At 44.7% G+C, this 132705-nt stretch overlaps 9 protein-coding genes and 1 long non-coding RNA gene across 11 annotated transcripts; 7 read left to right on the top strand and 3 right to left on the bottom strand.

The window, feature by feature from the left end:
• The first annotated feature begins 1080 nt into the window (after positions 1-1080).
• Positions 1081-10100, top strand: NLRC3 (NLR family CARD domain containing 3). Its single transcript, XM_053471768.1, has 18 exons — positions 1081-1204; positions 1296-1556; positions 1814-3485; positions 3865-3951; positions 4071-4154; positions 4240-4323; positions 4788-4871; positions 5049-5132; positions 5490-5573; positions 6018-6101; positions 6308-6391; positions 7302-7385; positions 7916-7999; positions 8259-8342; positions 8754-8837; positions 9083-9166; positions 9421-9504; positions 9946-10100. Exons 1-18 carry the CDS (start codon positions 1198-1200, stop codon positions 10034-10036), a joined length of 3210 nt encoding a protein of 1069 aa, XP_053327743.1. The 5' UTR covers positions 1081-1197; the 3' UTR covers positions 10037-10100.
• A 330-nt stretch (positions 10101-10430) lies between these two features.
• CLUAP1 (clusterin associated protein 1) lies at positions 10431-23091 on the bottom strand. The gene is made up of 12 exons (XM_053471769.1): positions 22988-23091; positions 21998-22109; positions 21503-21587; positions 19977-20156; positions 19189-19284; positions 15611-15694; positions 13629-13762; positions 13085-13226; positions 12472-12544; positions 12020-12133; positions 11870-11922; positions 10431-10996 (listed from the first exon to the last, which is right to left on the bottom strand). Exons 1-12 carry the CDS (start codon positions 23007-23009, stop codon positions 10817-10819), a joined length of 1275 nt encoding a protein of 424 aa, XP_053327744.1. The 5' UTR covers positions 23010-23091; the 3' UTR covers positions 10431-10816.
• Positions 23092-29541: 6450 nt separating this feature from the next.
• Positions 29542-36834, top strand: LOC128502021 (glucagon receptor-like). Its single transcript, XM_053471710.1, has 13 exons — positions 29542-29662; positions 30308-30404; positions 30773-30880; positions 32343-32464; positions 32699-32805; positions 32948-33104; positions 33615-33774; positions 34028-34088; positions 34585-34654; positions 35167-35255; positions 35433-35571; positions 35859-35900; positions 36443-36834. Exons 1-13 carry the CDS (start codon positions 29606-29608, stop codon positions 36512-36514), a joined length of 1281 nt encoding a protein of 426 aa, XP_053327685.1. The 5' UTR covers positions 29542-29605; the 3' UTR covers positions 36515-36834.
• Positions 36835-37195: 361 nt separating this feature from the next.
• On the bottom strand, positions 37196-45541 carry ANKS3 (ankyrin repeat and sterile alpha motif domain containing 3). The gene is made up of 17 exons (XM_053471021.1): positions 45422-45541; positions 44613-44791; positions 44255-44453; positions 43521-43642; positions 42648-42729; positions 42057-42192; positions 41811-41957; positions 41439-41573; positions 41241-41335; positions 40901-41062; positions 40498-40622; positions 40003-40144; positions 39419-39591; positions 39228-39301; positions 38792-38878; positions 38400-38490; positions 37196-37612 (listed from the first exon to the last, which is right to left on the bottom strand). Exons 2-16 carry the CDS (start codon positions 44768-44770, stop codon positions 38408-38410), a joined length of 1920 nt encoding a protein of 639 aa, XP_053326996.1. The 5' UTR covers positions 44771-44791; positions 45422-45541; the 3' UTR covers positions 37196-37612; positions 38400-38407.
• A 2959-nt stretch (positions 45542-48500) lies between these two features.
• LOC128501900 (uncharacterized) lies at positions 48501-49689 on the top strand. Its single transcript, XR_008355068.1, has 3 exons — positions 48501-48624; positions 49166-49268; positions 49591-49689. It is a non-coding gene; the product is annotated as an uncharacterized LOC128501900 (long non-coding RNA).
• A 385-nt stretch (positions 49690-50074) lies between these two features.
• On the top strand, positions 50075-65322 carry LOC128502257 (dynein axonemal assembly factor 8-like). Its single transcript, XM_053472015.1, has 17 exons — positions 50075-50083; positions 50181-50362; positions 51209-51511; positions 51761-51908; positions 52236-52430; positions 52526-52678; positions 52859-53053; positions 53954-54064; positions 54155-54299; positions 55345-55695; positions 55904-56058; positions 56295-56415; positions 57610-57741; positions 58125-58319; positions 63589-63900; positions 64587-64646; positions 65150-65322. Exons 1-17 carry the CDS (start codon positions 50075-50077, stop codon positions 65320-65322), a joined length of 2940 nt encoding a protein of 979 aa, XP_053327990.1.
• Positions 65323-65343: 21 nt separating this feature from the next.
• LOC128502114 (dynein axonemal assembly factor 8-like) lies at positions 65344-75410 on the top strand. The gene is made up of 8 exons (XM_053471838.1): positions 65344-65720; positions 66402-66597; positions 67146-67240; positions 69457-69553; positions 71488-71699; positions 71907-71992; positions 74697-74766; positions 75317-75410. The coding sequence occupies exons 1-8, from the start codon at positions 65514-65516 to the stop codon at positions 75392-75394; spliced, it is 1041 nt and encodes a 346-aa protein (XP_053327813.1). The 5' UTR covers positions 65344-65513; the 3' UTR covers positions 75395-75410.
• Positions 75411-85858: 10448 nt separating this feature from the next.
• SBK1 (SH3 domain binding kinase 1) lies at positions 85859-106540 on the bottom strand. Of its 2 annotated transcripts, none has more exons than XM_053471742.1 (4): positions 106448-106540; positions 88191-88393; positions 87308-87510; positions 85859-86930 (listed from the first exon to the last, which is right to left on the bottom strand). In XM_053471742.1, the coding sequence occupies exons 1-4, from the start codon at positions 106507-106509 to the stop codon at positions 86151-86153; spliced, it is 1248 nt and encodes a 415-aa protein (XP_053327717.1). In that variant the 5' UTR covers positions 106510-106540; the 3' UTR covers positions 85859-86150. The 2 variants fall into 2 exon arrangements, with proteins under 2 accessions (XP_053327717.1, XP_053327718.1); XM_053471743.1 differs by lacking the exon at positions 106448-106540 and adding an exon at positions 93773-94169.
• A 5527-nt stretch (positions 106541-112067) lies between these two features.
• On the top strand, positions 112068-124977 carry XPO6 (exportin 6). The gene is made up of 24 exons (XM_053471767.1): positions 112068-112349; positions 112583-112673; positions 113581-113693; positions 114128-114325; positions 114420-114579; positions 114712-114789; positions 115962-116460; positions 116846-116972; positions 117063-117172; positions 117371-117479; positions 117764-117856; positions 119112-119181; positions 120127-120286; positions 120383-120475; positions 120866-121010; positions 121161-121307; positions 121509-121695; positions 121802-121957; positions 122493-122607; positions 122913-123084; positions 123198-123359; positions 123477-123575; positions 123690-123920; positions 124370-124977. Exons 1-24 carry the CDS (start codon positions 112347-112349, stop codon positions 124469-124471), a joined length of 3420 nt encoding a protein of 1139 aa, XP_053327742.1. The 5' UTR covers positions 112068-112346; the 3' UTR covers positions 124472-124977.
• A 2782-nt stretch (positions 124978-127759) lies between these two features.
• NME4 (NME/NM23 nucleoside diphosphate kinase 4) lies at positions 127760-131029 on the top strand. The gene is made up of 5 exons (XM_053471020.1): positions 127760-127917; positions 129792-129922; positions 130166-130267; positions 130607-130719; positions 130892-131029. The coding sequence occupies exons 1-5, from the start codon at positions 127812-127814 to the stop codon at positions 131010-131012; spliced, it is 573 nt and encodes a 190-aa protein (XP_053326995.1). The 5' UTR covers positions 127760-127811; the 3' UTR covers positions 131013-131029.
• Positions 131030-132705: the final 1676 nt, after the last annotated feature.

The following is a 132705-nucleotide window of genomic DNA, read 5'->3' on the forward strand; positions in this document are numbered from 1 at the left end:
TCTCTGGCAGGTAGTTCAGCTCAATGAGATGTGAAAGTCACAGGACTGCTGCCTGGGATGTAACATATGGTTGCAGAAAACTTATATATGTATATATATATGTATATATGTATATCAGTCTGCAGTCACTTAGCGTATGACGTCCCTTTACCTGCTAGGTATACGCGCTCGACGTTTCTGTTTTTCGGAGGCTATGAGCAGACGGGGAGGTGGCAGGAAGCCTCGGTCGGGTGAAACCCAGAGCAGGAAGAGGTTAGACGGTGCAAAGACTGAGCGGACCAGAAGAGACGAGCGAGATGGGAAGAGAAAGCTAGAAACACGGGGGTGGCAGGGTTGGCGCAAATGGACAGGGGAGAGGCTGGGTGGAAGATTCCGGATAAGGTTAATAGAGCACAGAGGAGCCATGTCAGGGGCAATGGGGCGGAAGACAGCAAAAATAAGTGAGACGAGAGTAGAGTAAAGCGGGGCGATAGAGGAACGAGTGGTGAGAGCAAAAAAGAAAAGAGCCCTAGAAGAGAAGGAGAGGTAAGATGTAAGAAATGACTAATAAGGAACCACTGACTGTAACCCGTGACATCCCACCCCACCCCTCATACCAGCCACTGCCTTTATCTCCTCTCTCCTTTTCTGCCCGTCAGTTGCCCCCTTGCTTCAATCATTTCTTCTGTGTTCTCTCCTGGTTTCCCCCTTTTTGTTGTTACTCTCCCCCCCCATCTCCTGTCTGCATTCCTTCTCTCTCCAGTATTTCCCTCTTGCTTCCGCCTTTCTCATTTGCCGTCTCCTACTTTTTCCTCTCTTTGACCTTTTCTTCCGCTTTCCTCTATCCTGCAGTGTTTTTCTCCCTAGATTCCTCCTTTCTCCGTTAATTTCTCTCTCAATTTCCTCCTCTTTTGTTCATCCTCATTCTCCCCTTCTTTTGCTCCTTTCATAAGCGTTTTTCTATGCTCCCCTCGTGTTTCCGAACATCACCCATTCTGCTTGGTCTGCATAGATCTCGTACGCTGTAAGACACGATAAAAACTTGATATTTAAGTTGTAGTTTAAGTGTAGTTGTCACTGATTAAACACAGAGCTTTAATAGGGAATAGAGGGGGCACCTGAGACCTGCAGGAGATCAGAGGAATGCTGCCGCTGACCAAAGCACGGACTCTGACTTAGCTGGGACAAAGTAAACCGCTGGAATTCCGAAACAATGACATGGAAGGTATGTGGCCGGCCCGGTGGCCGAGACATTTGTCCGGGAAAGAGGGTGAAGCGAGGCGTCTGTCTGCATTCCGGTTGTTTTCTTTCCGCAGGCCTATGGATACTCCGGTACATGAGGCAACTGGCTTCTTGTGCCTGTCAGGTATCTTTGGACGAGATCGTTCTGAGACTTCAGGAACAACAAGCGCTGACCGAGGAAGAGACCCGGCGGCTGCAGGAGTTCACGGCGACGCCAGCGCGTGCCGATGCCCTCGTGGATACGTTGGCGAAGAAGGGAAAGAGCTACCTGCAAGCCCTACAGAACTGCATAGAAAACAGTCATTCCTTCCTGTACCTGCGCATGCGGCACTATGGTGAGTGGCTTGGCTTTTGAAGGCCTTCTGTGGTTTTCCTTTAAATAAACTGCCATCGGTGTGAAACGCGTTAAGCAGATTTTCTGTTCTTGGAATGTTTTCTTTTGTACTATTTATCTTCTTTTTTGCTGTATATTTTTGAACTTTTGACGGATCCAAATAAAGGAATTATTCATTATTAGTTATGCGTTACTTCTTTATCCTCATGGAGGGCCGGCATTTCACCTTTTCACGGCTAATTGTAGTGTTCTCTACAGACCCGCTGGTCCTGACGCATTTGGAGAAGGTGGAGACCAAGGACCAGCACTCGCCATTGACCCAGCTTGACTCCCTGCTGATGGTGGAAGGTCTCACCGATGCCCAGCTTCAGGAACATGACTTCATCCAGCTGGAGCTAGGAGAGACGGGACGGGGAACCCCAAGGAAATTGTCTCTGGAGAAACTGCTGATGCCCCTCTCGCTGGTTACTCTGCCCCCTCGCGTTACTCTTACCCTGGGGGTAGCAGGAGCTGGTAAAAGCACCCTGGTCAGATTGTTTGTGGAGAGATGGATTCGGGGTGAAGTTTGCCCCAACATCACATGCGTGATGGCTGTGAACATCTGGGAACTGAACATCTATGACCGTCTCTCTGTGGAGCGACTGGTACGCCTCGCCTGCCCGCGTTATTCCGCCCCACCCGCCGGGTCTCTTCTTATTTTGGATGGCCTGGATGGGTTGCGGAATCCTTTGGATTTCTCGGAATCTATAGCATGTACTGACTCTAAGAAAGAGCTCCCCCCGGAATGTATAATAACCAATATCCTACGTGGGAACCTTTTGCCAGAGACCTCTGTTTGGGTGACATCGAGGCCAGGGGCCGCGGCCTGTATTCCGGGGGGGCTCGTGGACCGGATGACAGAGATCCCTGGGCTTGGGACCGGAGATATTGCAACGTTTTTGAGACGCCTACTACCAGGGAGCAATGGCTTAGCCCAGCGTGTCTGGGATCACCTGCAATCTCACCGCTCGTTACTGACATTGTGCTCCGTGCCCGGTTTATGCCACTTAATAGGGACCTCTCTAGGATATATGCTACTTACTCAGGACTCCCCATATCTGCCAGGAACATTGTCCGCTATCTACTCATGGTATCTGAAGGCTCAGCTAAGTGACAGAGAGGGCTCAGAACAACTTGGAAGTGTGCGGAGGATGGTGGGCAGTTTAGGAAGACTGGCCTTCAATGGCCTGGTCAGGAGACAGTCGGTTTTTTACGAGTCTGATCTGAAGTTTTGTGGCATCGAGACATCATTGACTCCCGGCGGCATCGCTTCCCGGCTACTGGTGTCCCAGAGCTCCCCTTCCTGCGTCTCCTACTGCTTCTCACACCGCTCATTGCAGGACTTTCTGGCCGCCATACATTACCACTCAGCTGCCAAACGAGCCATATTTGACCTCTTTGCCGATGGAGCGATGTCCTGGCCCAAACTGGGCTTCATGAGCCATTATAAAAGCGTTGTGCAGCGAGCTCTGCAGGCAGACGGTTTGCAGTTAGCCATCTTCCTGCGCTTTCTCTCCGGCCTCCTTTCTCCTCGGGTATTGAGGGACTTGTCCGGATGCCTCCCTGGTAAGGAGGAACCAGGTGGGTATCAGGGTCCGGCGGTGGAATACTTGCACAGCATCTTGTGCGCAGGAAAGGCTGTTTCCTCTGGAGCTGTGAACTTAGTGTATTGCCTCCAAGAGATGGGCAACACAGAACTGACGAGCGGGGTGGAGGAGGCGCTCAACAATGGGACACTCGGGGGGAAGATGAACATGCTGGGGTGCTGTGCTCTGGCGTTCCTTCTGCGAGCATCAAAAAGCTGTGCCCAGGAGATCAACCTTTCCCAATGCCTGACCTACAGCCTGGTGCAGATCCTCTTGCCCCAGTTGCAGTATTGCACCAACATCAGGTAAAGAGAGCAGCTGTCCGGCCATGGTACGATACATACAATCCTTCAACAAGATCATATTAAATAGCACACGTTATCGCCTAAAAGATTAATAATTGCAAAAACACATTTGCCAGAAGGCGGGCGGGCGATGCAGAGTTTGTGGGAGTTTTGCTAATCCCTTTAAGTGGCCGAGAGGACCTCCCTGATCTCCTGTTACTGCACGACTAAGGATGGACGTAGACATCTAGTAGAACAGAAATTCAACAAAGTTCTAGAACAGCCTTTAATATGTTCATTGCATTTTTTTCTTGCACTTCTAACCTCGTGGGTTAAGTGCAGTAACACGTTAGAGAAATACTCACTTTACTGTAAATAACTGTCTCCTCATCTGACCTAGAATGGAAAATAATCAGTTCAAAGATGATGTGATGGAACTCCTAGCCAGTGTTCTCCACAACAAAGACTGTGCCATCCAAAAACTCAGGTGACTACAAAGATATCTATCTATCTATCTATCTATTTATCTATCTATCTATCTATCCATCCATCCATCCATCCATCCATCCATCCATCTAATGTTTCTCCTAAATACTCTCCTGTCAGCCTGGCCGAAAACCGTCTCTTTAACCGCGGTGTGAAGGCCCTCAGCAGAGCTCTGATGGTGAATCGCACTCTTTCTTCGCTCGAGTAAGTCATGCCATTGATTGCGTCATTTATATTGTTCTTTTATGGATCTCAACCAATAATGAACCCCTTTCATGTCTCGCCGCAGCCTTCACGGGAATTGTATTGGCCCCAGCGGGGCCAGAGCTCTGGCAGAATGTCTGATGAACAATCAGGTGTTGGTCAACCTCAAGTTAGTATATTTCGATTTGCCCTTCATGTAGAAAGTCACCAGGCTTTATGGGCTGAATATCTCTTATTACATTCGATTCTTTGTTTCTACAGACACGGATAGCATAATAGCTTTCACTCCCATGGTGTCTCTGTTGAGTTCTGTCTGTTGGGTTTCTCGAGTTCTGTCCGCTTGGTCTTCACTGAGATCTCGCGTCTTGCTGTTTATTTGTATTTCTCTGTTTCGTAAATGTCTCAGTTCAAGGTCTTTCTGCCCTCGTCTCTCCAGCCCACTTGTTGGGCTCACACGCCGGAGCTCTTTGATGTTGGGATGTAGACTCCACGGAATGATATTAGAACTAGGAAGGTTTTACACCTTCATGGATCTTGGCCATTGTCTCTCTTACTTCAATACCTGCCTTTACTGTCTCACCTCCATCTCAGTCTCTTCCTTTCCAATGCCCCTCACATCTGTCTCGTTTGCAGTCTGCAGAACAATCAGATTAAGTCTGAGGGAGCCCAATATCTCTCTGAGTCTCTGTTGGTGAATCGGAAGCTGAAGGCCCTAAAGTGAGTATCGGTCTGCTACTGTGCTTGGTCGCATTGTTCAGGTATCAGATACGGGTTCCGTTCAGCACTTAGTCCGTGTGATTGGTGGATTCTCCTTTTGATACCGGCACAGTCCGTATTCCATGCGGAGTCAGGCATTGATATTCCTCTTTTATTCCCTCGTCTATTTCCTGGCAGCGTACAGAAGAATAAAATTAAGGCAGACGGCTCGGAGAGTCTAGCATTTTGCCTAAAACAGAACCAAGTTCTACAAGAGCTGTGGTGAGCATCCGACGTTATGTTCGATGATCCAGGGTTTGGCTGCAAACAGCGGGGTAGAATTTCAACAGCCTTCATGTCTAATAATGGTTAGACCAAGAGGTCCAGCAACCTTCTCTGACTTTTTGCTTGAAGACCATTGACAAGACCGCAGAGACTCTGTTAGGGACGAGAGTCGATGTGCAGTCCCACAGCCCCCTTGTTCATCATCTTATCAATTCTCTTATGCCTTTAATGCTTCCCAAACATGTTCATTAGTTTCCTAGCCCGACTCCACGCAAACCTGTCCAACCCGCACCCTCCTCGCCTGCCAGCACTCACAGGCTCCTCACCCACTAATGTCCCTTTTCTTTGCTGCAGGTTATCCGGTAACACTATAGGGGACGAAGGGGCAGCAGCTCTGGCCGAGGCCCTCACAGAAAACTCGAGCTTGAGGATCCTTGAGTAAGTCTGTCCTCACGGAACCATGACAGGTTTACAGATGGTCTGCTGAAGACGGGGTAAAGGGGAGGTCAGGGGAATAATGTCCTGCAAGATGGGGGGCAGAAGATAAACTCATAAAGATGGCCCTACTGTGGAGGACTTGCCAGTTCTCCCATGGTAGGAAGTTCCTCTTTGCTGGTCATCCCTTGGTGGGTATTAGCTCTTTACCAGTTTGCTCGTGGTGGGCAGCAGCTCTCTGCCGGTCCACCCGTGGTGGGCAGCAGCTCTCTGCCAGTCTGTCCGTGGTGGGCAGCAGCTCTCTGCCAGTCCGTCCGTGGTGTGCAATGGCTCGCTTGTTAGTGGTTGCCTGCGAGTCCTTTAGTAAATACAGGTTCCATGCAGGACTAGTTTGGCTGGGTAGCTCTCCTGTTTCTTTTAAGTATCTAAAAACATTTCTGTATTCAGTTTGCAGAGCAATTCAATCAGCAACTGTGGCCTGAGTCGTCTGACCGATGGCCTGAGCCACAACCACAGCCTGCGGCACCTCAAGTGAGTGATTAGCAGAAAAGATGTAAACTTTTTGAAATATATTTCCTAAACCCCTGATTTTCCGTATGCGACTTAAAGAAACCCTTACAATAGTAAATGATTTACGCCACATAAATAACTTCTGTTACCGGGTGCCGTTTTTACGACAATACACATTTTTTACGCAGTAATGCATTCGTTTCCTCCTCTTAATTTTTCTCCTCCAGCCTTCGGGAAAATTCCATCAGTATTGAAGGTTCTCTGGCCCTGGCAGAATCTCTTAAAAGAAACTGCACCCTGACACACTTGGAGTGAGTAGACATCCATGGAGACCACCAGGACTCAACTTACATCATTGTAGATGCATATTATTATTATTATTATTATTATATATTTTATTATTATTATTATTATTATTATTATATATTTTATTATTATTATTATTATTATATATTTTATTATTATTATTATATCTTTTATTATTATTATTATTATTATTATTATTAAATCTTTTATGATAATTATTATTATTATATATTTTATTATTATTATTATTATTATTATTATTATTATATATTTTATTATTATTATATCTTTTTTTATTATTATTATTGCATCTTTTATGATTATTATTATTAATATTATTATTATTATTATATATTTTATTATTATTATCATCTTTTATTTATATAGCGCCAACAGTTTACGCAGCGCTTAATACAATACATATATCCAAGGGGTCTGACAAGACGAGAATTGACAGACTAAGACAAACCGATACATTAGGTAGAGAGAGCCCGGCCCGCAAGCTTACAATCTAGAGGGAAATAGTAAATTTACAATGTGAAGCATTCTCATTGATAGCCTGATGGATCATCTAGACAAAGACAGGTAGCTCCATCCAGAGAATGGACATCCAACTTTACGATTCCTGTAACTATAGAAAGTATTGAAATCCCAGCTTTTGGTTATTTACATAAAATGCTGCAATCATCGTGTCCTTAGATAACACGCTGTTTATTTCCAAGTTTGTTTCAACAGAACAAGACGTCGCTTTATAAAACGTTCGGCTCTTCAGAATAAATAAATGTGCGTCTTGTTACTGTGAAGGTTACGACGATGTTACAGAAATCCGGACTTTACACACTATTTATTGAGAATGTACCGGTTGGTGACAGACGCTGATATATATGTAACAAAGATTGTTGATCTCCCCCACAGTCTGACTGCGAACCTTTTGCACGATGAGGGGGTTGAAGCTCTTGCAGGAACCTTAAAGGATAATCGGAGCCTGGAGTCCCTACAGTGAGTCCTCGCACACACATGCTTTTTCCGAGTACGGTTCATTCCGTGATCAGGCTTTCTTAAAATGTCATTCCTACATCCAAGTAAAACGTGGCTCATTCAGGTAAACCAATAAGAGCTCCAGTGGCAGGTGAGAGTTAATGTTGATAAATGCAAAGTTACGCATTTTGTAAAAAAAAAAAAAAAAAAAAAAATGGCTTGGGAATAATTGTAGAGAATGAATTTAGCGAAAGCGATCAATGTCAGGCAGCTGCTGTCAAGGCTGGTCAGATGTGGGCATGTAGGAAAAATGGGGTATTAGCTCAGTGATACAGGGGCAATACCCGACACTCTCTGATGACCCATTCGTTAATAGCACTGGAATTTTTACCTAAAGCAGCGAAAAGGGTTCTTAACAGTAAGAACAGTAAAGATGTGGAATTCACCAGCTGCAGACGTTGTGCTATCATCAGATTTTAAAAATGGAATTGCTTGTAAAAAATGGCCACACGTGCCCAGAGGCTTCTCATCAGTCTCATGTCTCTTTTCAGTCTCCAGTGGAACTTCTTGCGGGTCCGATCCGCTCGCTCTCTGGCTGGCGCTCTGCGGACCAACCGCTCCTTGCGTTATTTAGAGTAAGTAATTTATGGAATATGAAATTATTTGCTGCGGCACAGAAGATGGAGCCTTTAGTTGAAGTTGACTAAAGACTCAACCTTCTCTTGGACCAATAAGTATTATCTTGGATTATGTCAGATTATGTCCGGGTATAAAAATGAAAAGGAAGTTCTATATGTTTAAATATATATATATGCGTGTGTGTGATGTATGTATAGAGAGAGAGATCTCTTGATTGACTGTCAGGCACACGGGTGCTATGACTCTCTGTATTAGTTTGCAGGAGAATGCCCTTGGAGATGAAGGCGCCGCGGCTCTTTCTAACGCCCTGCGAGAGAACCCCACGCTCTCTGCTCTCTAGTAAGTGTTGGTTCAGGCGGCGTGTGATGAAGCCGGTCTGATGATCATACCCGGGAACTCGGGGTTTGACCTGAAGTTTCCCCTGGGTCTCCAGGCTGGTTTCTTCCTTTCCATGGGAGAGGGGCAGTGGTGGCTCATGCCCATTACCTACCGGCTGCCCTTAAGGCGAAATGTTTGATTTGATATTCGGGGACCTGGTGGGGTGCAGTAAGAGTTAAGAGGGGCATACTTCTTGTTCTCCCCTTAAGAGATAAAATTGGGGCTGTCTATGGGACCCAGTGACTGTAATTATGCCCGTCATTACACATGACCTACCTGAATATCCCAGAATTCCAGGCCATTTCGCCAGTTACTTATTATAAATAGCATTTGATTATATACCTTCCTGCACTGTGTGCTCTTTCTATTCAGTCTGCAGGGCACAGGCATCGGACCAAGCGGGGCCCATTCTCTGTCCGAGGCGCTGATGGTGAACAAAGGCCTGACGACCCTTGAGTAAGTCCCGGCTTAGAACATCACATTAACCAACAGAGAATCAAAACTACGAGTAAACACCGAGTAGATTGGTGAATAAACCCCAGCAAGTCTTGATGTTAGTTAAGAAAGTCCGGTAGGCTTGCAGCTGCCTAGGGCAGGCTCTCCCACCTCCACCAACCAACCTGCCCTGGAATCTGTTATGTTAATGGCATAAATATTTAACAAAAGCTCCTGTTAAACTGAAGCGTATTCCTTCCTTACAGCTTGCGCGGAAACAACATAGGCTTGCGGGGAGCCAAAGCTATAGCCGGGGCCTTAAGAGTTAACAGCAGCCTCCAGACTCTCAAGTACGTATATCTGCTGTTTATAGGGAAGGGGTGACTTCACACAATGGCGGACACGGGTTTGCTGGAAATGCCTCCAGCCCTGCGTGTGCTCCGGGCACTGATCGTCTTAAAGGGGCCGCTGTCTTAGCCCTACATGAAGCGGTGCTGAAATCAGACCCCTGATATCCTAACGCCGTCCTAAAGTGTGTGTGAGTGCGGACGAGCGGACGAGGAATCGGCTGGAAACATAACCTGCTGTCATTTCCATTTTTCAGCCTGCAGGAGAACTCCATAGGTCTGGATGGAGCTATTTGCCTCGCTAACGCCATGTCCGGCAACCGCTCCCTCACCTGTATCAGGTACTGATCCGCGTGTTACTGCGATCGGATGTATTTTACAAAAACAGATAAAGAACAAGTGTGTTTACCATTTAAATTATAACCTTCCTTCTTATTCAAACATATTGACCCCTATTGGCCCCAGCTGGACTGGCTGCTTGTCTACTAAAGTGGACACTAAATTTGTCCACTATAACAATCTACATAAGGTGGTTCTGGGGCACGTACTCCTTCTCCCAATACATATCTCAGCTCCATGTTACATTAGATTTGTATGGCCAGATACATTATCCCAAGTAATAAGTAGTTTATACATAGATTAACACTTTGATGCACATATGCATGGCTTCAAAATCTGTTTACTTATATTATGCTTGGGGTCGGACTGCTGCTCCCCCACATCAGTCTTAACAAAGGGTCATTATTTTTTTACTTTCAAATATTTTTTTATGTCTCTTTCAGTTTGCAGGGAAACAATATCGGTCAGTCTGGAGCCAAGGTGATCTCAGATACTATCAGAAGCGAAGCCCCGCACTGCAAAGTTGAAATATAAGGGATAAATACACCCTTATCTAAAGAACTATCCCGGAATTGGTGGGACAAACCGGAAGAGAAAAAGTGGGTGTCTGAAAAATGGAGGGGCCCTAACTAAATCAAGAGCACAAACCTAGAGATGGATACACGCCGGTGACATGGTGGGTAACAATGGACGGGCCAAGCCATCTTCAGCTACCACCCGACAGATTTTTCCTGGTGCAAATGTCTTTAAGCCTCTGATTTTTTGTATTTCCTCAACCCCTGACGATGTCTGGCCTAGAACTGGCGAAACTGACAAATAACTTATCCCAGGAGTAGTTACAAAAACATTTTTAATGCTCATTTCATTCGTAAAACGCTCATGATTTTCAATATTTGTGCTTATTATAAATAAACGAAAAACCCAGATATTTCTTTTAGCATGGATACTAATTACAGTAACAATCAGAAATGGTCATTGGTAATATGATGTCATTGAAATAGGAAAACGGGTGGGGTAAGAATGAGAAAACCCGGTGAAGACAGGTATAGATGTACGTCCATATAATAAAATGACAGCAAGGAAGTGTTGGGGGAACAAAATGTTTCAAGAAATAAAAGAAGAAAGTAAACTTTGCCAAGAAGATAAGCAACGTCTGATGTAAAAGTATGTTGTCTCACGTAGAAATGCTCTCTCCTGGCCAACAGCTCACCGGCTTGTCCCGCAAACAAGATATAATTGAATAGGAGGTCAGGTATTAATGAAGGAGGGATGAAATGTTTGGGAGGGATATGCCACCCTGTGTGTGGACCTTCTTTAGAAGTCATTGTCGCTTTCTGCGAGTGACTCTGGTTTTCTTGGGCGCCGGTTGGGTCTCCGAAGAGATATCTCTGTGCTATGATCTCTCACCCTCATGATGTCCTCATCATAGTCATCATCTTCATCGTCATCCTCATCATCGTCGTCCACGTCTATCTCGCTTTCATCAGAGTCATCCTGCAGGTGGGAAAGTGTTAATTTTCTGTGCCCTGTATCTGTAAACCAACTAGCACCCATTAGCCAAGCGCCAGACACATATAAAAATGGGTGACATTTGTGAAGTAAAGGATTCTAAGGGGTTATATGTGTGGTGGGGCCTTGATTACAGCATTCTAGAACAATAAGAGCAGCAGCCGACATCCGCTGGTCCCTGGGTATCAGTAATAAGGATCTAACACGAGTTCTGTAGTCCCAGTTGCTGAATAAATTATCCCCACGGTGGATCAACACATTTGGACAAGGAAAGGATTTCCTACAGACTGGGGGGGCATATACCAACCTGATTTTGACTGCCGTGAGGCATAGAGTTATGTATTATGGCAGGACTGGGACCCACCTCCACATGACGAGAGCGAGGAAATAAAAACAAGACATGGCATGTGTAGAAAAATATAAGATAAAACAAATATCCCTCCCCAAAGGAGCCAAGTTGCACAGGAGGATGGAGAAAAGCAAAAATGAATGACGTGGAAACAAGAAAAGCAACCCCAGCTTATACCCAATAAATAACTTTACAGAAGACACGGTCTAAACAATCCACGAGTTTCATTACTGTGTGTGGAATCTTTTCATTCTCACGATGCCCGCTGCCACTACCTACATATCCTCAGTATTTTGCATAAGAAATGTTTGATATGTGTTATATATGGCCTTAACATTCCAAACACTAAACCAGTTTTAACCACTGCAGGCCTAATTAGCCCAATTAACAGCAAAGGACTAAGATGTGCCTGTACTCGTTGATAATATAGTCCTTTATGGGGTCTCTCAATTTTTTGTTCTTGATCAGCTTTTAATATATAATTACATGCTCTGATGCTAAGCACTTACCTCATCCTCGCTCTCACCCCCTTGCATCGTGCCCACAATGTGTGCTCCTCTCCCTGCGAAGAACAAGTGAACGTTATCGCAGAGGACTGAAGCCGCTGAGGAAAACCCCAAATCTGTAACCAGATAACCGGCGCTGTAACCTCCCGTTACCTTGCAGAGCGAGGTTACGGCCGACACGGGCTTTCACTGGCAGCCTCTCTTCATCCTCCATATCTTCAGAGCCGTCATCATCCTGGATTTCACTGTCTGTGTCTTCATTGTTGTCTGAAATAATAAGAACGAACTCCATTACAAAGAGTCCGCATGTTTACGTGTGGACAGGGGGCTCTTTGTTCTTAAGGAAAGTATGAGCCTAGCTTGTCGGTGGTCTCCATGTGAGCAGATTCGCTGTGATGTGTTCTGGCTCCATAGACTTGAAGAAAAGTTAAAGGTTCGGTAAGGGCTGTTCATGGTGGAAATTAAGAATGCGTGGAAGGACACAGATAAAGTCTCCCCTCTTTGATGAGATCAGAAAATTTAAGCAGAGGGTAAACTACACGTTAAAAACGTCATGAGCAAGTGAGCCACCATTGACAGGTGAAACGTCCGTCTCTAGTACATACTTCCGGCCTTCTGCAGCCTGTTCTCCTCTTCTCTCAGCTTGTTCTGCATCAGACGCAGCGTGTTCTCAGCTTCCTGCATTAACAGAAGCAAGACAGACGGCCATACGCAGAATTATTATTTATCAGGACAGAAATAATTGCAGTGGATCACAACCAACTGTTATCGGCTTAATGGATCCGGCTTAACGCTCCTGTTTGTGCAATACTATGCATCCCTTGCTTGTCACACGCTATGCAATCTTTCACAGTACAGACAGTTAAGATATGAAATTTACATATTTATATTTTAGAATCCGTATCCTAATATAATTATACTGTGGCCTTTGAGATTTGTGGGAGTATAAGGGTTAATAAAATCTGAAAAAAAATGGAAAATTAATGAAATGCTTATGCATAGAATTTATAGTATGTTGATTGTGTCGCTCAGGGTGTGAAGGCTAAATTTGTTTGTTGATCTATGGATGAATAAATCAGTGGATCTGAGTGACAGCCTCATACTGAGAAGCTGGAATAAACTTTTTTTTCAGTGATGGGGGAAGCGGGAAGAAAAAAAACACTGGTTCTGCAGCAGGAAGTATATCAAGTATTAGATTAAATATGAAGTCAGTCTCACCTCAAAACGTTCTTGCTCTATACGGTGATGATCTTCTAGCTGCTGTTCCAGGTAACACAGGTTGCGATACTTTGCTACATAAACCTCATACTGTCTCTGCAGCTCTTCCTCGATCTTTTCATACTCATCCATAAAGGCTGGTCTGGAGAGGTGGACACAAACACAATTACAAAATCCCGCCAGAAAAATAAATGCCTGGCGGCTCAGAGACGGGAAAGGATTTGGCAGTGAAGGCCCTCCTCAATCCCATGCCCCTTACTGTATGTAAAGAGTGTCATGTCTTGGGAAGTAAGACAAGCCATTTGCTTTAGAGCCTTCATTCTTCCGATAAAAGGGAATTTACATCTATGTCATCACTATCTGGATATTAGTCTCCAGAGGTGATCTATAATGGAAGGCTCTGTACCTGTAGGTCAACATTTCAAACAGCAACATTATGGAGCCGATAAAAGATACAGGACATGCAAAACGGCTGGACACATTTCCAGTCTGCCTCCCAAACACCGCACATATTATACTTCCAATAACGGCTGATATAAGTTACCTGACGCTCTGCAAAGTTTGGAGTCGTTTCCGATTCCTCTCCAGCTCTTGCTTGCGCTTCTCAATTTTGGACTCCAGGTTCACCTGGTCAGATGAGGCTTTACTTAGAAAGTCCTTCATCTTCTGGACTTGCTCCTGGAATCATAAAAGAGAAAGCCATCTCAATGACAGTGATAGGCGAGGGAAGCATACCAGTGATCCACACCCCAAGTCTGAAAAGGTCCACCTTTTCAACTGGTTGAAAGAAGGCGACAGCGAACCATAGTTTGAAAGGACCATCCCATGCGGCCAACTAGAGGAACCACAAGCGCTTCATGAAAATGCTCCAGCAGAGCCACATTACTCTGCTTCTGCCAGCCTCCTCAGGGGTGATTCCTGATACAAATTGCCCAGCGGGGGCCCAATAGAACACCTACTCTCTCCATTCATGAAATACTTTTTGATTAAATATGTCACTATTTCTCCTATTTTTACGATGACAAGGAGTCCATCTATAGAGGGACCATGGCAGAAATATAATGAAGCCAGCACGTCAGCACTTATTAACCTTATCTGAGAAGTTATTACGGCATATGAAGAGGCTGCTCGGTGTTATTACAGAGAGGCCCAGTGATGTGTGATATTTCATGGGAAATTATAAAATGCTCTCGATGGACAGAAACTGACTGTCCGTGATAATTGAAGAAACACTACTAAGAAAGGTGTCCGAACTATTGATTAAGTAATTATTGAGAATGTAAAGGTTCAAAGGGTTGGGTGATGCGCAGTCCACTGGCACTGAAAGTGTTAAGAAAGGCAAGAGAAATTGCTTTCAGTAACGAGGCTAAATTTAGTGTCTTTGTTTAAGTTTTACATAGATCCATAGGGGTGGGAGCTGAATAGCGAGGAAACAAAGTGTTACAATCACATATGAACAGAAGCTTTTTACATTCAGCTTTATAGAGCCTAGGATGAAATAAACATTTATAATAATCAAATACTTCATCCCACGCACGCAGTCCCACCATGCGCTTCACAGCGGGCCAGCAACGCTTTATGAGCAGAAGAAGAGCCGTGGTTAGATCACTACGCTGACGAAGAACGTATTTTTGCACTCAAATCAAAGAATTAATTGTGAAAATCCTCGGGGAAACTTTCATTAATAAAGTTTGTAACGCGGAATAGCAGCAGCGGATTAAATAACGTATGACAAGCCCTTGCAGAATTATGGCATGTTGATAGCGTGTGTTGGTGAATTAGTAATTCGCGCTAACAGGAGGGGGGTCACGGCATCCAAAAGACATCCATCGAGACATTTGCTACTGAAGGATCGGGAGGCGCTTCCAATGATTTCTTGATCTGGTATGAAACAGTAATTAGTCCTAAAACTGTGTATTAAAATTAAACACATTATTATGTCACAGTGACATCACCGACTTTTACAGTAACTTCTCAGGAAGCTGAACCCCTGGTCATTTGTTCAGCATCATCGGGGGCTGTGGTGTGTTTTCTGTCCGGGTGGGACATTCTTTTTATAGTTAAACACTTTGCTAAGATCCATAATTTCCAGGATTGGCTCATTTGGCGGCTTTATGCTTTCCTATTAAAAATACAGTGTCTGGGGAGATTTGGTGTACCTGAGGCTGCCCATCACATTCGCAGGTCACAGACATCTTAAAGCTCTCCCTTTTCTGGGACAAATATGGAAGAATAGAGTGTCCAAAGAAAGTTTTGTATGCATGGCTTGCACATATCTATGGGTTTCATGCTAAGCTTTTTATCTCCAGGAATAGCAGGCGCTCCACTTCAATAGACGGAGGCACGGAAGAAGGAGATTTTGCATATTCCTGCATCGTTCTCGCGTTGTCCTTGCCATGATAATATAAGCGTATCCATTTTGCTAATGTTACCGGATGGAGGGTGAAGAGATCAGTTTGAGAAACCGACACACACACTACTTTACATTAGCTGCTTACAATGGTGGCTGTTTCCACTTCCACTTACCAGGACTTCTTTGATGGACGCCCTCAGGACCTTTTCTGCTTCATTTATCTCTAGAGGCCGAGCGATGGCTGCTGTTCTCAGCTCCTGAAGGACATATGCAAGGCTTGTTAATCTGATGAACATCAGTGCAGCAGAGAAATGCCCATCATATTTATTATAAATAAAGAGAATTCAGTGAAGCAAATATTCCAAAGAGCAATGTGAAGAACTTCAAAGAGCAATGTGAAGAACTTCAAAGAGCAATGTGAAGAACCTACATTTTGTGCAGGTCTATTAAAGGGACACTGCAGCCATCACACTGCAGCCATCACATCCATTTACCCAGTGCAGGTAAGTGCTTTATTTTTATTTTGTTTTCATTGTGAAGAACGCATATTAAAGTACTCACGGCGGGTTAGGGTTACTCGCAGAGCACCTTAATACGTATGGATTCTATAGTAGGGAGTCAGGGACGCTAAACTGTCCCTTTAACCCCTTAATGACAAAGCCCGTACATGTACGGGCTCAAAATGCATTGTTTTCAATGGGTTCAGGGACCGCCCATTGTCCTTAAGGGGTTAATGTGATATGGAGAGTATGATTTAAGTATTTACCAAATTGAAACATTTTGTTTTATTGTTTCATTTTCTCTTGATCGGCTCAAATATAGAAAAAAAAACCTACGTGCTACATTTGGGGTTTTTATTGCAAATATTGATTAATTAATAATTGAGAGGAACCACCATAAGCAGATAGGCGAACGAAGGCAACTTTGTGGAGGCTTTGCCATAGACCCCTATAAGCATTGGTCCCTACCCACCACCAACGCGGGGACGTTAATTACATGAATTTGGGTCCCCTAATTAAGTATGCGTCCAAGACTGAGTCTGAATCTTATCCTGTCTCACAAGTCAGATTAAGCAGACCACAAACCCCTACAGTTCCTTGGGGTACGCACCTCTTTCCCCCCATTCAAGCTAAACCCCCCCCCCCAAAATAATTATTATCTTAGTTCATGGATTTGGTGGATGTTACAGTAACTGGAAGCGGATACATCGTCAGACAGATGAAGCAATCACTTTGAAGACATTTCACGGGCTTTAGCTCCCGGCATTACATTTCGGAATAAAATGTTCTCCTTATCTACCTAATGTACTGTAAACGATCTGCATTCTAGGCTAGTCTGGAAATTAAGTGCTTCTCTGTTGGAGCGCAGCAGGCAATCGATGGGCTCCCACCAGTGCTTTTTTGTCATGCAGAAAGATGACAGGCGAGCGACGTGTGATGGGAAGAGTGAAGCTGTCATCGTAGGAGAACTCTGAGGAGCTCCGTCTTAGACATAAAGGGATAAACACGGGAGCTCCGTCTGCCTTCCCTGCATTATTACAGGATAGGAAAACAATTAACTGTTTTACAAGCAACGTTAGGAACAACCAGATGGCGATGAAAAGACCGAGAAGCTGCCTGGAGCTTCCTACACACGTGATCGGTAAACACGCATCGCTTGTGACGCGGAGATCGCTACATCATCTAATTAACCTCCTCCTTAACCACAAGAAAATCCGACAGGTCTAACATCATTAGGTGTGAAATCGTTTCATATATCAGAAACCGTTCTTCATGGGATCAAGAACACGCTCGTTATTCAGATATTCGCTGTCAGGTGCTGGGATCAAAATCTGCCAACCCACACAGGGACTATTTCTAATAAATTCTATTAATAATACTCCATACGGTCCAAAGAAGCAAAAGCGTGGATATCTTAACCCTGGATGAACTCACGTAATGTACACTATGGTTCAAAGGGGTCGCTTAGATGTTTTCATGAAAAATAAGGAGATTTCTAGCTCTAACATGATTGCAAAAGGGCCTTATTACCCCCTGAAAATACTCCATTAAAAATCAGCTGTTTCCAGCTACAATAATCATTTACACCATTAACCCCGTCTGTGCTGGCTTTCTGATCCATTTCACGTTATTTTAATGGACACAATGGAGAGATTAGCCAAGAGAGGCCCACGGGATTCTGGTTCATCTGTAAGAAATATAGATAAAAGATAAAAAGGAAATGTGTTCCATTGCAGGCGCAGGTAACGCGCAGCGCTCTGATTGGCTACAGTAACAGCAGGGGACCGTGTTTCTTCAGATGTCAACGGATGGCAGGTATGGTGAAAATTAAAGCCTGACAGCTATATGGCCCATTATTCAAAATTCCGGTTTGAAAGAAGCTCGCCGGGCTCTAGTTAATATATAGAACAGGAAAAAGAAATCACGGTAGGAAAGCCTTGTGCCCCCAACGCATTCCAATAATTAACCATATCTCTGAAACCCACGAGAAAGCTTCTCGACGTCCCTGAGATGTCGGTACCGCTGTACTATTTAAAACATGCGTGTGCGGGATTTTGGAGCTGCACAATCCATCACAGAGAAGAGCAGCTCATTAGGGGGTATGAGTAATGAGATCGCGGGGAGTGTGTGGCTGCCGCTGTATGCTGCCTTTTCATGTACCTTGTACCAGATACTTCACTAATTGTGTATTCCACGATCACTAATCAGTGTGCGTCCGGCCTTCCTTGCACTTTGGTAAGGGGTCTAAAGTCTTGACATGAAAATGCTGACTTGACACGTCATCAGAAAGCACAAAAACCTAGAAAGAGATACCTATTGGTGGCACAGATTTCCGTGGCACATTTCCAAAAGACCCTCTGGAAATTCTGATGACGTGGAAGCCATAAGGAATCCAGATTATATGTTGATACTTATGACAAATACACTTTAGGAGGAGCTCTGACGCTGGAAACCATATTCCCTAATGATATCCCAGGAGTATTTCTCTCTCATCCCAGGCAATGTGTACAATCCACGCTCAACTCTTCTTCAGATTTTGTATTTTCCTAACAGAACTGCAAACCATTAGGTATTTCAGGAGAAAAGAATGATTTATTGGTAACCCTACTTTTTAGTGGGATTGTTATTTTTCTGCGATATTATAAGTGATGGACAGAAAACATTAGAAAAGCATAATGGAATAAGAGTGGAGGAAAGAAGAAATAATAAGGTAAAAGGATCATGGAAGGGTGGATATGATGGATATTAAGTAGTTATCAAGGACACCCCCCTCCCAAAATCAAAAGGTAACAGTCAGGTGGAGGTGGAAGAAGATCCTTTCAAGAGATCAGAGTTTGAAGAACGCCATGAAAATTTTAATTAATGGCATCACCAAAACATACCGATATAAGCAAATTAACCAATGTAAAGAATCTTCAAATACGATGTCACAAATGGTGAAGCAAATAAAGAGCCTTTTTTCCCCCCACTTAATTTCAAGTCGTCAAATTTGTCAGTCAGTATATTTCTTACATTTTGTCAAAATATAATTATGAAAAACCTTCTAGTGTAACATAAAGCTCTTGGCAAACTCCACTTTGCAATGGCTTGGTCTGCAAAATCATCACTACTGTTAGTAGGGCAAGACGTGCGACCGAGACAGGTAAGTACAGATGCCCTCTTCGAGATTACTCAAAAAACGCTATAAATGCAATGGCACTATTTATTAATATTATTTTATTATTATTATTATTATTTATTCTCACACTTACTCTTAGGTCAGCCTCCCTGCCCAGCAGGTCGTACAGAGAAGCTCCTTTCAAGGTGATATCAGACCCAAGTTGTCTGGCCGTCTTCAAGTCAGAAATCTGAGGAGGGAGGGAAGTGGTGAGACCAAGAACTTTCAGGACTATCACCGACTATCACTCATATATAAAGCGAGCCCCACTCAGTTTAGAGATCCAATCAATTTATCACTTTGAAGGTGAAAGGATAAGGTGATAGGAGCACCAATTACCTTACCTGTAGAAAAAGGTATATTTTCATTTTCTTTTATAATCCAAATTCATTTTTTTGTGAATTGTTTCCATATCAGTACAATTTAAACAAACAAAAAACTTTACATTTGACTCTAATGGCACAACCTCCTTATATGATTTTATTATTATTACTACCCCTGTCCAACTCCATGCCTGGTCATGCAATACAATACCCCCCAACATACCAAATGGGCAAAGAGGGACACTTATGTTTTGGGGGATTTGGTTGTGTGGCCAGGGGAATGGGATTTAAAGAGACATTTTAAGTCACTTTGTAACCTATTGATGTTATTAAACTGGGGGGGTGTTTAGAAGAATAATGTGTTTCTGGTACACAGTTTACAAATCAATTTTCTGCTGGTTTAGCACACATTATTTTGACATTAGTGTAATATTCTGAGCTCCTAGGCACAGAGGCACGCAGGGATTTTGGCCCGAACAGAAACTGTCCTCCATGAACAGGGACACTTGGATATGTGATCATTAAACTATAGTTTAATAGACAAGAAGACATAACTTACCTTGGATCCCAAATCAAATTTGAAGGAGGTTGTTTCTTCCTCCTCGAGCTGAGTATTCTCCAAGCCTTTTGTTTTCATTGCATTGTACAGCACAGAGGTGATTTTCAGAAGCTCCTTTACGGCGTACCCATCCGCCTGGTAAAGCTTCTTGGTGTTCAGCTTAATATGTGCTTTAGTGGCCTGAAAAGTGCAAGAGAGGAAAAGGGTAGCACTACGTGTTAGGCTTTCTCTACAGAATTCAAAATGCTGCATTAGCCCCAAAGATGGTCTTTAAGAACCCAGAACAATTCAAAATGCTCTTGAAAGGACCTCTCAAGAGCTTGTTCAATGGGTCTAATGCTCAGCGGGACCCACAAGATACTGGTGCCTTTTTTTGGCTCTGCTATGAGAAGGTTCCCCTCATCATAGAGCACAAAAAAAACAAAGATTAAAAAAAACACATTAAATATATAAGAACTATATCTGAGCTATCGGCATTTAAATCCCTCTGGATACAGAACTGCTTGAAGAAGGCTGACATCAGCAAAAAAATTTATTGAGGAAAAAAAAAAATTGAGGAGATTTTATACAAATCTCAATCAATGAGAAAATCTTTGCAGAACAATAGGTCAGTTCCACGTGTTTAGTATCAAATCAATGTAAAATATCATTATTCTGAACACATCCAGACACTAACAAAGGGAGTTGATAAGTAACCACAACCACATGATTCTTGATATGTGATTAATGTAACAAAAAATAAAAGCATCTATTTCAATGTGTAATTTTGGTGTATATATAGCAAGCTTAACGCTTTCTGCATGCATCTTTCCTCCGGATTAACCACTACTTCCTCATCTCTACAGTGTTAAATGAGCTAAGAAATAAAAAATCTTCTGAACCAACCCACTGAGCTGCAGTCCACGGGCTCAGCATGCCCCTTGTAAAGCGCCACTGGGGCTTCTGCCCCTTCTGACCTGCTTCTTAAGTCCTGTTGCCCTAGGCCCTAACCGGCTGCTGCCCATGCTATGCACAAAGTGTTAAAAACAAGTGTTTTATACACTTTTTATAAACTTTTATCTCAGTAAAATGTTAACTGTTTTCATTAAAAATAAAGAACTATTTCCCTAGTACATAATTAGTTGGCTAATTGGAATCAGATTGACTGAGTCTCCTGGCACCCTAAAAAAGGTGAAATGGTGTAGGAGGTATGAAAACAGATGCTCTAGCTTCGTTGTTGCCCTTGGTAATGGTTCATCCAGGCTCTGTTTAATTACAAGCAGCATCAGATGGCAGCTGGACAGCAGAGGTGAGAGATGTGAGATATCCGCATATAAGTGAAATATCCAACAGATTCCCCTGGGGGGGGATTAACTGTTCAGTTAGTGCCAAGAGTACGGTACATTCTCCTTCCAATGAACACAAGGTGATCCAATTAGTGCCATTTCACTGAAATGACTGAAGCGTCGTGTTTGTATAACCCCTCGAGAACGGGGAATTATGTTATGGACTCCAAAACGGCTACACCAATTAACTCATTTTCTTACCATGAACTGAGCCACCGCCTTAATAAAGAAAACGCGGTCTTGTTCTGTGTCCACATCCACTGGGATATCGGTCTGAGGCTCGTATCTGTTACAGACACGAATGGTTACGGTTTATAATGAAATCAGGAAAAAGGTTAAACAGAAGTAAATGCTGTTATTGTAATGTAATGCAATTAATATAGAGCGACCAGCAAATATACGGATCAAGGGAGAAAATCGCTTAAAATCCCTTGACGCTGCCATCTTACCAACATCATAATGCCACAAAACATCCTAATTAAATGATGGTTAATTAGATTCTAATGGTGTTTGGGTCAAAGCTTTGGCGGTACATATTGCGGTATGACCAGTACCTCGAGATAATGGACATGCAGTCCAAACCTTGATTATACATCAAAGCACCTACGACCATCAAAACACAGGTAGAACATGTGTCTCAGCTCGTAAAGATCCCCCTATTGTGAATTTTTGTAGACAGTATGGAGCTTTATTTACCGTTTCACCAGCCAGATAAGCACCTCGGAGACCAAGGGAAAATTGGGAGTGCGGAAATTTTCCATGGAGATGAGTCGCGAGTATCCAAGCGCACGCATCATCTCGGTAAAATCTGCGTGGGAGAAACAGATCCGTGATCAAGTCAATGGGAGAACATTTTAAGTCATTATTTCTAACGCCAAATTTAGTTACAAAAGGGCTAAGGTCAGTAGAGAAGGAAGAACAGCACCTTTAATAAGTAAGGATTGAAGTACAACGCGTGCTGCGGATTAACACCTAATTTCTGTACTAGGAACCGAAAGGAAAAAAAGGGAAATACCTGAAAAATCAGTGCAGAAACAAGCAACACAATACACAAATACAGTGAAACTGTGGTGAAAAAACAAACAGTGTGACACGTATCATGACATCACTGAAGTATTACAACACATTTTTGAAGGACATAGCTTATTAATAGATAATTGGAGATATACCTCTAATCCGCCGAATGGTTAATTCATTGCTTTGCTATTCCCATAACTGGGCTATTAATGTTATGTCATAGTATGCAGACTGGTAGTGACATGCACGATGATGTCATTACTTTCAGATCTTATGTACTGGCATCACAATGACATCACAACATGACGACAGATGTACTGACAAAAGCGAGTGACATACAATGATGTCCCCTGTCATGATACAGAGCAAAATACACCAATAATGGGAATAATAAAGCAAACAATTGCCACTTTGGTAGTTTAGTTGTTTATTCACAATTATCTATTCCAGTGCTATGTGTCTGAGGGATTTATAAAGCTACGTAATACTTCAGTTATGTCACGATACGGGTTCTGGCCCAGACTCAGGTACGATAATGCGTTGTAATGGTCTTGGGCTGTTAGTTTTAGGTATGGGGGGGTTGTAAAGTCTCCTCAGTCGTTTAAACACTACAGAGGCACAGGGGGTATAAACTATGGCCTATTGGGGTAAATAGGACACAACCCTTACTTCTCAGGTCACGGTAAGACATGGTGCCGGTTCCCGTACAATCACGAGCAAGTCTTCTCAGTGTAGGCCGCTGTCAGGCAGAGGCGTTCAGTGTCATGGCAACCATCGGAACTACGGAAGCCCTGAGTAGCCAAAGCCGGAGAAACGAGAGGCTATGACGCATGCGCACCAACTGGCCGTACGCTTTGAAGCCAATGTGACGGGGTGGTGTGCGCATCTCTATTGCTGTCATATCCGCGATAGTTAATAACCGCTGTACTTGTATACACCCGGTACTTAAACAGTTAAAACAGCATCATTTGGCAATTAAAATAAACCCATATCCTCCAAAACGTGCTGTGGTGGGTGTTTATAGCATTACTAAGATTACACGAATTTTATTAATTGAATGTGTCTTTTAATAACTATTTTGTATTGTCACTCAATTTAATAATTAAGACGTCTTCTACTGTAGTTACCAACTGTCTTAATTTAGCATGACCAGCAGTCCCTAATAGCTGTAGTTCCAATAATAAACAATTTTTATCATAAAGTGCTTTGATGATAACATTCAAACAAGAAGGAAGGGGGTTTTAGGGTTAAAATGTTGTAGAAAAGGTTTTTTTTCTGGGGCAACGTGATGTTATCTCCATGGCAACCAATTAAACATTACTGTTAATCGGAACATTAAACTAGTTGCACCAAAATCACTTTTTATACATAATCCTCAGCCAGGGCTGGATCCATGCTGGTAGCCGGTAGGGCCACATACTTACCGCTAGATACATTCGGCTTCATACCGGCCCTGGTCTCAGGGTGATGGGGTAGATTCTCAGGGTCACACGGTCCGGGACTGACCCCTTTCTATTCTACCCCGCTGGGATCATATATAACACTCCCAGTCGGTGCTTTTATTACCAGTATGTTATGGATGATATCCCTGCTTGAATGCAGGTGACTCAATGAAATAGATCTTTAAATAATGGCAAGTAAAGGTTTCCATGAGAACGGCGAGTCGCTACATAGATAAACTGCTTTATTTATAGGAGAAGAGGAGGAAGTAAATACGGTACTTGGTGGGATGAAAAATAAAGTCATCAGAAGTAACTTTTTATATAAAAAAAGTAATATTTTTTTGTCATTTTTAATATCGCTGATAGCTAACTCCCAACAGTCCCTGTTTTTGCAGGGCAGTCCCTCAAGTGTTGAAATGCTCCAATATCAATATGTTATTCAGAAAAAAATAATCTTGAACCTCGCTGAACTGTAAAAAAAAAAGATTTAATGGAACCTGCTCTGAGTTTCAAGGCAGGAGAAGTGATGAATAAAAAATATTTTTTTTAGTTTTTGTTTTTTGTTTTATTGAATAGTTGTTTTTTTGTTGTTGTTGTTAATATCGCGTTCCCATAAAGAGGTTGTGCAGGTTAGCCCAGCGCTCGTGAAATTTAAAATATAATTGCAGATCTGCTATATTTGAGGTTAAGCAGTCACCGGCGGAATTGTAACACTGGCGAGGATTAAAAAATTGTAACCATAGGAACCAATAGAATGTGCCTGGTTATTGTACCCTTCCACCAGTTGCTATGGTTATAGGACCAATTTTGCATCAGAATCACTTTTTATTTATTAACTCTTATATGCTGGTACTTATGAACAAATCCCGATTTCATAACCCAGGTTAAGTTGACCTCTCCACCTTTCAGGACGGTTTTGATGGGGGTCTCAGTTAAGTTTTCATATTCTCTAAGTTTAAGGGTGATGAACAAATACAAAATGGCTGCCTGTTTGGTCCGTCCATAGGACCAACGCAAGAGTCTGCCTAGGCTATCAAGAACCTAAATTTAATGAGATAACCTTAAACCAGACCAATGTATACTTTTTACGTAAAATATGAAGATATATCAGGTATACATTATATATATATATATATGTGTATTCTTTATAAATATAATAGCTGAATAGGACAGAACACGACCATGGTTCATTTTGCAACCACAGTCCTATAATCTGACATCTTGCTCAGTATGAAAGTGTCTGAACGCTTACATTTTTCAGTAAAATGAGAAGATTTTGATAGGTTTCTTATGACACCAAACTTAGCGGCACCTTTAAGAGTCCAGCTATAAGGGGACATAATGACTGAAGTTGTTGGGGGGGGGCGGCTCCTAATATGACGGTACATATGTAATACATATGTAATAGTTATGTTTCGTGTAACACTAGATTCAGTGATGTCATGTGTTCTGGCCTTGGCTGACTAGGCCTATGGCGGTAGGTCCAGAAAGCGGCAACATCCTTGGGAACATCCAGGCTCCAGCTACCTGGAGCCCTCCATTTTTAGGTGCGGGTAGGCGGCTGACGGTGGCCGGTCTGACTGACGTCAGCTGCCGGTGTGGCGGACATTGCGCGCCGGGCTAGCCTCACACCCAGGAAAATGCTGTGGTTGGAGGGGAAGAGGGCAAAGAGTTTGCTGCAACTCCTCTCCCGGGACCAGGAGTTTCTCCATGGTGACCCGGAGAAGTGGCAATTCACCGGAGTCTCTGGGCAACGCTCAGAGAGTTCCCAGGGTATGGGCCGCAGCCCCTAAGCCACAAAACAGGGAGCCTCAGGCTCTGCGCAACGCCATTACGCAATGGGCCAGTAAAAGGAAGACCACCGGGCTTTATTGTCCTCATATCCTGATGCCATGGGTGGCAGGCAGCACTGCCGCGGGTTAAACGTAGGGCTACATCGCTGACACAACACTTTTTCAATGATACATTCCTTCTATGCGTTCAAGTTAGAGAATTTTTCAATGAAAAAATAAATAATTGACTGCGATATGCAGAATTTGTGCTGTGAGTCGAAACTTGAACTTTTTAGCTCGTACTGTCGACCTTATATTTTTCTTTTCAGAAATCTATAAAAGTGACTATATCTCCCTGGAAACAGAACACAGAGAAACTCATGAATGTCTGCCGCCTGAAGAAGCCCACAGTGCCTGCGCGTTAATGTATAATGGTGGGCTTCCATATTTAATTTAAGAGGAAAAAAAAAGAAAAAAGGAGACAAGACTGTATCTGTGGCCCGCCTTTAATACAGAAAGCGCTAATGAGAGAGACGATTATCTCCCTACAGAGTTAATTGCGTCGCCGCGTGAGTGGCAGCTAATCACGCAGGTTCATTCTTTCTGTTTGTATCTGTTTTGGGTTCAAATGAAGCCTCTGATTATTCCCGTCACTCACCCAGGCACGTGATAATTATTACGAGAAGAAATAGGTAGCAAATCCCGGGGGCTGCGGGAATTTGCTTTCTTACTATTTATACAAGAATAGGAAATAAGAAAAAAAAGCTCTGGTATCAAGTAATTTTAACACAAAGATGGTTGACTTTGGAACTTTAGCAATCGTGACGCTTCGAGTGTGTGGTATCCGCCATGTTTATTGGTTTATTTAATTATTTAATGGGCCATGTCATTTTGGGTCATGTTTATTAAGGTGGAGCAGATCTGAAGATGCATTTCCATGGTAATTGCTCCCAGGCCCGGACTGGACACCTGGGACACTTGGCCAATGCCCGACGTCGCTTCATGGCCGCTCCAGCTGCATGAGTTTTAGCTTTTTTTGAACCATTACAGGGGGAAAAAAATCTCCATCAACGTCTCATTGTGATCCCACCCCAATGTCAATCCAGAAGAAAAACGTCAGGCAAATTTTGTTAGATCTGCGTCTCCAGCCAACTAAAACCAGAACAAGCCCACCACATTATTATTATTATTTATTAATTTATATAGTTGCATCATATTCCATAGCGTGGTACAATGGGTACACGGGGCATAACAAGCAGTGCCTAACATACAATCTTGACTCACAGAAACAGAAGGTGAGAAGGGCCCCGATCAAAGAGCTTACACTCTAGAAACATTATGTCTCTGCCTCCATAGACCCCTTTCTTTGGAGGAAGCCACAGCTTTTGGCATTGGAGAAGAAAAATGGGGCATCAGGGGAGAAAAGAGGGGCAGTTTCTTTGGTGATAAGAGTGATGACCGATGTTGCGGAACCCGCCGACATTTCCATTTTTTGTTTTATTGAAGAACAGATAAACTCTGTAAACGAGACATATATATATATATATATATATATATATATACATATATACATTAAGAGAACGGTGCCAGTCAATATGCACCATTATTAACCTTGACAACGCCAGCATTTCAGGCACTAATTCATTTAACACCAAGGATGCCAGTTGCCTAGAAACCATTTCTTATATGCGCTGTATGGAGTTTAAATAAATCTAAAAAACTAACGGAAGCCATATGTTGAACTCCGAGTCTCAGGGTGAAGGGGCAGATTCTCAGGATCACGCAGTCTGGCGCCGACTCCTACCCCCCTCCCCACCGGCTGTGATCGTAGAAAAGACTTTACTGGTTTTCCTCCCAGTATGTTATGGTTGATACCCCTGCTTGAATGCAGGTGACTCTATTAAATGTATCTTTAAATAATGACAAGGTTTCCACGAGGACTGGTAGGATTTGGGGTACCTGGTGTAGTGGCGGGTCAAGCAATACATGGCCATATAGAATGACAGAAATATTTATGCTTCAGATCTGCCCCAAACTTCTCTCTACTGAGGGTTTCGTTCTGACTTCGGCTGAACTCATGCGCATGTTGACAAGCCGAGTGTGGGGTTTAGCTAAGCCATTGCTTGGTCTGCGCAGCCCCACCAGCCAGCTCTACACCTCTACGACTATGTTACAAATCGCACCGACTTGGAGACCCCAAGAGTTGGTCCACAAGGGGAATCTATGACACTGCCCCAAATGACTATAATTCTAATTATGTATTACCAGGAATGCAGAACATGATGTCAACATTCTACTTTTTTTCTTAGATCAAGATTGACATCGTTAGTATCTTTTTACATGTTACACGCCAACATAGAAAAGGTTTCGGTCGCATTATGGCAGGACAGGGCAAATGTAAAGAAAATACCTGAGACAGGTAGACTAATTCCGCAGCAGGAAAGGTTATGTCCAGCACCATATCAAAGGATGAGTTTATGAACATGAAGACTAAAGGCTGATCTGTTTTAGGAGTACCAAACAGAAACATACGGACTTTATGACAAATTCAACATACATACGATACACATTTTCTTTTAATAAGGTACCAGGAGAAAAGAGCGGAGCCTGGAATAAAAAGCTGTAGGTGGATCCAGTGAGAGGAACAAAGAGGTAGAAGAAAGAAATCAGGGCAGTAGAAGAAGGCAGGACAGAGATGGGGGGGAATGAAAGAAGAGAGAAGAAGAGGAGAAAGAGAGAGAGAGGAGGGATTTAACAGACAGGTAGACAGGACAGTCACAGAGAGCATGCAAGAAGATACGAGATGGAGAAGCTGCGAGACATCAGCGATGAGACAGAACTGGACACTTTTCTGGTGACGCTGTGCTGGAAGCTGTGAGATCACAGAAGAATAAAAGTGGATTTAGTTTAAGGTGATTGGATTTCTTTCGCTCTGCCAGGTAAGATCTCTTTTCTGGTGCCTGTCTCTATGAGATCACACATTAACCATTGCCTTTCCTTTCTATATTCTGTTTTGGAGTCTGTTTTTTTTGTTAAGGTAACTTTTGTTGATAGAGCAGCTATTCTGGAATCTGGGTTAAAAGTTGGAACCCTGATAGCCTCATTGATCAGAAGAGATGAGTCCGGGGGATTTTAGGGATGAAACCCAGCCTGGAAAGGGTTGAAGTTGAGGGATTTCAGTGTCTTTTTCTTCTCCCCAGGTAGACATCAGTATGTTGTCCTCAGCTTGCATCCGAGTTGCTCACTAATGAGACTTTAAAAAGTCTCCAACCATTTGTTCTACAAAATTGCATCACACTTTTAAAATGTAAATATCCCTCGTCTAACTGTACTTAAAAGCAGTAATGATGGGTAGCTGATGAGCGGACTATAACTCCCATCATCCACAGTCAGTTCAAAACTGACTGCGCTATGGCAAGTGGAGTGACAGGGGATGCTTGTGTTTGGCTGGCAGAGAGCGTTGAGGGTTAACAGTCCAACAAAACCAATGGTGCTGACATGTTCTTCATCTGGTCCAAAATCTGATAAATCTCCATGATTTTGGTACATTTCCCAGAAACGGCTCTTAAACAGTAGGGATAATGGGAATATATCAAGGAATCCATGGCAATAGACTGTATCGAGGTGCGTATTGCATGTAATCGGGTACAATTTTTGGGGTTAATTTCTATAGGGGAATGATATGTATCAGTGGGATTACCGGCATGTTGCGCATGTAATCCTCCCCCACTTTGGTTGTGGCCAATCATTTTCTTTATTTTTTTGTGCCAAAATATATGTGAAGGCTCATGAAAAATAATACAATATTTTTTGGTGTATTTAATATTGTGACCGTGTGCATTTTCATTCACATATCTACTTTTTGGGGTGATTCTGGAAATTGTTTTGTGTGTTTTACCCCCCTCATTGTTGTCCCCCACTTTTATAAATCACCCCCTTTAAGATACTTAAGTGTACGGGATCTCAACCTGCTTGTGATGTTCTGCAGGTCTCAAGCTATCTACGATGATCGGCGGGTCCTAATCTGCTTTCTGGAGCTTTATCGTTCCTTATCTATTTACCCCTTCAGCCGAATGAGTCCTTTACCTCTGCTACCCTTCCTCAGCCTCTGCACCTTCTGCTACCTGCAGGTAAATTCCCGTCTCTCGTTATAAAGTGTAACTGGTCACGGACGTAAATGCCCTGTGGATCTGGATCAGGCCCTCAGCCTGGTCCTTTTGGTCCTGAGTGAGAAGTCTCTGACATGGTCCTTGGTCAAGGCAATACATTTGGGCTGTGATTCAGTCTTTTGGGGTAGATCCCAGGCGTGAGCCAGATTTCTTCTTCTTTCATTCCATCTAAAGAAGAGACCTCTGCAATCTCTTTTTCTTATCAATGTTTCTTCATCTCATTGTTGAATCCTTCATTAATAATATAGATTACTGATACCCATAAACTCTGTGTCTCTATAGGCAATAGTGCATTGCTTAATGTTTTAGCATTGAAGACATTGTTGGAGTTTAGAGATGTTCAAAACATGTCTGATTCTGGATACCAGGGGCTTCGCTCTTCTTACGTTTTTAGAGTGTTTGAGTTTCAGGATTCCTGTGAGGGGTATCCACCACACTCCTTCTCTAAATCAATGGGAGACAGCCCTGTTGAGATGGCTTCATGTCTCTAATAACAGCTATAATATGCAGGCACCATGGCTGCCCGATGTAGAGTTCGACAGACGGCTTTGCTATCGTTTTCTGAATCACCTTTGTCTTCTTGGTCTCCATGTTGCGTGGCTACAGAGTGAAGCAGGGCAGGTGCTCGAGAGAACTATTGAGGAATGGATGAGGTACAGGGAAGAGTGCTACCAGAAGATGTCTAGCACTCCAAAGCCCATGGGTAAGGAATCTGGATATATATATATATATGTATATATATATATATATATAATGCCTTCACCATCGCTCGTATGTCATACATTCCAAATAACCAAAAAGGGTCGCGTTTCTTGGGGAAGGTGGAATGGAGGGAAATCTATGGGCCACGGCCCGACCAAGATCTTCTCGTTGACTTCATGGCAGTTTGGTAGTTGTGAACAAATTCAAAACAAGGACAACTTATTTTATGTCGTTAAATGAATTAATGAGAGGTTTATTGAAGATGAAAGTGAGTGCCGTTGTCCCTGCCCTTCCGAAAAGTAGACCCGCAGAAGACCTGGTGGAATGTTTCCCACCGGCTCTGAATGTTCTTCCGTCTTTCTTCTCCAGGGCTACATTGTAACCGTACTTTTGATTTATACGCCTGCTGGCCAGATGGATCGCCGGGGAACGTCACTAATGTGTCCTGCCCTTACTATTTACCATGGTTTCCAAAAGGTACTGGCTAGGAAATGATCCGATATATACCTTGTAAGATTTACTGCGGCTACAGAACACGTGGAGCTACTGTGCCTTCTGGTGGTTATTTTAAACAAATACACCCTACGTGCGTTGGGTAATTAATGCTCATTGTACAAAAATGTAATTCTGTAAACCCATGTCATTATTTATTGTTTATTGTGTATAGCGCCATCATATTCCGCAGCGCTGTACAATGAGTAAACAGAACATGACAAGAACATAACAATTAGACTTACAGAAACAGAGGATAAAAGGATTGTCATAGCGCCGTCTTTCTAGTACTCCTGTACTCTACATCTAATAGAGCGTAAGCTCCCGGGGCCCTCTTCTCCTCCGGTACCATTACGTCCCAATGTATGTTCATGTTATTCTTAATTTTGTATATTGTCAGTTTTAATGTTGTTGTTAATTTTGTGTTTTTCCCCATTGAAATAGAGCTACGGAAGCTGCTGATGCTCTATAAATATCTATAAACGGGCAGACTAGATGGGGCCGAATGGGGCCGAATGGGGCCGATCTGTCCTCAAATTCTCTCCGTGTGTGTTTGCACCCTCTGCTGGTCAGTTATGAAGGTGCAGCCAACATATGCAGGAGCGGTGAATATTGCACCTACAGAAAGTACAGGCAGAGGACGAGTATTAAAGGCAAAGGGGCAATTTCAATTCTCAAACAGGGCTCCTATTATTATTATTTATTGTTTTATATAGCACCATCAAATTCCATAGCGCTGTACAATGCCTATAAAACGGAGGGACAGGCCTGATCCGTGCAATTGATTCAATCGATTTGCGGATCGCAAAGTATGGATTTAAAACGGTTACTTTGCCAGATCCCACATATTACAATCCTTCACCCGAAACAAACTTGTGTAGCTGAGTTTTCAGATTAAAATAAGCTTTTCTGGGTCGCCAAACTTCCCCTCCAAACATAGACATTAGCAGGACCGCCCACTGACTTCATCAGGACCATCCATGACATCAGCGGGACCACCTTCCAACATAAGTGGGACCTCCTGCCCGCAAGGTAGGGCTCCAGGTAGCCGGAGCCAGAGAGTTCCCAGGTATGGCGCCGTGATATGACATCATATTCCGATGCCCAGAAGTAAAGATAGTGACGCGGAGAGGGTGGCAGACAATGCTAGTTCTGCCACATTCTGCCACAAGATCTCAAGTACACTGATCGAACAAACAAAATTACAAGCTTTAGGCAGTTTCAATGAATAAATGCAATTATTTAGAAAAAATGTAAATATACGGAAATGACTGGACATAAAGGAAGAGCCACCACATTAGATCACTCACAGTAACATTTAAAAGGAGAAGGTGACTTAGGCCGCGTTACACGAGCATTGAAAACTCACCTTTCATTCAATATATTTGTTTATTAAGATTTTTACAGTAACGGGTCTCATATTATGCCCCATTCCGGCCCATTACAGTGCGTCACGGACTGGTGTCACGGCGATGTGGGCAGGATGGGCTCTGGGCGACAATGAATGGGACCCAGCCCTGGAGAGACTCATCACAGTGCGAAGACGATGCCGAAGTGACCACAGATGAGGTGATAGATCACACTTTATGTGCAGAGGACCCGGTGATCAATGATAAGCAAAATAAAATATGGTTTTGGGATTCATTGAGGAAATAATAGGTGACCCCTGCTAACTCCAATTGTCTTGATAAAGCCCTGCTCCTTATTCACGTTTCTAAGCACATGGCCCGTAACAAGTGTTGTCTTTGCCATTTGAAACGTTGGAGGGAGGGTGATGGTAATTTGCTGTCCACGTCTCCCCAGGTTGTAACTCGGAACCTGTTACTCAGCTTCCAGGCTCTCTACACCGTCGGGTACTCTGTGTCTCTGCTGGCCCTGATATCAGCCCTGCTAATTCTCACCTTGTGCAGGTAAGAAGCCAGTTCGGCTACAGGTTATGCCCCTTGCTACTCTTAAGCCAACACCAGTTTACCGGTTAAACATTGAGCATGAATTGACTTATTTATGTCTTCCCAAGATTCCAACTTCTTATTTGTTGTCTTTTAACTTTAGGAAACTTCGTTGCACCCGAAATTACATTCATGCCAACTTGTTCTTCTCGTTTGCTCTGCGCGGGATCTCTGTTATCGTTAAAGATATATTACTAGAGAAGCGGTGGGGAATGCAAATTATCGAGGTCACCGACTGGGAGATCCTGATCAGCAATGAGGTCAGCATCTATCTTTTGCCAGATAATGGAATGCCGCCATATAAATAAGTAAAGTTGTAGCTTGGGGCAATCATTGGTTCATGGGGCATCTGTGAATGTATGGATGTTACCTTTGTCCTTCTGGGGCCTCTCCACACCACGAACCTTAATGTTGGGACCTCAGGAGAACCACAATTCTTGATGTCCCCAGGAAGGTGAAGATTTTGGAAGGTCACAAGTTGGGGATCTTATGTGACCTAAGCAGCACAGCCTCCATAGGTGACTTACTCCATGTTGTACATCCTGAAATTGCAATGCGCTGGGATATGATGTTATATCTTGGTGCTTAGCATAGAGCATGGCGGCCATGAAGGTCAGGGGGTGCTGCTGTAGACCAACGCTAGGGCAGTGCACAGCCAAGTCACTATGTACCATCACTTGGAATATTGTTTCTAATGCTGCATGCAGTTACGTTGTGTTGAATTCAGCAGAGTAGGTGGTACAGCACCTTTAATAATATCTGTTTGACAGGCAGCGATCGGATGCCGCATGGCGCAGGTTGTCATGCAATACTGCATATTGGCCAACCATTATTGGTTTGTGGTGGAGGCGGTTTACCTGTACAAGCTGCTGGTCGGAGCAGGGTTCTTCGAGAAGAATATATATACCCTGTACCTGTATCTCGGTTGGGGTAAGTGCACGATGGCAACTTTCCATATATCTTCCTTTAAAACCAAGCAGGGAAAGGTGATCGCTTCCCTCTCTGGGATACAGTGATGATAAATGAAGGGGGTCAGGGGGCCATCAGCAACATGGTACCTAGTTATTTCAGGTAGATTCTAAGAGAACCCTGATGGAAAGCTCACACTTGGCCACATAGACAACACATTAGAAAACTTTGAGCTGCCACTGTCCACAAACGACTTTCTTCTTCTTTCTTGCAGGGACTCCGCTTCTGTTTGTGGTTCCCTGGATGACAATGAAATATCTGAAGGAAAATTCAGAGTGAGAACAGGAACCGTGTTAGAGTGTGGAGAGGAGAGAGGCGGCAGAATGAGGATGCGGAGAGAAGGGAGGATGCGGAGAGAAGGGAGGATGCGGAGAGAAGGGAGGCTGCAGTGTGAGGGTGCAGAGAGGAGGGGAGCTGTAGTGTGAGGATGCGGAGAGAAGGGAGGTGGCAGTATGAGGGTGCAGAGAGGAGGGAAGCTGTAGTGTGAGGGTGTGTAGAGGAGGGAAGCTGTAGTGTGAGGGTGCAGATAGGAGGGAGGCTGCAGTGTGAGAGCAAAGAATGGAGGGAGGTTGCAGTGTGAGACTGCAGGGAGGTAGAAGGTCAAGGAGACCTCAATCTGAGAGTAAGCAGAGGAGAGAGGCCACAATATAACAGTGCCAGAAAGTGGCTATGAAAGTCAATGAGCAGTCCAGGGGAGAGAGCTAGATTAGTGCTACCCGGGTATGAATGAGCTGCTTGTGTCTGATTGGTTAAATCCATTCTATTCTACAGATGTTGGGCTCTAAATGAGAACATGGCGTATTGGTGGATAATCCGGATCCCCATCCTGCTGGCCTCTCTGGTAAACACACAGTTGCAGAAGACATCTTGGTCAACAGTTCATTTCAATTGCCTCATTTCCATTTCTCTCATCACCCTGTCATATTATCAGGGCTTTCGGGTTCACAATCTACGTCATCTTCCCTGTCCCATGTCTACGTGTGATGGCCCTCTGTGTACATGGACCTCCCCGTCTAATGTCTACACGTGATGGCCCTCTGTACATAGACCACCTTGTGTCATGGCTATGCACAATGGCCCTCTTTACATGGTCCTCCCTGTCCCATGTCTACATGTGATGGCCCTCTGTGTACATGGACCTCCCCTTCTAATGTCTCCACGGGATGGCCCTCTTTACATGGTCCTCCCTGTCACATGGCTATGTATGATGGCTCTTCACTTGGAGTTGCCTTCCAGAGTTCTTCACTTTATTCTCAGCTATTGATCGGTCAATGTCCTTCATTTCCTCTCACTTCAGCATTATATTCTTCCTTAGTCTTATATTCTCCTTTGTATCTGCCCGTCTTTCTTCAGGTAAACCTTGTAATCTTCATGAAAATATTGAAGATGATATTGTCCAAGCTCAGAGACAATCAGAAAGGATACCCAGACTACAAGCTTAGGTCAGCCTCATCACTGGTTGGGATAGCCCAAGAGGACACCTGTGGTCCAGCTGCAACGAGTTACTTTCTCGGTTCCGTACTACCTTCTCTATAGAAGATACAGATACATTCTGTTGTGTAAGAGTAGCGTTGGTCATGAAAGCGCAATATGTTAAACGCATTCTGTTGTCTTAGCAGATTGGCAAAGGCCACGTTAACCCTCATTCCACTCTTTGGGATTCATGAAGTGGTGTTCATCTTTGCCACGGATGAGCAGACATCTGGAATCCTGCGATATGTTAAGGTCTTCTTTAACCTCTTCCTGAACTCCTTTCAGGTGAGATCACCAGGGATAATCAGGGGGGCCGCTGAAGGAGACATTGATTTTGGAATAGAAAAGGACAATTGTTATTTCTAAAGACGAAACACGTAAGTTTGTGTATAAGCTTGGTGGTGTCTGCGAGGATTTTGAGTTACAAAAAAGGTCCCTTTTAAAAGTAAAAAAAAAAAAAAAGGGACCACACACATTAACATTCCGTTTAGCAATCTTCTTATAGACCCCCAAGAGAAAAGCCAAGGCATATTATCATTAACCACAGTGACATTCCACCCATTGTCTTGCAGGGATTCATGGTCGCAGTCCTCTACTGTTTTGCTAACAAAGAAGTAAGTAGTTTACTACGTTCTTTATATAGACAACGTGCCACAATCGTAGCGTCATAGGCTCCAGCTCCCATCACGATCAGGCACCCACGTGCCGTTTCAATAGCCGTCAAGCCATTCTACTAGCCTGAGGTCTACAAAATACCTTTATAAGAAAACATAGTTGGGTTTGCTTGCTGCCATGTTCTGCGGGACACAAACGAGGGACAAAGGGTTAAACATGCAACGTGCTAATGCCGTGTGTTGCTTCTCCCATAAGACGCAGAACAATAAATACACTGCTTTATTTCTATTGTTCGCCCCCTTCCCCCAAAAAGGTCACCTTTCCCATCAAAGAGGGCAGTGGCAGCAGATGTCCCAATGTCTATCAAGGGACACTTTGAAGTCATCACAGCCAATAACCGGTAAGGGGCTGTTAGCACCCCCGGGGGGGTTTAGTTGTAAACATGTTAGAATAGGCAGATTCCGAGGAATGCGGTTTGAAATTCTATTTTTTTGGTAGCTAAAAAATATCTCTCCCTGTAATTTTTTTTTTTTGCACCCAGGTAAGGTCCGAGATCCTGAAGAAGTGGCATCTTTGGAAATTGGACAGAACGGCCCAGCTGTGTCGTCCGTGACCCCTGCTCATATTCATTATCGGGGACAGACAGCGCATGTGCACGGCCCGTGGTACTGGCAAAACGAACTGCCTTAGTAATGGACATTAAGCTGATTAGCATGAGGTCCCTGTGAATAGTGTTAAATAATACACATTGACCCCAACTGTGTCCTTCCGAGCCGGCCTTCTAAAAGGCGCACAATGGCAGTTCGTATGAAGATGTAAACGTTACCTGGTTCTTCATCTAATATACCCCGAAGCTCATCCTCAGGGAAGCCTCAATAAGGCAGACTCAAATAAAGTTTAAAGGGTCTAAAGGAGAGAATCCAGCGGTGCAAAGAACCACTTACAGTTTACAAACAACGGGAGTATGATCTCTCGTTTCTACTGGACCTGTCCATTTAATCAATTGCCCCATATGTCTACCGCCCCCTATGAGGCCATCAGCAAAGAACCGAAAGCCCAATTAAAGCATTCCCATTTGAGGTTATTACGCAATATTTCGACACGATCCAAGTGACCCGCTTATGGCAGAACGTACAGAGCTTGGATATGATCTTCACGTCAGATGGATCCCTGGAGTGTTGTATAAGATACCAGAAGACTTTTACAAGCTTTAGAGACAACTCTATACATTTATCTTGTTTTTGGACAGAATTGGGATACATGGTGACAGCCGTGAAAATAAACTGGAGTCAGATGCTGGAACGCGCACTCTTTATTGCGAGGATATTGCAGATGGCCGTTACATTGTATCTTTAAAATCCGTCCCCCTTCAAGTATTCATTCCATAACCCCTCTGATAAAGGCATAGATCTAGCTCACGTCATAACTTTATATTAAATCCCGGGCACGCAGTGCAGCTGGCACGGTATCTCCGCAGATCATCTCTTCTAGAACATCCATGAAAAGGCTGGCAGACCATTCCTCCTGCAGAAGGTTGCTAAAAATTCCCGGGTGCTTCTCCTCCTCACAGCCCAGCACCAGTCCGCGCGTGGTGCGGTCTCACAGCAGGCACGAGGCGGGTTAGGCTCCCGATTGCCACGCTCTGACGTCGGATATCTTTCGGGGTGGAAAACTTCACCCACCGTCTGAGGTACAGTAAAGAAAAAGTGTCCTGGATGGAGAAAAAAAAAGGGAGAACAGTAGAATCGCGTGCTCACAAAAACAGTGAAAACGTTATAATACATTTACAATTTTACGTGTATATACTGTAAATTATCCACAGCCATTAATTGTTTGAGACGTAAGACTGATTTTTAAATTATGACGTATTGGGCACATCATCGGTCCTCTAGGGACATCTTTTGGTGACTTTTCTGGCATGTCATTGGTGCGCAGAGAGGATAAACCACAAGGACTTTACTCGAAACCAGAGCTGCGGTTAATCATTTAGTTAACCCTTATATGTCAATCAAATAGATATCATCTAGATGCCATTAATAGTGGGAGGGTAAACAGATAAACCTTAATTATTTTTGTTTTGTCAGGCATTGTATGCAAATTATGGGACAATACATTTTTTTTGCCTATTCTGCTGCAAAATGATGCTGCATGTTTAAGAACTTTTTTTTTCTTGATCTATACATTCACAAGAGCTATTTAATGCATTTAGCATCAGATTTAGCTGAATAAATGGAGGAACTATGAATTTATAAATGACCATTTAAATCCTACTAGACAACATTTGTTATTGCTGACATTATTCCTACCGTATCAATGGTTTCATTTAACCAAGTTAAAGATCAACCCTTAATTGCTTTTTTTTGGTCGCTATGGAGATAGGAGCACTTTACAAAGGTTAAAATTCCTTTTTAAACATGGCCTACAATGCATGTCTTCTAAAGACTAGGATTGGAGGACGTTTTCACCGTCTCTCTGTCCCCCTTGGATCTTTCACTCACCGTAAGACTCAGGGATCCGGCCACTTGTGTCTTCCCTTATCTGCTATTCTCAACTTATCCAGGTTTTCTTGTACGGCTCTCAAGGATTTTTCTGCACAGAACACAGACAGCGTTATGTGAAGGATAAATACTTATTGGGCAACTCTGTGTCTGAGAATGAGCCCAGCTATATATAACACAAAATGCTTGGTGCAGCTGGGTGAGCCATTGTGGGCTTCATCCCAACGCACGGCTAAGCCCAGGGTGTCAAGGTAGAAGGAACCTCCTCAATGTATTTTGTCGTTGGTTGATGGGGTCCACCTCCAGAAAGGCAAGTCATCTTGTCCCGTCTGGCTCTAGTGCTCACCCGCCTGTAATGTTTGGCATACAGAACACCTCAACAAGGACCTTACCCAACATTCTGGTGCTTTCCTCCAAAGATGATGACAGCTCCAACATGCTCATGGACCTCACGGTGGATACGTGTCCCCCATCCATTCCTAACGAGCAAACATCAGTACCACGTTAAACTTACACACATGGCCTTCCAAACACGTAGCATATGTATGACTATACACTCCTGCCGCGCACACAAACAAAAATATAAGAACACGGACTTCTTCTAACACAAACAGCATAGCATCGCCAGGGACGCTTTCCTTCAGGGCTGCAACATCACAAATATTACATGGTGTCCGAAGTATTTCAAGGTTTGTGACCAGAAGTAAATATATTTGTCAACAGCTGGATTTCGATTTCCCGAACCCTGATTAACCCTTTACTGATATGTGTATATACTGTGCTGTCTTGAAGCACTTTCTTCGAAAGGTTCGCTGTGCAGCCAATTACCTGGAACTTTTGACATCCTCGTCCTTGGTGTGGACGGTTTGCCCAGCCGACGAGTCAGTTCTTCTTGACAGCACCTTATGCAGATATGAATGATAATGTTAGAACATATTCCCAGGCAGGGATACTCTTATGGGAACCCCCCTCCCCCATAATTTTAAGATAATAATTTCATCATTTCCTATGCGGAGTACCTCAGCTGGTTCATGGCATATTGGGCATCAGTTGCTAGCTGACTCGTAGCCTCCAGCTTGCAGCAGACAGTTCTCCACTTGGTGTCCTTCTCCATCAGGCAACCTTCAGCCACGGCTCTCAGTTCTCTCTCCTGGGCTACCTGGGCTTTAAGAAGCTCGGTCTCTTCACAGTTCTGTGGAGGCAAAAAAAAGAGATGCAAAGCAGGTGATGCCTATAGAAAGGTCTGGATCTCCTGGTTCTGAGCCCTTACTCATGGTTAATAGTAATATTTTGTGTCCCCCCCCCAATTTAATATATTTGCATACATATAAATATAATTGTATACAAATAGTAATAAAAATGTTAAACGTGGAGACAGAAATGTATATGTGAAAGCCTCATGTCCCTTTAATTACCGGTGCAAAAACATCTTAAAGTTGGTCTATCTCTGAAGATGGCATGATGCTTCCAGCCTCCTCTGAGGAAAACATGGTGGGGCAATGGCATTACTCTGTTTCTGGATGATGTTTCTCATCCTCAACAGCCAAGGTATACACGTGCTTCACATCCTCCGTTACCTTCCGACAGCACCAGCGCTACTCACCTTGTGTAGTTGGATGGCCAGCTCCTGCATCTCTGCTTCCAGACGGTCAGCATAAGCCTGCTCCAGTCTATCTCCAGGAAGCCTGGCAGAGCTGTGCCACCGAGCAATGGCCGAGGTCATCTTCCTCTTCGGACCAAATAAGCTGTTAAGCGGTAGGAAAAGCACCAGTCACTGTGCGATGTGTACCGGAATTTCAGGGTTTTACCGAGACTTAAGGGCAGGAGGACATATTCTAGAGACCTTAACCCACAGCCATTTGAGCCATACTCCGTACCAACTGGTAGAGCCGATGGATGGTACCTCGTTTCAAGCAAGATAACCTGGTTTGAGCCATCTCTGTCCAAGTACTTTAAGTGTTCCTTCATTAGTTAAAAAAGGACACTTTGTCCAGTTTCCTTCCTAACCTTTGGAAGTTAAGGACTTGCTCATCTCCCAATCGATAGTTGCCCCCAAACACCAATAAAGCCCTCTCAATATTCTATGAGTGGCACTTACGTGATGCCAACTTCTCGCAGGTCTGTTTCAGTGAGGGTAAGGAAGATCCTCAGATTCACATCTTGCTCTTGAAATACCGGAAGGTACTTGGAGCAACCAATTTGTTCGAGCAGCTCTGCCAGGTCCTAGGGGTAATAAAAAAAAGCAAAATCACGTATGGGTTTATCAAAAGAGAAATACGTATAATACCTAGTCCACTAATACCCCCTGTTATTGGCTCTGTAGGTCAGGAAGTTTATAATAAGAATGATCCATTCTTGAGTTCCAACTCTGAATAGTGCCAGGTACGTGGATCGGAGCAATGGTAGGACATGTTTTTCCTACGTAACCCTTTCCATTACTGAAGAAAACGCATAGCAATACATTAGCCAATCTTTTAGACGGCTTATGTCACCATTCTTACCTTTGGCCCCGTGTACTGCGGGGCTTCTGAATCTGGATGGGGCTTTGACGCTTGGCAGTTGGGAGCACCGGGAGCAGCGTGGACATCTCCATTGTATGATCTTCCCTTGCCTTGGGTTTTGACGTTTTTATGGTTGGCGCTCTCTACTGCTGGGTCTGAATCCTAACGGAGGGGGGAAAAAAAATGAGGTTTTTGTTAAAATACAAGCTTGTAGTACAGCAGTGCAGGGTCTGGGACTAAGGGGAGCGATGAATCCTTTTGTGAATACTTGAAAGGCTCAACTTTCAATTAATTCTTAGAGAATTATCGTTATGGTGTGTAACGTAAAGAATGTTGGTACCTCGTTACTTTCTAGCGAAGCCTCATTGCTCAGTCCTGTTTTGGGGCACGGCTCTTCGCTGCTACTGCTCCTCAATCTGCTAACGTCCTCCTCATCTGAAGGCAAGAAAATAGCTTAGTGTTCACGGTCATGGAAACACAAAACCCCCAAAAACATACACTTTGAGTCTTGTAGCAGTAACAATTCTCATTCCCATACCTCTGCTGCTTCCATTGCTCTCCACATCACGCTCGTTAATGGGGGACGTTACATCCCGGTATCGCAGACCTTCATCTCCTCCAGCGTCACAGTCTAGGTCGTTGAAAGTGACATATCCCTGAGCTGGTACCTTGTCTGAAGACAGAAGACAGAAGAATTACACAGATGGAACTGAAGTGTGACCTACCGGACAGTTCTGAATATCTGCTCATTCCTGATCATTTATGGTATTTCAGGATGTATTTGAGAATGGCTGGAAATCTTTTTCCCTAAACCCCGACTATGGTAGAGTCAGGTTTTTAGGTTGCATGGTTATCTGCCCAGTCTTAACATTTTGGGTGGATATGTGCGTTTCTTTTCACTGATGCTCACCGCATGCAACCTGATTGCCTCCACCTGTTATTTTGGCCAACGCTTGAGGACCATCATGGATGCTGGGACCTTTAGCCTTGCGCTGCGGTCTGTGACGTTGAGGGCTAGAAAGGGATTCATCTGAAGAGCTGAAATCTTCTCGACGAGCTGCAGAGGGAAGAAGTCCATTACCTTCTAAGAAGGTGGCTTTTTTTTTTGGGGGGGGGGGTTGGGGTAGGACTAGAACTCTTTAAAGACCCGAGTTACCTGATCCCCTGCTGTGTGTCCGAGACACGCGGTTCCGATGCGAATCCAGAAGCGATACGATCCTAGAATGTCCGTATCTCGCAGCAAGCATGCGGGCCGTATCCCCGTTATGGTCCGTGGCCGTCACCTTCACACCCTGCAGACGGTACAAGGTTCAGCATCTCTATTTGCATAAACGCTTCTAATAGCATGTATTTACTATTATATTTTCGTAGTTTCTATCATTTCAGAGTTTGAGAAACCCCTTACATTGCGACAAATCAACTCTAAGCCATTTAGAAAAATGTAACACGCTTCCAGAAGCAAAACTAAAGTTAAAGCGATTTGTAAGAAAACAGCCTTCACATTTTACAGATACGTGCTGCTTTCCACCCCTGGTCACATGATCAGGGAGAACGTTATTATTTGGCATCTCCTGCTGTATCAGCCTTTATCCTTATTGATTCATTAGCTTGAACTTGAATGACCATGCTGACCTCTTCCGGACCTTTGCTCTTCTAGCACACAGTAAATAAATTAAAAAATATATATATAAAAGACAACACTCTACGGCGGGAGGTATCAGAGGAGCAGATGAATCTGGGCACTCACATGATTCAGTAGATGTTGCACTATGATCTCATGGCCAGACGCTGCAGCCTCCATGAGAGGCGTAAATCCATAGACAGGTTCCCTACAGAATAAAATAATGATTGGTGTGATACATACACACATACATACATACACACACATACTTTTTGTATATACGCTACCATTCAAAAGTTTGGTGTCAATATAGGGTCAAGGAAACTTCCTTGTTTTTTGACGGAAAAGCACATTTTGTCCATTAAAACAACGTGAAATGATCAGAAATCCAGCACAGACAGGGTTAATGTTGTAAATGACTATTGTAGCTGGAAACGGTTGATTTTTAATGAAATATCTTCATAGGCGTACAGAGGCCCTTTATCACTCCCATCACTCCTGTGTTCCATTGGCCCTTTATCACTCCCATCACTCCTGTGCTCCAATGGCCCTTTATCACTCCCATCACTCCTGTGTTCCAATGGTCCTTTATCACTCCCATCACTCCTGTGTTCCAATGGTCCTTTATCACTCCCATCACTCCTGTGTTCCAATGGCCCTTTATCACTCCCATCACTCCTGTGTTCCAATGGCCCTTTATCACTCCCATCACTCCTGTGTTCCAATGGCCCTTTATCACTCCCATCGCTCCTGTGTTCCAGTGGCACGTTGTGTTCGCTGATCTACGTTTAAGTTTAAAAGGCTAATTGACCGTTAGAAAACTCTTTTGCAATTATGTTACGGCGAGAAATTTCCTTGTTTTTCCCATTAAGTGACCCCAAACTTTTAAACGTTAGTGTGTGTATAAATTGTTGACACATCAGCACAATTTTGACATTCACAAAGTTCCCAAAATAAGGGACTGAGCGGGTTATTAGCAATCCATGCTTTGAATCTCACTTCACGTCCCCGTTGGCTCCGTTTTCCAGGAGGAATTGCAGCATCCTCTGGTGTCCTGCGCTGGTGCAGTGGAAGAGAGCGGTCCAGCCGCGGGAGTCTCTCACCTCCAGCTTCGCACCTTGCTGCGCGGATCGGAAGGAAGAAGAGACGTCAGAGCGGGGCCATCGACCAAAGACGCGCGGATTTCATGAAATTTTTAAATAAAGCGGCCGTATTTATAAAAAGCAATTTGGGGAAGAAGTTCCAAACGTGCAGTGATCCCCGCTGTCCTGGATTCAGTACTTAGGACCAGAATCACTATTAATAATTTAGATTTCTAAACTGCCTTTGGGAAAACATTAACATTTCAGACATTAAACGATTTGGGCTGAAATACAACCAGGTTTATTAAAGCAGTAAAAGTATTCACTACTTTTGCCGTTGATCACAATCCAACACGAACCAGACTGCATCCGGGTTCCCACTATATTAAATACTGAAGGTTATCTATAAATTCTATTTTATGTTGCTGCTGATTGGACCATTCTGATGGTTGCTATGGTGATACAATCACATTTTAAAACTTGGAACTGAAAAGGGTCTTTAAAAATACCGGCATATATAATGATATATTACTGTTACCCACAGTCCTTTGCAATTGCCGCTATCCCATAAATCCCAGCGACGGTGGCAAACAAATTGTATAGATAGGGATATGCCGTAGGTTGGGTTAGAGCCCATCAGAGACATCTCACCTGTATCAGGAAGTATGCCACGCTCTCGTTCCCGCAGCTGGCAGCCAACATTAGAGGCGTCTGCCCGCCGGGCGTCCGGCAGTTCACATCTACCCCAGCTTCCAGGAGCAAGCCAACCACCGAGTCGTGTCCGATGTAAGCAGCGTACATGAGGGCTGTCCAGCCACCTACATTCTCCTGGTTCAGATCCACGTCCTTTCTAAAGAGCCAAGCAGGGAAATATTAGTAATAAGACAAATGCTTTGCGTTAAACCCGGCGTTCTCAGTGAAGATCAGAGGAACGTTACGTAGATGAAGCCACATGGCTTGAAAAGAGACCCCCACGGTGTTGCCGCGGGTCAGGATAATGGCCCGTTACCTGTTCACAAACCGCTGTACAACGTCATACTGCCCGATCGAGGCTGCCGTGTGGAGGTCCAAAGGTAGCTCCTGGTCATCAAGAGGTTCTCCGTACCACATGGACAAGCTGTGGTTTAGCATCTCGGTCTCACTGGCCTCATCACTCAGCTCTGCCATGTCGCCGTTGCCGAGCAATCCCTGAAAGAAGATTAACTTCTGGATTTAGAATTGTCCTACATGACCGAGACACCGAGACACCGAGACACCCACCCCTCACCCCTCCTACTACACAGACACCAAGACCCATCACCTCTTCTAATACACAGACACCAGGACCCATCACCCCTCCTAATACACAGACACCAGGACCCATCACCCCTCCTAATACACAGACACCAGGACCCCTCACCCCTCCTAATACACAGACACCAGGACCCCTCACCCCTCCTACTACACAGACACCAAGACCCATCACCTCTTCTAATACACAGACACCAGGATCCCTCACCCCTCCTAATTCACAGACACCAGGACCCATCACCCCTCCTAATACACAGACACCAGGACCCATCACCCCTCCTTATACACAGACACCAGGACCCATCACCCCTCCTTATACACAGACACCAGGACCCATCACCCCTCCTTATACACAGACACCAGGACCCATCACCCCTCCTAATACACAGACACCAGGACACCTACCTCTCACCCCCATATAAATCAGACATCAGGGCATCGGCCTCCATGCTTTTCCTAATACTAAATTCTAAGGACAAATTACTTTCATTCTATATAATACGCAACTCAGGGTAAGAGAGAACTCACCTCCTCCAAAAGTTGGTATCAGGAACAAAATAGTTCTCACCCCCTCCTTCTCAGCAGAGACCTTAGCCCCACGGCTGGAATCTCACCTCCCCGCACAGGATACTAGAACTTGTAGTTCTTTCCTCATTCTTTCTTTCACGTTTTCTAGTTTTTAAACTACAATCCCCACAATCCCTTGCCTCACGCTCCACCCCTCCTTTGATTGACGATCCTACCACCTATTAAGTTTCTGTGTTACATCAAGGGCGCCGTGCAAACAAGCCAATGAAAAGCAAACACAGAAAGTCCTGCCTACTATGTGTTTACCATATAACAAATACGGTTTAAAAGCGGATTAAACATTTCTTTAGTATATTTTTTACTGCATGTTTATTATGGTATAAAATAATTTATCTTTATATTCTATTATCTCTGGTGTAATGTAAAGAGTGGTATTTAATTTAATAATGGTTTCATTTACCTGTGAGGACCTATGAGAGGGCTGAGCTTACGTTTATTACCCTGGCAACGAAGGTTGAAAAAGACGCTCCGGGACGTTAGGGGTGTGTGGCTAACTTTTGGGCGTAACTAACTGCCCTGGTTGCTTAGTGAAGAGTCCATAGGCGGGGTCTGTTCCTTCTTTGCACCACCTTTTAAGGCGTGGTCATAGTTTTCAGTTCGCTTTTCTGGTCCTCGTGGCTGCATACAGCGCAGAGGAGCGCAGTGGGCGGGCGTGGTTATGCGTGTAGAGGGCGGGGTTGTGTGTGTTTTTGGGCGGGGCTGGTTCTGCACCGGCAGTTGGTGACTAGCGGTTGACAGCCAGGGGTTTTCGGTGCTCCCCGGTCAGGAAAGGGAGGTGAGGCCCCGGGATATTGGGGGCAAGGGTGGAGGTTATGCCACAAAATGCAGTGCTGGTATATATACAGCAGGCCCAAATGTGGGGGTGGTCACTATGGAAACGGGTATACTGACAGGAATGGGCCATGTGACTGTTCAGTTATATATCTCAGGCACTGCATGGGCTATTAGTTATCTATACATTAATATTAGGGCACCGAGGGAGGTCATGTGACTTATTTATACGTATAATAATGTTAAGGTATTGGATTGTGCTATGTGACTGTGCTTCAAACAAATTCACTATCACTATTAGGATGTTTGGTCATGTGACTGTTATATAAATTATGGAGAGAATCAAATTAGGTCAACGCTGGCATCACGCAAATTTCTATTTAAAAAAATGGACCGGTGCACACAAATTAGCCGAATTAGGGAAACTAAAGCAACTGATCCCGTAATCAATCCTAAAGTGCCAAGATAATGTGAAAATTAACTGTGCGCACTCTAAATATAGTAAAAATAATATAGAAAAAATCTTTAGCCAACGTTTCAGCCGTGAATGACCCTCATCAGGGCTAATAAATAATGCCTGCTATTTGTTAGCCCTGATGAAGGCCATTTTACTATGACGGCTCATCTTCACATTGACTAACCTGGGTCATGTGACTATGATATGCATTTTGTACGTACATGATATTAGTGCATTGATCGGGATCATATAACTGCGATATAAATAAACCATAAGCACATTAATATTCATGAACAGGTCTGATCCCCGTCATTGTGTTTTGAAATGGTGAACTGTCATTCTAAACATATATCATACGCATACCCTGTATGTGCTTTGCATTTCCTGTATTGAGAATATACAAAGTCATCGTTTAAAAGAGAAAAAATATTTGAAATTACATTTAAATGGGTTTGCACACTTCACTAAGCAGCATGTCCCAGTGTCAGCTTTACCCCCAAACAGCTTGTAAGGGCCACCTTTACCCCCTTTACAGCTTCTCTGTGCCATCATTGTCCTTAACCAGCATGTCTTTGCCATCTTTGTCCCCAAATAGCTAGTCTGTGTCATCTTTGCCAGCTTGCAGGTTCCCCCAAACAGCCTGCGTGTCCCATCTTGTCCCCCCCACAGCATGCCTTTGCCATCTTGGCCCCAAATAGCCTTCCTGTGCCTCTCCCATACCACTTACCTACAAGAGTAGTGTGTCTCTTTATCTCCATGCTGTGAGAGAGTGTGAGAGACCATCCGATCGGCATTATCTGCACCTAGCGGCTTTAAAGGGTCGGACAAGGGGGTGCTTGCCCCCCCCCCAAGCAACAGGCCCAGACTCAGCTGCAATGCCTGCGACTATAATTGTTACGACTCTTCACACTTTTTTCAGGGTTTTTATTTTTAAACCTAACTCCCTGTGCGTTTTGTTGTATTTCAGAACTTTGGGGTCTGTTCACAAAATGTCCTCTGAAAAAAAGACAACTAGTTCCACCGAGCCAGACGGGCCCGCAGACTCCGACTGGGACTCCATCTTCTCTACAGTGAAAGCCCAAGTACCTTCTCTCGATTCCGATGAAGCTTCACTGGTGAGCGGAAATCATAAAGTGCAGCCTTCCTGACCTTATAGTAATATAATAACTATACAATAAAGCGTCTTCCCACTTTATTATATCTTGAGATTATTTAGGTTTCCAGTCTCTTTTCATTTTTCTGTTCCACAGTCCGACTGTGAAGATGAGGAGCTGCATATCTTCCAGAGAGAGGACTTATGTTTCGTGTCAGACCTAGCTGGTGATGACCTCTTAAAAGAAGCAGGAGGAATTGAGGTGAGTATGAGCATTGACACAGCTACGTAAAGGTAATACATATAGCCCCCTATAACATATAATACATATAGCCCCCTATAACTTGGCAATTCACTAGGTCTCGGTTTAAACCAAACAAAGACAAGCAAGTAGTATGGAGAACGTTGTAAGTAAGTGGAACAGCCTCCCAGCAGAAGAGGTAGAGGTTAATACAGTGAGGGGAACAGTGAGTTCCATATTTTGTGAGTTGTGCCTCCTGTGTTTTCTAGGAGGAGGCCGTGCCAGTTGACTTCCAGGCCGCCAGCTGGATAGAACCAAAGACGAGCACCTCTGCAAATCCAGATATCGATGCCACGGCCCCGGACCCTGAGGTGGCGCAGCCTGACCCAGCTGAGGAAAAGCCCCCACAGAATGAAATCGGGGGTCCAAAGGAGAATGCATTGAAACAGTGCGCTGAGATGCTGATCGGTATTGATGACACTCTTGTCAAGGAGAAGTTCAGTGACGCTGACACCATTGACAGCGGAAAAGTAGTTAACAGGGACGTGGAGACCGGATCCCATCCCACGGAACCCATGGAGGTGAGGTCTCATTCGGAGGAACGGCGATGCACTTTGTTATAAATGAGCCGCATTTCGATATAACCACAAATCGTACTTTCTGTCTTTGCCTGAAAATTCAATAAAACTACGTAACTTCACGCAAACCTTATCTTATGTGACGTGGGAGCAGCCATCTTCTTGTTCTCGGGATCTGCATAATTATTCCTCCCCTTAAGACATCCATCCTCTGTCGTTGAGTTTCTGATTGTTGTTGAGTGCTTCGGGCAGCCTTTGTAAGAGTTGATGGAGGAGAAAGGAGAGAACTATCACTAGCATTATCACAGTCCTCATAACGGGGCAGAACCCCTTCAATGTCTCCTTTCCTGTATATTTCAATAATATCATAATCCCGTGGCGGGCCTGCGATAGTTGCGGTGTAAATCGTAGCCCTAATATTCTCTCGGATTACTGGAAGAACATACAACGTCTTCTGAGATAAAAGGGTTGTTCTCACTGTAAGAGAACGACTGATTCCCAACAACAACCATGTAATCATTCTTTTCCATTTGACCCATTTCAGAGCGTGCAGCAGCTGGACCTTGAAGGTCTTCTTTCGCAACTCAAGGAGATGGGAAACGGTCAACGTCCCGGTGACACATCCCCGTACAGCACTGCAGAGACTGGTAAACCCACAACAAATTATTAAAGTCTGTAAAGGGTTTATCTGCCGTTTCAGTAAAAGTTATCCTCCATGATGCTATTCCCTAATCTCTCACCACCCGCGATCACCTGTTTTAAGGGGATGAAGGCGAATTCTTCACAGCTTGATGGCCTTCATCAACTCCATTGGACCTTCTCATGCTCCTTTGCCTCAGTCACATCTTTTTGTCTTGTTGTGTCCTCGTCCTTGCAATTTTGTGATCAAAAGCAGTTCAGAAGTTCAAATTCCCATTGATCCACCCATTCCCATTTGTAGTTCCTTTTTTTTTTTCTATTTCCTAATAGAACTAAGAGCACCGCCACCCATTGAATATTATTCCGCACAACGACAAGACCGGATCATGGAGCGGCTGGTGGAGCTGAGCACCAGGCAGTCTCAGGGCCTCGATGATCTTCCACCGTTGGACCGAGATAGCAGCTCCTGCAGGTGCCCTTGGGACTGGGACGGTGCCAGGGTGGCATGGGAGCTGGAAGTCGTTCTGGGCACTCATTGAAGGCATCCTCATGAGATCAGATCTGGGAAGCATGAACCATCAGCAGTTGATTAGGATGCGAAGCTTGTACCTTCAGCCAGATTGGGGATTACTGGACGTAGAATAATTTAGTGACCCTCGACGCGGTTCTCGACGTCCCTGCCCTAGCATTGGCGAGCTAATTAGTGGTTAACCACACCGAGCTAGGGCTATTTAACGTCACCCTGTCATTTCAACAACACGCACCTGGAGAAAATTAACCCCTTAAGTACAACAGGTTGTCCTTCAACCCATCAATGACAATTGTGAGCACCTACATGTACAGGCTTTGTCGTGAAGAGGTTAAAAAGCTGCACTTCCGTGTATAATTTTGATAATTTTGTCATTATTTTTTTCTTGAAGTTGCATTGTAACCCATTCCGTTTCAGGAAGGAACTTAGCGTATCGGTTGGTAGAAAACAGCCAGCAGAGTTCCCCACCGTCTATTTAGATCTGAGGGACTCCGTTTTAAACTCAGCTACAGATGAGGGACCCGGGAAACCTGCCGAGACGAGCGAGAACACAGAGAGAGAGCCGCGTGATAAGTAAGTGGGACTGCTACCGCGCCACCGCGCCGACAGAAGCCGGGGGCTACAGCAAGCGCTTGGCAGCCCCCGGTCTCTTCTCTCCCGCCTGCTCGGAGCAGATAAGAAATCCATAATTTAGGCTCCTGTTTGAAAGACAAATGGGCCGAGAGCCAAACAAAAAGCAATTGAATGCCTTTGCGTCCAGACAGCCCCGCTATATATCGTCAAGCTGAAACTCTGATTTTTATTAAATGGCATTTAGCTCTGACGGATCACCACGAGCCTTAATAGGCATTTGGACAAAGATACAAGGAGTGCTGTTAGCAGCGGAGATACACATTAACGGCTGCTCATATTGGAAGGGCGCATGGAGAGTATTGTTTTCACTTCTAAAGGTCAGATCGGGACAGACGGAGGAACACAGCGCAATAATAAGAGATACCAGCTGTTTAATACGCAGGTGTACATATATTGTATCACGCGATTCGGATGGTGGGGGAAGAAGCCGGTAAATGTCATATAATAGAACCTGTAGTCTTATCGGTCAGATGGAGGATGTAAAGTCCCCTGAGACTCAGGAGCCTCTATTTGTAAAATCATCAAAATTCAAAGCGAGTCCCCCTCGCCTATGGTTCACCATTACTGGGTCACAAGCGTAGGTAGGGGTCTCGTCAGCGTAGGAGAAATATCTCTATAATGGTACATTGTGTGAGTCTCAGATTGACATTTATATAAAATCTCAGCAAAGGAGTAAAAACGAGAAGCAGAGAAGTAGAATAGATGCGTTTTTTTGATACCATGGCCTGTAGATATTCCGGAGATATTCCGGTTCTGTTTTGTAAATGAGATGTTATTATTTCCTAGGTCAGAACTAACAGGTAAAACCCTGCTGCTACGCCAGCTCCGTCAAAGAAAGAGCGCCCCATCTACAGACTTTCCCAACCCCAACATCGCACCGACGGAACCTGCCAGCGATCAGCAAGAAAACATAGATACGTCTTTCACTACCCAGATCCAGAAAAAGAGACGACTAAAGTCTGACAGCATGGACAGTCCCAAAATCCACGCAGAGCTGGAGGAGAAAATCATTTCAGGAGACAGAGAACAGGAGGACATGTCTCTCATACGTCCTCAACCATCTCCTGCCAACATCCAAGAGATCTCCTGGTAAGAGACTGAGAGTGAAGGCACATTCTGGCTCAAACGTGTTGGCCTTCCAACTTTGGAACATCCGCCATATGCAAATAGATTATGTACTCTTTTAACTACTCATTTACATCTGTGGCTGTACGATGGTGTCACGGATTGGGAGGAGGTAGTATACCTAAATCCCTTTAATAACCCTGGTCTTTACATTTGCTTGCAAAACCGGAATTGCAATGTATAGACCCACACTTTATGTTTGTCCGTCTTCAGTGCAGAGGAACCAGAACAGAAAGAAAAGCAGGAAAAGGAGAAGAGAAGCCGTCGGAGGATGCAGACACAGCTCGAAGGCCTGAAACCTCGAAATTCCGTAAACGGCCGCCAACCGATGGCCGAGGAGACCCCTGTGCTGTTTCATCCGGTGAGAATGGCTGCCCTAGTTTATCATAACGGTGCAAACCAGAAAGGGAATCAGGGTTGTGTAAGAAGTGGTATAAAAACACTTTCAGAAATACCAGCATCTAATAATAATAATAATAATATGATTTTGAAGCTTCTTCATGGTTTATACTTTTATTGGATCAATTGTTTTAGAAAAGGGAATGTTTACTGACCTGTGAATAGTTTGTGACACTTGTGATAAGCGCCTCCTGTAAAGAAACACATTGTAGATCCCAAACCATTGTCAGAACGGGAAAAGACAGCTGTGATAATGTACACATACTCACCTCCTTTACTTCCTATACAGGAAGCCTCGTACGGTCCAGAGGTCAGCGCGTTACCTGCCTCATCGAACAGTGGCGCTGAGATGGTTCTCCTAACAGTGTGGCTGTCCAGCTGCGGACAGATCATCATCCCGGGACAGCACGGCGGTCGCTCTCCGGACTCTGCCCTCTCCTCCGCCAATGCCTACCACGTTTTGCTCACCTGGCTCCTCTCCTTGGTAGGCATATCTCATGAGTCCAGCACCTAAACTTTACTTTGTAAAGTCTCCGGCGACAATGCTTACAGCTGACTTACATGTCATTTATCTGCCAGGTACCAGCCTTAACACCTCAGAACAGAGGGGTTGTCCCCTTTCACGTGCTGGGACTACAGCAAGTGTGGAGAGAAGAAGGACTGGCCCTTTACGCCTGCTTGGCTCCGCCGGACACGCGGGCGATTAGTAGCCCCAGGATCCGTAAACGAAAGGTTGATTTTCCTTATTCTTCTCCTTACTTACAATGTTTAGGGCTGTTAGCAAGGTATTCCGATTTCTAGGACATTGCAGTAAGATAAGGACTCGTTTGCGTTAGATAGCAAGTCTACCTTGGCGGAGTGCAGATTATGTTTTGTGGGTCATCTTTTGAATTCGGTTTTTGGATGGCACAGGGTAAAGAAGATTTCCGAGGTATGTCCGGTTTCTACCAGCACGTGTCGCTCTTCCTGGCGCAGAACACCTTGCAGAGTGTCGCCTGGTGGATCGAGGGGGTGACCTATCGCTTGCAGAAACAGCACGCTTCCCTGCATCTTGAAGTTCCACCTGTCAAGCTAAGCAACATCGTGACTCTTAATTCTACTACAGAGGTACTGTACATATTTACGCGCTCACACAGTGTGACTACTAGCTTGGGCTGGTGTGTTCACCAAAGGGTAGTTGGGTAAAAAATCCAAACAACAAATTCACTAAAGCCAACTTGCATGAAATTTCACAAAAAAATAAAAATACAGCTTGCATGCAGGAGATGCGAGATGATAAAAGCAACTCACAACTTTGGAATTACGAGTCTCTCCCGCTCCCTTTCGCATTAAATAAAAAATAAACAGGAGGCCCCAGGACTCCATATTAACTGAGGTGGGCTGACAATTAACCCCAACCCCAGTACATAGTGGAGTTGGGCAATTACAGAACCTGGGAGGGCATATCGCCCTATCAGGGTGGGTGGCGGATAAATAATAATAAAAAATCCCCTTTGAGAGGCATGGGCTCTCACCCACTTCTCTTTCCCAAGCGGGAAAGGTAGGGGGTTAAAGTATAAATACATTACACCTGAAGGGATGCATCTTTGCTTTAATTTAATGTAATTTAAAAAAGGGATGTTTTGTGAGTTTCAGGCAAAGACATGAGTAGACATTGAACTCGCATGTCCTCGCATGGAACTTGCAAACAACTCGCATGCACATGGAGCGGGCACATTCTGTGACTGAAGTGATCTGCTCTTGCAAGTTGTATCATTTCTGTTTGTCATACCTACCGTTTCCGGTGGTTGAACTGATGGCAATAGTGATCTGAAGTGGAAAACATCAGATCTGTTTTCTGCTCCGTCCGGCCAGCCGCTCTGTGTTTTAGTGTCTGAGAATATAGTTGCGGCAGCTAGCATTTATCAGAAAAGAGGTAAATCTCTACATGTAGGAGGTTGGATGTTAACTGCCGAGTGTGTTCTGCATGTATAAGCAGCCAGATAACTGGCGTCTGTATGCTGGCAGGCGGTGGAGAAAGCTTTCTCATCAGCCTCTGGATTCTTCTGGCAGACATGGGAGACAGAGGAGAAGCTGAGTCCCCTCACCCTCGAGACAAACACAGATAACGAGACAGAGGTGAGAAATGTTTCTAAGCCTCGTGCTGACATAAACTTGCCGCTTACTAAATGACCCACAAAAACCTCCCTCTCTTTATGTTTTCTCTAGGTGCTCTCTGTCACCTTATTCGATTCTCTGCTAAGAGACCCCATCGCGTTTCACCATGCCCTGCACCTCATTCTGATGAAAGGACTGGATGTTTGTGGCTTAAGATTGCTTTACCCGGAAGACGCTCTTCTTCGTACTGTTATAGGTATAGATTATCGACATCAAACTATCTTGGGGTCGCTTCTTTTCTATTTTTATATCTAAAATTCGTGGGTCAGCACTCTTGTTGTGTCTTGAAGATTCTCTTTCATAGGGCTATGGCTCTGAAGAGCAAGTAAGTAATACATTTGTATTTTTTATATATATATTTACTTTCTTGCTATAGAGGAAGAAGTATTCATTTATTTATTAATCTTTGTATCGTTTTTTTTCTTACACGTAATGCCTGTGCCGGGTTTGCAGTATTTGGTAGTCTCCGCCAGTCCCGTGCGGCTACTATTACTGTTAAGTCCGTAAACCATAAATATATTTTCCAATGAAAAGGATCTCTGGCCTTTGAAGTGTCGCTAATTACTTTTTTACGTCTGCAGCTCACAAGATTTCTGGTTTTCAAACCCATTCTTGCCTTGTTGAGAAGGAACCCAATCACTGCACAAACTTTTCCAAAAAATGTTTTATGCGTTGCTTGAGGGATATATTTATAAAAATAGTTCTGACGTGCCCTTCTATGCATGAAAGTGAAATATACGGTGACAATCAGCCATCATGGCTAGAGCATACCTTTAATTGGATAAAAACAGCACAGAAACATTGAAGAAGCTTTTCCATAACTTAATTGTCATGTGACTATTAAAAAAACATTTTTACAAAATCGATCAATTTTTTTATGAAAAGGGGTATTGAAAGCCAGCAAACATGTGAATGACATTTCTAATTCTGTATTTAGCTGGCAAAGTGTTAAATTCACCATATAGTGTGCAAGGCCACCTACATGCTGTATACATACTGTATATGTGATAATATCATATCTTTCTCCAAGGAATAGTGTGTCCGGGTTCCCTCTGTGCCATGAACCCTCTGACGATGATCTTTGCGATGTTTTTGGGGGGGATGGGTGCAGCAGTTCTTTTGTCCTGTTCTGTAAATGGGTAAATCCCATACCTCGTACCCAGTTTGAGGGATTTTCATAAAAAGCGTTCATTGGTAAGTAAATGAATATAAGGAATTATATCCCTTTTTTTTTCTTTCAGATACCCTTCCTCCATCCTACACCAAGAAAGATGTACCAACCCCACCGGTTATGGCGTTAGCTCTGCGGGGACGTCATACGGGAGACGTGTGGGGTGATATATCAGGTCCGTGTGACCCCAAACTGGCCAGGCTGACGGATCGACATTCTCTCCACGCTCTGTACGGCTCCAGTAGAGAGGAACCCATCCTACGGTCTGCACGAGGCTCCGGGCGGCTTATGCGGGATCTCAGCCTTTGGTTTGGGGGCAGGATATCCCACTCGGGTAATGTGAACGTTGGCATCCAGAACCCACCTGCAAGAAGCACAGACACATGCCGGCCCCCTGCGCTACTAACAGCCACCATTAAGGGTGAGTTTGTGTACATGTATAGATAAATCCACTGCATACAGGAATATATACATAGGACATTTGGGTCTTTGGCACAGAGAACTGGTTGCCACCTTTGCAAGTATTCCTAAAAACTATTATTTAAGAGCATATTGGCTTGTTTATGCTGAACATTCAGGGAATCACATTAAATGCTTCATACTTCTCTCTTGCATCCCACCGTCCCCAGGAGATGTGTTTCTGGTCGTGTCTCCAATCGTCCCTCCATGTGCTTACGGAGATGTGATAGACATTTGTGTTTGCCGAGGATTCGCTGTGTACGGGGTCCGGAGAGTCCGCCTTTCTGCGAAACGCGTGGCCATGATGAACATGTCAGCCAATCAGGTACGACACGTACTAAAAAAAAACTGAAACTAAGCACACAAATCTGTAACAAATAGGTTTTCACTGCGTAAAAGGTTGGTAAATGAGACCTTTTCCTTAAGTCCCGCGCAGTTCATACTCCCCCCCAAACAATGACCTGTTTTTAAATCATCTAGATTTCTAAAAGAGGTGAATTACTCAAATAATATATATATATGCCTGATTTCATCCTGAATTATTGGCCTTTTTTTTTGCAGGTGTCCATCTTCTGCCCAAACGCACCTTCGGAGCAGCTGCCGTCACATCCTATCCTTCACTGCCTGATGCTTCTCTTGAGGAAGGAGAACGCCTGCCACAACGTCCCAGGACTCATACACGGTAACTAACTTAGACTGCGCGTGGTGGCTGGGCCAGCGTCCCCAAATCATTTGCCCCCGTGGTGTAATGTGAAGGTCACACTCAGACACCATCATTCGCTAACACGCTAATACTAGAGAGACCTGTACCCTTAGAGCCTTACCTAAAGCACCCTCCACCTTCCATGTATGCATCCCCTGGGTGTCCTTATGGACTTTCTATATAAAAATGTAAAGTTGAACTTGACAAATTGGGCCAAGTTTTTTTTGGCATGGCCAGTTGCCCACATTGGAGCCATCGATGAGCACAAAATCCGTCCTGCTTTTTAAAACATGTTTTTTTCACGTTGTTTGCTAAATCTGCCCTCCAACACTTTTACCTTTTGTTCTTTTTTTTTAAATAAATGTTTTTTTTGTGTGTTTCTTTCGGCTCTCTGCGAGGCCACGAGAACGCTCAGACTGACACGCTTTTCACTGGAAGGCTCCTGACAAAATGATTCCATTACCAGCATTAAAATGACAATCAGCTAATGGAACTTTTATTGTGATTCCTTAGCAAAAACAGCGATGAATTACGTTGCGCTGAACACGGTCTCTGGGACAGAATGTTCTGGTTCACTCTCTGCTACCTCATTAGGCACTTTCCGGGAACCCTGTCGGTTTTAAAGGAACCCCACAGATTAATGAAAATATTTTACTATATTATTATTATTATTATTATTATTAATATTATTATTATTATTATTATTAATATTTTACTCCAATTAAGCCTGTACTCTGTAAACACACATTTTACATCTCATCCGATTTCTTTTTGCTATCCAGGGTCCCTCACCTTCATCTTCTTCTGTAAAAACAGAAGTATTTATTTAAGTTGTCGTCTCGATCTTCATTCTCCTTTATACAATTCCCTTCATTTGTCTTTAGTTTAGTTATTCCTGGTTTGTGTTTTCTTCTTTCACTTATATATCTAAAACAAGTTTTATTGCCCTATTTTGTTGACCTGGCAATATAAAATGGATTTATAAAGTCATATTTAGGACCGGACTGGGGATGACTAAACGATGCTGGCACTTTAAGGCCAGCGGCTGGCATATTATGTTAATGTTGCCCTTCACTGCAGCGGTATGACAATAAAACTTTAAGGAAGATATTTTTGACGTAGATACACCATTTTTAATTCACTTATTGTTTGTTTTGGTTTTTTTTCCCCTAGGCTTAACGAATGGACTGGCCGAGCATGGTGTCTTGGGCACGGTCCGGAAAAGCATCTCTCGTCCTGGTGAACTTGATCCCAGCTTGTACTTTCACGTGGTGCCCTATTCTGACGCTCTGTTACAGGGCCTGGGTAGGTTCTTTGCCTCTTCAGAAACATAGAAATATAGAATTTGCTGGCAGATCTTCCCATTTTTCCCGATATAATATATGAATCCATCTTTGGTCTTGTCTTAATTACTCAGACTCTCTGATTAATGATAATCTATGGAGGAAGGGACTTCATTAGCATCGCCAAAAAGCATCAGCTCAGTGTGGTGTTTGAGCCGGGAAAGTCACCCAAAATATCACATGACTGACAACAATGGCTGCTCCATTATAAAGGGAGTTTATTGAGCAAATTGAGGTTTTGGACCATGCTAACCTATATTATTTTATACAGCACTGGGTTTTATGCTCGAGATTTTATTCGCCTTTAGCTTTCCCACTTTCCAACTTCACGTTGTTTTCCGATAGGCGGCAGTTTGCATGCAGTCCCTGATCCCAGCAACGTCACTCTGGATGTATTTTCCAAGCAGCCTTTCATCTCCGACCCCGAACTGGAACAAGTTGTAATCCTCACAATGAGCGGGAGACACACTTTAAAGAGAGCCGGGCACTTTCTGCGCCAGATTCTGCGACCCTTCCCTGAGTATCAGAAATCAAGCCTGGGTAAGCGCTCCCCTTACATCAACACATTCATTCGCAAGAACGGAACATTTTTAAGTAATGGAAAATGACTGCCGGCGTTTGATGGTTTGACTTTCAGTGGTCTGTATGAATGAAATAAGGTTCGTTTAGTCTGAGAGATGAATGATCATTGACAAGGAACTACAATTCTATCCACAAAGGTCTCTCAGAGGCCAAGGTTTGAAGACACGGCATTCTCTTCTTAAGGGGCAGTTTAATGTCCTTGACAGTACCATTAAAGAAGAATGCATATTAAAGTACTTTAGGAGTACGGTAATGTGCATTATTTAAAGAGCAGAAATAATATAGGACTTACGTGATGTAGATGCTGCAGCTGTATACAGCGCTGGGGGGTTATATTACTGTATACAGCGCTGGGGGGTTATATTACTGTATACAGCACTGGGGGGTTATATTACTGTATACAGCGCTGGGGGGTTATTACTGTATACAGCGCTGGGGGGTTATATTACTGTATACAGCGCTGGGGGGTTATATTACTGTATACAGCGCTGGGGGGTTATTACTGTATACAGCGCTGGGGTTATAGTACTGTATACAGCGCTGGGGGTTATATTACTGGATACAGCGCTGGGGGTTATATTACTGTATACAGCGCTGGGGGTTATATTACTGTATACAGCGCTGGAGACTTTTTACTGTATACAGCACTGGGGGTTATATTACTGTATACAGCGCTGGGGGTTATATTACTGTATACAGCACTGGGGCTATTACTGTATACAGCGCTGGGGTTATTACTGTATACAGTGCTGGGGTTATATTACTGTATACAGCGCTGGGGCTATTACTGTATACAGCGCTGGGGTTATTACTGTATACAGTGCTGGGGTTATTACTGTATACAGCACCCGTAAACCCGGAGAGTTCCCAGGTATGGTCATTAGTCTCCAGTTCTGTAACGTTACCCCCCGGTACTGCCCAAAACCGTCCACCGGGGGGCAGCAAACACTAAGATTTAAATGATCTATTTAGGTGAAATTTTAATGCATTTTACAAAAAAAAAGAAATCATGTTTGAGTGCAGATGCTTTTTTATATTCAAGAGTGTTTCCTTTTCCTTCGAATATGTCGGCAAGATATTCAGAAAATGTAAAAACCTTCAAGCGTCTCCGCACCCTTACCAGACCCTTACAAAAATTTGATTTTCTATATTCCGTTTTTTAAATAAATATCTTTAATATTATTTGATTTTAAAAACATCTGGCAAAGATTTGATGCAGTTTGTAGCTTTGGCTGATAAGTGTGTGTTTGCTATCAGCTAGAGGGCAGATTTCTGACTGATGGGCAGACCTCTGGGGCAGTACCTTGTATCCCTGGTGAGAGGGGTAGATTACAGCTCTTTCCCGTCCCACCAACCGACCACCTTTCAATTGTCCTCATTCACACAGCCCACCCTGATCCTGCACCCCACCTTCACCCTGATCCTGCACCCCACCTTCACCCTGATCCTGCACCCCACTTTCACCCTGATCCTGCACCCCACCTTCCCGTCTGCACCCCACCTTCACCCTGATCCTGCACCCCACCTTCACCCTGATCCTGCACCCCACCTTCCCGTCTGCACCCCACCTTCACCCTGATCCTGCACCCCACTTTCACCCCGATCCTGCACCCCACCTTCACCCCGATCCTGCACCCCACCTTCACCCTGATCCTGCACCCCACCTTCACCCTGATCCTGCACCCCACCTTCACCCTGATCCTGCACCCCACCTTCACCCTGATCCTGCACCCCACCTTCACCCTGATCCTGCACCCCACCTTCACCCCGATCCTGCACCCCACCTTCCCGTCAGCACTTTTCCCACAGGGGAAAGAATAGGCAACGACTCAAGGCTGCCGAAACTAGGTATGGCTAGGTAACACATTGTATCTTTATGCAGTTTGTCTGTAATTATTATTTTATTATTTGCTGTTTGTATGGTTCTGCAGATCATGTCGCTGCTCGATAGATACTTAACAACAAAACACTTAAAGGTTTGCAGGAAAATTAATTATACCTCGAGTTAAAGGCGCAATGCACTCAGCCGAGTGGCGTTCTACCACGCGAGGATCCGCTGGCATTTTAATGCTGTACTCTCCGCACTTTGCCCACTTAATAAATATCGGAGTAACGCCGCGTTCCTCTGAGCCAACGGAAGCGAGTTCTTCTCCGAGGAACGCGCCGAGATACGGCCAGGTCCCAGGGGAACGTGGAACTTGATCTGAAGTGTCAGCCACGGGTTTCCCACAGTTAGAATATATTTCTGCAGACCTAGACACATCTGTGTATTATGCTGACACTAGCGCTGTACGGAGCCACAGCTGTGGGGATGCCCTAGATATATAGAGAGTCACGTTATTCCCGGTGACAGCGAGACCTTCACATCACTGCACCCTCTCCAGCCCCTCGGTGTAACACCTGCGCAGAGAGACCCCCTTCTTTTAGTATTTTTCACTAGTTTAAGTATTATTATTACTCATCTCGGTTCCTTCTGTATACCCTTTGCCATCTTTCTCCTCTCCCCCCCCCTCCACTCCCCACCCTCCATACGTGGAATGTTCTGTTCCTATGTATCCCTCGTATAGCTTCATGTTCTGATTCCCGAAGACGTTTTGGGTTTCGGGCCCAGTATACCTCACTGCTCGGGGGGGGGGGGGGGGGTTATGAAGGCTGAGCTGGTCTGATGCTCGGCTCTCTGGGTTGTTGCAGAGTAAGTTAAACATTTTCAAGGTTTCTGTGCTCACGAGAAAGAAAACCAGCAAAATCACTCGATGACTGGACCTGACCGGCGGCCGCGCACATTGCCGGGGTGTACAGGGCCACCATCAACCGTGTTATTGTAGTCGATGCTGGGCATGGGGCATCTTCTCCATCTTTCCCAATGTTCGTGGTGCTCCATGCCGAGATGCGTCCGTTCTTTCTCAATGGCCATCTTCATCGGGCAATAAACCCAACTTGGGTATGGAGTACGTTGATAATGTTTTATTTACTATTTCTTTTAAACGTGGACTCTTCGCTGTATTTTAATCTATTGGCCTGATCTCAGTTCACCTTCATGGATTCTCTTTAATCCCAACCAAATTGTGGCTACCGACCACCATATACGATCCCACCATTATTAACCGGCTAAAGAACCTTTTATACAGGAACGTCTGACCCCTCTTTGTGCTCTTTTTGGGGTTTTTTTTAATGTGTTCCCCACACGTTATACGGTCGAGCATCATTTCAACAGATTCCCCATTAAAAATCCCCGCTCCGCGACAGACAGCGATTGGAACACGATGTCTGTAGACGGGATTTTCTGGCTCAAGGTCTTCCGTCTGTGTTCTAAAAGCCGTGTCTAAAGCGGCAGATGTACTGAAAGGGAGCCCTTCGAAAACCGGGTGAGAAATCTGAACGGGATAAAACGCGCGTCCTTTATCCGCTCGTCCCAGACAAAAAAACAAACCGTAAGCCGCGCTGGGAATCGCGAGACAAAATAGGTTTTCCGACCCATTTTGACATGTATTAATTTACATAAGAGCCCGTAATCTTTTCCTAATCTGGTAAATATAGGTTGTCGGCTCCGCTTATACATATAGTATAGGAAGGGGCGTGCGAGGCAGTGGGCTGCTGTTTAAAGGGTTAAACTGCATGAATCTGTAGACCGATGTAGTCTTTGTCCTTTCTCTTCCCAATTATTTCGGGAACACTGAGAGGTTTAGCTTCTCCCCCCGAGCTTCCAGGGCTCGCTCTCCTTAATGGGGAGCTGTCAGCTCTTCCAATCCGCGGCGCCACCATTTAAATATAACCTCGACGGATTCTCCCATTCGTGGTGTCTTTGGAAGACGGGGGGTCCGTAGGAGGTCTGTGTTTTATCAGTTTAATATTTCCGAAAGGTGCCGGAGAGACAGAAAACCAGCCAATGGCAAGTCCTGTGTATGTCGTAAACAGCCAATCAGAATGAATGTACGCCAAACACCACAATGCGTTGGGAGTCCTCGATACATCGCGTGGCGTATCATTGCGGTGTTTATATGCGTGACATTCATTGACTAAAGCGGAAAAACAATTAGGGAACAGACAAGGAAGAAATCCAAGCTTAATCTGCGATAATTTTCTATCCTCTGACGTGTATCCCGCACACCGTGTAACACTTTTAGAGGATTGATTTTCCTACTAGTGTTTATCTGAATTAGAACATTGTGCAGCCAATAGGAATCAAGCAAATGAGACGTCCCATCTTACAATGGCTGCATGCATGTGTATATATATATACACACTACCATTCAAAAGTTTGGGGCCACTTCACAAAGTCCTTGGTTTTATATATTTATAAATAGAAAAATAAAAAAAGAAAATTTTGTCTATTAAAAAAACAATAAATGGATCAGAAATACAGCGCAGACGGGGTTAATGTTGTAAATGACTATTGGAGCTGGAAACAGCTGATTTTTAATGGAATCTCTTCATACAGGCATACAGAGGCCTTTATCACTCCCATCACTCCCATCACTCCTGTGTTCCAATGGCCCTTTATCACTCCCATCACTCCTGTGTTCCAATGGCCCTTTATCACTCCCATCACTCCTGTGCTCCAATGGCCCTTTATCACTCCCATCACTCCTGTGTTCCAATGGCCCTTTATCACTCCCATCACTCCTGTGTTCCAATGGCCCTCTATCACTCCCATCACTCCTGTGTTCCAATGGCCCTTTATCACTCCCATCACTCCTGTGTTCCAATGGCCCTTTATCACTCCCATCACTCCTGTGTTCCAATGGCCCTTTATCACTCCCATCACTCCTGTGTTCCAATGGCCCTCTATCACTCCCATCACTCCTGTGTTCCAATGGCCCTTTATCACTCCCATCACTCCTGTGTTCCAATGGCCCTCTATCACTCCCATCACTCCTGTGTTCCAATGGCCCTTTATCACTCCCATCACTCCTGTGTTCCAATGGCCCTCTATCACTCCCATCACTCCTGTGTTCCAATGGCCCTTTATCACTCCCATCACTCCTGTGTTCCAATGGCCCTTTATCCAGGTTTAAGTTTAAAAGGCTGATTGATCGTTAATTGATGCAATTATGTCACAGCGAGAAATTTCTGTGTTTTCCATGAAGTGATCCCAAACTTTTGAATGGTATACATGGTAATATATGGTAATACATATATATATTATACATCAAACTGTGTTGAAAATAGATGTCTATAAAAATTCCATTCATCATGATAATGCGAAGTTTTTGTGTCTTTACAACAGGCTCACAAGCTCACAGGTTCGAGCTCCTGGGTTTGAAGTGGTTGCCTTGCCTAAGTCGTCTGCAGGCCAAGGAAATCACTCCGTATGAGGTGGGAGATCGGCCGTGGCAGGGAAGCGTGGAGCGGCTGACCTCCAACCCAGCCTTAGTGTGTGCTCTGCGTCGGGTACACGCCTTCGCCACCATGGAGCTCACCATCCGGGAACTGGCTCCCACCACAGACAAGAGGGGGCCCCAACTCATCATGTCTGCCACCCCTGAAATTGCCTTCCGTCAGGCAGCCCTAATATTTACAGACAAGGAAATGATTAACGGTAAACACCTAAAGCCACCTTTAGTTAATTATTTCTATTGCTGGAGGTGGGGTGTCATGGCTTTAAAAGTAGTATTTAGTGTGTACACACGGTGCTTATACCAGGGAACACCCTAGGTTAGGGTACCTCTGGGGAGGGCCTTTGGATATAGGTGGGGCTAGTTGTGTGTGGGGCAGGGCTAGCTACTCACTGGGAGGGACTAGCGTCTGACAGTATTAAGAGGGCAGGAGTAGCCAAACTCCACTCCCCTGTCCAGAAGAAGCCTATGTTACGCTACATCTTACAGAATGCTGGTCCACTAAAAAGCACTAGGGTTTTAAATGAATTTCTTTCAATTTACTCGCCGCATGATTCTAAAACATGTCAGGTGCATTAGAATCAGAATTTGCGGACAGATCGGCCCCATTCGGCCCCATCGAGCCGCCCGTTTTTCCTGCTCTAAAGACTCAGTCCTTGGTCTGATGAAGTTTTATCTAGAGATCAGTAAGAATTATTTCCCGGTGACACAAGCCCACGTGAATAATAACGCTTCGCTCGTTGCTTCCCTCAATAAAGACCTTTAAAAAAAAGATAGCGGGGCTGTTATTGGCCGCCTCGTGGAATATAGAGATGAATGGTTTGTGCCCGCGGACCACGAACGGCTGCTATAAATATCCTTGTTTTTTTCGTATATTAATTCCCTTTAGACCCGGGAAGCCGTTGCATCATGAAATACGTGGCCCCTCCGTGGATTACCTACAAGTCTGGTAAGAATGAAAAAGAACGCAGCTTTCATAGTTATAAATGTATAGAAAATATTAATAACACAGACACATATATCTCAGTTATGAAAGTGTGTCTTTGTTATTATGTATCTAATAATGTCTACCTGCATGCTATAATATTGGTACCAATACTGTAAGTACTTCATATATCGCTGAACAAAGAATTATTTATTGCACCTCTGTGCATATTACCATACGCCCGTGTGTTATAAGATCCCTGTAGGTATGTAATGTATGACCCCATTGTACAGCGCTACGGAATTTGATGGCGCTATATAAATAATAATACTGGATCTCAGTGCGTGCTTTTTCATGTCTTCCTGTTATTTTAAAAGAAAAACCTCCTACTTCACAAATTAGGTACATAACACCCCAATTCCACCCCCACCCCCCGAAAAACGTGCGAGGGGCAAATACTGAAGTCACCTTATGTTACCAATAGAGATCTGGATGGTCTGTAACGCAACCGTGTTAATATCTTTTAGGTGGAGAAGCTCACAGGAGGCAGACAGAGTCGGTATTCACGTACATGCTCATGGGTGAGTCAATCAATCTTATATTTAATAGAAAGCTCAGAAAGAGCTTCGGGGTATCTGCTGTCAATACTCCCGAAAACCATTTCAAAAGAAGAAGATTCATTTATTTCGTCTTAAAGTAAAGCAGACGATTTGGCCCAGCTTCTACCCGTCCACGGACGATCGAAGGGGCTTTTCCTTCAAGGAACCAATAAACGTTTTAGCCGGGAAGGGGGACTGGTGGCCATGCATAGACTTCTTATGTATTTCCCAGCATCCAAGCCCAGTGAGAATATGACATCATTATCATATAAATTCTGAACTTTGATAGTAAATGACTCTTTCCTCTTCTCACCTCCTAATTCTTTTAGGTCCTCCACCGCTCTACACGGTTCTCCTGCTGAAGCCAGGGACTTGGAGCAATACCCTTGGAAAGATATTGCGGAAGATCGAAGGGCAGCGATTCTGCGTCGTGGGAATGAAGGCCGTGACTCTGACTCCGCAGGACTTCTCCCTCATCATCTCGGAGGATGCGAAGCAGGTGAGGGAATCCTGGAGGAGCCCACTGGCCGCCTTTCATCCCCCGTCCATCGCTGATGGGTGTAAATCCCATAATTAGATCATTGTTATGAGTTTTCCTTTACTTTGTGTGTTTTGGTCATTTTAACATCGCTGCAGTATTTTTCTGCATCACTGACACTGTTTATCACTTGTGTTATACGCATACTGTGCCACTCTTATCCTTGACCTGATTTTGACTTCATGGATAGTCAGTAGTAGCTCCTCAGCTGTTGTTGGACTACAATTCCCATAATCCTTGGCTAACCAGTGAGATAATCCATGTAAAACATTCACTAAAACACCTTCTATAGCCTCTTACACCGTACATTGAATACTGCAAGCATCACCCTCACATCACAATCCTAGATCCCCAAAATATCACAGATTTATCACCCTTTTTCCCCAAAAAGACAACCAAAACCAAGATTCAGCTCCAGTAACTGGGATGACTTTCCAGCCTCTGTCCTGGAGGCCTCGTCAGGACTGCTCTTCTTGCTCACCATTCTTTATCTAGTTTTAAAAGATAAATCACATCTCTTTTGCGCTTCAGGCCATTCTTCTCGTCTTTCAGTCTCATCGCCTCTCGTTGAGCAGCACAATATGTCCAAGACGTATGAATCACGATTAATATCTGAAGCCGTGTTGTGGATTTCCCCCCCAGGATAAAGCTCTTTGCAGTGCCCACTGTGACTACCTGACCTCCGGCCCCTGTCTGGCCCTTTGCCTCCAGAGACACAACTCCGTGCTCAAGCTGCTGGATCTGCTGGGGCCGGAGGATCCAGAGCTGTGCCAAGCCCAGGACGAGTTTCTGTGGAGAGCCCAGTACGGATCCAGTGTCGTACAGAATGGCATGTACTGTGAGTACCCCTTTAGCCTTCACACAAGAGTGGGCTTTTGTAAGACAAAGGCGATGGATTTTAGATCACTGGGGCATTTAAGATACCACCATGAACAGCCACGAGAGCTGTTTTTCTCCCCCCCAAGAATAATACCATCTAGACCCCGCTCTTCCGCACAGCCTTGGTGGCTTAGAGGACCTCGCCTGCCCAGCTGATGCTGGACGGATAGCTTTTCCCGGACGTGGCTCTCTCCGTGGCATTTAAATCTAGGGCAGAGAGCATTTATAGTGCATGTAGCAGAGCGATCAGGTATAGACGGGAACTCTGCTGGGATCAACAGCGCTATATCTATAGAATTACATATAACTGCAGAGGGAATACGGGGGATATTTACCCAATTCATTGGGTTTTAATGCATACACGTGTTCTGCTCACCACACCCCATACTTATCGCAAATAGCCGTTTAAAAATAGTGATTATAAGGAACAATTATGGTGAAGAGGAGCCTCGGAATATTCATCTCTGTATATACGCTGCTTTGACCTTTTGTTCTCTTGGTCTCCAGGCTCCACGTCTTACCGAACCGCGATCCGCGACGTGAAGTTTTTCTTTGCCGAAGGCCTCCCCTGTGACCCGTCACCCGTGCTCGAGACCGAACAGGTACGCTTTCCCCGCCATCCGACTCTTTCAGTGCCTGCGCCGCTGCTTTTTACCCTAAACAGGGATTTAGCAACCCAAATTCCTTCTTAAAACGGACCCAACTCCTAAAAAAACTAATATTGGGTTTTAAAAACCTAAAGTAACGTCCTTAACCAATAAAACCTATTTTAAGGGTTTATTCCCTATAGGATTTATTAAGCTAGTAAATCTAATTGCTCGATTCTGAGTACTGCAGCACTTCCGAAACACTTATTATAGGATGGGGAATTCTAATTTAAAGGATAAGTAATGCATGTAGAATGTATTAGCTGTTTTACCGACCCCATGCGCATGCTCGTGGAGCTCTCGGCCTTACCAGCCTACCCCTCACATAGGTTCGGCAGCCCCCGAACGCAATGCTTTAGGAGCTTGACCCCAAGGACTTCCAGGGGGGGTCTGGAATTAGTGTCTGGCAGAGAGGAAAGTCTCTGAGCAACTTGGCCTGGCGAACCCGGAGAAACTTGGCCTGGGAGAACTGTGTGGGGGGGTTGCTTTTGGTTGGGGGGAGTTGGAGGCCATTAAACGTGTAAAATTGGGGTTCCCAGTTGTTGATAAACTGCGATGGATTATGGGAATTGCCGTCACTGTCTCGGTTTTATGACACCTTTTGGGGGTGTCCTAAAAAAGTGACCAGCTACCAAAATGCAATGGGCCATATTAAATTCCCAAAATGACTCCAGTCCAGAGATCCTCAGCGTCCGACTCATTTAGATTTCCAGTTAGCCACAAAAGATCAGCGAAGGTGGAAGATTTGTGGGCAATCATATAAATGACGAGCAGTCACCATGGAAACCAACAGGATATTCCTGCTGATGATTGGATCTTTATTTAGGAGATAAGGTCCAATCTAGCCTTGATCGGTACCGGCCTTCGAAGAAACCACGTCTGCTTCTGGATTTATAACGAGGACTCTGGAAAGGGTTAACACGCAAATTCGGGATAAATCTGTAAATTTGTCACAAATCCGGCAGCTTTGTGGAGGATTGCGAGAAAACCTTCGCCCGAAATAGAAGAAAAGAACAGAGCGTGTGGGATATTTCTGGCCGTCCCGATTAATTATAATACACCGGATCTGCTGGAAGTGCTGATCTTGTGCTGCACGCTGTATTTATTGCAGCAGGTGCCTTTTTTTTTCCATGTACCTGCGTTTGGCGCAGCTGCCTCCGGACGGCAGATCGCGGTTCTATATACAGCCGGTTAAGTGATTGATACAAAGCCGCACTATTGTTACACTCCGGCCCTTCGATTAGGCGTGATATGTGCCTAACAGACAGCTGGCGCTCTAAACAAAGGCGGAATTGCAGCTTGAAACTATTATAACCACGTTACAGACCACGCTTTCTGATAGGCCTTCTGAATAATAACCCTTTAATCGACAGTTACAAAGATGCTTTACTGAGAGGGTGATAGATAAGTGGAACTGCCTTCCAGCAGAAGTGGTAGAGGGTAATACAGTGAGGGGATTTAAACATGCATGGGATAGACATACGGCTCCTGAATCTAAGACGAGACCAACGACTGATTAAGGTTTGAGTCTTTACAGCAGGAATAACAGGCAGACTACACGGGGCCGAATGGGGCCGATCTGCCGGCAGGTTCTATGATTCTAAGATAGGTAAGAAGCCTTTATATGTCAGGACAAATATGTGCTTAATTGAGCAACCTGTATTCAAGCAGGGATACCAGCTTCCTAATAGGGAAGACTGAAGTGTGATCAGATTACTGTGGCCTACGGTGAGGTCGTCTCCGGAATCTGCCCTCGGAATCTGCCCTCGGAATCTGCCCTCGGAATCTGCCCCGACGCTCGCATTCACATTGAGAATCTGTCCTTCTCCCAGACTGCAGTCCGAACGCGATCCATGCGCAGGTTACAGAAACCAACCCGACCGAGCAGCATGTTCTGAATGTAATGCTAGATATATGTTCACGTATCGCCTGTACCGGCGCTGCACATTCTGTTCTTACTATTATTCAGGATTATAAAGAAGTCAGACAGAATAATTAGCCGAGCAAAAAACCAAATTCCAGATTAATCCAGAAAAAGGGCCTGTCTGCTTCTTCTGGCTGATACAGAAACCCCAAACGCTTTGCATGTAATGGAAGAGCCGCTGTGATCCGAGGGGTTAATCTGAAATCACCGTAGAGATCTTTCATTTCTTGTTTTCATTTTTCTCCAGATACCCCGACTGGAACAAGATGTCTTGTTGGACAGCCGAGCCCAACGCGTAGCGATAAAGAACAACGTTCCCCTCTCTGGAGCGCTGACAGACCCGGGTAATGTCTGTAACCCCGTAACAGGAGCGTTCGTATACACACCGGCCCGTATCGGGGATATTTAAAGGGACAGCGTCACTAAAAAACATTGATTCTCTGAACCCAATCTACTATACGATCACTGTGACTCCATATCATACTGCCTTGTGGTAAAAAATAGAATGGCTCAGCCTTAATCACCCAGACAGACACTCTGAGTAATGAAAGTCTATGGAGGGTCGGACTTCATTAGCATTGCCATAAAGCATCAGCTCAGTGTGGTGTTGGAGCCAGGAAAGTCACCCAGCTCAATACAGCGCTGGGGGGGGGTTATTACTGTATACAGCGCTGGGGGGGGTTATTACTGTATACAGCGCTGGGGGTTATTACTGTATACAGCGCTGGGGGTTATTACTGTATACAGCGCTGGGGGTTATATTACTGTATACAGCGCTGGGGGGTATATTACTGTATACAGCGCTGGGGGGTTATATTACTGTATACAGCGCTGGGGGGGTATATTACTGTATACAGCCCTGAGGGTTATATTATTGTATACAGCGCTGGGGGTTATATTACTGTATACAGCGCTGGGGGTTATATTACTGTATACAGCGCTGGGGGTTATATTACTGTATACAGCGCTGGGGGTTATATTACTGTATACAGCGCTGGGGGTTATATTACTGTATACAACCCTGGGGGTTATTACTGTATACAGCACTGGGGGTTATATTACTGTATACAGCCCTGGGGGTTATTACTGTATACAGCACTGGGGGTTATATTACTGTATACAGCCCTGGGGGTTATTACTGTATACAGCGCTGGGGGGTTATTACTGTATACAGCGCTGGGGGGTTATATTACTGTATACAGCGCTGGGGGTTATATTACTGTATACAGTGCTCGGGGGTAATTATTGTATACAGTGCTCGGGGGGTAATTACTGTATACAGCGCTGTGGATTGCACTCAAAAACTATTTTTCTTCTGCGTGACTTTGACCCTTTCTTGCCTTTTTTAATCCTGTTTCGTGGCATTATGATGGATGTGTCTGAGTTGTGTCACTCAGACCCCCGCGCTCTTTTAGTTACCTGCGGCCAGTCATATAATCGAGGATCACTCAGTCCTCGCCGCGTCTTTCGAGCGATGGGCACGCCAGTAACAGATGGGGTCCGTGGAACCCGCGGATTAGAGATTAGCCGCGCAGGACTCGCGGTGACAGAGGCTCCTGCCGTTTATCCTCCGAGTGCATGGAAAATGCGAGTCACATACTCGCTTCCACGTCTTCCGGCTTGTGACGCACACTCGTGTCAGCTCCTGTGCCGAGGCTCGCAGCTGTAGAGCCGACCCACAACCTTTTACCCGTAGACACTTCATTTAAACGACAAGCTGCAATTAGTCGGGGACCCTTTCCATCCCAGTACGATCTCACATTCAGCACGGCGACCGCACTAATATACAGTACGCTCTACATTCATACCGTCGGAGGCATTTTAACGGTTAATATTCTTGTCTAACACTAGAGTTCATTTCATGAAAGCTTACAAGTGGATCTGCCGCTGAGCAGCACCTTAACTTCCTGCTATCAGGGTCTGTGCACGATTATTCCTCCCCATGAAGTTGTTCGTCCCCTCTTGGTGATCACCGACTGTTGTTTTAAGTTTCCGAAATGCAAAATAACACAGATTGTCAAACAAAAAAGCTGCGGGTAATTTAAATAAATACATTTCGTGAGGCTAAAAGCTGTGAAGGGGCCACAACATGACCCAAGGGGAAGTTCCCGTTGGCCTCCTAACTCTTGTCTGGGAATGCCAGGAGCGCCAGTTGCCCCTAGCCCTTAACATGGCTCGTGTTGCCCCGTTATACACAATAGGGTGTCTCTGGAGTGACATCTTGGTGCTGTGTTGGTTGATAGGCCGTATATTAACCCCTGATGTCCTTCTTTTTCAGATAAGCCCTTTGTCAGTGCCCTCTGCCAGACTACGTGCCTCCTCTTCCCTCCCTGCACCCTTCATGGCTGCCCACCGCCCTACATCCATGGAGTAGAGAAACTGATTGGCCGAGGCTTCCATGTTACAGCGGCGCGGCTTACTGTGTTCAACCAATCACAGGCTCAGTTTGTGGCAGCGTTATACAGCCCAACGGCCGGCTTGTCCTCTCAGGTATAGAACCTCATGGAGCAGGAGGTGCTGCTAGTGATCTGTATTCTGGTCTTGCGCATGGAGCAGCTCTCCTCAGGCCAGGAGCATCTGGTGGGGGTTCGTCCATCGACAATGGCAGCTCCAGGTTGACCGACCCTGAAGCTTTGATCTGATATATTCATGAAAGATGTTCTGTGTCCCTCACCTGACTTGTCTTCTTTTTGACAGTTCAAGGCTCTGTCGGAGGGACCCTGTCTGCTGGTCGCTGCCCAACGGGACAACGCAGTGTCTTGTTTTACCTCCCTTATGGACAGGTAAGCCCCGGTTTATCTCCTGGTGACTTTACGGTGATCCCCATTTCTACGGATCGCGGCTGGAAAGCTCATGCAGACTCCAGCCAGATAAACTACGAGCCAATGATAACTTTTCAGGAGCCAAGGAATAAGTTGAGTGCGAAGCTTGGAGACCAGGATAAGGACCTGCAATCCAGGGCAGACGACCTCTATGTTTGCACTGGGAGCCACTTTGAGAGGTTTTGGTGCAAAGTAGTAAAAGTGGGGCAATTGGCAAGGACATTGACTACTCTGTCAAAGTTTTAAGCTACGGCCATGAAAAGAAATGGACTTCTTCATGCCGGAGAACGGTGTCACGGTTGAGCATCATCTAATAGGAGAGATGAGACGTCTCGGCTCACCCACGCTGTGTAGTAAATAACCCCCCGTACCCCTAAACGTTGACCAGTCTTCTATGGCAAGAGTTACACTCGGTCATTACGGCATTCGGCGGTTAATCTGCAGCCGGGGGTCACCCAGAGGATTTGGCAGATTGATCCGGGGACAGTTCGCTTTCCTCTGACGGATTACGATGCACGAAAATCCGTTTACGGGAAGCTTTTGTTTTGCCGGGGATTAGACAGAGTCAAGGTTTCCATGACTTAGAAAATGTCGCGGGCGAGGAAAATGCATACACCAGGGGCAAATATTCCGCCATCGCCCAGGGCAAGAGCCAAGGGGGGAGACCATTACCTGCCTACGGGCGCAGGCTGCACGGAACATGGGGGGAATATAAGGAGAGCAGACCATTGATTCATTAATTCTGAGATCCCCCCCACGGGGCATTTACCAGCCCGCACCATGGGGTTCAATTACTAAACGGAGAAATACAAGTGATCTGTGGGGGACAAAGTATTTACCACCGAGTATTCGCCATGGGCCTCTCCCGCGATGGACGATACTGTGTATCTAGTGGTATGGTATAGAGTTCCGTATAGACTTCTATAATGTTGAGAGCCGGCAGGGAGCAGGCGGCGTGACAGGAGGCTGTGTCGGTCCCAGCCGGGAGCCGTGTTGGCTCCTTCCTCTCCGTCGGTGGGAGGTGGGGGGTTTTGGAAGCTCGTGAGAAGCCCCCTCCGTAGCTCCTATCTGCGATGCCGCACGGCAGAAGTAGGCCAGCACCCGAAAAAAAAGAAAAAGCTGAGGGATTTATTTCGTTTTAAGCAGCGCAGAAGCGCGGGTTCTTCAAATCACGGCGGTACGTTTCAGTTCTTTTTTCGCAGAAAACGGTTATTTGTATCGGATTCTATAATAACGCTGAAGAATCCAGCATGTTTAAATGCCCCGATAAACTCCTACTAATGTCAGCGATTAGGGTCATGTGACCATGAAATGCCCCCCCACTGCATAAACAATGGCTGGATTTACACCCCACGTACCCCCAGTCATTGGCCACCAAAAGTCACTGACGCCCCAACGTTAAATGGCTTTGAAGTAGGGGCGCGTTGGTTAAATGGGCAGGGCAAGATCAGGAAATGGGCTGTATGTGGGAGTGGCAGGGTCATGGTGGGCGTGGTTATGATAGCCCCCCTCCTGATACCGAGTGGATCCACACCTGGGCGTCAGCCTTGCCCATCCTTCTTGCTCAGGTGTGTCTGTCGGCTCCGTTAGTTTTAGTAAAGCGCTCTCAGGCGTTTCCGTCTCCGCTTTATGGTTAAACGGGCCGGGTAGTTTGTGATTCGCGTGCCGATGACCAGCTTTTTCCTGCAGCGACGTTTATTCATTCCTGCAGTGAGTGGGAGAATCACGTCTTTTAGTGATGTTTAGAAATTTAAACTCCTTCGACGTTCCTTACGCTTTTTTTCCTACGCTAATTGGCGTTGCGTCTTGGAAGAGATGAGTGTCATGGGCGCCGGGCCACGCAGAACACAACTCCTATCATGAGGTTATATCATCCGCCGCTGCTTAACTTGGAAATCAAGAAACTGATCTGATCCCTAACGCCGGTCCTGTTTTTACCTGTATTTAAAGACGTTTGAATGAATTCCATTTATCCCAAAAAAATCCTATCTGAAAACTTTTTCCCTAAAGGTGCAGCGAATATATTGGGAAGAACGTGATAGCGTTATTAGCGCAGTGGTCTTTAACCTGATAAATATCTCAATCTGATCCTTTCAAACAGGTAATTAAAGGTGCCGTTCCACCTGCGGCCCTCCAGCTGCTGCAGAACTACATCTCCCATAATGCTCTTTTAGATAAGGGGCTGGGGAGGATGGGAGATGTAGTCCTGCAGCAGCTGGAGGGCTACAGGTTGGACGCCCCTGACTTAATACATCAACTCTGGTAGTGCTGAATGCCCAAACCATTCTCTGGAATAATCCAGGGAATGCTTAATTATCATGTGACACAATAGCAGACTCTGATAGGTCAAGGAGCAAGGCCATGGTCAGAGTCACGTCATGCCATGTTATTGGTGGTTCATTAGGGCAGCCTGTAATACGGAATGAAGTAAATCTAAGCGTGTTTCAAGGTTAACTTCATGGAAGCTGGGATTGGGGGGGGCAATCAGTTTTCTGGGGAAAAGCTATATATTGGCTGGCCCATTCTATTTGTAGTGGAGGCCGGTAGTTGGGTGGTCCGGGTGAGTTGGAGGAATCCTGTGTTTCTGGGGCCATACAATTGGTGAGCGTGTCGGGTATCATCCGTGACCCCAAGAGCTTAACATCGACCTTGTTTCTGCTTACAGTGTTAATTTTGAGGCTTCGCCCGATCAGAGCTTCCCGGCGGGAGTGATGTGTCCTCAGACTGAGTGCCAGGTGGGTGCCGCGTGTGACGGGCCGCGGGGTGACCGCCGGCAGCACGGAGATGAACACGGCAGACGCAGCCGCGGCAATTCCATTCATAGCGCTGATTTCATTTACACAAATAAATGACATTCTGTGAAATACCTTTGGGAGACGAGTGGAGGAAGCAACACGATTTCCCGTCTGCTCTGTACCATTCCTACCTTTCTTTCATTCTTTTTTGTTTCTTCTCTGTTCCGTCCTTTTTTCTCCTCCATTCCATCTTTTTTTCTTCATTCTGTCCTTTTCTTTGTTTCATATTTCTTCTCTCTTGTATTTGTTCTCCTTTCCATCCTTTTTTGGTCCAGGCTTTATCGTTTCCTTCTTCATTCTGTCCTTTATTCTTCCATCCAATTTTAATCTTTTTTTGTTCTTTATTCCATCTTCTTTTTTTGTTCCATCCTTTTTGTTCTTCTTTCTCTTCTTTTTTTTTTGTTCCGTTCTTTCTTCTTCCATCATTTTTCTTAAGTTCTCTGTTCCCTCGTTTTTTGTTGCTTTTCTTCAAATCTCTCTCTTTCTCCAGGCCGACAAGATGATCAGCTGTTTCTTTGATGCGCTGACCCCGGACAGCATTCACCAAGTTGTGCCTCAGGATTCATGAGGAAGGAGTTCATTATTAATGACAGACTCGGTGTCACACAGCCTTCCCACGGAGAAGGTCCTTCAGAACCACTGAACTCAACCAACTGATCTGACCCTCGGAGCTCGGGGAAGACAACCATATCTAGGCTGAGGTTTACACCGCAGAGGCTGACAGAGCCAGCTGGAGGACACTAAGATGATGTGGGGTATATCCTCGCATACGCACCCCGGCAGCCCTCACCCAAGTCCGTTGGCACCTTGCTCTCGGTTATTTCTGCTGCCTCGTTGGTCTGGAGTAAATGTATCAAACGTTCTGTTCCTGTAAGTTATAAGCCGAGGTCGCGTTTATCGTTCTCTTCTCAGAAAGCCATCAGTCCATGTTGACGGACCCCTGTAATCGCTGACTTCCCAGATTGGCCATTGCTGTTTTCTGTTGCCAAGTTGTTGGCAGGTTTGGGTTTCACCTCCTTTCAGCGTCTTTGAAGCGTTTCCCAGAGCTGTTTGCTCCACGTTTCTGAGTTCCTTCTAGTGTTTTGTTTTCCTGAGGACTGCAGTTCGAGTTTGTCCTTTCCTCTGTGTTTTTATACGTGGCCCATGGGCTTGGTGCTCTCGGGAGGTCTTCCGTTGGACACTCTTAGGTTCTTTCCCTTGGAATTATCTCAGGGTCTTGTCTCAAAGGTTCCTTCTTGTTCATTTCTGTACAGCCGTTCTCTCCGTCTTCTACCTTGCTCTGGTCACTTGGATCTGCGTGTATGTTTCTCTCATGGCTGTTTCTCAGGATTTCTGTCCCTTGGGGGTCTCTTTTAGTGCCTTCTCCCCTTTAGATTGTTCTATGCATGCCGCCTCAAATCTCCCGGGGCCGCTCAAACCAAGGGCTTAATATTATCCTAACATGAAACAAGCAGCGTTTGACTTCTTATAGTGCTGCACCGAAAGCCTAAAACGAGGTCCGTCCACATACTATTTTGGCTATGAATTCACCCAGAAGTAATTTTTGGTTGTAAAAGTCTTTTTGTTTCTGGATTTTATCTGCCAGCAGGATTCATAGAGTGTCCCGGGGAGCCCATTCTCTCCGAGTGATCCCCAGAACTCTCAGTAGGTTCACTCCGTGACATTGAGAACCTCGTTGGTTCTAAATATTATTTCCAAGTATATTTATTTCTCGCGTTTACAATAAATAAAAGTTCCGTTTCAAAGACACGCAGCCTGTTTCTTCTGTTAGAACGATAAACAATCTTCTCCATCAGATGCTCCATCACTGCCATTTATCATACCCGTTTTCCTGCTTGAGGACGCGTCTCGTCTTCTCGTTTACGTAAGAAGAATAAAATGTGCCTTTCTCGGGTGTATTTAATATTCGGAGAAGAGGCCAGAAATCCTTTACTATATTTATTAAGGGTAAAAGAAACCTTTTAGGCATAGAGGTTCCAGGTCCACAATCCTCCCATCTCGCCAATAGCCTTTTTTTGTTCTATCAGCCATTTTTTTATAAGGAAATAATTTTTTATAAGGAAGAAAAATAGCGGGAAAATGGCACAAGGGCTCATCAGTATTATTTTTGGGTCTGGAAACAGGATTATTTTTGGCTGCCTCTTGTATAATAAATTCAGCCAATTTGGGTCTTTGGTGTTAAGTTCTGCAACTACTCTAAATATTGAAATGATTAATAAAGCTTTTTGTGCCTCGTTTTGTTTCGGCTGGAGAAAATCAACAAATTCTGCTGTCACGCTACGACTTAGCTGCATATCCCCGGGGGCTTTTATCCTCCCAGCTGTGTCTCAGCGCTCCAACATCAGGACTCTCCTCATCCCGTCGATAGGATCAGGCTGTTATTATTATTATTATTATTATTATTATTTTTATTATTATTATTATCATGCGTTATTATTGTGACACGCTCGTCTTTATCTTCCTGAAACAAAATGTCTAATGTGTACGTGATGACCTGGTGAGGAACCATGCGCGGGGGAGAAAAGTGTACAAAAAAAAAAAAATCATCAAGACCCATTGAGAAGATGCGAAGAGAGACGTTTTGTGATTGAAAAGAACATTTTCTGAGAAAAGCCTGCAGAAGAATAAATTGGGAATGGATCATTTAAATGTGACAGCTGGCGATGTAAAAGCTGAAAAGAGACAGATGGTTTGGAAAGAGGGGTAGAGAGTCTGCAACGAGAAACGGCAAAATAAAGAGACGGTCCGCAGATGATACAAATTCCAATTGGAATGGACCGGGGGGGGGCAAAATGACTAGAAAAAGCCAAGAATCTGGAAAATGTCTGAATGTTGAGGACGTTCGCCATTCCGAGGGGGTAACAGGGCAGATTCGACCCTAGTGACCTCTGAAATCCATGCCACTTCTCACCTCGGCCGCCAGGGCAAGGGGGTAATAATTTTTCCACCCAATTAAAACGAGCAATTATGTAAATGGCTGCATCTCCCAGCCTCACGAATGCCGAGACAGCCAGTTTATTCGAGGCAATTAAATCATTTCCAGGGAATGAACAGAACCTTCTGATTACATAGCAGGTATGGCGCGGGCAGCAGCAGTGCCAGCCTCCCACGTGTAATGCCCTGCCAGATCCTGCCATGGTAAATAGGACAGGTACAGAAGGAGGGGGTAGCGGCGTCCTCCCCCACACGTGCTGCCCTGCCATGTGCTTTGGAGGAACAAGACGTGCCAGCCGTTCCCCGGCGCATGCACATCTACACCCTCCGCGCTCAGACGAGTCAAACAGCGAGGACCCTTCACCCGTCGCATCTCCAGCTACGGATAAAAAGGAATTCCGGGGCAAAATGGGCAAAGTGGTCTGGTCACCATGGCAACTAATGGACCGAACTGATACAGTGATAACCAACTTTCCAACTTTGCACCGGAATCCCATTTTATGCATAAACCCCGTCTTTCTTATAATAAGGACTTAAAGTTCCCAAAGCTTCGGAATCTTATATCATCGCGTCCTTTATAGGTTCGTTTTCCCTGTAAGTCTTCAGGCTTTGCTGGCTTTCTGCGTAACTGCCCCGTATCCGGTCTCCCCTCCCCAAACATTCACTCCTTATGGGCATCTCTTACACACTATACCCCCGGAGGCAATCGCCACACAACTTATTTAATGTATAAATATATCAATAATATTGAATTAAATAAAAAATGGCATCTTTACCCACAGTTAGGCTAAATAATGACACCAAGTGACACTGTATCCACATACCATCCAAGCGTCCAGGACGAGATATGGCTATGTTTACTGAGAGGGTGGTAGATAAGTGGAACAGCCTCCCAGCAGAAGGAAGAGAGGCTAATTCAGTAAGGAGATTGCTTCTGAACCTAGGTCATACCTTTAAATTTAAAGCTCTTTTTTGGAGCACCCCTGTCTGCTTCTGAACAGACATGTTATATTTACATGTGAAATGGACTCAATGCACCCTACAAATTATATATATATACATACATACATACATATATACATACATACATACATACATACATATATACATATATACATACATACATACATACATATATATATACATACATACATACATATATACATACATACATACGTATACTATATATATATATATATATATATATATATGTCAATTCTAGTCTTGTCAGACCCCTTGAATAAATGTATTGTAAGAAGTGCTGCGTAAATTGTTGGCGCTATAAAGATCATAATAATAATAATAATAATAATATATATATATAATGAGGAGCTAGAAAACACGCATCATGTGATTCAGCGACCCATCTCAGCCTCGGCGTGTTAATAGTGGTTTAAGATTTAGGATTTTAGATCACAGTCTTCATTTTCTACAAAAGTCTCGATTTTAGACAGATGATTGGATCACGTTCCTGTCTGTAAAGCTGCGATTGTCACAATATACAGAAGAGTAATTTATAGGCAGGGTGTAATAATTAACCCCTTTACAGGCGGAATGGCGCTCGGAGATACATTGTAACTGCCGCAAAGAACTCACCGGCCCATGAAATGTGTCCTTTTTGATTGACTCTTTAGTAATGAATTCTCTGTTTTCTATTTTATTCTTAGATTTTATTCACGCCCCAAACCTTTTCAGACTCATTTACACGCATATTAAAGAGACAGCCGGATACATCACGTTGGGCACGCGCGTTTATATGTCGTTATACAGCTTGCATGGCATATAACCCGGCGGGAGCCCGAAAGTCTCGGTTTATTGGGCACGTAACTGGGTAGGTGGTGTTAGGAGGGGCAAGTAGTCTACACCGCACGCAGCCGCCTGGTGAAGGGGGAAGGAGAGCTGCAGACTATCAAATGATTCCGTTTAAAGTGATCTGATGCAGTTACCATGGTAACCATTAGAGCCCTTTCTCCAGGACCCAGACACCATTTAGGTGCTGTAACCGTTTATAGAACACTTGCCTACATCGTTGAGATTGACAAAGTCAGGACGCCGTTCTAGGTTTCATAAGCATTTGCAGTCAGTGAGCGACAGACATGGCAGACGTTCTCTTATCTTCGGGGTGACATTTGGGCAAATTGTATCAACAGACAATGGAGTCCATTCACAAAGGTTTGATTTGTTGGCATTTCCAGTCGAGCTACTTGGGTAAACTCAATTGACTTGGCTGGAAAGGAGTAACTCGTCTATACGCTTAAGTCAACCCAACTGCAGATCAACTACCAGCTTCGATTGATATGAAGATTCTTGTAACAAGCCTACTAACAGAGTCAACAGGGACAAGAAACCCAACACGTGGTGTCACATGACACGTTTGGCCAAAAGACTCACATCGCTGACCTCATCCAAAAGACTCGACATCCAACTAAGCAGCCATAGACTTGACCCAAAGTTTGACTCGCAACATCCGACTGCTTTTCAGGAATAGAAAGGTTGCTGTGTAAGTAGATTTAAGTTAACTTCCGTCAGATGGTTTTGAGTTAAGTCGTATTTACCTCCATCACTTGGCTCCCAACTAAAACCTTACTCAAGTCTGCTTAAAGAACGTTAGATGTTCTCAAGGATGCAGTCTTGGTCTCCATTCTACGTGGTCTCCAGAACTAGCCGACTATCTCATGGACGTTCTTCAAAGCTTGCGATCATTCTGTACTTTTTCACAATAAAAGAACTTGTATGACCTCACAATATAATTAATGCCTCTTAAAATGTTCTCCGTAATAAACCACAAAATCCCCGTTATCCCCCCTAAATCAGGTAATAAAATACAGCTGACGTACCTTTCCTAGTTCTATATTTTAGGATGACATTGTTTCTTTTCTGGCCTCTTACTGTTTTAAATACCAGTCCCGGCTTTATATTTAGTAAAATTCATTCATTATCACCCACGTTTTATTTCCACAGCTTTATTTCGCAGGATTTTTTTCTCCCCTATGTCTGTGTTAATTTTGCTGCTAAATATAGGAGACGTTCCCCCGTGGAAAGAGCTTGTATCCATGCCGGAGAAAAGGTGCGCATCGTAGCGGGTCTGCGGTGGGAATCGGCATGAGTTCCGCCATTAAGGAGACGGAATGTAGTTGTTGGGAGGCGTCTGGTGGGGATTTGGAGTGGTCTACGGTCATCTTGCTGGACACAGAACCCACCGGGAACGCTGTGGGACCTCAAAGCAACTGGCTTTAAACACGATACAGGGGCCACAGTGATGAGCGTTACTGACTTACGGCAGGGCCTCCTAAAAGACCTACCATGGCGAGCAGGTTCTTCTCCTCCATTTGCGGGTCTCCTCTCTGGTATATGACGTCATATCCTGGTGCTCAGGATTAGTCCACGTCAAGGACATACTAAGGGAGAGCAATAGGCTATTTTACCCCTGGTAAAGCTGCTCAGGGGCTACCATCCCCTGGACCTACCACTGTAGACCAAGCCAACCTTGGCCAGAATACACCGCTGGATGGCCAACCTTCTATTGCTTGTGGTTCTTCTGAGCTCGCCAGCAGCCTGGGAGGGGATGTCTTTGTGCATAATCCGCCAACCGGCAGAATAGGACGGATAAAAGACCCCCGGATAAGAATATAAGTTTATCCCTTCTAAACTCAGAAGACCGTGTCGTCTTGTGACTGTGGAGGTGGCGTTATTACGTGTGGGACTTTACCTGAGTTTTGACGCATGTTACAAAGCCTCTTTGTTCTTGACTCAGCATCATTGTGAAGCACAGAGGTGAGAACACTATTTTTAATACATTATTACTCCGTGCCTCAGAAATAGCATTGGCGCTTACTTAATTCAACCCTACAGAAACATGACGCACATCCTCATTTTGGTGTGTGGGGGGTTTCTTCAAATTTTTCATGTAGTCTACGAGAGACATTGTAGTAAGAAAGAATGTCCTCTGCCCCACCGGATACGAACATCTTACACGTCAGAGGCTGGAGTGAGGATAATATCACAATTCATATATTTCCGAATTCGTTTATTTTTCTGTTCCTAACCCAATAACAGATCACAGGAAGAACAATGTGAAATAATTTAAACGGAGTGGGGTGGTGCGGCCAGTCGTGCCCAGCTGCACGCCAGCCCGGCTCTGGTCCAGCCTGTCTTGGGCACCATTTTTCATGCCGTCTTTGACCAGACAGACCACAGACTCACCTTTGGATAAAACCTAACTGGGTGTGAGTTTAACGCGAGTTGGGTGAACCCTCCGAGCTTCCAGAGCTCACCACCAGGCAACTTTGGCCCAAGAATGGTCAACTTTGTCCAAGAATACCCAAGAATCAAAACGTTCCCAAACATTCGGCCTATTCTCAGGACTCATTGCGACAAGACCACTAAATGCTAATCCAGGTTAAAGTCAAACGTCCGTTCCAAATGATGACTTTCCCTCCATGGCTTTAATTATAATCCGTACTCCCCGCCATGTCTCAGGGTCACCTTCAGATCCCATGCGGTGAGTCTGAATCTACTGATATTAAATGCAAAATGGAAATGCCTTTCTTACAGAGGTACTAATAACCGTTAGCAGACATTGTGCTGCACGGAGCTGAGTAATATCTCCAGGGTCCCAGCTAAGTATCTTATGTATAATGCATCATTATTAAGTACTCTTCAGAGAGAGAGAACCAGCAGGTACGGCTGTTTAGAATTTAAAAACCCAGCGGACATCCCGCAAAAAAGGTTTTTTGTTTTTTTTCTCCAAGACTACCAATTCCTTTTGGGACTCTTCTTTATGAAACGCTGCCGCTCCGACAATCCTAGGCATCTAAGCATGTTTGGAGCCGCGGTGCTTTAGAAGCTGCCAAATTTGTCTATTTTTGATTGTAACCATTTACAATATTATATATATATATATATATATATATATATATACGCATATATTATATCACATTCGTCAACAGTTTGTGAATGTATGACCGGTTGGTCGCTGGCCGACAGCACAAACGGGCTGGATATACCCGCGGATACACTTACATCCGGCAGCCGCTGGCCTTAAAGTGCCGGTGCCACCCTCTCGCCCGCCCCTGGTTATATATGTAAAATAATACCAGTGCAATGGTATGGCCCATCTTTTTTTTTTTTACAAAGCAGCCCCCCCCCCGTGTATATCTTTTATCTTCTATTGTAGAGAAAAAAAATGAAAAAACCTCTAATTTTGATCCACGATCAAGAAAAAAAAAAAAAAAAAAGGAAAATGTTTCAGGAAACATTACAAAATAAGGGGAAAATATTTTTTTTTTATTTCTTAACTGTGTCTCGACACAAGATTTACTTACACGGAGTCTGGAGAATAAGAGAGGCAAGTGGAACAAAAGGTATCATATTCACATTAAAACAGAGAATACACACTCGGGAGAAAGTTTACGCTATCGCTATACATACATTTCTATACATTTCTATATATTTCTATATATTTTTCAGCTAAACTGAGGTATCGTTTCTAAACTAGCCCTAACCCGGAGTCCCAAATTCCCTACTCGAGTTTAAAAACGTTATCACCTTATCTACATTATTGCACTAATATTATGAACATCGAAGACGTCTAAGGCAAGAAGGGGGGAGTCCGCTACCGAAGATGTCTACGCCATCATTTACAGGGTCTCACGTTGACATAAAATAAAAAAAAAGATTCCTAGATCTAAGCCTTAAAACCGAGGAAAGACAAAGAGGAAGGGAAATTGTGCTCTATCTGCCCCCCCCTAAAAAAAGGTAAACATATTTTTCTAAGGTTGCTGTTGAAGTCTAGGATCTCTGATTTGTTTTCTTAGTCTTTTTTTCCTCCCCTTTTGCCTTTGCGGCTTCTGTTTGGACAAGAGGCGAGGGGGCGAAAGGTCAGCCATTTTGAATCCAAAGGACCCTGGTTGTATAAACCTTTTTTTTTTTTCTCCGAAGATGCTGTAGCCCTTTTAATAAGGTTGTGTTGGCTGAGGCCGGAGCTCAAAGACAACTTGATTACAGAGAAGGGACTCGGGAAATATAGCTTTAGAAAATGAAAGATGAATGATAGCATCGGTCATGTGTACACAACGCGGTTCTTTTATTTAGTCGGTGTGACAGGGGTCACCTGTGTCAAGTATGTTCCATAAACACCAGCAGACCACAGAGCTTCTCCTCTTTTATCTGAGTGTTAAACGGTCCGATCGAGGACCCAGCTGTCCCGGAGATAAGCGAGAGTCCTGACACGGCCTATCCTGTATCTTTGAAATGCTACATTGTATCGCTCGGCCCTTCGGAGCAACGAAATAATATCCGAGCCGCATCAAAACTCAAAATCCTAGACACAGAGACGAATAACATTCAATAAACTAACGACACTTAGCTACATGTGCTCTGCATAGCCATTTTGTTTGAGGTGTAGAATGAGTGACTGCCAAAAAGAAATCCCATAACGTGGATCGAACCCCTCTGTAGATGAACTGCATTACCGTAAGGCAGGGGTGTCCAACCTGCGGCCCTCCAGCTGCTGCAGGACTACGTCTCCCATGCTCCTCAGCCAGCCCCTTAGCTGAAAGAGCATTATGGGAGATGTAGTCCTGCAGCAGCTGGAGGGCCGCAGGTTGGACAGCCCTGGCGTAAGGGCTTATTCACTAAAGAGTGAGTGGGGACGTTTCTTCTGAATTCATTAAAGATGATGTTCCACATGTTTAGAAACATCATTCCTGGTACCGTTGGATGCCCAAATCTTTCCCGGAAACAGTTCTTTAATCCCGCAAAATGTTATCTCGTTCATAAATATTGCTGGGAAAATGTAATTGTCATGTGACATATAAAGAGGCATTGATATGTTGTTGCCATAGAAACCAAAACAGAGTCTTCAACAGATATTAACAGATCTGCTAAGGTGTATTTGATTGGTGGAACAGCACCTTGAAATGAGCACAAGGCAGGACCTCCTGCGATAAGGGCCGGGTTGGCCTAGTTGATATTCCAAGTCACCTAAAACACACTCTTTAGTGAATGACCCCCAGAATACCCTTTTGTCCATGTAGATCGATGAAGATTCTGTGATAGTCTAACCCCTCGTGTGCCTTAACTTATTTGGCGGGGCAGCAGCTGTTAGTCGAAGTGGACCACTGAGCACCTGAGATTTTTAAGCATTTTGGGCAGAAGATCCCAAAATAAATAATACCGTGTAATCTTATGTGATAGGCAAATGGTCCCCGTTACAGCTGTGCCGGAAGGAATAAGTGAGATTGTTTACGGTATTCCGTCCGTAGACAACCAGCTCAGCCCGCAGTTAAAGCTTCCTCCTATCACGCTTAAGACACGCTTACTTTATTATATGGGGCACTTCTAGGATTTATGGAACCTTCTAAAGATCTCCAAAGGCTGTGGCAGGTTTTATGTTCCCACGGAAACTGCCTAAGCCAATAGGTGTCACGCTCACAATTATCTCACCCAATCGAAATTGTACATAAGTAGACTTAACGGCCAACACGGTATCTCACATTATAACAGCAAAAAAAAAATAATAATAATAATGAGCTCTTATTGGTTACATTTTAAAGGTTACAACGCTTGACCTCGGAATGTTCTGTTCCTGTGGTTTTCCTCGGAATGTTTGACAATAACACTGAATTCTATCTATTTCCTAAATCTTAACGGTGATATGTATCGGACTGTGAGTCTGATTTGAAAAGAAGGGTCCGGTTCCTTTCCTACGTGATCGAGATGTCTTATAGGAATCCTTTCTTTTTTAATGAGTAGTTTAGTAAGCCCTTGATCGTTAGAATGGTTACGTAGTAAGACCAGGTGGATGTTCCCTGCCTTCGTTGTCCTGTGCATTAATGTACTATAGGGTCTGGCTGGAGCGAGGAGATAAGGAGCTTTGGAGTTTGTCTGTAGACATCTGCTGGATGGTGATTGTGTGGTAGGATTGCACTAGCCCTATCTGTGCTGTTTGTTTCGAAGTATTGGTATATATTGTACATTTTTTTTTTTAACGCAGGATTTGCACTTATACAGACCCCCTCGTGTACCAGCTTGGTGCTTACAGTCCTTGGATGTCTGGCGTTCCTGCTGCCCAAGTTCACTCAGTAGCCTATTATATGGCTCTATGGTGCCTAGTCTTTGAAACTCAAAGGAGAAGAGAACAAAACCAGCATAGAGTCACTAAATATAATGTCTTTGTACCCACGTTTGTCCAAAAAGGCTTCTTAATACTCCAACCTACCCCAAAACAGTTCATTATTCTAATAAGCCTTTGTTTGCACCACTGTTTTGCTTGTAGGGTTCAAAGCGCAGGTTCCGTTTAGGGTCAAACCTATTTCAAGTTCTCCACAGGAGGTGACCTTTACTTGGGCCCAATGGCATCACAACCGAAGTCCAGGAGAACATCCTTCCTACACACAGATCTCAATGGCAGTGGCTAAAAGCAATTGGGCTTTGCTCTTATCCCGCTGTCCTTCCGTCCTACCAGCACCAGCAGATGGTTGGCCAGGTTCTGGCAGAGAATGTGGAGCACGTGGCGAAGAGCCTCCTTCGGTGAGAATTGTCCTCTTGAGAGGGGTGGGATTCTCATGACGCTGGGGCACTGGTGGTATCTTTTCTCCTGTCTGTTTACGAGAGCGATAGCTAGGTCTGCGTCTAGCTTCAGATAATAGGTCATACTTGATGTAATAGAAGACCTCTTTGACCGGGCTCCTTTTTTCTGACTCCAGGGAAAGTAGGCGCTGGAACATTCGTAGGGCATTGTCTGAAAAACGGCGCCACTGAGAGGGAAGACCAGGCAGTCGCCCCTTCTGCCAATGCACAAACTCCTCAAAGAAGGTGTCTCCCGGAGATGCAGACTCCCAAGGAAAATTGCCAGTGAGGACACAAAAAATGAGTACCCCAAAGGCCCAGACGTCTAAGCTAGTTTCCACTGGGAAGCCTTCGGTGCGGCCAGCCTGACACACCTCAGGTGCAGTGTATGGGATGGTGCCACTAACGCGTTTTACACGGCAACCCACTTTACGGGTCATGCCAAAGTCGGCCAGCTTAACCCGTCGGCACTCGCAGTCAAAAAGAAGGACGTTTTCGGGTTTAATATCCCGGTGGACCAAACTTTTACTGTGCATGAAGTCGAGAGCCAACCCAAGCTGCTGTACACAACGCTTCACCATGTCCTCTGGTAGACCAACCTGTCAAAACAATAAGAATGGTAATAACGGAAGGGAACATTCTTGGTGACCTTACAAAGATACCCACCAACCATGGGCTTGTACAAACCCCCCCCCCCAACATGTGCCAAGATAGACCACCAGGAGAAAAAATACTTTTGGCCAGAAAAATAACTATGGGTATGGATTGGCTTTGGTACTTTGACCCATTTGTTTCACCAATAATTAATTGCCTTATCTGATAGGTGCATCCAACAACCTTCTCATGGCTTAATACCAAACTTTGTTGAACCCCAAATCCCTTGATTATTGAATTAACTTTATATGGGGTCCCTTTTCTGGTCAAAATAATCAAACCAGGAAAACGCATCTTTTCAACCCCCCCCCGCACTGATCACCTGTGGAGGGATGATGTCGAAAAGGTCACCGGCTGGGGCATATTCTTGAGCGAAGACGTAGCACTCCTCGGTCTGGAAGAGCACGTGGAAAGCTCTGATGATGAATGGACTGCAAGAAAGGGCACTGGTCACGCTGAACTCCCGAAGGAAGCTCTTCAGCTTGGTCTTGTTCTTATTCACAAATTTGAGGGCCATTTTATTTCCTGTGTCGGGAAAGTCAGAAACAATTTAGGGTTTGGTGAACATTACCTAACCCTCATATACAAGTATTACTTATTTTTCCACCTGCTATGTTATTCCTGGCAACCTGGCTAATAAATTATGTATCTGAGAAAATCCGGCGTTTTAGGGGACACAAAGGCGGCTGCTTCCAGACTAGAACTCCCAGTACCACTTACTGTTTCAAAGTCAAAAATATCAGGTTTAATTATTTTTTATTAAAAATCCAAGCCCAAAGACAGAAGCTGAAGGAGCAAACAATGAAGTCTGTCCGTTCCTCCAGATGTGTTTTGTGATTGACACACAATCACAATTTTTTGTGTATCTGGGTAATTTGCAGTGAGAAAGTCCCCGGCATTGGAGACTAAAATATCCAACCTTTCTCACCACGGAGCATTTCTTCTAATGGGATCACAAGCCTTTGCGGCCATATAAAGTGGCACAAGAATCTGTATAGATTTCTCAATCTATATCCCTTTCTCAGCAACTATCTCACATTTCTGTAAGTAGCAATCGGGCCACACGGATGTAACACACAATGTATGGAAAGGGATGAAATACTCCATGTACAGTACTGTGCACTTTGAGGAAGTGTAGCTACCCTGTGTGTTGTTGCTGTGCTCAGTGTCGCCATCGTGTATGACTTCAGCACCCTCGCCCATACCTGTGCTCTTGTGGGACACCAGCTCTACCCTTCCATATGTTCCTTTTCCTAGTTCCCGGATCAGCTCGTAATGCTTCTGCACCTCGCTCCCGGACAAGCTGCGGATAGCCAGGGCCTGCATGTCTTCTGTGATCACCGGCACTCCACAACAACCAAGCTTCCGGGCCGGCTCCTGCTCCACCGAACCAGCACTCATACTCACACTGTAAAAGAAAAATACCAAGGCCTTATTAAATCTCCCAAATGGAACCCAAAACATTGCGTGTCACATTATAACAATGTATCTCATCTTAATATAGGCTATCAAGCAATAATATTCATTATATACCTTTTATTTTAATTTTGGTAAAGCCCCTCCCCTTGCCACACCTCTGACCACACCCACTAAAACAATAGGGCTGCTCTTTGGCCATTTGAAATGTTTGATTACTGTGCCTATGGGCAGCGTTTGATCACCAAGCAGTACTTGTGGCTTCAAATCACTCCCCAGGCTCCGCCCACTACTTAAACCTTATATAAGTAAATTGACGCCTAAATGCATGGCTAACCCTGCCCACATGTGACCAGCCCCACCCACATGTTCTACTGGCCCCACCCACTCCCACCTTCCATAAGGAGCAGAAGAGGGAGAGCACAAAGAAAGCAGCCTCTGCATAAGGGCTGCCACACTTTCCATACCATAAAGATGAAAGTGTGGGACCCAGGACTTAAGTCTTAATTCTGTGGCTGGCCAGGTGAAACCTGGCCAGGTGGTAACCCTGCCAGTATATATATATATATATATATATATACTATATACACTATATATACACATAAACACACATACAGATGAAAGTGTGGGACCCAGCAGAGCTTTTGTGAGAGTATCGCGAAGAGTAACCCCCTTAGTCTCCTGGTAAAGACGTGGCGTCCCAGGCGCACCCCAAGTCCGTCTAATGGAAAATTTGCCCCCTAATTCACTCCAGACATGAAATGGATTTGCAAAAATGGGTAGAATATTTTTCATTCTTTCGCCTCCCAAATCAACCAAGCGTTGCCAAGTTCCACCAACACTGAACACAATGAGCTCAGTTGTTGGGTTTGACTGTTTGTCGCTGATGTTTTATGAAATCATGCATTACAGAACGAGGGGGACGGCAGCCAGCCTACCGAACCTAAACGAAACTGCCGGCTGCCAGCTGTACGACCTCCGGAATAATTCCCAATAAACGAGCGCGCGTTCCTTCTTTGGTTCTTTAATGTTTCATGGAGATGTCTAAAATTAATGGACCACCTCTACGGAAACATAGAACCTGCCGGCAGATAGGCCCCAAACCGTAATCAGTCGTTGCTCTCGTCTTAGATTCAGGAGCCGTATGTCTATCCCATGCATGTTTAATACCCTCACTGTATTAACCTCTACCTCTTCTGCTGGGAGGCTGTTCCATTTATCTAACACCCTCTCAATAAAATAAAACCTCCTTACTGCCCTGATACTTTACAACGTTTCCCCTCCTTTTGAAATAAACTTCTCTCTCCCATCTCCTCTGTCTTCTCTCCCCCAAGCCGGACATATTGGGAACCCGTAGTTTTTTGTAATAATTGTTATGCTTGGTATCCATTTATAGTGAAAAAAACCCTCTTTGATGTATTTATAAAGCAAAATTCTGAGTTGGAGGCCCAACCAACGGAAGCATAAAATAGGTTTCCCTGGTGAACTGGTTTCCCCGGTGACTGCTCCACGTGAACTGGTTTCCCTGGTGACTGCTCCACATTTGCATCATATTGCTTTTGTTAATTACGGATTTCGCCGCTTAGGTTTCAGATTTGCGACGTCCCCCCCCCAGTAGGCTTTCAGGCTGAGAGTACAGCCAGTTCTCCCGTCTCCCGATTAATCTGTGCAGGGATGATGTACGGTTCCTGGCGGGTTATGTGCGGCTGGCCGGCTGGTACCCGGAACGCAAACAGTTAACGGCATCCCTGTGATACATGGATCCACGGGACAGTCGGTGCATACCGTCTGTGTCACCCTGCAGCGAGGGTAGCCTAGAACTATGAATAAATTGAATTTCTGCCGTAGCCTCATTGTCTCAAATGAGGTTTCCTGCATCACCTAACGCTGGCATTAACCCTTTGCAAACAGCAGTTACTGTATATAAGGAACCAATCGTAATGCAGTATGAGTACACAAAAGGACAGTAATGGGGTCATTCCAGTACGCGTAGCACACAGCCTCACACATAGGTGGCGCTAACATCGCTGCGGAATAAGTGGGGCACCACCAGTGGATAGGGCAGCCATTTAAGGGAAAAAAAACTAAAAGGTATCGCATTTCTTGCATCATCGCAATATTTTTTAAACACACGCTTTGTCTATGATTCAATCTTTTGTCTTTATTAGGGAGGGAATACCTTAAATAGCCCCTGAAAACCTACGGACGTCTCTGACTTTACTATAAGAAGCCGCTGTAGACTGTGACTCGGTGTAATAGGAGTTATAGTCCAGAGTAACCGGCAGGAGAGGACGGTTTCAGGGATTGCAGGACTTGCAGGCAACGATTTGTGCATACAGTACGGGTACCGGCATCTCCCGACATAAAGACAGATACAAGGCTCCAAAAATTCACTGAATTCATGTAAAAATGACAGAATTTTTGGGTTAAATACATTTGTGCGCATCGAGAAACACAAAATCCTAATGAATATGAGACGTGTTTGTATTCTCACAGGAGCAGACCCGGAGAACACGCCACATCTATATATACACTGTACCAGCACACTGTCAGCTATCCCCTCACTCCTGGCCCTACCACATTCATACAACCACATCACATTCATACAACCATATCTACACAACCATGCCACATACAATCACACCACATTCATACAACCACATCACATTCGCACAATCATACCACATTCATAAAACATCACATTCATTCAGTCACACCACATTCATACAACCACGTCACATTCATAAAACCATATCACATTCGCACAATCACAGCACAATCATACACATTCATTCAGTCACACCACATTCATACAACCACGTCACATTCACACAATGAGACCACATTCATACAACCACACCACATTCATACAACATCATATTCATGAAGTCACACCACATTCATAGAACCACACCAAAACAATACAACCACATTCATGCATTCACACCACATTCATCCAACCACACTGCACTCACACCCAGCAGCTGATAGCTTCCACGCATTCACCGGCACAGACGCCAACAAAATTACCTGCCTCCCCAATAGGAGCTTCCTAGTTACAGGTGAATACACACCTGCCCTGATAATATTACCCCTGGATTATTAACCTGGGGCTGCCATCAGGGGGGGAACAGCCAGTGCAGCTCAGTTGTTGGGTGCTCAGCCTCTGGAGGGGCCCCGGGGCCTGCACCTGTACAATTAGATGCATTGTTTTCAATATAGGGGGCCTGGTGGGGGCTGCACTTCTTTAATCAGGCCCTAAGTAAGTAGTGACCCAGATAATGGTGGCCCAACAGTCAGACCTTGTGAAACGGGATCAAGGTGCCAACATACTGCTCCGCAGACACATGATGAAGGGCAATTTCTGCTGCCAGCGATCAACACAGCGCCGCAATAATACCCCTAATGCCCCAGTACTCAGACGGTTAAAAAATTACGCATCTCTTTCCATTGGCGCACAAATCCAGTGAGTCATTTATAATCCAGCGCGGGGATATGGCTTTAAATATACATTGGCATCTACAAATAAATTCCGGCCTCATATCAATTATTCACGTAAATAAAATGTTTTGGTTTTTTTTCCGTGTGAGACAAAGAATCCAAAATCACAAAGATCATATTATCGGGAGATTAGTAAATGCATGTAAGAAATTAGTAACAAAATAACAAAGCCTACAGGTCACTGTTTTATATCTATCTATTATTATTATTATGATTTATTGGTTTATATAGCGCCATCATATTCTGCAGCGCTGTACAATGGGTAAACCGGAAATGACAGGTAGTATATAACAATCAGACTTATAAAAACAACAGGTGAGGAGGGCCCTGAACAAATGAGCTTACAATCTATCTATCTATCTATCTATCTATCTATCTATCTATCTATCTATCTATTATTATTATTATTTTTATTTATTGTTTTATATAGCGCCATCATATTCCGTAGCGCTGTACAATGGGTAGACAGGACATGACAGGTAGTATATAATATAACAATTAGACTTACAGAAACAACAGGTGAGGAGGGCCCAGCTCAAATGAGCTTACAATCTATCTGTCATTATCTATCTATCTATCTATCTATCTATCTATCTATCTAAGACAATAGCGAGGCCTGTCAATGACCGATGCTTCCCCGCACAATACAAAGAGACAGCTCTGCTATGCTTCTTTTCTGGGTTGCGTTCTATACGGGCACCCGGCTAGATGTTAATAAATTGAAAATATATAGAAAAGGTGTAATGAAATTGCCCTTTGCCGTTGGCCGGCGCCCCTGTGTATACGTGTCCAGCACGGTATGATTAATCGTGTGCATCTACAGCAGACAGACAGCGCTCTGAGACAGCCTTGTGTGCGAGACGCACAAAGGGTCTCAGTACAGCCTCGCACACACACACAATGCACACTGCTGCAGAACCGTTCCACGCACGCACACCCCATCACTCTTATCCGCACACAGCGGCCCCGCGTGTGCCTGACACACATGCAGAAACCCGGTCGTGGTACGCGCTCGGTAGGAGCGACTGCCGAAGCCGGCGTGCAAAACCGGCAGCCGGAGAGAAAGACGCCTGGCAGCTAAACGGTTAAACGCACTACAAACATAGCGCAGGATTTTCCAGGACATGTAACTGGGGTTATAATGGTGACGCTGTGTGCGGCGGTGAAAGGGCCTGATTGTGCCACATTCCCAGAGACACTCAAAGGGTTAATTGACTATTTGCCCAAAGGAGTTGCTCTATTAACCCGTTAGAAACAGCGCCCAGTAGAAACGACGACGTCCAGCAGGGCCCTGGCTCGTAAAGGGTTAATGCGTCAATGATGTTCCCGTATTTGGCGTGGAAACGGTTAAATGAGTGCAAGGAGAAAATTTTCAAGGACTTTGAAGATATTTTTTGGGGCAGAAATAGGTTAAGGGTGCAATGCTCTGCGTGTGTAACGGAGAGGCTCTGCAGGTCTTGCAAGCAAGGAGTAAGGAGTTTTAGGCTACCGTATAGATATTATTTGAAAATACGGAAATTGGGATTACTGGGAAGGAAAGGGTTAGTCGGGAAATGGGCTGTGATTTTTTTTCTCCCCAGGACAGAGGCGCAATGTCCTGCTCTTTGTGATGCCATAGTGTCATGGTGAAATGCTCTGCGTGTGTTTGCCAACAAAACAGGCTTCCATGTAGAGGTGCCCGTCATAACTCCGGCAGAGAAAGGGTTAATGTTCCAATAGGCTGCCCCGCTGTAGCAGGGGCTAACGCCGCGGTGAGCTGTGCCTCCGCGGTGAGGCTGAGCCCAATGGTTTTGTATGCGGAATGGGTTAAAATGGCATGGAAGGTGTTAATGGAGAGGTGCCAGCATGCGAGTGGTACAGGTGCCCTTACCTGTGCTTGGCAGTAATTAGATCCGGGGTAACCTGCCTGCCCTCCGCTCTCTCATCCCGCAGCCTCTGCCGCTGTGTGGCTTCGGTGTCCTCCTTTTATTCTGCTGATAACCACATCCCAGAAGTGCCTCCTTTTTTTTTTTTTCTTCCCAGAGGCTGGGCCTCCCGCCGTCCCCCCCGGTGCCCTGACCCGTCCTCAGCCTGCACCTGGGCTTGCCGGTCCCCTGCCTGGTAACGGCCTCCGGCTTATTGTGTGAGATGGTGGCAGTCCAGCCTCCCTCCCTGTCCTCCTCGCAGGCACCTTCTCTCCGGCTATTCTCTGTCTATCTCTCTGCAGCTCCGCTTACCTCAGTGCCTTCCGCCTGTACTCTCCCCCTGTACTCTCCCCCTGTACTCTCCCCCTGTACTCTCCCCCTGTACTCTCCCAACCCGATTGTCCCCTCTGATATTAATTCCCTCCCCTCTCTGTCTGTCCTCTCTCTCCCACTGTGTCCTCTCTCATTCTCCCCGTCTCCTTGTCTCTCTATCCCAGTCTCGCGCTTTCTTTCCTTATCTCGTTATCCCTCTCCTTCTCTCTTTTTTTTTCCTCAATCCCTCCTTGCCCTCCCGTGTCTATACCCTCGGGCCACTTTCTCTCCTCCCTTTCAATCCTTTCTGCCCCTCTGGTCTCTACCTCTTTTGTTTTTTTTTCTGCTATCGCTTTACGGCTCTCCCCATCAATAACTCACCTTCCCTCCCTGTCCTGTAATAACCCTCCTATCTATCCCCCCCCCGTTTCCTTTTATTTTCCAAATCTCTCGCCTTTCATTTTTTTTCTCCTGTCCCCGATCCCTCCCCGCGGTCCCCAAAATCCCCTCTTTGTCTCTTCTTCCAAGCGATCTCTTCCCCTAAATATAATAGGGCTTTTCCCTTTTTCTATATGTTACACATATATTTCTCTGCTACACATATATGGGACAGTCCCCCCATCCCCCAGCTCTCCTCTCCGTGTCTTTCTTGATCCTTTGTTTATTTCGGTCGCTTTCAGGAGAGATTCTATGCATAAAAATAGCATTCTTGGCATGGAATTGTTGGTAGGTAGAATCTCCGCATTCTATAAATCTCTCTCGCTCTCTATACACACATTTATTTATATACTGGATCCCCCGTATATATATATATATATAAATATATATATATATATCAGTGTGTGTGTATGGTCTTCCCGTATGCACCTGTGCTTTGGACCCCCCCCCATTAGATATACAGTTTCACCCCCCCTTCCTCTCCTCCTTCTGTCACGTGATTGGCTACAGCTGGGTCCTAGAGGCTGTATCTCGGTTTCTAGGTCAACAGTACGGGAGGAGGGATCCAGGAAGGAGAGCTGCCCCTTTAACAGCAACAGGTGTTGTAGGGCTCTCCTTAACCCCTTCAGAACCACGAGGCGGTGGTCTGGCACGTTGTTACGGCGTCCCTACCCCCTGCAGCCTTGGCAGCACCGTTCATGAAGGATGATAAAAAATCACTGTAAACATTTATAGGCTCCCTCCTCTGCAATCCCATCAGCCGAGTCTTGTCTCACTCTCTGTAACCACCTTTCACCGGACAAGTTTGGGATGGGATGCGAGGATTACACCGAAAAGTCATTATTTGAGGGCTATTAATTTTATAGCCCAGGACCAGTGATGTATTCCGGTCCAGGTCGACTAAGCCTACGGCGGCACGTCCTTCTGCCCCAAAATCTGTGCTCCGCACCTCAACGGCTCCGTTACAAGGGAGATCTCTGATCTCCACTACGGAGGATATGCATAAGGCATATGGGTCCTGAATCTAAGACGAGACCAACAAAGTCTTTACTAGTCGGGGCCGAATGGGGCCGACCTGCCTGCGAGATACTATGTTTCTATTTGAAATCGTGGTAACTCAGGTAACATACCAAGTTGACTTTTTTGTTTCTCTATGGATTACACATGTTGCCCCCTTCAAAGACGCCATACGTCCCCAAATCCTCGTTATCGACACATGAGTGCGCAAATCTCTTGAAGAAGGAAGTATTCAATTAGAAGAGAGAGGATTGCAATGGCCATGATATGAAGCACTGTACTAGGCGTTCTTCAACCTTTTGAAGAAGCTGCAGCTCAAGAGCAGCAGCACAATTCCCTCTCCGTTGTCCTATTTTCACATCACTGATTGGTTGCTTGAAGTAGACAATGAGTGGCAGGAAAGCACTCCCATTAAAAGGAATAGGAGCACTTTCTGTGTATATGTATGGGGGTCTCGATAGACTCCCCTCCAGAATCCTCACCGAGCTAACGCTGAACACATCTCCTGCCAGCCAAGGAGCTGGGGATCGAGGATAGGGGCAAATAAATATGGGGGGGGTATTCTTCAGAATACCCCAATGCATTTTCAAGGGGGACACCACTTCTTCACAGGGGTGTTACTGTACAGTGTTAGTGTATGGTGTTAGCATGATTGTGTATGTGCAGATGATATCAGAGTGTGTGTATGCCAGTGGACGGCATTAGCATGAGTGTGCCTCGGTCTAAGAGTGTGATGTTAGCGTGTCGGGGGTCAGCCGAGTGTTAGTGGTGTGAGGAAGAGGAGAGGAAGCAGAGAGTGTGTAAGAGTAAGTGGGTGTTATAGCGAGTTTACGTGTTAGTATGTCTGACTAATATGATCACATGCTGATCCTTCTTATATACTCAAAAGCAATCCCAAGGAGCCAATGGTGTGAAATATTTCAGCGCGGCACCATGGATCATATCAGCTATTTTAATGAAATTATACATTTTATTATTTTGCGTTATCGGATCACACGGGTTCTGCGTTTGTTTTGGCTTGTAGGGCTTAAGCCAATTATTTGGTGTGAGACCTGTGCTGCGAGGAGACATGCCTTGAGTTGCCCTCGAAGTCCACAGAAACAGCGGCTTCTTTAGAAATGAAGGAGACGGCCAGGGTGCAGAATTTGTCAGTTCCGTAATGTACTTGGACACAGATCCTATAGCTTCCATAATTAAGATACGAAGGAACGCTGCATCGAGGGGTTAATAGAACCGCACACATTTAACAAAAGCTTTGCCTCGCACAATAACCCAAAATAAAAACCATAAATAGTGACTTTTTCCCCGACACCAGCCGTTAACAGAGCCATTCTCGGAAAAAACGAGACGGGATAAGCACTATATAGGGTCAAGATCGGATAATACAAAGTCTGAGCATATTGTGCGCTGATTCCCTCTCATGCGATTCTATGTGGATTTTTTTTTTCCCCGTCAAATCCGGGATTCATTATGGCGCTTAGTGGATAATTCAAGGCACAATACAGCCGGCCCTCACATCTGGATTTCAATGAAGGAATCGGAAGGGACAATGTTACCCTACAACGGAAGGGCCGAAACGCAGCTACACTCTATTCGTCAATTAAAGTCTTCAATACACTCTTTTAGGAAGAAAATCATTTACGGAAAGCACTATATGAAAGTATATGTGTGCAGAGGTGTGTATGTGTGTTAGCGTGTGTTAGCGTGTGTTAGCGTGTGTGTGTGTGCAAGGGCATGATGGGGCCCCTTGGCTTTACCTGCCAGAAGCTGCCCTGCAGTATGGAAGATGTATATCTGACTAATTGGTTCTGCATTTTATTGGCATATATATATATATATATATATATATATATATATAAAAAATTTTGCGGTAGGATTACTCCAGAGACATTTTTCTGAAGGTATATTCAGTATGTTTAAAGGTTGACAAGATGCCTGCAAATAAAACACGTTATCAGAGCGCAGGGACACAAATATAACCTTTTCGGTGGTCTTTGAGTCAGCTTTGTATCCCTCTGTGGCACTGAAAGGGCAAGAATACACCTTCCTAAATACCAAAACCAAAAATACCTCCCATTACCCCTTATAAAGAACAAAACAATGGTCTTGTAAGGAAACTGTAACAAGGTCACCCTTCTATCTTCTAACCCAATAAAGTACCCCATCTGCCCCCCTCCAGTTACCCCCTGTTGCCTCCCATAAGGCATTCTATTTTATGCAGAATTAAGAAAATATCTCCTTACTCAAATTCGTCTGCGAAGGATCGTAGTTTTAAACAAAAAATAATTGTGTAAATTGTATTATTTATTTATTAATTTTAGATTTTTAATATTTTTTTAATACAATTATGTTACGTTAAAAGAAGCTGATTTGAGAGCGGATTCCTCGTTTCTTCCTAAAAGATTCCAACGTTTAAAAAACGCCAAAGTTTAGAAATTACTTTAACTTAATTTGCTTAATATTAAGAATAATGGACGGTGGTGACAGATCATATAACCACGCGTTCCTTGATTTGGGATGAAATTCCCTTTCAGATTCCGAGTTAGAAATGGAAGATCATCTGATCGCAGATCCATCCGATAAAAATTATATTTAGAAATGTAATTACAGAGGAAGGTGAAAAATCCCACCGCTGCCACCATTTAGGGCATCTTATTACAGGGACCCGGAGTAGTATGTCAGCAGCAGATATTGTACTGCTCATCCTTTCCTGACAGATACTTGTTAATTCTGACCTTTTTAAATGTCATTTAATGTGATTTAAATCTGGGATATCCTGTAGTGTTTACATATATATATATAATATATATATACAGATATGAAGAAATACATGGCATATATGTGCACATTATATATCCCAGTATATCATTTAAAGGGAAAGCGTTGTAGCAACTCATTTAAGGGGTTTCCTTATAACACTGTGTACAAAATATTATTAGAGTAATGTATCCTTAAACAGGAACCAGCACCATTTTTATGAATAATATTAGATTAAACATATTTTTTAAAAAATATTGCATGGTTTCCTTTTAAAAAAAAAACAACAACAAACAGTTCTGTATTATTTTCGGGCAGCTGGATATCAGCCATTTGTATGGGTTATCATTCTGTTATGTTGGCCCAATCTGCTAGAAACACACCCTGGTAAACAACAGAATACCTCAGTTCTAATCACCCAGCTGGAAACTCTGACTAATGATAGTCTATGGAGGAACGGACTTCATTAGCATCGCCATAAAGCATCAGCTCAGTGTGGTGTTTCAGCTGGGAAAATCACCCAAAATATCACATGACTGCCAGGTCTGCAGAAAAAGGGAGTTTATTGGAACAAAATGAGATAAAAACAGGTTTTTGTCACCGACTGACTTTACTGTATATAGCGCTAGGGTGTTATTAGGATTACTGTTTACAGCACTAGGGTAATTACTGTATACAGTGCTGGTTATTAGCACTGGGTGTTATTACTGTATACAGCGCTGGGGGTTATTACTGTATACAGCGCTGGGGGTTATATTACTGTATACAGCACTGGGAGGTTATATTACTGTATACAGCTCTGGGGGTTATTACTGTATATAGCTCTGGGGGTTATATTACTGTATACAGCGCTGGGGGTTATATTACTGTGTACAGCCAGCACTGGGGGTTATTACTGTATACAGCTCTGGGGGTTATATTACTGTATACAGCTCTGGGGGTTATATTACTGTATACAGCACTGGGGGTTATTACTGTATACAGCTCTGGGGGTTATATTACTGTATACAGCGCTGGGAGGTTATTTTACTGTATACAGCTCTGGGGGGTTATATTACTGTATACAGTGCGGGGGGTTATATTACTGTATACAGCGCTGGGCGTTATTATTATTACTGTTTACAGCTCTGGGGGTTATTACTGTATACAGCGCTGGGGGTTATTAGTATTACTGTATACAGAGCTGGGGGGTTATTACTGTATACAGCGCTGGGGGTTATATTACTGTATACAGCGCTGGGGGGTTATATTACTGTATACAGAGCTGGGGGGTTATTACTGTATACAGCGCTGGGGGTTATATTACTGTATACAACGCTGGGGGTTATATTACTGTATACAGCGTTGTGACATTATTAGTATTACTGTATACAGAGCTGGGGTATATTACTGTATACACAGCTGGGGTTATTACTGTATACAGCGGGATATGTTCAAGGGAAAAATGTTCCCCTTTAAGATGTTTTTGGACTTCTGTTTACGGGAGTTTAGTTATTGTAATAAATAAAATGAAAATATAGGTTAGAAGTGCAGATTAAGTCTCTTTGGAAACAGTCCCGATCCTGGTGTCCTTGTGGCTATTAGTTGGGCTTCAGACACAATGCAGGCTATGAATCATGGAACGGCGGGCAGAGAGTTTTTGAGAAACCAAACAAAAGATGTTCTGCATCGTGTTTCAGCATTTGAAATGCCAAAAAAGGGACACTTTTGATTTTGGGGGCTCCTACGCAGCACAGGGCGACAGCCAAACAGATAATCCCATTCAGACATGCCCATTATTACGCATTTTTGCTTTATATACTTTTTTTTATTTCATTAAGGAATAATTATTCTGATTGCGAGGGTTTCTCCCACGGCACATAATATCCTATCGGAGAGAAACTTTGTTAAATGTAATCTTTTTTCCTAACAGGAGAGAAAACCCTCATATTTATCATTGTTTAGTTAACCCGCTCCATGGAATGAGTAGATCATTAATTTCAAAGCATTAAATAATTTATTGTAAACAAACAAGGTTTTTAATCAGTGGAACATGCGCTGGGATTCCACCGAAATGTAAATACCAGAGGTCCTGTTGATAAAGTGAATTGGACGGGGCTGGCCCTTTCTCCATTAATCATTTTTTAATAATATACCTGTACGGTTTAATAGAGCCGGGGGGATGAGCATGAAATGCTTTAATAAACGGCTATGAATTGCTCTTGGAAACCAAACAATCTCCCGGTGAAGTGTAAACGAGGGTCTTCATTCATTCATTTCTGCTATTGTTTAAACTGGGCTGATATTAAAGTGTCGGTGCTAATTAATGGCATGGCTGTGTCATTTCAACACAACAAATGGTCCTTGCTGTGGTTGGGATAACATTTTAATACGTATTACATGGAGGAGAGGAGGGAGAGGGGTGAAGAAGGGATCTTCATGAGGTGGGAGAGGCTTGAGGTCTATCGTAGACCCGAGGATCCGGGTGCGGGGGTCCTTGGATCGTTCGATGATGTCGCACCTGTAAAGTTACGCACAAAGGGTAGATTTGGTGCAAGGTTCTTAATATAGAGCTATTACCATGACAACCAATGGCTTGTCGCTTCTGATTGCGCCACGTTTGCTGCAGATGTGCCCCAAACCACCATAGCAGGCTGGCAATGGCACTTTAAGGCCCCCTATGCTACGTAGCATGTAGCCAGCCACTAACACCCAACCCGGCGGTGTGCAGCGCGTGTGGTGACCAAGCGTGTTCTATCCAACGGATGGTAGAATATCAGAACAGCCCCTGGTGGCAGGTGCCCGGACCCCCATTATCGCTAAAGACAGTCCTGCTTGTATCTGGTCGTCTCATTATTACCTCTGACCCCCTGACGCGTTTGTGGCCATACCATCCCTGACACTGGACCAGCTGCCTGGTGGTGGACGTCGTCTTATCAGAAGTAGGACCCCTGGCCGCAAGGACTGTTGGACCGAAATCCAGCACACAAGTTGGAAGAACTGAAATAAATTCTAGGCGACTTCAATCACTTTCCAACGGTCAGCCTACCCTATAGATCAGAAACCAACTGAATATAACGAACCCCTCGCCACCTTTTGCCGCCCCTGATGCCCCTCTTTTCTAGGCGCTTAAAATGAGGGTATCTCAGGGCTCTACCGCCCTAAATGCCATAATAATGTAAAAACAGAACCTGATTATAAAATAAAACATTTAACTACAATATATTATTCTTCATCTAAATGCCTCGCAGAATAACAGAAATCGCTGTCACAAAGTAACATAAAGGGTCTTGGTAAAGCCCCCCCCATCTGATCTTTATTCTACGTGATATTAATCTAATATACATACTTAGGGTGGGACTGGGGTTCTGAATGGGTTAACGAACCGATAGAGATTACTGAAATGTCTGAGAACAAGAAGGAAAGGCAAGGATCGTAACCCCCCAAGGAGCCATTAACCCCGCTCTTCCCATGCCGTGGCATAAAAGGCTCAGACATTATGGGAAGAGCTAAAAGGTTTGGAAAGGAATTAATTGATTGCTCCCAATGACAGGATGCGTTCTTTTCCGGGAACATCTTTCTAGAATGGAGGGGGGGTAAAAACTCCTTCTGCGCTCCTTCCTACAAACTGCCCTTAACTTTCAGCGCTAATAACACTAACTGCCCCTCTGCGCCGGTCGCACCAAGCCTCAGAGGACGAGGAGACGGCGATGGCCGTGGCAGGAGCTGTCCTTGGTGCTGAACACAGAACCAAGGCATGGATGCCGGTCCCTCTGAAAAAATGTAATCTATTTATTTCATGTTTTAGCATTTTCTGACGTAAATTAGGGGAAATTGTAAAATAAACCCAGCAGGGGCGAAGCATACAGTATGACCAGGAGGTGGCACGGAAACGGCATGGGTCAAGGTTGGGACCAGTGTGAGGGATCATTATCAGGACTGGCACAGACAGCGCTGGGTTTGTATTTATTTTAGGGCATCTGACTGCATATTATCAGGACTGGCTTAGACAGAACCGGGTTTGAATCTAATGTAGGAGATCTGACTGCACATTAACAGGACTGGCTCATGGAGCACTGGGTTGGTATCAGGACTGACTCACACAGCACCGGGTTGGTATCAGGACTGACTCAGAGAGCACCGGGTTGTTATCAGGACTGGCTCAGAGAGCACCGGGTTGGTATCAGGACTGGCTCAGGGAGCACCGGGTTGTTATCAGGACTGACTCAGAGAGCACCGGGTTGTTATCAGGACTGACTCAGAGAGCACCGGGTTGGTATCAGGACTGGCTCAGGGAGCACTGGGTTGGTATCAGGACTGGCTCAGGGAGCACCGGGTTGTTGTCAGGATTGGCTCAGGGAGCACCGGGTTGTTATCAGGACTGGCTCAGTGAGCACCGGGTTGGTATCAGGACTGGCTCAGGGAGCACCGGGTTGTTATCAGGACTGACTCAGAGAGCACCGGGTTGGTATCAGGACTGGCTCAGGGAGCACTGGGTTGGTATCAGGACTGGCTCAGGGAGCACCGGGTTGTTGTCAGGATTGGCTCAGGGAGCACCGGGTTGTTATCAGGACTGGCTCAGTGAGCACCGGGTTGGTATCAGGACTGGCTCAGGGAGCACCGGGTTGGTATCAGGACTGGCTCAGGGAGCACCGGGTTGTTATCAGGACTGGCTCAGGGAGCACCGGGTTGTTATCAGGACAGGTTCAGATAGTGCCGGGTTTGGATCTAATTTAGGCATCTGACTGCACTATAGAATATGTTGGGATTTGTTCAAGAATAGGAATAATAATAATAATAACGTTGGCCGATATATTTTTCATACACAGCGAGATTCCACAGCACGCGTTAGGATTCCTGCTCGAGAATCCCCGACCCCTTATCGTGAAGTTTTGTACGATATATATATATATCTCAGTCTCTAGTCACCCCGCTGGATATTGTAGGGCTTTTGCTAGCAGCTAAATGAATTTGGTGTGGAAATACCAGGCATTATTTAATCCTCTTTCCATAAAGCTCATCCTTCCCGTATTCTATAGGTGAATTCTGACCAATGTCAAAAATACCTCACCTTGGAGGGAAAGAAGGTCATCTCGCTGCCATTAGCATTAGATGACGCAACACCGCCCTCTGCTGTCCGGAGCCGGTACCGACAAAAACATCTGAATTATTGTAAATTAAATCGAGATATTTAGGTTCTTATTGTTCATAACGCCATCATATTCCAGCGCGATGTACAACGGGGTTCATTCATAAATCGGCTATTCGGCTATAAAATAACCTGTTTTTGGAGACCCTCTATTAATTGTCTTTTTTTTTGTTTTAATATTCAAGATGACAGCTCCTACACCAAAAATGACTTTTATAATTTTAATTTTAAATAATAATTTTATATAATAATAGGTATTTCATTATTATTTTAATAAAAGGCAAAATATCGGTGTAATAATTAGGATCAGGAGGTTCCACTGGTGAAACTATAGAGCACAGTTCCTACCAAACTCATATCTGCCAAGTGTCCCTTTTTCCTCCCCTGATGCCCCTCTTTTCTAGGAGCTCAGAATGTTTTTTTGTGTACGGATCTATCACAGGGTACTACAGCCCTGATAATGTGTATAGAACAACACAGTGTCCCAGGCAGCCCCTAAGACCAAGAAAGCATATTAAAGAACTCTACTGCGCATTCATTAAGCTGTTAAAAATAAAGCCACTTGGCTTTAGGAGAAGCTGCAGCACCCAGAGCAATGTCCTACGATCCTGCTTTTTGTGCCGCTTCAGAAAGCGATGGGAGGACTTTCTGCACATTTGGATGCTCTCGCTAGACCCCCCCAGAACTTTAAATTGCCCCTTTAATGAATACCCTCTACTAAACCCACCCCTGTATCATTTTAATCTGATTGCCCCTACATCATCCAGTGAGATTTGGGTGGTGGGGTAAACGCGGGATGCAGATCGCAGGCACTAATCACATCTTCGGGTAGTCAGGCATGTCCGGATTATTCTCTTTATGGCCGATTCGGTCACTTTGCTTATTTTAGCACCAGATGAATACATCGTCCTCTCCTCCTTGGTTTGCCAATTTCTATTGTCTTCCATCCAGCCCTTCGTAACCGCACAAATCCATCAGCGATAAAGCAGCAAAGAGCCGCAAACCTTCTCAGAAGTATAATTACTGGACTGAGCGAGAGCGGGGTGGAGATGGAGAGAGAGAGAGAGAGAGAGAGAGAGAGAGAGAGAGAGAACACACCGAGGGCAAGAATGATGAGGAGAAGATGGGTTCAAATTATCGGGGCATCCAAAACTGGAACTGCCCTGACTGTACCCATCTGGGGCAAATGTTGATGCTCCTTCCTTGCACGTACACGTCATGTCTTTACACCTCAGGCCAAGAAACCTGTATGTACTAAACATGCTGAAGTTACCCCATATAGTTGAGAATAGGCGTGTTAAGCGTGTGCCATGGATAGTGCATGACATGGATATCGTCAGATTGTCCAAGAAAGGAAGGGGCTTAGATTTTGGGGGTTTTTTTGGGCCGGTTTACTCATAGAAGACGGTGAAGAATCTCATCAGCTTTACGTCTTGAAAGCTAATGTGACTCTACATCTTTTTTTATGGGAATATTGGAACGAGTATCACGGAAGACCACGCGGAGTGGTGATGCCCCGTCAGAAGTCACGGTATTATGGACAGCTGGGATTTGTTGGCTGTATAGATTCTTCGAGAAGCCGTCGCGCATGGTAATGGGCGACCGCGTCCATCCTGTGGGTGAACGATGTATGGAGAATCAGTTGAACTTTCTCAAGGTGAAGGGGGCAACTAGGGCCACTAAATCCTAATCTCATCCATTGGTTCCCCAGTGACCTAATCTCTCCGATCCTCCCATGTTCTGCTTACTCTTAATATAGCAATATTCCTCTTTCATTTATTAAATAACCAGAAGGTTAGCCAATATATCGACTTGTCTAGCCACGGGCTTCCAACCAGTGGTCTTAGGGTTCAGAGAGGGCTTTGAATTGCTTCGGAGTCTCTTTTAGGTTAAAAACCCACTGTTTCAGCTCCTCGTTAAGCACTATATCGCCATGCATAACGACAGTAGACTCTCCAAACTTGGGGTACTTGGACGCAGTGGCCGGCTAAGCAATATACGGCTGTATAGTGTGACGGAACCCCCAATATTTATGCCGCAGACGGATGTTTTTTGAATGGTATTCGCTGGGCATGCGCTGAATTCTCGCTTTCTTTAGGACAATAAAGGTAACGACGTTATTATGCATTAAATTGTGACATTTTCATCCAGCGTGCAGGAGCCACGGGCAATACGTTGCTTTATACACCTCCCTTGTACCCGAAGAGTTAAGTGTTTGGCTCTTTAATTAAGCATGTGTGTCAGCAGCGATTAAACCCCCTGGGTACAGAAAAGGTGTCATCCGGGCTCAGGTGTAGCTCTCAAAATCAGCATCTGCTTACCGGACAAAGCTCCGGATCAGCGATCATCCCAAAAAAAATCTATTTTTTGCTCTAATTGGAAGCACAGACAGTGGCAGCTGGGCTCAAGGACAACCCCCATGATGCTAAGCCAGCCAAGAGGATGGCTGAGCATGATGGGAGGTGCGTTTAGCAATCAGCTGGATGGCGTGCCCATCTCTTGGGTTAAGTTGAAAAAAAGTATGTTTACGGAATAAAGGCCATCGTATTATATGACGGACCAAACGATCGCTTATAAATATAAATCTAATATATTTTTTCTAGCCACAAATTGTAATTGGGACCAAATTTACCAAAATCAACAACAACAACAACAACAAAAAAAAGACCCCTAAAATTTTTTTACACTTTTGACTTTTCTTTTAAATGTGTTCTGGGGGGGATGTTATTTGGGTTTTTTTGCCCGTCGGCTGTCTTTTCACCGGCACTAAGTCATTGATAATTTGATAAATACGGACAGATGGTCATTTCTCCTATTCATGTCAGATCTGTCTTATAAACAGCTTCATGCATAAATAATGGCAGAAAAGTATTTTTTGGGGTAGGATTTTTGGCGTTAGATGCGGTCGCCCACTGCCTTGTATGAAAATATTGACCATTAAACGGGGTAAATTCCTTCTATTTAAAACGCCGGTCTTACCCCCTCTTACCTGGCTCGTGGCAGGTGCTGCATTGCCTTCCGATGGAAACAGATGAAACAGAAGGAATCCATGTGCCGGCCGGGCACCAAAACACCACGCTGTATCGGCACAATCCTACGCCTCTGGGGATAACGGGCACCTACCCTACAAACACATCGCGGAAACGTCCTGGGCATTAAAAGCGACTGACCCCCCAAAAAAGAGCTTTTCCGGCTAAAGTTGATTTTCCGTCGGTGGATGATGAGTTCGAGTAGAAGAGGCTGCGATGCTCCGAGGATGTCGAAGGGAATTTGCAGACGGATGATCTATTGGTCTAAAAAAAGGACACGGGGGGGTAGAAGACGATCTTCACATCAGAATACAATGTTCTTGATACCTGAGGCAGGGGCGATGCTCTGCAGCCCTGGGAAGGAGACAGCGGGTTGACGCTCTGCGGAGGTAACAGATGTTCCGTAGACTCGGAGAAGGACGGACGGAGCGATGCTCTGAAGGAGCGGTGCCGAGCTGAGGGTGAGACGCTCTGCACATTCTTGAAGAGCCGACTGGTTGATGCTCTGCAAACTCTTTGAAGGACTGAAGGAGGGAGGCAGCGCAGGTCCAGGTTACAAGGAATGAAGTCTTTATCCCAGAAACACAGACATTTCTAGGGTTAGATCCCACATTTTACCCCCGGGGGGGCTACGGATAGGTTTGGCTGCTATGAGTCGAGCTGCTAAGAGCCTCTCACACTTGTGTACACACACATACACACGCACACGCATACACACACATACACACGCGAGCCTGCTGGCTCCGACACAGTCTGGTATAAATAGCTCCTGCTACCAACCCTACCACAGTAACCCTCTCCGTGCCACGGCTCAGGAGACGCTGCCTCTACCACAAGCCAACAACCTGCGGCTGGACGGCATTATCTGCCAGGGGGTGGCTGAGGATGATGGCAGTTGCAATCCCAGAAAAAACCCGCATAGCAAAAAGAAGGGCCGCTTGCTAGCGTCGATATTAAAGTTGCGCGATTATCGCCGCTGCACACGTCCAGCACACGTTAGCCTTTTATACATATACTCGTTATCGACATACAATGCAGTATGAACAGTCATTGGAACTGGAATCTATCGCCATACTTCTGAAAAACAAAACAAAAAAGATAATAGAACGTGCAAACAAACAAAAGATATTTAACCTGGCATGCCTGGCATGTAGGAGTTAATGGAACGCTCCTGTTTGAACCTCTAGGGTGGTGGGGATTAATACAATGACCCTCTGGGATGGCGATGGTTAATGCAAGGATACGACACAAGTTTCTGGAATGGTGACGGTTAATGAAAGGATCCAGTACAGGCCTCTGGAATGTTAGGAGCCGGTACAAGCTTCTGGAATGGCGAGGGTTAATGGAAGGATCCAAGACAGGCCTCTGGGACGGTGAAGGTTAACGGGAACATCGAGTTCTGGCCTGGCATTCGGGTGTTAATGGAAAGATCCAGTTTGTGTCTCCGGGACGGCGAAGTCCAATGGAACGATGTTTTCTTCCACTAATAGATTGAATTATTAATCAGCGGGTTTTTTTTTTTTTAATTGGTGCTAAAATGGAAACCGACCCCCCCTGCTCAGCCAATCAATCGGGATTTATCTGCTGATAAAGCACTTTTCTCTGTACTGTCAAAAAGTGCTATATGTGTATATACTGTGTTCATCCACATGAATAGAGGCACAGCGCTGTGTACACTGCCAGTACATTACATTACGTTACCCACGGCACGCACAGACAGACAGACAGACAGGTAGAAGTAGCCCAGAACATGAGATCAGACGCATTGCTAACAGGTACGGAATAACCCGGATCGGTTAATGGTCCTAGAGGTTTGTGGCGGTGCACATTAATGTGATAAAAGTGCAATCCAATCCATTAGCAGGAAGCTGGGGCAGGACGAGCGGAGAGATAGAGGTCACTCGCTCGCTCGCTCACTCACAGGATACATACAGCTATATATAGGGCACTCGCTGATCAATACCGTCTGAAACCCCCCCCCTCACCTTGTGCCGGCACAGACGGCTCAGGGGTAAGAGCAGAGCGCGCCAAGGGCCCCCACCGCCTCACCGCTATATCCCTGCGCAGTCAGCCAGGCCATGGTTACAAGGAGCAGCGGGGAAAACTGCTCCCCAGGGCCCACAGCTGCCTACAGCCCAATGTCACGGGCGCAAGAGCTTTCATCCGCACAATATAGATTGCTAGCTCTTCTGTGACTCCCAGAAATCCCATAATCTTAATGTAATAATCTTATCGTCATTATATAGCGTGCAAAAAAACACAATTCTGGTACAACGTTCTAAAAGTGGTCTTATCGCCATAGCAACCAAGTGAATAGTCCAATCAGCAGGAAGGGAAAAAAAAAGCAGGTAGGGGAGACAGCACTGGGACGCATGGCTGACACTTCCTATTCCTAACCTTCCTCCGGGGGCAGGAGGTGGGAGGAGTCGAGATCTGGTGGGCGGGGAAATTTAAAAGGCAAGGGTTACCCCCAAGTGTGGCTTCACTGCCCTGAACATTAGGGGTAGAATTAGGGGTAAAATAACTAAAAATAAATAATTGACTGTTAATTATTTAGGGGCTATAGAACCACGACCCCCTCATAACCGGCAAACATTCTGAGCTCCTAGAAAAGAGGGGGATCAGGGGAGGAAAAGGGGGCACAGAGATTTTGGTGCCAAGAAGGACTTGTCCCTCTTGATCCGGGATACTTGGGACCTATGTATACCTGGCCAAAGGGTCCCTTGGTGCCCCAGCCTTCAAACCTCTTACAGTTGCCCCTGCAGCTTTATGATGTTTGTCCTTATGGAGGACCAGGGTCTTAGTGGGCCAGGGTGGGTGAGCTGGTATTAACCCCCAAGTGTCCGCTATAGCCACCTGAAACATGCCGTATGCACGCATGATGTATACAACCCCACGCATTGTACATATGCACAGAAATGGGGTGATATAATCCAATATGATATATTAATAATGATTATATTAAGTATCCCAGCACATGTGACACGCGTGATCTGTATGAAGACAGACATGAAGTACACTCCCGGGCGCACACACTGCTTCGTCTACACGTAACACGGCTGGATCACACACACACACGTGCGTAGTGCTGGAGCCTCTTCTGTCTGTCCCCAGCTGGGTGGGCGACGGGGGGGGGGGGGTGAGATGACAGGCGAGAAGCAGCAGCAAGAGGACAAGATGTAACATGACAGCCCCCCAGGACAGGACGAGAATGTCAGCTATCCGAGAAGACAGAACTCCGCTGAGAAGCCTCCTTATACACAGGTGTCACGTCTTAATACACAGACACCACAACCTCCATATACAGAGGTATCATATCCTAATACACAGGCATCATATCCTAATACACAGGCATCATATCCTAATACACAGGCATCACACCCGCCATATACAGAGGTATCACATCCTAATACACAGGCATCACATCCTCCATATACAGAGGTATCATATCCTAATACACAGACATCATATCCTAATACACAGGCATCACACCCTCCATATACAGAGGTATCATATCCTAATACACAGGCATCATATCCTAATACACAGGCATCGCACCCTCCATATACAGAGGTATCATATCCTAATACACAGGCATCACACCCGCCATATACAGAGGTATCACATCCTAATACACAGACATCATACCCTCCATATACAGAGGTATATCCTAATACACAGGCATTGCACCCTCCATATACAAAGATATCACATCCTAATATACAGGCATCACCCCCTCCCAATATTTCCTATGATAATGGTCTCTCCCGTCTCCTCTCCCCATCCTTAAAGCAGCCGCCTGAACCAATTATAGTCAATTGATCACAATGTTCTCTCTCTATAGTACACATTAACTCATTGTTCTAATCGATCGAGTATTATTTTTTTGGTGTATTTTTGTGGCATTTCTCTGTATTATACGCTTGATCTCGCGTTGCTGTCAAGAGGCTTTCACCAGGACTCTCATTTACAATAAATACACGTTTCTGTGGTTACTTTTGTTGCTACGGAGCTTTTATTGGGAACAGTATTGTGACTTTCTGTGTACCTGAAGCCTTGCGTTATCGTAAATATATAAAGATTTCCCCCGAAAATCTCTAAATATCAAGATTCCAATGAATATACCCCCATGTAATAAATCGTATAAATCGGAGCCAATTAATCACAGCAACAATCTTATACAAACCTCCTTTACCAATGAAGTCTTTCTTTCTAGAAGTTCCTTAATTTTAATAGTAACTGGCCGGTACCTGGGGAAAAACGGCTGATACGACAACCCTCATCATTACATCAATATGGAGAGCAAGCCAGCCGTCAACACAAGAAACAGAGATTTAGCAGATCAGCCCCGTCTAGTCGCCCGTTTCTCCTGCTGTAAAGACTTAAACCTTAATCAGTCGTTGGTCTCGTCTTAGATTCAGGAGCCGTGTGTCTAGCCCACGCATGTTTAAATCCCCTCACTGTATTACCCTCTACCACTTCTGCTGGGAGGTTGTTCCACTTATCTACCACCCTCTCAGCAAAGTAAAAGTTCCTTACACTACATGGCCTCACGTTATTATTTCTCGTTTATCCTCCTTTTGATTTTTTTTGTTCATTTTCAACATATTTTTTTTTTTTACTCAGCCTTCCAATTTATAGACGAAGTTATTTGGGAGGAGGCACAGTATTTAAACTGTTAAGTTTCAGTACCCCCTTTTATGTAATGTCAATAAAAACCTTCATCACACCTAAAACCAATTTTTTTATTTACGGTTGCTAAGCTGGAAGGGAGAAGCGACGGAGGCTTCCACTACCAACATGCTAGCCGCACAATTACCAGCTCGTCACGTGATTCACTAAGCGCAAGGGTGAGCGTTCTTTCCTTCTCTGCTCTGATTGGTCATTGTGTGAAAGCCAGACATGAGTTTCCCCAACCAACATGGCGTATATCCTCTCCCCCTCTGCCGATTGGATTGTGAGCTTTCAGGTCCACGCCCTCCTTCCCTCCCGCTGTTATCTGATTGGTTCCGGTCCTGGCCCGGTTAGGGCGACTTCCGGCAAGGCGGGCTCTATTGGTCCTGTCAGCGACTGAAGTGGCAAGAAATAAGAAAGAGCGAAAAGCCGAGGACCGCCACTCCCACTTCTCGTAGCCGGAACCGGAAAACCACGGCGATAAGGCCCCCAGGGAGAGGTGGAGGCTGACCTCTGACCCTCGTATTCATCACCCGCTAGGTGTGGCCCCCCACCACTGACAGGAGCCATACCTCTTCCATGCCTTTTCTAATTGGCTCCCATCCCTTCCTATCTGCACTTTAAACCCAGTAATTCCCACTCCATTCATATTTAGCAGCATCCTTTCTAGGCGCCCATACCCCTGAACAGCATGCTAGCGCCCCTTGCATTTTACCCATTTTAACAGCACTTAACCCCTTAAGAATTCTCATTCCCTTACACTTACCCCCAACTGCCCCTTAAATTTAGGGCACTTCAGAGGAGGATTCTCTACCACCCAACCCCCTCATATACCCCTCCAGGAGAGTCATTTTTTTTAATAGGGGGCTATTATCAGTCCAATTGTTCAATCTGCCCCTTTTTGATGGGCTAGTTATGCTGGAGGGATGTTTTGTATTTAGGAGATGTGGCCTTTTTAAGAACCCTTGTTACGGGTCTGTCTGTAAAGTGGACGGCGCCGCTTGTAGGTTTGGGTTTTAGCCGTTGTCTTAAACGGGGCAATTGTTTTTACGCCTCTTTATGTGTGGGGGAGGGGGCGCCTTGTTATAACGTGGGGGTCAGGGCTCGGATCTGCCAGACTTCTTGACATGAACCAGGAGCAGACGTGTGGCGCCAAGTGACCGTAAGGCATCGGTGAATCCCGCCATGGTGAGTGTTCTGGGGTTATACCCCGCTATGTTGAATACTGGGGTCCCTCGCTCCGGAATTTTACTCTACTTTTAGGCTCTTTACGGGTATTGATTTATTAACCAGCTTATCCTTTAAATTGTGTAATAATTATTTTATTGGCAAATAGGGGTAATTACTTCTTTGTCGTTTTCTGAGTTCAATATGGCAGCATTTATTTTTTTTTGTTTTTAAGACTTTACATTTGTTTGCAGGCGACTGAGGAGTCTTCGTTGCGGGCGCTAGAGAGTCTGATGAGTGAATTTTTTCACGCAGGCACAACAAATGAACGCAAAAGAGAAATTGGTAAGTTTAAAGGAACAGTCGTATCCCCGCCAAACTATTTTTTTGTTGTTGTTAAACTGTGAGGTTATGTAAGCGCAGTGTCAATTCTCATGCAAGTGTTGACCTGTTGCTTTGACCAACTGGGTTTGGAGAGTCTATGATGTCGTCAGCAAAAATGTTGCTCAGATTTCAAAGGAATGGTGAAGCAAACCTGCCCCTTTAAAAAAAACAAAAAAAAAAACTGCCCCTTTAAGTACAGATGGTGGTGGTGGGACTGCTACACAAGGAAAAAAGACCATCCATAAAGAAACCTTATAATCTCATATTTAAGTTCTACTATAACTGTCATTACAGATAAAATAAAAGGAATGTGCTTAAAATATGAGCGGTTTCCTGATCAGAAACGTCCGTGGATCGGCTAGTGGAACGCCAGGAGCTATTAGTCCATGTGGGAGTTTCTGAGAACCTTTTAATTCCCTCTAATTAACAGAAAAGCCATGTTATGTTGCAGATCAATATGTTTTTTGTTTTTTAAATGGAAACATACAAATAAAATATAATTTAGAAGCATCTGAAAAAACTAAAAGTGGGATGCTATTGCAGCAAAAGAAATGTCAGATGCTCCTGAGTGGGGGCCGTAGAGCAGGAGAGCTGCCTTCAAACACACTTTGCATTGATAAGAAGTGTTTGTTTCGTAAGACCGCGGTATTTCTTGGTCCTTTTATACTCTCACTCTGTACACCGGTTTGGTATGTTCATTACAGACATAATGTAGGTTAATTGGTAGAAAACAAGCATCGTGTAACCCCCTGGTATCTGCATTCATGAGTAGGTGGGAATACTGTTTGTCTCTGTTTGTACCCTGTTTGGCCCTGCATAGCGTTTTGGTGAGTCGCTTTCATCCAGTCTCCCTGCTTCTTGTTCACAGAGTCCCTCTTGAATAATTTTGCTCAGCAGCTGGGAGCCTGGAGGTTCTGCTTCTACTTTCTGTCCAGCTCCCGCAGTGACTACGTCCTCATGTACAGTTTGAGCGTCTTTGAGGTAAGAACGCGATAACGTGCCCAGAAACCTTTAATTGATGTTTAGATTTAGCAGGACTGTCGGTAATCGTGGCTGGTGGGTCTAGTGAAATTGAACCCAATTGTCAATTAAATGTGGCTAATTTGGTAACTAAAAGGCCAATTTCTTTTTCAGGTCGGGTTGTGTAGCTTTCTTCCTGCTATACATGAAATGATCATTTAAAAGCTGCATTTTGTGTTTTATTAGATTATATTTTTCTCTAATGTTACAATTAGTTGGATAATCAAAAACATTTAATGTATATTCTATAAATATGACCAGTTGATGTCTGAGTAGCTTCTAGATCCTCATCCCTGGGTTTCATTATCGCTGGAAAATTTTTTTTTTTTTTTTGTTCTGGTCATCGGCTTTGTTTCCAAATCGGTTGTCATATTTTGTTTGGTTGCTTCTTGCAGAACCTCATCAACAAGATGTGGTTGGGGGTTCCTTCGGAGGAGAAGATGGAGATCCGCAGCTCACTGCCCAAACTTCTGCTCAGCCAGCACAAAGCACTTCCCAACTTCATCTGCAACAAGCTGTGCAAGGTCATTGTGGATATGGGCAGGCAGGACTGGCCTATGTTCTACCATGACTTTTTCACCAACATCCTTCAGGTGAGACGTCACAGCTCTGCAGCTGATGCTAAACGTGTCGGAAGGGTCTCTGCGCCACCGTTCTTTACTTTCTTGTGTCCGTACCTATTTCCAGCTTATCCAGACGCCCAGCACCACGCCTCTGGGGCTCGTCATGTTGAAGACTGCCTCTGAGGAGCTGGCTTGTCCTCGAGAGGACCTCAGCGTTGCCCGAAAAGAGGAGCTGCGCAAGCTTTTGCTGGAACAAGTGCCGACTGTCCTAGGACTTCTTACAGGTTACTTCATTTTCTTTTTTTCTTCTTTTTTTTCTTTTTTCTTTTTTTTTCCCCCTCCTATCAAAGCTCTTAAACATTTCTTGGAATTCTTCTATATGTGTGTCAATTTCAATATCCCCGTGTAATACGCAGGTGTCTTGGAAAGTATTTGGGATAAGCACAGTGTTACTGCTGCAACACCCCCACCCTCACCCACTGCTTCAGATGCTGGTAAGTACCAGACCTCGCCTGCAGCATTTCAAGGGCAAATAAAGCCTCTATGGGAGACGTACAATGAACCCAGAGGTTTGATAAACCAGGGAGCATCTTCTGGTTAAGATATATAGATATATATATCTTACTCTGATACACAGACTATATGCCGCTGTACTGTTTAGATCAATGTATACCTGTGTTATACGATATCCCGTTTTAGCCATGCCAAGGGGGCTTAAAAGTGTTTTTGATTTAACGGATGGCATCCATTTATCTTCCTGTATGATGCTCGGGGACGCTCGCTCTGTAACGCTTCTTCTTAGATAAGTAAACTTTGTGTTGCGTACTTCCTTCCTGTTTAAAAGAAGAGAAAAAAAAATAGTATGGTTTAACTTGTGCAAGCCGGCTTTAGCTGTCTCTTCTGCCTGTGATTAAACTTCCCACAATGGCATAGACATATCAGCATAATAGACAATGTATATATTATGGTGCCAGAAGTTTCCCCATCGCCGATGGAGAGTATTAACGTACGCCGTTGTTTATTATGTTAACGTTTCGTATGCCTCCACATCTAAGCGCCTTTCGTGGCACGACACCAGTAACCAAGCACTTTTGCTTTAAAGCTCCACAAAACACGCAGCTGTCGGAAGGATAAAACAGTAAGTTTTCCCTCCTACATTAGACTGGTTACTGGGTAGAAAGAAACTCTTGACTCTTTAAATGTTTAAAGACATTAAAATATGTATCTTTAATCTTCTGACACTAATCTGCTGAACTGGTCATTTCATGGATCTTGTTAACACGGCACAATTTGTGGCAATCCCATTCTTTTTGGGGAATCTATATAAAGTAAGCAGCCAATCGGAAGAGATTGACGCTCGGTATATTGGATGGTAGAGTGCTAAGCAACAGAGCAAACCCCCACAATGCGCACATTGGCACCCGATAGCAATTTGCAATGGATGAGCGAGCTAATAAGATTTTCATTCTTGAGTTCCATACCAAGGGAGGTTTAGTTCAGTCTTTTTGATAACCGCAATGTCATTTCAAACTTAAGGAACTGATGGCGTTACTAACATATGGCGCCGCTACACATTATGCATGCGTTTGTTCCTTTCCTGGTAATGTTTTCCATCTCTCTGCTGCGGTGCGTTTCTCTTATCGTTGGCATCTGTTTCTTTCTTTAGATGATCTTCTCAGTAACCTTGTCCACACGCCCAGCCTGACGAAGCAGTTGAGCCAGCCTCCGCCGAGCCTAGAGGCAGAGAGTGAGCGGATATGCGCCCTGGCCCTCGAATGCCTCTCGCACCTCTTCAGCTGGATCCCCCTTTCCGCCAGCATCACCCCCTCCCTTCTTACCACAATCTTTCACTTTGCACGCCTGGGCTGTGACGTCCGATCCGGACGGACCTCCAACCTCGCCGCTGCCAACTCCTCCGTGACCCTTAATGGTGGCAGCAGCCCTCCCCTTACCTCCGCCTTGCACAGCTCTCAACGAGACCGGGATAAGTTGGGGGTGCTAGCAATGTCCTGCATTAATGAGCTGATGTGTAAGAACTGTGTGCCCCTGGAGTTCCAGGAATACCTGCTACGTGTGTGCCAGCAAACCTTCTACCTCCTGCAGAGGATCACTCGGGAGACGAACGCCCACAGCGTGCGCAGTCGGCTGGAGGAGCTGGACGAGAGGTGATTCCTTCTACCCCTCCGCTTACCCGCCGAAGCTCTGCTTGGCCCGTAGAAAATCTTACAACTTGACTAGAAGGTGGTCTATTCATATCGATGAATTAACACTTAGGGGTAACAGAAGTCAGCCGTTGTTATGACCTTGAAGATGCATTCTGCAGTGCATTGAGGAATGAATCTTGGAACGTACTCAGAATGGTCATTGATGGATCGTCTTGTTTTCTAGTCTGTTTCTGTGGAGCAGCCGGGGTCCCTCCAAGCCAAATCCTTATTGCATTAATATATTTAATGTTCCTTAGCGCAGAGCCGTGCGTAGATGGATTTACCGTAGCTGATGAGGGTAGGTAGGGCAGGCTGGTGTCATGCTGATCCAATTTTTTTATTACAGCTACGTGGAGAAGTTCACGGATTTCTTGCGGCTCTTTGTAAGCGTCCACCTGCGGAGGATAGAGTCCAACGCTCAGTTCCCTGTGGTCGAATTCCTCGCTCTGCTGTTTAAATACACTTTTCATCAGGTATCTGGCTTTGTATAGGTTGGTTTTTATTTTAAGGTATAGTAGTTACATGTCGGCTCTAAAATGTTCAACGTTTGTATGTTCTCACAGCCAACACATGAAGGTTACCTCTCTTGTTTGGATATCTGGGCCTTATTTCTGGACTATTTGACCAACAAAATAAGGAATAGGTTGGAAGAGAGGGAGGCTATTATTGGCAGGTTGGTGTCACTAATATCCCTGATTAATATAAATATACTGCGTGTGTGCTTTTTCTGTGATTTGTATACCGTAGGGTGAGATGCGCTGGGGGTGTTTGTAGGTTGAGGTCAGGAATCGTGGATGAGTGTGTATGAATATATGTATGGTTATAAAATCTTGAAACGTGCTGGCCTCATACTTCTTGCTCCTGTCTACAGGTACGAAGATGCCTTGGTATTGCTGCTCACAGAAGTGCTAAACCGAATTCAGTTTCGTTGCAACCAGACTCAGCTGGAGGAGCTCGACGATGAGACCCTGGATGATGATGTAAGGCTGTAGAGATAATGGGGAGTAGGATCTACATACGCTGATCAGAATACCTGCAAATGTCATTGTTGTCAAATGCGATGTATAGAATTCTGATTCTAGTGTACTTTGCAGAAACCCGCCCTTTTATAACTGTTGCAGAGATGACCCACGCTGGCAGTGCTTAAGACAATATTATTTGTCTTATCTATTATGATTGAATGACTGTTTAGAATGTATTGTGGACATCGGGGAGATCTTTGCTGGTTGTAACGCTTACCTTGGCTTGGTCTCTTGCTCCGCAGCAGCAGACGGAATGGCAGAGATACCTGCGTCACAGCTTGGAGATCGTTGCCAAAATAATGGAGCTGCTTCCCACACATGCCTTCTCCACTCTGGTAATTGACTCCTGACCCCCCCCCATCATATACTACTACTATAATTATTTATTGGTTTATATAGCGCCATCAAATTCTGTAGCACAGTACAATGGGTAAACAGGACATCACAAGTAGTATGTAATATAACAATTTGACTTGCATATACAGTAGGTGAGGAGGGCCCTGATCAAAGAGCTTGCACAAAAAGGGGTATTACCGTATGAGTCCTATGTAGTTGAGATGTTTGCGATGCCTTTTAGAAGTCCAGAGTATAAGAAAAATACCAAAAACGTAACTACATTTTTTTTTCTGTTCAAACATGTTCTTTTGTCCCTTTTATGCTTCAATGGCAACAATTCAGCAGTGTAAGAAGTCCTCTCGTTCTTTTACTCTTTGTTTGCATTTTTTAGTTTAACGCACTTATGTTCTTAGCTCCTCTAAGATCCTGAGGTTCCTTAAACCAAAAATTAAATAAACTTCGCCTGCGTCCCAAAGAGGCAGATGGCTGCGCTTGTATCTAAGGTCTGTGAGTGCTGTTTGTAACTCCTTATTGACTTGATATCGATCAAACTCATGGTTTTCTTCACAACAAATTGCAGATCTTACCGGCTGCCCGGAAACGTTTTTTTTTTCTGCTACCTTTTGCATAATTTGGGATTTGGGAACTGATTCTTAAGTCTGGAAAAATCGAATCCATTTCTTCCTCCGTACCGCCTGTCCCAGATGGTTTGTGTACGAGAGGTTTGATAAATGTCAAGTCAGCAATTAAACCTATTTAGGATTTGATATCAGTCATCAAAAAAACTGAGACCTCAACGGATATTAGTCCTGGGTTGGGTTGAGCGATTGTACTGGGTGTAGCGATTCTTCAGTCTGAACTGTATCCAGCGGTGTCATTAGGCCATTAATTTGAGGAGCAGGAGCTCTAAGGTGAGGTCTTTCTGGGACACAAATTAATGACCAAGCTAATGAGCGGATGTTTCCATATCCTCTTTTCCAATGATTAGCTGCCATCTTTTGGGAGACCCGATGTTTGTTTTGGTTTTTTTTTTATACGTATGTTCTGCCCCGGCACCAAGACTGGAGCCTTTGAGGATCTATTGCTTCTAATAGTACAAAGGAATTAGTTGACACAAGAATGTAGTAAGTCCAGCTCAACAAATGTATGAATTGCATGAGACAATGCAACCTTTGTGATGAATCCAGGAACATGCTTGTGAGTTTTAAAATATAAATATTGAGGTCTTTTTATTTTATTTCTTTTTATTCTTAGTTTGCTGCTCTTCAAGAAAACCTTGATGTATATCTTGGGCTGCAGCAGTATATTGTCACAAATGGAACAGGTATGTTTTGAATGGTACCTCTCAGGCGCTGGTCTTCCGATCGTGAATTGGAAGCGCTGGGATTATAACGTTGGGTGAATGGGTGCATGCTGCACTTTCCTTAGGCCAGGTCAAGATGTGGAGCTCTTCTCTGCCAAGCCCCTGAGCCCTTATATCTGTAGAGATAACCGTATTCCTAGAGGAGAGATCTCTAAGGGAATCGAATGCCTTGTCTCAAGGACCATATCCAGGCCATAATCTCATGGATTGTCTCGGCTCAGTCAAAATGGTGATTAAATCCAAAAAAGCAGTGGTTTACCAAAATTATGGGCTGCCTGGGGCCCCCCTAAGATTTGGCAAAGGGGGATTCAGTTTTGGGACATTTGGGGGGCAAAGTTAAACCAGTCTAAAAATGGCCAGCTGGTTGGGATATTTTACAATAAACCCAGTAGATTACCTCTTCGGGATCGACTGGTTGAACGCTACCAGATATCAAATTCTCTTCTATCAATACACAACAATTAGTGCGTTTTATGAACATGCATTCCAGTCCTGAAATAAGACATCGTTTATCCAAGAGAGAGATCACTTTTTTTATTAGCCGTGGCCTTGCGTGATTTATTTTGGGACATTTTACCTTGGGACTAGAATGTCTGATAACAAATAATGGAAAGAGGAGTCTCATTGTCTGGAAGCAAATGGTTCCTTTTAGCCGGGTAAATGATAAAATTACACGGCAATAAAACACTGTTGGACGATTCCAGAATACATTTAAATCCAAGGACAGCTATTTAAGTCTGCTTTAGAGATCAGACACCGTAACCGTCACTGGCCATCTCAAGGATAAACTTTCAAAAAATCAGCCTTTTATTACAGAATGGGGGAAAAAATGGCTTTTCTATCTTTGACATGTTCGCTACCATTACGCAAATGTACCCTTGTGGCTCCTGCTTGTTCTCCCCGCAGACCAGCGTCTGAATGTGACCGCAGAGAACGACTGCCGAAGGTTACACTGCTCCCTGCGCGACCTCGGCTCCCTGTTACAGGCCGTCGGGAGACTCGCCGAATATTTCATTGGCGATGTTTTTGAGGCCCGGTTCAACGATGCCCTGACGGTCGTCGAAAGGTAAGCATGGAGCCCGTGTTATTTTGCCACTGCCTTTATTGCAAATGTTCCCTGATGCCCCCTCCACCCCAACATTCGTTGTCCTGTATCTTTCAGGTTGGTAAAAGTCACTTTATACGGTTCTCAAATCAAGCTGTACAATATGGAAACTGCGGTGCCATCTGTGCTAAAGCCAGACCTTGTCGATGTGTAAGTTGATCTGATTTGCATCGCGTTTCATTTTCCTGTATCGGTAACATTGTTAGCAGACGGCATAGACAAGGGCGTCGGGGTGCGTGTTTCTTTACCCTAGTAGTCCGTCATCAAGACTCGTCCGGGGGAGCCAACTTTGCCTGCATGCAGCAACGTATTTACCTTTTGGCCCTGACCTAGGCCAGGCCCGTTCAGCCTTCATCTTCCCAGATGAAAGGCAGGATCGTGTTGTGCAGCCAAAAACTTGTAACTTGTAGTTCTGTAAGACTCTATTTAAGCACTCAAACTATTCTCTTCTGGACTTGCGCAGCTCTTTATTGTATGAATGGCATTAATTTGTATCGTTGATATATATGGTCACTATATGATCAGTACTTTCTCCACCAGGCATGCCCAGTCTTTGGCTGCGCTACAAGCTTATTCCCATTGGATGGCGCGGTTCTACAGCGAGGTTCAGCGCCAGAACCAAGAGCGGTTCATCTCCATTATTTCCACTGCGATGGAGGCCTTGCCTCCTCTTATCAGCACCAAGGTGAGCCGTGTGAGAATGAGGGGACATGTAGGGTCCCAGGCACCCCTAGGGAAAAAACTGCAGCCTGCCTCTATAAAACAAGGCATTAAAGATGGTGTGTGACGGCTTATATAGGGTTGGAGTCTGGATTAACCCCACTCACTGTTTCAGGTACAAGAAAAATTGCTGCTTTCTGCTTGCCATCTGCTAGTCTCGATAGCCACAACGGTGCGGCCAGTGTTCCTCCTCAACATTCCTGCCGTCCAGAAAGCGTTCAGCCGTGTCACGGATAGCGCAGCGCAGCGATTACCTGAAGAGGTATGGTAGAGCTAAAGTTTGGGGCTGAAACCTTATGTATTGTTCATCGTTTCATTTTATTTAACTTTCCCAAAGCTGGTCCTGTTTTTGGCTGGTAATATCTGTTGTGTGGTGCTATGTCCTGCATCGTGGAGAGCTGGAGTTCTTGCTCTTTAGAAACTGTACTTTCTCCCTGATAATCGTTTAACTCTCTCCGCTCAGGCCCAAGTGCTGCTATGTCGTGCCCTCTCCAACGTCCTCCTCCTCCCGTGGCCCAATGTCACAGAAAATGAGCAGCAGTGGGGAGAGCGCTCAAACCACCACGCCAACCTGCTGGATAGTCTCACCAGAGAGTACCGGCTCCTGAAGGACAGTGTTCCCCCGCAACGGAAGGGCCAGATGGAGGCCAGTGAGTGCAAAATCCACCTACTCTCATCTGTGCTCTTTATTTATTTTTGATTTCTTTAAATGTCTGAAATTTTGCCCTTTCCAACAACTATCTGCTCTTCTTCCAGCTAAGCGTGTCATCTGTCAGACCCTCGGCGTCCTGAGGGACATCGTAGAGAACATTTCTGGTGAGGGGACCAAGTCTCGGCAGATCTGTTACCAGTCGATGCAGGAAGCGGCCCAGCTGTCCCTCACGCTCTTCCCTGTTTACATCCACCAGTCCGGTAAGCGATACGCTGTTATGTAGCTTGACGTTGTTCTCGTAGCCTGGCCGGTCCTGGCACCACGGAGCAGGTCTCGAACGCGAGAGAACTTTAGAGGTCATCCAATATGGATCTGTGAAAAAGAATAAAAGGTGCTCTTGTATGGCAATATTTACCACGGTGGTGTGGTTCTTTCCAGTGAACATGGTTTTAATCTAGGGAGGTTGAGACCATCAAAGGATGCTAATTATATATCATATATCTATATCATTGTTCTCAAGCTCTAGTACTTCGGAGCCTCATTGTAGGGCTATATATTGGGCATATTGCTGCACCATGCTGTAGCCCCACCTAAAGTATTATTCATAATCTGATTGTCCTACTAATGAGTAACTTTCTGGTTCAGCGTTCCCATTTAAATATCCCAGAAATAATGATCCTCGGTGGTCCTTTAAACACTTTTTTCCTTTTTTTTTCTTAAACTAAAAAAATCCCTGGTCTTGTTCCCCTGTCGGGCTGACTTTGATATTTATTTTTTTTTTTTCCCTCCTGCCAGACGTGACGGAAGAAATGCTGAGCTTTTTCCTTGCCCTGTTCCAAGGGTTGAGGGTGCAGATGGGGGTACCTTTCACAGAGCAAATAATACAGACCTTTCTCAACATGTTCACCAGGTAGGTTATGTGTCTCAGACGGAGCGGTAAGAGCGCCTGCCGGATGAACGATGCCCTGCTTGCCCCGGTATCACTAATAATGTAATAAGAACCAGGAACAATGCAGCCCCCTGCCTCCCAATGTGATGTGGACACCCTCTAGTGGTGTAGAATGTCACTGCAGCTATGTGGCGGGTAATAAGTGCTTTTAAACACAGCTGAAAATGTTTCCAGTATGGGCCCTTATGGATGCTTTTAGTATGTATATGGAGTAGTTGATCACGGTCTTGTTTTGGTTTGTTTGTAATCCTTTCCACCTCGTTCAGGGAGCAGCTCGCGGAGAGTATTCTGCAGGAGGGCAGCGCCGGCTGCCACGTGGTTGAGAAGTTTCTGAAGATCCTTCAAGTGGTCGTGCAAGAACCTGGCCAGGCTTTCAAACCTTTCCTGCCCAGCATCCTCGCCCTAAGCATGGAGCAGCTGTACCCCATTATTGCCGAGGTAAGGACAAGAACATCGCGATGTATTTAGCTCTCTGTCCTGTTTACCTTTTTTCTTCCATTTTATTCAGCTTGTGTGTGATTGCTCTCTCTTTTTCTCTACCCCGCATCTAGCGCCCCTCCCCAGATGTGAAAGCTGAGCTGTTCGAGCTTCTGTTCCAGCTGCTGCACCACAATTGGCGCTATTTCTTCCGCGCCTCCATCTTGGACAGCGTTCACCGGGACGGGGGCGACGAGCCCATGGAAAACCAGGCCCAGTTCATTGCGGTCATGCAAGTGAGTGCGATGCCTTAGTGCCACCCATCTAGGATATGCATGGAGAACCTGTAATGTGGCTTTGTTCATAACAGCGTAGTTAGTATGTTGATAGTTGCCATTTGCGGTTTTCCGTAGGCTTTCGGACAGTCCTTCCTGCAGCCCGATATACACTTGTTCAAGCAGAACCTTTCCTACCTGGAGACCCTCAACAGCAAACATAAACTGTATCACAAGGTGAGACCACAAATACAAACGCTGGCTGCTCGTTCTGCCCCATTTAATGCAGGCTTTGTCCGCCGTTCTGTTGAATGACCTTGTTTTGTTTCTCTGTCCCTGTGACCTTCTCAGAAGCTGTTTCGGGCTGTGATGCTTCATCAGTTTGTAAGTGTTCTGCTGCAAGTTCTTATACACAAGTCTCACGACCTCCTACAAGAAGAGATTGGCATTGCCGTCTACAACATGGCCTCTGTCGACTTCAACACTTTCTTCTCCTCGTTTCTTCACGAGTTTCTCACCGGCTGCCAGGGCTTGGACAGTGGCCAGAAGACTGTTCTTGCTCGCAACTTCAAGATGGAACGGGTGAGTTTGCCCCCCGTCTCCTATAGATGCTCGGGTTCTGGATAACACAGATATGTTTACCGGGGTTGACTTGGGCAACCAAGGGCAGATTTGTTTAGTAACCGCGTGGACTTGTTCCTCTAATCATCATCCATAACTTTATAAGGCTGTCCCTGGAACGGTCTATAACCTAAGCTGCTGGCCGTTTGGACGTTTATGTAAGTCAGTCTGTCACCATTTGAAGTAATGTAGGCTATGAGTTGCCCATAAGTGAGAATATTTATAGTGTTTGTATACTTAGAGGACTGGTTAACAGATGCAACATTTTAGAGCTCTGTTTCTATAACGATGTAAAGAGACACCAGATTGTGTCAGTTTATTCTCTATATCCAGAAAAAGACTGTTTGATATCTGATATCTTTTTCCCCTAAATTTCCTTTCTAACCTTTGCCGTCTCTCTCCATGCGCAGGACCTACCTTCGTTTACGCAGTGCGTCCACCGCTTGGTCAACGACCTTCGCTACTACAGGCTCTGCAACGAAAGCCTCCCCCCAGGAACTGTGAAACTGTGACAAAACCCCACGTTCCCCTTGTTTTTTGAGGACAGACGGACTCTCTCCCCTTTATCTCCACGCTGACAGTCTTAACTTTAACCCATTTACCGCTGTGAAACGCACCCGTATTTTTTTTTTTTTCCCTTTGTTTTTAATCATGGACGGTTTTTAGCACATTCTCAGAACGAGATCACGGTGCCTCCTTGTTCCACACCTTAACCCTTTCCTTTGGAAGGGGAGAAATAAAGCTCCTTTGTTTTTAACTGTTTAAAAAAGAAATCGGGTTCGCAAACCTTCAGTATCATTCCCTTGTTTCTAAGTGGAGCAACAGAGCGGTCTGCTTCTCACCCCCAAAATGGACAAACTTTTTGAATGGCATACCTGGCCCAATTATCTCAACACAGACTTAATTATGTATTGTTTTTATACTTTTTTTTTTTCTTGTGTTTTTTTTTGTTATCATTCCATGATGTGATTTGCAACATCGCTTCTTGCGAATAAAACTCCTGCCTTGTTTACATCGACTTAACTTTCTTACCCTCCTTGCATCGCTCCTTTACTCTGTATTTAAATAGCTGTCAATGCTGCTGACGCCATCCATGTAGGAAACCTTTGTCGTGTGCATGGCTCGGAATCACGGACAAAAGACATTGGTTAAAAAAAAAAAAAAAGAGCATAAAAAACTGTTATATTTTCAAGATTATAAACCACAAATTCTCCCCTTTTAATTTAATTCTGCTTTTTTGCCTCTAGCTCCCCTTTATTTTATTTTTTCCCCTCCCTCTTTAGCAGAAATTGTTCTGTATTCTTTTTGCCTTATTTCACCTTTTTATTTTCTCTTTCCTTCCTTTTTTTTTTTTTTTTTTTTTTTTTTTTTTTTTTTTAATGCTCGATCAGGTTGACTTATTTGCCCCATCTTGGTTATTGAGGCAAGATCACCTGACCGGTTGCTGATCATGGCAGACATATCAGGTACATGAAATGTTGCGTGCTTTTATAGACCAGCTGATTTTGTTTACGAAAGCTCAGTTTCTAGTTCTAAAGTGACGTCCAAACTTTTCTTCTAGCACGGTTTAAGGGTTTTGGAGTCTGGATTCATTGACCTTAAATAAAGTCTTTTGGATCCTCCAGATAATCAAAATAGTTATCCATGTTTTGGCCCCAGATGTATGCGTTTCCTCTTGGCTTTAACTTTATTTGATTGGAACTAACCTAAACCCGAGTCAACGTGCCACATATTAGTAACGTGACTTATGAGAAATCTGGGCCGTGTTAATTGATGGGATCACTAGAGCCATTTGCTTCTTGGACATTGCATAGCGTTCCATTCAACATCCGGTAAAATCAACTAATCAGCGGAGGAAGAATGCAATTTAAGATACAATCGGCTTTTTAAAAAAAAAAAAAAAAATAGGATGTTGAAAATTACCAACCAAATTCAATGCATTTTAAGTTTGGTCTGAACAAAGGGATTTATTCATCAAAGGGAGAGTTTAACCCACCAACTCATCAGCTTTACTACACATTATGAAGGACCAACTTGGTTGAGCTGCTGCAAGAAGTGCTCGGCAGGCCCTGTATAAAGTATAGGTTAAATCTGAGTTTTCTTCAGTCTTCTTGCCCATTATTGTTTTACTTTATACAGGGCCAGGTCAGCCCTTCTTGCTGGAGAAACCTGCCGGCGTTGGCCCTTCATAACGAATAGTAAATCATGCATTTTAAAACCACAACTCTCCTGCCATCTCCCCCTTTAGTGAATACGGTAACTCTCAAAGTGCTACACGGTCGAGGCTACTTAATTCTTCCTGTCCGCAGAAGAAAAATGGCTGCTTTTGTTTAAACAAAATGTTTACCCAAAATGGGTTACAAAATACAACATCGTACTCAGTGTGTCATTAGTGGTGCAAAAAGTGACCATTTAAGACTAACCGATACCATCATTAATGAAAGACTAAGTTGATGCTACATTTGGAAGGGTTGTTGATGCAGCTTTTAGCGTTAGTTAATAATGTTACTTGGAACAAGTATTAAAATTACCCCTACTGCGTGGGGACAGGGGGCGGGGGGGTTAAATGAATGATTAAGTGGATCCTCCATGGTCCCTTCTCTTTTTTTCCCCTTCTCATCCTCTCCTTTTAACCCCATTTTTTTTTCTTCTCCACCTTTCCCTTATCACATAGACCCCGGACCAACTCCCACCGGCTGCTTGTATCGGTACCTGAGCAATGTGCTCAGTCTGTGCATCCGATGCTGTACCTTCCCGACCCCCTACCTGTTACCCTTTTTATTTGTTATTTTGTAGAAAAGAAGGTAAATGAATACACCTCGATGTGCCTTCGATTACAAGTGTTTAGGATTTTAGGATCTAATTTACTTTTGTAAAGATGACTTTTGTGGCATTTGTAGCAAAACTTAATGGGGCATTTAATTAAACCTAATAAAGTAGAAGGTGTTCCCTGGAACCATTCGACATCTTCAGCAGGTCAACATATTGAGACGATTAGATCAGTGTCTGAGGCCTGGGCATGAATGAATGAATGAATGAATGAATGAATGAATGGCAGACACCAATAAGGAAGAGCAGCTTTATTTTATCTGCGCATATGGATCCAGAGATCTGATACAATAAGAAATGTCATACAACAAAAAACGTTAAGACTGACACCCTTTCTGGTAAAACGCCATCCTGGTTGCCTCCATGATGAAATTAAAGGCCATAAGACCATTTTACCAGAATTCCACAAACCACAGAATCTGGATCAATGTGGAATATAATTATCGTGCATGATCTTTTCTAGAAACACACATCTGTGTCGGTGACTTTTTGATGGCACAACCCTAGAAACAATCAAATAGGATATCTGTTACATTTACTATTAGAAAGTCACAATGTTTCACCCCCCCGCGAGGGACACGTGACTACACCCACTGCCTCTGAGTTGGAGGCTGCTTTCTCCTTTCTATGGGATTATGCAGAGATCGAGTTCGCCCCCCCCCCTTTTTACATGTAACACTTTAATCGAATTAACGTGATATCCGAGCATTTGGGTCACTGAGCACCATATGGATTATTTAAATGCTCATCACCCCTAATTATCTGCACATCAGGTATGTGTCATTAATCTATAAATTAATGTGTAACATTCACGCCCCACTTTTTTTTTAAGCCATGACTCCCTGCGCACCCTGTAGTCCGCACCGGTTCCACTAAGACGATTTTTTGGGTCCGTGATGCGGCTCATGTGGAAGGGAACCTTTAAACAGTGGGCGTGGTGTAAGGACACGCCTCTTTAGGTAACCCCGCCCACCGGCAAAGAGTTGAGCAGCGGCCGGGAGCAGCGTTAGTTTGCCGGGCGCGATGAACTTCTTACGGCCGCTCGTCCTGCGGGGTCTGGTCCGCTGCGGGGGGCCCCATGTCCGGATCGTGGATCCCAGCAGGGCCCACTGCCCCTTCTACAGCACTGGTGAGTCTGGCTCCGGTGAGCTGCGGGAGATAAGTGACCCTCATCATTAAGTGTACCCTATAGAGACTCTGCAGACAGATCTGCTGTATATAAAAGGGTTAAACGGTGTTTCTTCTTGTGTGTGTGTGTGTGTGTGTGTGTGTATATATATATATATATATATATATATATATATATATATATACTTTATTTTAATGCACTGAATTTTGTAAAATGCTGAAGTACCACTCCCACAATTCTAAGTCAGCTGAGGGGAATGGGAAGCTCTAGTGCTGAAGGGGTTAAAGATTCTTACCCCCCCTCACCACCATCCTAGTGTTACATTGTACAATTTGCTGCTTTCTTTGGTGTTTGGCTTCCCAGCACTTTCAGGCAGGGCTCTTTGCATGAAAGGGTTAACTTGGCCCAAGGCAGGCATTATCTGTAGCCGGTCAGCCCAGTGCAGTGTCATTATTGGGGTGACACCCCCCCCTGCTGGGTTATACATGTCCTGGGAACACGCGTGGTGTAGCAGCTGCCAGATATCAGGGTCTTTTTATCATGTGTGTTATAGCCCAGGGGAAGCCATTCATTATGGGAGCCCCTGGGTCATTACTGTTAATTAGTTGCAGGTGATTGGGCAAAGCCTCTCAATCAATTTGTGAATGAAACGCGCTAATTGATGGCTGAAGGGATCCCGCTCTCTGTGTGCACAGTTGGGTGTATTCATAGATCCGGTAGTATGTATATAAGTGGATCAGCCTCCCAGCAGAAGTGGTAGAGGGTAATACAGTGAGGGGATTGAGACATGCATGGGATAGACATACGGCTCCTGAATCTAAGACGAGACCAACGACTGATTAAGGTCTTTATGGGATTCTTGCGGGTGTAGGAATGAAATTCCTGAGCTCATACGTGTTCTCTCCATATGTGATGCACAAGGTTTTACGCACGCGTGTGATCTCTGTATACTTAGAGCTCCAAACCCAACGCTGTTCTGTACATTTTTCCGGTATTTCAATATTTTTCCCCAGCCAAATATACGGATCTGCGCAGAGTATCTGGGCCGTGATCCCCCCCCCAGTATATGAATGAACAGAGAGCCTCTGAACTCCTTCCGGTAACTGGAGGGGGCTGTTCACAAGGAGGGGGGAAAGTCTTACTCCCAAAGCTCTGTACAGGGCAGAGCACTCGGCTCTGCAGCGCCTCTGACGTCACATGATGTGGTTTAGAACCCATGCTGCTTAACCCTTTGGGCACCAAATGGTACTTAAAGTGTTAAACGCAAGACTTTCCCGATAGTTCTTTGTTCGTGTGAGGTCTGCGGTTGCGTACGGCCGCAGAGTGATGTTTTTGGCAGTGGGGTGCACCGTGTACATGTTGGGTGTCTCCTGGTCTTTGTGGCGCCCTTCCCCCACCCAGCATTCTGCGCTGCTGCCTGCTAGAACTTGTGTCCGGGTTACTCTTCCTTCTTTCTATACGTGTGCATCCGGTATCCCTACCCTCACAACCCTCAGCCTAATCCCCACTGCTCATTATGGGCCTGAATTACCCCAGACTAAAGTACGCAGCGCCTCTTCCTGCCTTGTTTAAAATTTAATTTCCCCGTCTCCCTCATCTTCCGTTCCCTCTCGACCTCCTAGCAGATCTTTTAGATGGGCCTCCTGGGCCAATGTGACTTTAAAAGTGCGTTCTTATTAAATTCATGTTAATTCCCTCCTCTATACCACTTCTGCTGGGAGACCGTTCCACTCATTGTATCTATCTACCTCCCTAGGACAGCTTAAGATGGAGCAGTCGCCCCTAACGTTCTTCGCATGTTCTCCGTGGGTCTGGCGATTAGACGTGGTGTCTAATAAAATCCTGAGTGCTATCTTTTTTTTATTGTGTCTCAGTGCCGTCGGGTCTCCAGGAGAGGACGCTCATAGCTGTGAAGCCCGACGGGGTCCAGAGGCGACTGGTCGGCGAAGTCATCAGACGCTTCGAGCGGCGCGGCTTCAAACTAGTGGGCATGAAACTTCTGCAGGTGCGTAATAAAATCCACGCCGCCTTATTTATGGCCCTCGGAGCGCATCGGCTATAGAATACCGATGACCTCCCGTAGATTGTCCGCTCTTCTAATTGTTGTGGGATGTGATTAGTGGTTTAGATGTTTAGATTGTGATGAGGGACTGCGTTCTCCAGCATCGTCACGCATTTTGTCATCATGAAGCTATGACCTTTTAGGAGACCCCGCCATTGATTGCTTGAATCACTGCTTTCTTTGCAGGCATCAGAAGTCATCCTAGCTGAACATTATCATGACCTTCGTAGAAAGCCCTTCTACCCTTCGCTCATAAGATATATGGCTTCAGGACCTGTGGTCGCCATGGTAAGAGTCAATTGGCCAAAGCCCTAACCCATTGTATCAGTTTGTCTCTCTGTCAAATTGTATCTTCGACACTTTAGACCTAAATCATGCATTTTGTGGTGGCTTTTTTTACCCCTTGCACAGCTGGTCCTATATTTCTATCTTGAGTGAGTAGATAAAGCTGAGCCTCCGTCGTTCTAGAGCTCGAATCCCATCGAGGCCACAAGATTCGGAATAGATCTGCTGTCGGGGTTTGGTGTCCTTATTTGAACTTCTTCTGTGTACGTTCGCCTTGATGGAAGCTAAGTGACTCTTCACCCAGCTGAAGGGTACATTTAATTCTGTTCTTCCTCCCCACAGGTCTGGGAGGGGAACAATGTGGTAAAATCCTCCCGGCTGATGGTTGGAGACACGGACTCTGCGCAGGCCAAGCCGGGCACCATTCGGGGGGACTATAGCGTTCACATCAGCAGGTGATGCTTCGTTTCCTCTGTGAAGATGGAATCTTATAGATGACAATGTTTAGATGTTCTGATTTGTTTTCTTTCTGTTCTCCGGCACTTACACGCTCTTCACTTCCTCGTTAACTTCTTCCTTTGTTTACTTCTTGAACTTCTTGCCCGTAACCTGTCCCTCCGTCCTCAGGAACGTGATTCATGCCAGTGACTCTGCGGAAGTTGCTGAACGGGAAATCAGCCTGTGGTTTAACAGCACCGAGCTGGTCAACTGGGAGACTTCAGATCACGGCGACTTGTGTCAACTTTGACGTTCCTTTATGGCCACACGGACCTCGCTGAGGAGCCCAGGAGGAACCTACCTTTCCCTAGAACGCGACCAAACCCTGTTTGTACCACAATCTGGTGCTGTCGGTAGAAGCCATGGAATATTGGTGGCTTTCAATAACTTGAGGGCAGTTCTTTGGCTGTCTTAAATCTGGTAGCAAGATGAATTAACTAGTGTCGCCACATGGTGCTTGAGGACTTATCATTCACTTAAGAACCTCTCTGTGACGGCATGCGTCGTGCATCAGGGCTCTGATCTTCTGGATTGATGTCTATCCTTCCTTAGGGTTTACAAAAACATACCTCAAAAAAATGTTACCTCCAGGATTATGAAGGACAAACCTACTCCGATAATACAGGGGAGGTCCAAGACCAAGTTCATGTTTATGGTAGCTTTATGGTGACTGTGCTGGTTTCATATGTTTATATGTGTAATCCAGCGGCCATCATGCCTTTTCCAGTTCAGGGTTCTTTGTGATGGGACATTAGCTGTTTCTCCCAATCCAGCTCATGCCTCGACTGTTGAATAAAAATATCCATGTTTATTCTTTATAAAAATAGAATTCTCTGAAGTTTTATTTACATGATCGTGCCAGGGACGTTGGGAAGGGGGCTTTCTTCGTGCATACACCCATTTCTCTTTCTTCTAAGGAAGACTCCCACGTCTTCGTGACCTGCCCTTGTTCCTGTAGTCAAAGCCTCGCTTATTTAATTAACCACTTGGATGCTTACGACAGACTGGTTCCTTGGTGTAACTGTTGCTGGTTCCAGTAAGATCTCATGGTGGCCATATAGAAGCAGGGATGGCCGTATCGTCCCACACGCGTGTGCGTCAGCTGGACATTCTCTGGTCAACAGATCTACTGGAAAAAAGCCTCCCATCACGTATGACCATCATCCTTTATTATTATTATCGTCTTGTATTTATATAGTGCCAACAATCTCCAGCGTGCTTCTACCAGTCCCTACATTCAGAGGGTCTGACAAAACCAGAACTGACGGCCTAAGACAATCCTTTGGATAAAAAGGGTAACGTTCCCTGTGCGTCCTGCAAATGAATGTGAAATCGGAGTCCGGTCACGTGCCACCTCCTTCTGTCACATTGTTCCACTTATGGGAAAGAACGTTGATCTATTTCCTGCCCGAGACGCGGAATTCACCGGCCCCCTTTTTTCTTCTATAAGCATGTGACCCCACTCAGAAAACAGGGGCAGATCTAGCAGAGCAGAAACTTCACAAACTAACTCGTGTCAAAGGTTGCATCCTAGGTTTAAAGCCTCTGAGCTCTTCGGTACGACCCGTTCTACTGATAATGTTTGTCTATGGAGCAGCACCCCCAGCCGCCACCTCTGCATTAAAAGGCGTGGCATGCCTTTAAGACACGGAGTGTCGGGATATGACATCATAACCTGGTGTTCCGTGTCTTTAAGCCGTGTCTAGTCTTTGGAGGCTTTTCTAAGTCAACGATCTCCCCTGTAATTGCCCTATTGAGTAGTGGGACAGTTTAGGGGAACTGGTGCCCGCCACCATAGACCTGACCCCCCCCCACACATGACATGTCAATGGGAAAACACATTCCTTTTGTCTCATTCAGGTCTATTCACAAAAGTTTCTGTTAAATTGGTAACTCGATTGCACTCCCCAAATCAAACTCATTTATTCACTAAAAGTGAGGCG

This window comes from Spea bombifrons, chromosome 7 (genome assembly GCF_027358695.1).
Source record: "Spea bombifrons isolate aSpeBom1 chromosome 7, aSpeBom1.2.pri, whole genome shotgun sequence".
Lineage (NCBI taxonomy): Eukaryota > Metazoa > Chordata > Amphibia > Anura > Pelobatidae > Spea > Spea bombifrons.

What these genes read in the sequence shown, in the direction of transcription:
- NLRC3 (XM_053471768.1), top strand. An exon ending in CAGGTGTTGGTCAACCTCAA is followed by an intron (nt 4,324 to 4,787) that starts GTTAGTATATTT and finishes TCTCGTTTGCAG; the next exon opens with TCTGCAGAACAATCAGATTA. An exon ending in CACAGCCTGCGGCACCTCAA is followed by an intron (nt 6,102 to 6,307) that starts GTGAGTGATTAG and finishes TTTCTCCTCCAG; the next exon opens with CCTTCGGGAAAATTCCATCA.
- CLUAP1 (XM_053471769.1), bottom strand. Translation starts at nt 23,009, where the DNA reads ATGTCTTACCGTGACCTGAGAA. An exon ending in AGGCGGTGGCTCAGTTCATG is followed by an intron (nt 20,157 to 21,502) that starts GTAAGAAAATGA and finishes TGCACTTTTCAG; the next exon opens with GCCACTAAAGCACATATTAA. An exon ending in CGTCCATCAAAGAAGTCCTG is followed by an intron (nt 13,763 to 15,610) that starts GTAAGTGGAAGT and finishes TTATGATTCCAG; the next exon opens with GAGCAAGTCCAGAAGATGAA.
- LOC128502021 (XM_053471710.1), top strand. Translation starts at nt 29,606, where the DNA reads ATGAGTCCTTTACCTCTGCTACCCTTCCTCAGCCTCTGCACCTTCTGC. An exon ending in GTACCTGTATCTCGGTTGGG is followed by an intron (nt 33,775 to 34,027) that starts GTAAGTGCACGA and finishes TCTTTCTTGCAG; the next exon opens with GGACTCCGCTTCTGTTTGTG. An exon ending in CCATCCTGCTGGCCTCTCTG is followed by an intron (nt 34,655 to 35,166) that starts GTAAACACACAG and finishes GTCTTTCTTCAG; the next exon opens with GTAAACCTTGTAATCTTCAT.
- ANKS3 (XM_053471021.1), bottom strand. Translation starts at nt 44,770, where the DNA reads ATGGCAGAGCTGAGTGATGAGGCCAGTGAGACCGAGATGCTAAACCAC. An exon ending in CTGCGAGAAGTTGGCATCAC is followed by an intron (nt 40,145 to 40,497) that starts GTAAGTGCCACT and finishes ACCGCTTAACAG; the next exon opens with CTTATTTGGTCCGAAGAGGA. An exon ending in GAGGATGTCAAAAGTTCCAG is followed by an intron (nt 38,879 to 39,227) that starts GTAATTGGCTGC and finishes TTTGCTCGTTAG; the next exon opens with GAATGGATGGGGGACACGTA.
- LOC128502257 (XM_053472015.1), top strand. An exon ending in CCAGGATCCGTAAACGAAAG is followed by an intron (nt 52,679 to 52,858) that starts GTTGATTTTCCT and finishes TGGATGGCACAG; the next exon opens with GGTAAAGAAGATTTCCGAGG. An exon ending in TGAACATGTCAGCCAATCAG is followed by an intron (nt 56,059 to 56,294) that starts GTACGACACGTA and finishes TTTTTTTTGCAG; the next exon opens with GTGTCCATCTTCTGCCCAAA.
- LOC128502114 (XM_053471838.1), top strand. Translation starts at nt 65,514, where the DNA reads ATGACTCTTTCCTCTTCTCACCTCCTAATTCTTTTAGGTCCTCCACCG. An exon ending in TCTCGGAGGATGCGAAGCAG is followed by an intron (nt 65,721 to 66,401) that starts GTGAGGGAATCC and finishes TTTCCCCCCCAG; the next exon opens with GATAAAGCTCTTTGCAGTGC. An exon ending in CCGTGCTCGAGACCGAACAG is followed by an intron (nt 67,241 to 69,456) that starts GTACGCTTTCCC and finishes ATTTTTCTCCAG; the next exon opens with ATACCCCGACTGGAACAAGA.
- SBK1 (XM_053471742.1), bottom strand. Translation starts at nt 106,509, where the DNA reads ATGGATTCCTTCTGTTTCATCTGTTTCCATCGGAAGGCAATGCAGCAC. An exon ending in GGTGTCCCACAAGAGCACAG is followed by an intron (nt 87,511 to 88,190) that starts GTATGGGCGAGG and finishes TTCCCGACACAG; the next exon opens with GAAATAAAATGGCCCTCAAA. An exon ending in TCGACATCATCCCTCCACAG is followed by an intron (nt 86,931 to 87,307) that starts GTGATCAGTGCG and finishes TTGTTTTGACAG; the next exon opens with GTTGGTCTACCAGAGGACAT.
- XPO6 (XM_053471767.1), top strand. An exon ending in TATTGTCACAAATGGAACAG is followed by an intron (nt 119,182 to 120,126) that starts GTATGTTTTGAA and finishes TTCTCCCCGCAG; the next exon opens with ACCAGCGTCTGAATGTGACC. An exon ending in CGCAGCGATTACCTGAAGAG is followed by an intron (nt 121,308 to 121,508) that starts GTATGGTAGAGC and finishes CTCTCCGCTCAG; the next exon opens with GCCCAAGTGCTGCTATGTCG.
- NME4 (XM_053471020.1), top strand. Translation starts at nt 127,812, where the DNA reads ATGAACTTCTTACGGCCGCTCGTCCTGCGGGGTCTGGTCCGCTGCGGG. An exon ending in TGGGCATGAAACTTCTGCAG is followed by an intron (nt 129,923 to 130,165) that starts GTGCGTAATAAA and finishes CTTTCTTTGCAG; the next exon opens with GCATCAGAAGTCATCCTAGC. An exon ending in TATAGCGTTCACATCAGCAG is followed by an intron (nt 130,720 to 130,891) that starts GTGATGCTTCGT and finishes CTCCGTCCTCAG; the next exon opens with GAACGTGATTCATGCCAGTG.